This window comes from Leguminivora glycinivorella, chromosome 8 (genome assembly GCF_023078275.1).
Source record: "Leguminivora glycinivorella isolate SPB_JAAS2020 chromosome 8, LegGlyc_1.1, whole genome shotgun sequence".
NCBI lineage: Eukaryota > Metazoa > Arthropoda > Insecta > Lepidoptera > Tortricidae > Leguminivora > Leguminivora glycinivorella.
This window is the reverse complement of record NC_062978.1, coordinates 16,388,533-16,515,577: the sequence shown is the minus strand read 5'-3', so window position 1 is coordinate 16,515,577 and position 127,045 is coordinate 16,388,533. Positions and strand designations below refer to the sequence as shown.

The 127,045-nt window shown below is 38.2% G+C and overlaps 6 protein-coding genes across 10 annotated transcripts; 3 read left to right on the top strand and 3 right to left on the bottom strand.

Moving 5' to 3' along the window:
* The first annotated feature begins 28,985 nt into the window (after window positions 1-28,985).
* Window positions 28,986-30,987, top strand: LOC125229082. The gene is made up of 3 exons (XM_048133858.1): window positions 28,986-29,108; window positions 29,782-29,942; window positions 30,242-30,987. The coding sequence occupies exons 1-3, from the start codon at window positions 29,002-29,004 to the stop codon at window positions 30,985-30,987; spliced, it is 1,014 nt and encodes a 337-aa protein (XP_047989815.1). The 5' UTR covers window positions 28,986-29,001.
* Window positions 30,988-31,972: 985 nt separating this feature from the next.
* Window positions 31,973-33,506, top strand: LOC125228985 (ribose-5-phosphate isomerase). The gene has a single exon (XM_048133741.1). It carries the CDS (start codon window positions 32,127-32,129, stop codon window positions 32,910-32,912), a length of 786 nt encoding a protein of 261 aa, XP_047989698.1. The 5' UTR covers window positions 31,973-32,126; the 3' UTR covers window positions 32,913-33,506.
* On the bottom strand, window positions 33,489-35,830 carry LOC125228986 (caltractin-like). The gene is made up of 4 exons (XM_048133742.1): window positions 35,644-35,830; window positions 35,068-35,437; window positions 34,347-34,581; window positions 33,489-34,219 (listed from the first exon to the last, which is right to left on the bottom strand). The coding sequence occupies exons 1-3, from the start codon at window positions 35,656-35,658 to the stop codon at window positions 34,418-34,420; spliced, it is 549 nt and encodes a 182-aa protein (XP_047989699.1). The 5' UTR covers window positions 35,659-35,830; the 3' UTR covers window positions 33,489-34,219; window positions 34,347-34,417.
* Window positions 35,831-36,854: 1,024 nt separating this feature from the next.
* LOC125228737 (sterol regulatory element-binding protein 1) lies at window positions 36,855-63,775 on the bottom strand. Of its 3 annotated transcripts, XM_048133400.1 has the most exons (18): window positions 63,612-63,775; window positions 62,876-63,541; window positions 62,302-62,582; window positions 61,673-61,903; window positions 60,376-60,580; window positions 59,763-59,953; window positions 59,264-59,386; window positions 59,057-59,121; window positions 58,430-58,666; window positions 58,044-58,230; window positions 57,599-57,734; window positions 57,196-57,346; window positions 56,037-56,136; window positions 55,697-55,774; window positions 39,487-39,639; window positions 38,764-38,899; window positions 37,900-38,021; window positions 36,855-37,119 (listed from the first exon to the last, which is right to left on the bottom strand). In XM_048133400.1, the coding sequence occupies exons 1-18, from the start codon at window positions 63,676-63,678 to the stop codon at window positions 37,024-37,026; spliced, it is 3,225 nt and encodes a 1,074-aa protein (XP_047989357.1). In that variant the 5' UTR covers window positions 63,679-63,775; the 3' UTR covers window positions 36,855-37,023. The 3 variants fall into 3 exon arrangements, with proteins under 3 accessions (XP_047989357.1, XP_047989356.1, XP_047989358.1); XM_048133399.1 differs by lacking the exon at window positions 59,057-59,121 and having other exon boundaries at window positions 59,199-59,386; XM_048133401.1 differs by lacking the exon at window positions 59,057-59,121 and having other exon boundaries at window positions 59,199-59,386; window positions 59,763-59,950; window positions 60,385-60,580.
* LOC125228738 lies at window positions 47,718-54,228 on the top strand. 2 transcript variants are annotated; one of them, XM_048133402.1, is made up of 3 exons: window positions 47,718-47,890; window positions 48,104-49,229; window positions 51,565-54,228. In XM_048133402.1, exon 2 carries the CDS (start codon window positions 48,112-48,114, stop codon window positions 49,174-49,176), a length of 1,065 nt encoding a protein of 354 aa, XP_047989359.1. In that variant the 5' UTR covers window positions 47,718-47,890; window positions 48,104-48,111; the 3' UTR covers window positions 49,177-49,229; window positions 51,565-54,228. The 2 variants fall into 2 exon arrangements, with proteins under 2 accessions (XP_047989359.1, XP_047989360.1); XM_048133403.1 differs by lacking the exon at window positions 47,718-47,890 and adding an exon at window positions 47,942-48,027.
* Window positions 63,776-65,465: 1,690 nt separating the features above from the next.
* LOC125228856 (protein bric-a-brac 2) lies at window positions 65,466-69,996 on the bottom strand. Of its 2 annotated transcripts, none has more exons than XM_048133554.1 (2): window positions 69,854-69,996; window positions 65,466-68,847 (listed from the first exon to the last, which is right to left on the bottom strand). In XM_048133554.1, the coding sequence occupies exon 2, from the start codon at window positions 68,828-68,830 to the stop codon at window positions 67,343-67,345; it is 1,488 nt and encodes a 495-aa protein (XP_047989511.1). In that variant the 5' UTR covers window positions 68,831-68,847; window positions 69,854-69,996; the 3' UTR covers window positions 65,466-67,342. The 2 variants fall into 2 exon arrangements, with proteins under 2 accessions (XP_047989511.1, XP_047989510.1); XM_048133553.1 differs by lacking the exon at window positions 69,854-69,996 and adding an exon at window positions 69,378-69,454.
* Between the last annotated feature and the right edge of the window lie 57,049 nt (window positions 69,997-127,045).

Genomic DNA, 127,045 nt, shown 5'->3' with positions numbered 1-127,045 from the left:
ATAGAGCAGTAGTGCTGGAGCCCGTTTCTTAAACCTACAAGTTACAATTTACAAGTGGTAGTCAATATATTGATTTAAATAAAATCGTAGCCAATGTCTAATATGACAAGTTGGAAAGAGACTTCCGCTTGTAACTAGTAACTTTCAGTTTTGAGAAATGGACCCCGGGGGCCCATTTCTCGAAGCTACAAGTTACAATTTGCAAGTGGTAGTCAATGTCTAAGATGACGATTTGGAAAGAGACTTCTGCTTGCCACTTACTGTGATTTTGAACGGTATCTGTTCATTAATCGAACTTTTTACGAACTTAACTAAACAAATGTCATAAATAAATATATCAAAGCGTTATAAAGGAGGGATGGCAGTTAAGTAATTGCAGTAATTACTGGGCCGTAAAGACTAAGCAAACAGCGTGACGGCATCGGCTGGCGAGTGGCGACAGACAGTGTTTGTTTGCACGGGGAAATAGTTTGTTGAGTTACTAAAACGTTTTTTCACGGAAGGTGGTAAAATTTTGATTGTTCAGAAACCGTCGACAATAGTTTATTTATCCACATGTGAAACAACATAGTAAGATCGGATATGTCCTGTAAGATCAATGCACGAGTTGTTTCCTTCGGTAGAATTTACTTTAACTTACGTTGGGTTGAAGAGGCGATTTTTTTTTGTTTCAGTCGAGGGAAAAAATGTGTAATCCTCGATTCCTTCACACAACTGAAAATTTATATTTACAACACTGATGACTTACACTCGCGCACTCGTATATAAATGTTAGCACAAGCGTTCACTAACTTAGCCTTATTAAAAATTCAATATTGTCTGAAATAAAGATTATACGAGTATTATATTGCCTAAGTATATTTAATTAAAATATACAATTTTCCGTACTATTCATTCCATTTCCCAACCGATCCGACCACCGACCGATCGAGACCGAGTAGCTAGTTATTAAGGCTACTAATAGACTTACGTATGTACGGTAATAAATGTACAGGTTGTAAATATTTTGAACACATATTTTATTTATCTGAACGTAACAAAAATGTTATGTTGCATAACTTTTGCTAAATCCAATATAACGAAAAAAGTATGTTGTTGCTGTTACACACACTCCGACATCTTACATTTTCTTAAGAGTATGATAAAACAAAAAACAAAAACACTGTACAGAAATCATCGAACAAATTAATTATATTGCCCCTAAACCCACAAATTTTGCAACTACATCGCAAGTTATTTACTGATGAAACTGATTACTGATACGGGTAAAAGTTGTTCCATTCAAACCAATCCCTCGATATCCGTCGATCTCCGCATTTGAAGCAAACACCTTTCCCAATGTTCGCGAGGACTCTAAACTCGGCATATCAAAGTTATCGAAAGGGATGAGTGGTCATTAATTAATTAAGGCCCTTCGCGACTTCCCAGGGGATCCATTACTTAATTAGCATTACTCATGCTGACCCGCCGGAGCATAGCCTGCTTTTATGATAAGACAACTGTGTAGTCTCAATCAGAAGTCTTTTTAATTTTCTATTTAAACATAAAGAAAAAAAAACGTAATGGTAAAGATAGATTATTTTATTTATTTATTTAAACTTTATTGCACAAATAAAACAAAAATGTACAAATGGCGAACTTAATGCCTAATGGCATTCTCTACCAGTCAACCATCGGGCCAAACAGAGACATGTAAAAATGGTGCAAGGAGAAAGAAAAATGACAATGACAATTATCGAAAACAACTGATTAACTTCATAAAAATACTTATATAATACATAAATATAAATATATGCAAACAAAAATAAATATACTTACTTATAATTGATATATATTCGCAAATATATACATATATATATATATTGATGGATTCTACTCGAACTCTTGTTTCAGCAGATACTGATGTAGTACCCGCTTGAAAGCTAACTTGCTTGGGGCTTGTCTAATACTGAGAGGGAGCGAATTCCAGAGACGGCTCGCCTGGACAGCAAAAGAGTTAGTCATAAACCCAGTGCGGTGAGCAGGGATAGAGAGCTTAAGAATACGAGATGTACGCAGCTCACCGCCTGGCCGAGGGGTGTCAAAAAGAAATCTATTTTTGAGATATATAGGGGCAGAAGGCTCAAACAGGATGGAGAATAGTGTGCTGAATAGATTATCTACCACCACAACATATTTCGGCACTACAACATTATTTATTGGGCAAATAAATACGAGTACACCACACTATGCTTATATAGTCTCGTGATTTTATATGTCGACATGGCGTCAGATGAAATAATACCTGACGATCGGCCTAGCTTATCAAAATCCTGCCTGCGAATCCGATGATTATGATTTTTAGTTTACAATTTAAGGTGAAGGCATTTATCGAATTAAATATGTATGAATTTCGTCTTCCAGTCCCCGTATAGTAGAAGCTTGGTATGCTATAGTTCGTTACTAGGTGGATCTGTATAAGATGTTCCTGAAATATTTATGTTCGTATATATAATATATATAAATTATTCAGTTAAGTAAGTACTTTATTATTTAGTGTAGAAGCCTAAATTATACTTACCCAGTAAGAGAAAAGCACACGATCTCACCGTTATTCAAAACAGACTTTCTTTACTAATGCATTTTATGGTCGTGAGGAATATTTACGAGGCCCAGGTGAACGCAAAAAAATGAAAAGGTAAGCACCTCATCGGGGCTGATTTTAATATATAAGTTTTAGGAGCAACGAACGAATTACAAGACGAGCCTATGGAATGTTCTCGAGAACTTAGAGAAAACCACTCAAGAGCTATAAACATGTAATTTTTCGCGCCCGCTAATGAGAGCGCGTCGACTTGACGTCTTTCCCGGTCTTATCGTGTATTGTAATTGCTTGTCATCTTCTTGGCGCCTAAGATTTTTGTAAGCCTATGTTTAATCCCCGTATTAAGAGTTATGCGTGGCGCGGGATTTGAGACGTGTTTTCCCCTGTTTCCGAGCATTGCCGTCGCGCCGCTATCCTGGGGGATCCCGTTCGGAAAAACCTCCATAAATATTTCTTACTTTGTTTGTATCTTCCGCGGAGTATCGTTAGCACAATTCCCTTTTTCTCGCGGGCTCAGCATCTGCTCCCGGTTACTATTCGTAATATAAATAGATACTGTAAGCCGAAACCGTTAGTCTGCCTTTCATTTATATAGGTTAAGTTTACCTACAAAAATTGTAGTCCGCACCCGATTTTCTCTGACAGATCTGTAATTTTCAAGTGTCAATGTCAATTTCTATTCAGTCCTATGAATATGAAAGTGTATGGATACCTTTATTGGTGAGAGAAGTTCAAAAGTCAACAAGAGAGTATCGATTAAGCACTGTCTGGTTATACAAAGCCCCGTTTAATGAGTGTTGTGTGCGAGCCCTCTCGAAATTAATAACTAACCGTATCTTATTGTTGAATATACTGAAAAGGTACTCTTTTTTAGTCACCTACTCGTACTCGGAAAATCGTTCAGGACGATTCATAGTATGTTACCTGTAAATAGCCTCGTAGCGCCCACCATACCAAATTTTTGCTAGGAAATTTTGATTCTTATTATAATTCAATTTCATTCGAAAAATTTTAGAAACAAAAGATATTATATTTTATTTGTTTACATGAAAGTTAAAATTCCATTGAAACCATTATGTACTTTAGAAAGTACATTGGGCGCCACGAGGATATATATAAAAAAGTTTTGTAGCCTTAAAGTTTCACTTCATAATCTGTTGAAAGTTGTTTCAGTAGTTATCGAGTTTATCACAAACATACAGAGAGACAGACTAGAGTCTCAAGCCCGGCCAAAATTTGAAGAGCCTCAGGCGACCACAGAAAAGTGCTTACGTTCATTTTCAGTATCATTAGGTACATTTTATCGGCACTTTAGAGGGTCCGAAATAAATAGACGCTATCAAAAGGCGATTAAGTATTTACGCAAACTGTTCGCAAGGTTACCATAAAAAAAAACAGAAATTTTATACACCTCTACACTTTGTACTTAAGTACATTTCAATGTTGACTTATGATGGAAACAAATTTAATAATTAGAGAACCTTTCAGTAAGTAAATGAAGCGGTAATGTAATATTCGTGAAGATGAATGATGGAGCTATTGAACACTTCCTTATATTACATTTAGAACCTTGAGCAAAATTCTAATTATGTATATTCGAATAATGCGTAGGTGTAAAACAACACATTCCATCAACCTAAAAGTCCTAAAACGTCACTTTTAACAATGAAAGAACTTCATCGTTCTGCATGCGAGTAATTTTCGCTGAGATTGAGATCATGTATGAAGTTTAATTTAAGAGTAAAGAAATAAGGACGATTTATCCTCTATACAAACGTAGTCCTGATATTTCCCTATAGTTAGTCTTACAGAATATTTTTACACAATTGTATTACAGTTTTTCTACCTCTGCTACCCATAGCTACCCTTGTTCTTAGAACGACAGAACCAAAATCAGAAAACTGATACTTCGAGCTCAAGCACACTTAAACGTATTGTCAGTATTTGTGAGGGTATCGAAAACTCGAACTTAATTTGACAGTTTACGCTTCGCCCGTTTATGACCTCGAAACATCTGGTTCGTTGATTGTTACGTTTTTATGCGTACTCACAACTCTAACGGCGCTCCGGGGAAAGGCTATAATAATGCAATCACAAAGCGCATTCATTGCCTCCTCTATATTTAAACTTGGGAGGTGTTACTGGGCAATTACTATGTGTGTGTGTTTATGACTAGGATAAATTGGCCACATATCTTAGGTGGTTAAAAAAATTGTGCTTTGCAGCAGACACTTTGGTACTTACCTGTTTAGTAATTTAATTACAATAAATATTATTGCATAAAATAAGTTCATACTTAACAAATATTAATAAAATATTATGTGCAGTCAGGATAGGATCAAGTGGCGCATCAAATAATGCTTCAATGGTAACTACCGTTATGTAACAGCTAAACAAAAAGAAATGTTAGTAGTCTATACACGTAAAAAAATATATGACTGTAATTATTTAATTTTGATATTTCGTACCACTATATTTTAGGTTTACGAGTATTTACCTATATTTAGAACAGTTATTCAAGATGTTAAATACTTTTGGTGCATTTTTATATCTGCTACTATTATGTAACTTATGTAAGACGCTGTTCGAAAAGATTTTAGTTTGTCCAGCTCTACTCGTACGATGACTAGGTATATGAATACACATTACTTATGAGATTTGTCAGCATATTTTAATGCTAATTATACCTACCTAGTTATTATTTTTAAACTAATAAATAAATAAATAAATAAATAAATATTGGGGACACCTTACACAGATCAACTTAGTCCCAAACTAAGCAAAGCATGTAATATGGGTGCTAAGCGACGATATACATACTTAAGTAGATAAATACATACGTATATACATAGAAAACATCCATGACTCAGGAACAAATATCTGTGCTCATCACACAAATAAATGCCCTTACCGGGATTCGAACCCAGGACCGCGGCTTAGCAGGCAGGGTCACTACCAACTGAGCCAGACTGGTCGTCGAAAAACTATGCATCTACGACTAACATAATATCGAGATAACCCGTTATACCCGTAGCTTGCGTGCAGCCAGATTGTGAGATCCATAGACAGCCGGCACCTCACCTCTCCATTAGCTGATTAGATTTCCTTACATGCCTACATCTGGGGTAGGTACGTATTAGGTACGTACCCACACAAGTAGCACAGCTCGTACCAAGCATCGACTTTAATCGATTATGCGAGTATGTGTTTGTCGCACAGAAAGAATAAGGCAGCATGTTGAAAATTGGAAAAATATTGTATGGGAGAGGATTGTATTGTATTGGATTGTATTGTACATTTAACGATATAAGTAGTTATTCATTTACTTCATAAGGTCTGTATTAGGTAAGTGAAGTGTAAAATAAAGATTATTAAATTATCTTTAGGTCTGTAAATTTTTAGGAATAAGTTGAGAAAACTTGACCCTAACAAATACTCCTCATAGAGCTTCAACGGATTAAAAAAATGTTTTAGAGATCATTATTATTAATTATATTAAGCGCTGGTGGCCTAGCGGTAAGAGCGTGCGACTTTCGATCCGGAGGTCGCGGGTTCGAACCCCGGCTCGTACCAATGAGTTTTCGGAACTTATGTGCGAAATGTCATTTGATATTTGCCAGTCGCTTTTCGGTGAAGGAAAACATCGTGAGGAAACCGGACTAATTCCAATAAGGCAATCGCTTTCGTAAAACTAGTGCCTAAGGCAAATGTTGGGATTAGTTGTCAAAGCGATCCCTAGGCTCCCTTGAGCCGTGACAAATGCCGGGATAACGCAAGGAAGGTGATGATTATTCATTATTATTGTTTCTTCATGAAAAAACACATCAATCGCATTTTTGCTACTTCTTTCGGCTTGTTCGCATATAAGAAACTTGTTTCTCAGGGTCATTTATGATCCTGAAAACTTGAGGATATAAATACGTCCTCGCCTTGTTTAGTGAGACAACTTTACGTAAGTCCCAAACTGAAGTTTTCTAATAATGTACCCGTGAAAGCGAAACCGTGTTGCGTGATCCTTCAGGGATTTACTGTAACCGCATCCTAAGGGTCAACTGAAAGGTTTGACCATATGAGTAGATGGGAATTCCAAACTTAAGGAGACTCGTGTTGAGGAAATGTACATTTGGGATGAATAAAGCGAGTTGTTGGAGTCAAAACCGGAAGGGTAAGGTAGCAGAAGAGTATTCTTTGTTTAATACAAAGAAACGATGTTTGGTTACCATTTCTCAACTATAAAATATGAACCTGAGAAAATGTACTAAAATAAGAGGCTAGTTTCCTACTAGTCAAATCAGCTTCTTTTTAAAAACTGTCAAAACGATTTGCTGAGGAGTGACGTCACTAGTCATAGGGCTTACGGAAAAAAACTGCATTTTATGCAGAAAGCAAGCCACTTTGCACAGTGATACTAGGGACCAATACAAATGATTTCATCCGAGGAAACACGATTTTCATCCACTAGAATTCAAGATGGCGGACATTTTCCAAAATGGCGGCCGCATATATTTAAAAAATTATAGAATCATAACGGCTGCACCGATTTTGATGGTTGGGGTGTCTGTCAGTTCGTATTGAAGCGTTTATTAATATAAAAAATTAAAATCATAAAAAAATTAAGATGGCGGCCGAATAATAAGAAAAATATGAAATTCTCAAACTTTTTTTTTCATTCTCGTGAAATTTACCTATAAATTTTCTATGATGTTGCCACATTTGTCTATATTTAAATTAAACCTGATAATATTATCTACATAATAAAATAAAAATTACGAAAATCCGTTGAGTAGTTTTTGAACTATACCCATTTGAAATTGAGCGCGCGGATTTGAAAGACGTGTTTGCACGTGATGTAAAAAAATTTGGAATCATAACGGCTGCACCGATTTGAATGGTTGGGGTGGCTATCAGTTTGTATTAAAACATTTATTCATATAAAAATTAAAATCATTTAAAAAATTAAAGATGGCGGCCAAATAATAAGAAAAATATGAAACTTTCATTTTTTTTTTATTCTCAAATTTACAAATAGTTTTTCTACGATATGGTCACATTTTTATTTATTGAAATAAAATCTCTTAATATCATCTGCAAAATAAAACAAAAAACATTAAAATCCGTTCAGTAGTTTTTGAACTATACTCATTGCAAATGAAGCGCGCGGGTTTGAAAGACGTCTTTGCACTTGATGTAATGCATCAAGACTAATTATTTATTTTGGTCACAACTTACTATATTACTATTCAAAATCAATGTTTTTAGCATTTATATACATTATTAGTTTTTTTATTCCGAGTTTGGGTATATTTAGATAACCCCCGTAAACATTGATGGTCATAATTTTTATTTTAATACGTAAAAAAACTTAAATGCATATAACATAACATTTGTATTAATAGCAATTGTCCATTCCAAGGACTCCAGAGATAATTTTCGATAACTTCTGTAGGGGACAGAAATATCTATGTATAAAATAACTTATTTTCTGCTTCTCGTCTACTTAGTCTACGTTTCGAGATGGTCTGCTTGTTATACGACAAGGAGCGTATGTTTTTGTAGTGCTGACGATGTTGGTGGGATGCTGGTTATTAATTTTGGTTGGAAACAGTTCCTTGTGCACCAAGTTCACCGATGTATGTGGAGTCTGCCGATCATATATAGGCCGCAGGTGAACTTTTCAAGCTTGGCCATTATTCCTCCAGGAAGACACTGTTCAGTATGACAACCAACAAGCCCTGTTCCAGAAACTGTAGCCTGTTGATGTTATTAAGTAGTGTGGTGAATTTTTTTTTCTAAACAATTTACTTCCTCAGAGAACATTTGCTCTGCTATTTCAGGGTAAACCATAGGAACGTAACCGGAAGAAGCTGATAGCCTCATTGTACCTCGCGCAAAAGATATGGCGGAATAGGGACTCACGCGTATCATCAGATCTTCCGATACAGATGTCTTGGTATTTAAATAAAAACTACTGGAGTCTGAAGTACGGGTGAAGGATAGACGTAAAGTCAGTGGCCAGATTCGGATTTTGACCTAGTTTAGAGCCTCGAAAGGACTTTGTCTGAAGAGGCCTCGAGTGAGTTCAGGGTGGTAACGGATACTAGAGTGTCCCATGCCCTTTGTTGTTTGAGTTTATCTCGCAGTTTGTAGCCGTGGAGGCTTTCAGGATGTTACCTGTGAGATCGGACGTGATGTAAATGGAGGCAGGAATGTCGGCAAAACGACACTTTACGAGTGCCTAAGCCGCCAAACCATACCGGTAAACAGGCCTGAGTCCATGCTTGCTCACTAATAAAATATGTGTAAGAACGGTCCCAATTTGGTATTTAAGCATGGGATCTATGGAGCTAATTATATTGGGAAATTTCCAAGTCTTATCTAGTATATTTTCTTAATATTTCAAATGAGAATAACCTGCCAGAGTATAAGTAATAAAATAGCCAACACTTCGGATCCTGGAAGACCGACTGCTCTTCGTGGTTTTCACGCCTTTACGTCTGACACCACTTTTTTTTTCAATACAAAAGGAAAAAAATCATGTTCTAAAACATTGTTTGCACACCCCGAAGTTATACCAGCTTTTATAGGAACATCGCAGTAACTACAAAGCCTTCCTGGAGGAATAATCGCCATGCTTGAAAAGTTCACCTGAACTTGGTGAGCAAGAAACTGTTTACCACCAAAAATAAATTAGTAACCAACATCGGCAGCACTTGCGCTCCGTGTCGTATAACAACGCCCCATATTCTGGATATTACTTCTGTGCCTATGCCATCATCCTGGGGTTGGAAGACGTACAATGATAGTTGGGTACTGCAGTGGTCTGAAAACAGGGAGATATGTACTTGGACAATTGAGGTTGTGAAAAAGGTTGCGAAACAATGCACTGTACGTGTTGTGGGTCTACCCTGTGCAATGCAAATAATACAATGTAACATTTGCAAAGGCAGCTGCCAAAATAAGAAGTATTTTGCAAAAATGATATATAAATTATTATTTATTAATTATTTCCTTGTATTTTGATATTATTTTGTATGACTCTTTTATCTTTCAGTATAACCTAGACGAGAAGCAAAAAATAAGTTTTGTATTAATATATGTTTCCGTAGCCCGGTCCCTACAGAAGTTGTGGGAGATTATCTCTAGCCTTGAAAAGGAGCAGTGAAACAAATGTTATGTGTACCTATTTAAGTTCTTTTACCTATTAAAATAAAAATTATGACCATCAAAGTTTACGGGGGTTATCTAACTATACCTAAACTCGGAATAAAAAACTAATATTGTATATACATACTAAAAACATTGATTCCGAATAGTAATATAGTAAGCTGTGACCAAAATAAATAATCAGTCTTGCGTGTATAGCGGTACCAAACGATACGATGCATCACATCAAGTGCAAAGACGTCTTTCAAACCCGCGCGCTTCATTTGCAATGCGTATAGTTCAAAAACTACTGAACGTATTTTAATGTTTTTTGTTTTATTTTGCAGATGATATTAACAGATTTTATTTCAATAAATAAAAATGTGACTATATCGTCGAAAAACTATTTGTAAATTTCGTGAGAATAAAAAAAAATCATATTTTTCTTATTATTCGGCCGCCATCTTTAATTTTTTAAATGATTTTAATTTTTATATGAATAAATGTTTTAATACAAACTGATAGCCACCCCAACCATTAAAATCGGTGCAGCCGTTATGATTCCAAAATTTTTTACATCACGTGCAAAAACGTCTTTCAAATCCGCGCGCTCCATTTGAAATGGGTATAGTTCAAAAACTACTCAACGGATTTTCGTGATTTTTATTTTATTATGTAGATAATATTATCAGGTTTAATTTAAATACAGTGAAATGTGACCACATCATAGAAAACTTATTGGTAAATTTCATGAGAATGAAAAAAAAAGTTTGAGAATTTCATATTTTTCTTCCTATTCGGCCGCCATCTTAACTTTTTTATGACTTTATTTTTTTATATTAATAAACGCTTCAATACGAACTGATAGACACCCCAACCATCAAAATCGGTGCAGCCGTTATGATTCTATAATTTTTTTAAAATATGCGGCCGCCATTTTGGAAAATGTCCGCCATCTTGAATTCTAGTGGATGAAAATCGTGTTTCCTCGGATGAAATCATTTGTATTGGTCCCTAGTATCACTGTGCAAAGTGGCTTGCTTTCTGCATAAAGTGCAGCTTTTGACCATAATTTCGCCGTAAGCCCTATGACTATCCCGCTCGACCGCACATCGTACCGCATGCAACGCGCTCGTAGACCAGATCTTTAACCAGAAAAGTGGGTTAGAATAGGTTAGAACTGCAACCCATACAGAAACGAACTGCTATTAAAGCTTGATTTAGGTTAGAACTGCGACTCGCACAGAAACGAACTGCTATCAGAGTGTGATTAAGATTAGGTAAGACCTGCGACCCACACTGAAAGAATTTGCTTTCGGAAAGACAAGTGTCTCCGTACTATGTAGTCTAATTCGGCCGCTTGTGTTAAAAATTAAAATACCTACGTTAAACATTGAAGGTCACATTCAGGATTAACCTTTAAAAATTAAACGTAACAGGTCAAGTAAAAGTGAATTATGTTGTAAGTAAATAACTAAATTAGTAAACGGATTAGTCTGGTGGCTGGATTGCATTCGTATCGCTTACCTGAGAATTTCAACGAAGGCAACTATTTTACCACGGGACTTTATAAAACGCATGGTTTTTACGTATTTAGAGGTCGAATTATGCGAAGGTTACGCTCCGAAACGTGTAAGTTTTTGTGGTTAGGTAGCCACGCACCCACGTGTGGAACGAGGGTAGGAGTAAATTTTCTGCCCCGCTGCGCCGCGAGATGAAGAGTCCTGCGGGAAACTAACGCGCTCACTGAATAAAATAATGTCCACATTTCAGTGGAATGTACCGTGGAGATCAATTTAACACTAGTTTGTGGTTTGCATTTCTCGTAATGTGGTGAACCGCGAGTCCGCCCACTATGTAGGTGGTCTCGCGGTACTGTGGTTTATTTGATTAATATTTATTTAGGAGCTGAAATAGTTGCCTTATACTTACCAAATCTAAAATAGACGTTATATACCTATCAAAAAATAAGCGAGGTAGTCGTAAAAATCCTACTGAGGCTATAATTATAATTGAAGTTGTATGAATTAGCGCCTATCTTTGACGCTAAATCGTAGAGTTAAAGAGTTACGGCAATTCATCATCATCATATCAGCCAAAAGACGTCCACTGCTGGACATAGGCCTCCCCCAAAGATTGCTACAATTACCTGTCCTGCACCACCTGCTTGCAGCGGACTCCTGCAACCTTCACCAGTTCATCAGTCCACCTTTTGGAGACCCGCCACTCGAGAACTTTTCCGCCCCAACGGCCATCGGTCACGTCAATTATTATAATATTATATTATAATAATGTGAACTCTGATGGACTGATAGGGTAATTATCTTTAGATTTATTCACTGAGTAATTTATGTAGATTGGTCTAAAAGCAATTTAACATTTTAGAAGCTGCTTAATTATAATTCCTCAACCCGTAACGCTATCAACAAGTACAAACATGGACTAACAACTAGGTATTTACGTTCGTTCGAAATTCCCCGTTTGGACGCAAAACATTTCACCTGCCGTAGTTTATTACCTATTCAGCGGACTCGCACAAATAAAATTGTATAATGCATAAGCGACCGGCGAGTTTGATTTACGAGGCCCGGCAGCGCAGCCGCGCCGAGTCACGCTTTGAATAACTAACGTAGGGCCATTCAAATGCTCCACTGACGATGCTACACTCAAATATACACGAGTGACCACTTTGATTAACGTATGTCCAAAATTAGGTTATAGTTTACAACTTAAATCTAAACTAGTGTCTGACGCACACTATTCAATTGATTCCTATTACGAGACCTAACACTGTATCAAATGAGTAAAACTGTAAGTATACAAATATACACATACATATAAAATTCGCTCGCTAAGCCTTGCCTGTTAATAGTTAATGTAATTTTTAATCTAGCAGTAAGCATGCCAATGTACCTGACGCGTAATTTTTTATTTTATCAATAAAGGATTGTATTGTATTGTAATAATTACTAAATATTAGGTATAATTAAATATCCAGGCTCAGAGCTTCAACCGCTTAGCGGACTTCTTTTATACAACTTAATCGTTTGTAATATTTTAACTTTTGTTCATTCTTTTCATTTTTTTTTTCATGGTTTATATTCAAAATAAAATATAAGACAATAGTATAGTAGTACTAATACATACTTTGTCTCATTTATTAATTTAATGAATTTAATATTCCTGGCCTAAACGTTTTGAATTATTTTAAAACTCTTATAGGAAATAAAATTAATTTATGCTACGCTTTGCTGCACGTAATTTTTGCTACAAGTGCTACGGCCTACGCCGTAGAACTGCCTTGCTTTTAGTTGCGGATAGCAAATTAACTATAGGAGGCAGATTCGAACTTACAAATTGAGATGTCTTTCGTGTAGATCTTCTTGGCACTTAGAATTGCTTAACAACTGATAGGAATTGCGCACTGAGTTCGTGCGCAATTTCCACAGTCTGTAGAGGCCCTAAGATGCGCTGCTGGTAATAACGTAAATAAAATCGCATATATTATAATGGTGTTACTGTTACACACATTATGTAACTGCCGAAAGCACGACCATCGTGTCTGGCTTAACTAGGTTTGGTTAAGACTACATTTTCATATAAAGGTATTTCGTGTCTGGGTCGCAGTTCTAACATAACCTGCGGGCGTAGCACACTAGTTGGATAAACTTTATCGCATCGATGCGTATATCGCACTCAGAAATAGTGCGAAAAGGACGGCCTGTCGTTATTTATTTATTTAAACTTTATTGAACAATTTAAAAAAAGTACAAATGGCGGACTTAATGCTAGCAGGCATTCTCTACCAGTCAACCATGGGCTAAACCGAGAGATCGTGTCGTTATATCGTTTATCACGCGACCGTTGTTGCCTGCCTGGATTAGGTTAGGTTAGAACTTTTTAATAGCAGTTCGTTTCTGTGCGAGTCGCAGTTCAAACCTAATCCACTTTCTGACAACGGTTCGTTTCTGTGTGGATCGTAGTTCTAACCTAATCTAACCCACTCTTCAGGTTAAGACGATACGGTAGGGGTCAATTCTCCATACAAACGCTCTCGACTATTTCCTCCCTGGTTTTTGAACATAGAGCAATGATTTCTTCAACACAGATTGTTATTATTTTTATCCGTGTCTGACCGTTTTGATTTTTTTGATATTCTGCTTTTTAAAGACTCTAGAGCCAAACAAAAATTTCCAAAAACGGCCTTTTTCATTGTGGCGCAAAAAAAGGTGTGATACTCAAGATTGGTAACAATACACCAAAAAAGCTAAACGGTCCGACATAGATTATTTCATTTTTATTCTGATTTTCAAACTTCGTTCCGATTGATTAAGTTTTGAAGGAGGAAAGAGTCGAGAGCGAACCTCGATTTTAAAGATTTTTTGAAATATCTTTTGACTGAGTTGTTCTTAATGGACAATTTTTTTTCGATAAATCTAGTTAATAACACTTGTATATTTAACTAAAACTCCCAAGTTGAAAGGGGGGCTCCTTTCCATTTTAGCACTTTCCATTTTAGCTACCGTATCCTCTTAAAGATCAGGTCAAGGAGCGCGGAGCATGGGGTGCGGAATGCAGGGGGTTGAGCGGGAGGTGCTACATTTGTTAACATTATACTTTATTTGGTAATATGTGACGTTAGGGTAAAGGGACCTTATCGCCGATGGCACTTACGTCCCGCGGCGTCATCGTATTTGTACACGAACATCACTATCTTCCCGTCCCTTTACCTAGAATGTCACATATAGGTAGGTAAATTATTTATACATCCAAATCAAAAAATCACAAGCATTTGGTGTTTAATATTTTTCTCAAACATGGTATGAAATATTGATGTTATGTGCCTTATAATTGGCAGCGAAGTATGACGTTGCAGGTGCGGCTAGGACGATTGATAGATAATGGAATTTCATACAAACCTTGCAGGCCAAGCCCGGCAAAGTCTTCTTTTTTAATTTCCAAACACAGATAATTGTGACATAACATCCAGGTATTTAGCCAATTAAAAAAAAACTATAAGGGGCTTTATAGACGTGCCGACTGCAACTGGTACGGGCCCTAGACAATATTTGATTTTGGGTGCGTTTTCATACAAAAAAAAATTTTTTCATTTTTTTTATAAGCGTATACGGGGTATCAAAGGGGAACGAAAAAAAAAAAAAATATTTTTGCGCCACGACGCACCGTTTAGGAGATACAGCCATCCAAAGTTACTATTTTCAGTAGACTTTATTTATTTCATACCATGTTTGAGAAAAGCACTATACATACCTCGGCGGGAAATGGGGTTGCCCGCCTCAGACCTATCCGGCCTCGCTTCGCTCGGCCGTCTATATGTCTTCGGCCGGCAACCCCATTTGTCCCGGCCTCTGTAGTAATGTACTATAGTATTTATGGTGGCAAATGGTAATATACAATTTAAAGTAAACGTTTGATGTTCAACTACTTTTTTTGGTTAGGTACAAATATTTTGGTGATCATTAAAATATGAATTAATAATTAACTTAATTTTAATTAAATGGGAAATTTGTTTTTGCTAACATTTTCTTATAGCAAAGACATTTCAAAGATCCCAACCATATCAGAAAGCGATTCATCCATTACAATAAAGAACGCTGATCTGCGTCCAATGTTAATGAAATGGGAAGTGAAATGATCGTAATTACGCCGGCCGTTTTTACTGCATTGTTGGCAGCCCTCGTCGGCGGAATCACCTGACATTACCGTTGCGAAAATATTTCCTACAAATCACCCATTTGTACAATCTACGTACTTACTGTAATTACTCTCGTAATTAAAATTGCCTGCCGATTATACACGTATTGTTGCAGTTCAATGGAGCAAACGGAATTAAATATGGCACACTAATCTGTCCGGTGTCCTAAGGGTCCCCCCACATCTAGCGTCTCGCGAGCGTCGGCCAACTGTATGGAAAAAGACGTCGCGTCGACGCGGCGTCAGGCTTTGCCCATACAGTTGGCCCGACGCGACGCTCGCGAGACGCTAGATGTGGGGGGACCCTAATTAGTTACATAGTTGTTTTTGTTTGACCTAGGGCACTTCGGAGGTGCATAGGGTTTCCACAAGATCCTTCCGTACCTTTATATCTTAGAGGACCGAACCGCCTTGGCCTATTTCCAGCTCGATGGCTTGCAGCAGTTGCAGCTCTCTACGCTCCGGCTCCAAGTGTGGTATGGCTGCCAATCAAACGCGATACTCATTCCGCATGATGTTCGGCAGAAAATGAGGATAACTAACGGGAAGGGCGGGAGGGGAGGGACAACATTACAACATCAGAAGTAGGTATTTGATGTTACTACAGTTGAGTTGAGACAAAATAGGTTTTTTTTTCAGAGGTGGAGGTAATCCTCATTGGATAGGTACTGCACACCCGGCTATGCTGGAGGTTTCCTCCTAGCCGCCAACGGACTTTAAAGCCCTCCACCCTGTGTAGTAGTCTGTTACCAGAAACTCGGCGCTATTGGTATACGCTTTGTTTCTGAGTGTGTGTTTGTGTGATCCGGGAGTGATATTCATATTCATATTCATATTCATATTCTTTATTATATTTATAATATAACATGTCACATAATAACATTTATTAACATTATACAATTTAGTTATTAACTGTAAATGGGTTAATATATACTTTATTAGGTTACTAACTATTTAAAAATTCTTCATAACTATAGAACGTGTGCTCAAGAAGCCAACGTTTCAGTTTTGACTTAAAGCCAGAGAGAGAAGTAGCTGAGGTGACTGTGTCGGGCAGCTTATTATAAATAGTTGGGCCCATTACATGCGTGACCTTGTTCGACCGCGCGAGTCTTCTTTGTACCGGAAGAAGGCTGCTTGGGTTCCGTAAAGGGCGGCCGGCGTCTGCGCGTGTTTTGTACTCCGAGAGGTTACTGTCTACTGCTCGTACGGCTCTCTTTTGTAGCCTGAAAATGCGCTGCCAGTCCGCCGCACGTCCCCATATTTCCGTGCCGTATTGCAACAGCGAATGAATCGTAGCAAAATAGCTCGCTCTCACAACATTTCGGGGTACGACACGCGCGAGACGGCCTAGTGCGAAGCATGCTCCACCCAGTTTGCTACACAACAGATCGATATGGTTGGCCCATGTTAGTTTTTGATCAATCACGAAACCCAAAAAAGTGGTGAACGTTACCTGCTCCAAGTTTACACCGCCAGCTTTAACGCTCAATGGTCTTGGTGTTCGGCCTCCTACGTGGAAGTGGAGGACGTGGGTTTTAGTGAGGTTGAGGGCTAACCCATTCAATCCAAACCAATTGAACAATTGATTTGCTGCGTCGTTGAGGCTTGATTGCAGAGCATCAAAGTTGGGTGCAATGACGATGCCGGCCACGTCATCTGCATACATTAGTACGTCGGCTGCTTGGACGGCTTCAGGTAAATCATTAAGCAGCAGAGAGAAGAGGATGTTGGACACTGATGATCCTTGGGCTACACCTATTGCTGTGGTCAATGGGTCGGATCTTGCATGACCTCCGTCTCCCACCACAATTTGGGATCGATCGTGCAAGATGTCCATAAATAGCCTGTGCGCATTACCACAGACACCGTAATGGAGTAGTTTAGCGGCAATCACGTTGTGGTCTGCAACGTCGAATGCTTTGGAGAGGTCGCAGCAAATCATTGCGACTTGCTGTTTTTCCTCCAAAGCACCGATTATCTTACGCACAACCTTTCGCGCCAAGTCCACCGTACTCCGTCCGGGTCTGTATGCATATTGGCGATCCGATAGTACCTTTGTTTCACCCAGGAATGCTGTCAGTCGGCTGCATAGACCATTCTCAAGCACCTTAGCAATGGTGGGTATGACAGCTACCGGCCTGTACCCATCAATGTTTTCTTTCTTACCCTTACCTTTGTAAATTGGGGATATTTTACTGATTTTCAGAGTCTTGGGAAAACAGCCTTCTTTCAGGCAGGTGTTAAAAAGGTGAGAGAGTGCAGGGGATATAGTGTCAGCTATTGAGTTGAGTAGGTCCATGGACATGCCGTAGTAATCTTTGGTGGTCTTATGTTGAATGCGCTTTAAAATGATATTATGGACTTCTTCGGGAGTAAATGCTGTAAGTCTCAACGAGGATTCCGCGGGAGCTCGCGCTGCGCTCAACAGGGCGCGCACGCGCTCGAGGTCAGCGCGGGGGGCTCCGCAGGCCAGCGCAGCACCTACGAATCTACCGTTCATTGCATCGACAACATCTTTCTTTGTACTGTATTTCGTGCCGTCTGCCCGCCTAATAAGTTCAGTGAAATCCACAGCAGGACGTTTAGTCTTTCCTCTCTCTTTATTGACGACTTCCCACATAGATTTGCTCGTATTTTGTGACCTAGCCATCTGGTCGCAATAGAATCGACTCTTAGATTGTTGAAGTTCGTGGTTATATTTTGTATTTAAAATGTCGATACGAATTTTCAACTCGTCGTTACACGGAAATAAATGGCCTAATTTAATACAATCGAATAATAGCGATTTCATATTTAAAATATTTTGAGTAACCCATGACTCGCTGTTTTTCCTACAGGTTTTTCTTTTTAAGGGAAAACATATTTTAATTCTCTCTGTCAAGATGGTGCATAGCTGATATGATAGCGTTTCGGCTGAAATATTATTATTAGATAAAAAGTTGGTCCAGTCTATACTTTCCATCGTGGCAGAGAAATTAACGCGATTAATATGCGAGTAGTCCCTAGCCAGGTAGGTCTGTAGTGTAGGTATTATGCGGCGACCTGTTAGTTCTAGCCGCACCGCGTAATGGTCCCCTATGTTTGTAACAACGGGAGTCGCTGACACTGAGCCTACCTCAACATTTGTGTAGGCATGATCGAGTGCTGTTGATGAGTTACCGTTAACTCGAGTTGGGAACATAATTTCGTTCCTACAGTATTGTGATGTCAAAACCTCCTCTAGGTATTTCAAGTCAAGGGTCTTTTCCCCAATACAATTAATGTTCATGTCTCCGACTAAAATAAAATTTTGACTAAATTCGTTGGCTTTTTCGAGCACACGTTCAAGGTAAATTAAAAAGTCCTTAGTATTAACTAAGTTTGTTCGATATAAACAAATGACAAGAAGGTTAAAGTCTAACAAGTTAATTGCTGATACTTCGCATATTAATTCTTTAGAGATGTCTTCAAGTTCAGGAACGTTAACTGCTTTAATATTTTTATTCACAAATAGACACGACCCGCCGTGGATCGATTGTTTTCGACAGAAAGATGATACCAGTAGGTATTTGTCTAAGTTAATACACTTAAGATTTACTTCTGATAGCCAGTGTTCGGTAATAGCTAACACGTCACATTTTAAATCATTGTTAAGCAACACTTCTAACTTATCTACCTTATTGTTCAGTGATTGCACGTTCTGATGGCATACAATAATCGATGCGCTGTTTGTGTCATTCTGCATGTGTGTTATCGCGTGCGCTGCCGCGCAGTCACTATATGTGTATGTGATGATTTGTGGAGTGTAATGTGTGTGTTGAGTGTACCTACGTGTCCTTACAGTGTAAGGAGTGAACAAGACATAACCACAAAATTAAAATTTTGAAAAAACCCCCGACCGCGTCATAGTTGGCCGATTTTCATGAAACATGGCTAAGAACACTCCCGAGTCCCGACTAACTCAGCTTTCAGAGAAAAAAAACTAAATTTAAATCGGTTCCTCCGTTTGGGAGCTACGATGCCACAGACAGACAAACAGACAGACAGACAGACAGACAGACAGACAGATAGACATACAGACAGACAGACAGACAGACGGACAGACAGACACGTCAAACTTATAACACCCCGTCGTTTTTGCGTCGGGGGTAAAAAATAGGTAAGCAAAGTATTTAATGTAGGTAAATAGACTTGGTAACAAAGCAGCAATACTATAGAGATGGTCAGATAGAAACTATACAGCATAGTTTCACTACAGCCATATCTAACGTTCAGCATTACTTGTTGTTAATACCGGTCCTGAAACAAGGTTTGGTAAATTTAAGAGGAGAAATAAAAATAAATTATAAAGGCGAGGACAAGTTGCGCTGCGGCTTAGCGAGGCCACACCATCCGTCTTTATTAGAGGATCTTAGCCGTAGCACGCAATGGCTTGGCCCACTACTTTGTCTGCTTAATGCCTACGCTTTTACTTTATATTTTATTCATACAATTTGCCCGCGTAAACAAGTACGTAGTTGCTTTAAATATTTATACAAGTTTACAAACTGTGTATAAAGAAAATAAATATTGTAACGAGAACTACACCAAACGACTACGGGTGCGCCATCTGTTGTCGACCGAGTATCGTTGTACTCTCACAGTAGGAACTAGCTTACTGCACGCTCTATGCCTTAACCTTTGCTTAAGCATACGAGTGTCTTCTAGCTAAGTAAACCTACCTAGCCATGCTTGCATCCACCTCTGCTGGGTCATGTAGGTTCAGTGAGGTATCACTAACTTGTAACCTTGTCAATAAAGTCTAGATTCGTACACTCGGCTTTCTCTTCACTTCGCCAAACGCCATCCCGCCTTACATTGGCGCCCAACGTGGGGCTAGTCTGCGTGACGTCATTATCGAGCTACGGAGCCCGTGACGTCATTGGCGTGCTACGACCTTCGTGTTAGAAGCTACGCTACGCTACGCAAGACAACCTACTTTAATGAGCGGAAAAGGCGAGCCTGCGAAGCTAAAGGATCCGACTTTTGTTACTACGCGATCTGGACGCGTTACAAGTTCGACACTCTTTCTAAGGAACGGCGGCGAATTACTCTCCCATCCTGGAAGCTCTCTATGAAGACGCAAGAGTCTCGCTACAGGATTACGATGCAGAATGTGATTTAGAGGGTCTCGATGATACACTCTTCCCATCGACTACATTCTCATCGCTTGACGTCACAGCATAGGACGGCTGTTGAGTAGGAAGCTAGGACGACTTCATGCCCACCGGAAAACCGGTAAAAGCTTCGAACATGTGATCGGGATATGTAAGCACAAACCTACTTTTGTGCCATCTTACCGCCTATCTTCAATGAAGACTGATTAGTTAAGTATATTAGATGTTGTAGAACAACGCTTCCCAAGAAAGCTACGCCTGCAGTAACCAGACTGTGTGGCAGATCATGTTCCAGACAACACACTGACTCTACTGATTTATGTCCTACTTGTCGGGACGCCTGCGTGGACATAGGGGGAGAGTTGTAACGAGAACTACACCAAACGACTACGGGTGCGCCATCTGTTGTAACTGCGGTGCTTTACTCAGGCCACACGCTCACGCACAGCGCGCACCCCGCACAACCGCATCGAGCGCATCGATCAGCCGTTTAGTTCCCACGTGCACCAATAGATGTCGCCCACACACAGCGCAACCAAAAGATAGAACACGCGAACGTTTGGTCGACGTAGAAACATGACCCCCCGGCGTCGACCGAGTATCGTTGTACTCTCACAGTAGGAACTAGCTTACTGCACGCTCTATGCCTTAACCTTTGCTTAAGCATACGAGTGTCTTCTAGCTAAGTAAACCTACCTAGCCATGCAGTGCTTGCATCCACCTCTGCTGGGTCATGTAGGTTCAGTGAGGTATCACTAACTTGTAACCTTGTCAATAAAGTCTAGATTCGTACACTCGGCTTTCTCTTCACTTCGCCAAACGCCATCCCGCCTTACAATATCAATATTACTTGCTTTGCCCCTGAGCATAGACAACATCCACACATGCCAAGTACCGCCATAAATTTCGGACCTTTAAGTTGGAGACAACCAAACCATAAGCGAAGGTATGTTTCACATAAGCCGGCCGCGTAGTCGAATATTGAGTGAACTTTTATATTGAAAGTTTCAGCGTCGCGAAGCCCTGAGGACACACTGGCGCTGGCGCTGTACTTTGTTCTTTAACAAAAGTTTTGAAGTTGGTTAACAGATGTTCTTCGTGACTTTTGCTACTAGTGAGTCATGTAATCTCCTGTGTGTATGTGTGCGAGTGTATCTTAACGATTTTTTTCTACTCGTCGACTTTAATCTGTCAATTAGGACACCACAGACTAATTAGGCATATAGCTATATGTGCTGACTTTTCAGTGTTGGATAGTCTTTGACACTTAGTCAACTATAATATTTCATTACATTACACTTCACTTTAGTTAACTGAAAAAAATTCAAAAATAGAACTTTATACAAGTTCTATACTAATTTGCGATACCTGGCAAATTTTTCTGCATCTGAAACATTTTTTTTTAGCTATCGGGTTATCGACCAATCAGAGACGGTTATTACAAACCACCAACCACCAACAATTGGTTGCCAGGTAATTCGATGTTGATACAACGGTGAACGATGCTATTAACATTAATTTTATCTTGAATGATGATATTTTCGTCCATTGATGATGATGATGACTCATAGAAAAAGTATTGTATACAATAGTGATATAATTAAGCTTTTCACTCTCGTACCGTACTATTAGGCCACTCAGCAAGCTTCGTCGCCTAAACATGGTACTCGACTGAAAAGCTGTGTATTATATCACGATTGTATAATAGTTATTTGTTATACAAGGGGGCAAAGTTGTATTTTAACGCCGAGTGTGGAATTGAAAAACGAGCAAGTGAAAGGATTCTATAGTTGAACCACGAGCGAAGCGAGTGGTTCGAGAATAGAATCCTGAACTTGCGAGTTTTTTAACACACGAGAAGTAAAATACATTTGCACCCGAGTGTAACACAAAACTTTTCCCCTCACTATAGCGAGGAAACTACAACGCAAAAAATGCGTTTATCACTGCTTCCAGTAGTTCCACAGGTGGTAAATCATCTTTATTACTAGATTCACCTACTTTTATCAATTTTAAAGCAGTTAATTTGACTTTATTCAAGGTCAAATTACTTTACCCACTAGTGGATAAAATGCGTTTTTACCCGCTGGTATTAAAGGACAAAACACGTGTTTCCGAGCTAGTGAGGGGAAAAATACTATAACCATTGCTGTACCTACATATAATGGGACAGACAGACTGATATCGCTTCTAAAACATGTATGGTACTTTATTCTGAGTGCAGGCTTCATACAAGTTGTTGCTTGCAGTATGTCTTTGTTACCTGTTACATATTTCAGCTACTTTTATTACGTGCGCGTACCAGACTTCCCCAACTTTAGCCAATTTTTTTTAAACCGGCAAACTTGCAGCAATTTTTGACGGGTTTCATTGCACTCATACAAAAGTTGAAACTTTAAATAATCACCGGATGGCAAACAGAACAAATATAATGCGTAATTTTAATTTCGAGATTTTCGAGTCTCAGTTCATGGAATGCATCATGTTTTACTCATTATCTTTTTTTTTTTTTTAAACTAAATATGTGGGATTTATTTCATAATATAAAATTACATTACAAATACATAATAATAAAAAAATAAAATAGGTCCTTAAATAAAACTACAAACTAAAACTAAAATCTAAACTTATAAATAAACTATAAATAAAAGACTTGCCCCAAATCGCCGTCCACTGGCAACGTGCCCAGAAGGCTGGCAGCATTGCCACGTTGTATGGCAATGCTGATCCGCTGTGCCAGATATGACCCAGCCCTCTGGTCACGTGTCAATTCCACAAGCTTGCGGCTGCATTCTTTGAAGACCCTGTGGGCGCCTTCCCCCCAGGGCCCCAGGGTCTCAACCCCAAACGGCTCAAATGTGCAACCACTATTAATGGTTGCATACTTGCGCCGCTTGAGGAGTTCGGCCGAATTGGCCGCCGAGCCAGCCTTTAAAGCGGTGCGATGGAGATGGGACAGCGCCAGAGTATCAGCACAAGTGGCATCCCAAACTAAGGGCTGTCCCATCTTCCATGGCACGAGCGTCATGCCGTCGGGCCTCTTTATCTTATTTACGTTCTATATAATTTATGACTCAAAAATGATTATTTGTAGCTAAATTCTACCAGCCAGCTCAAGGCATCAAGTTAAGATTTAGATACAATGCAATTTTGCTGTCCGTTTTCGAATAGCAAAATTGATCTTTACCAGTTGGTGTGGTGAAAATTATTATAAAGTTATGTAATTTGCATTTCTCCGGGTCCGTATATTCTATAAATGGATATTTTCGTAATAAAGATGTACCTACTTAAATACACTTATGTATTAAATTAACTAATAGCTTTTGCCCGCGGCTTCGCTCGCGTTAGAAAGAGACAAAAAGTAGCCTATCCCCTCAAGTCACTCCATACTAAAAATCACGTCAATTCGTCGCTCCGTTTTGTCATGAAAGATGGACAAACAAGCAGACACACACTTTCCTATTTGTAATATTAGTATGGATAAGTTAGTGTAAGATGATGTCATTGAATATGGTGTAAAATTTAGAGAAAACAAAGACTCTTCATAAAATCCTCCCGTGTAATGGAAATCGTGCCCCACGGCCCCAGGGCATCGCGGATTCTCCTCACAAAAGGCCCAACAAAAAGGTCCTGCCGTCACATGAACATTGTAAAACTCTCCCTAGTACTTACGATTCTCGGACCAAGCAAACCCCAACTCTATCCTACCCACGTAAGTTAAATTTTTGTTTTCGCAGTGTGTTTTTGTAACAGTTTTTTCCAATCCGATAATGCGACCTTAGCGTCGGGATCATGGTTTACTACAAATTGTATTAGAGTAGCAGATTTAACTATTTATGCGGTCTATCATTCCAACAACTTGTAATCTTACCTTTAGGTGCTCGGGCCTTTGACATAAATAATGTACTGTTGACAATCGAACCTTTCTTTATTCACTCACTATATGAAACCCGCGACAAAGTAAAAGATAAGTTTTTGTAAGTACAGGTAAAAGCTCAACGATTTCGCATTAAGTTTGTAAGATGTAAGTTTACGAAGATCTAAGTTTTCCTTACCTACATACGAAGGAACATTGTCATTTTAGCACATGGATTTGTCCCTTTCAAACTTTCAAGTGTAGGTAAGATATCTAAGGAATAATAACGCACAAGCTTCCGAAATTGTGAGCATTCACTAGATCGATTACCATGCGAGAATTCCTCGGCTCTTCATTCGATCTTCATCTCACAAGTACTCGGGCGACTCGGCTTGATCTGATCGTCTTGCTAGACGGTTCCGTGCTACTCAAGAGGGGACGGACATTATCTGAGAGACGTGCTACTAGCTACGGCAGCTTGCATTTCGCTTTGCGTAAATGTCTGTGACCCAGTGGGGACGAGGTTGAGATAAGAGACTAAATTATGCAATTGTGGACATTATGGTTTGTTTTTTTGGACAAAATAACGAAACACGCGCGTTACATGACTTTGAAAAAAGAGTTTGTAAGAATTCTTAGGTTTTTCATTACTACTTTTGGTGCATTGATTTGTTCAATGTAGCATACTTGTTGGTTACAAAGTTAAGTTTAAAGTGTTTACTTTAAACATCAGATTATTTACGAAAATCGTCTCCTCTACACGGGCAAAGACAAAAGGTAGTTAATTATACTAATAATAATTTAATATTTAACAAGGTAAGTAGTACCTATATATTCAATATTTTGCCAAAAAAATCCTTGTATCAAATCTCGGAATCGCTTCGTATTGTTGTCTTTTGTGTTCGGTTCGCATTCGTTTTCCATCGCACACCATTATTCACATTAAGTGGACAGATCTCGGGTCAGATCCAGGCATAAGAAAAGCACAAAAAGTGCCCGCTTTATCCGAGCATGATAAATCTACTTCAAATCCGAGAATAGCGTCTTTATGAAGGAAATTGAAATAAACCGACCGTGCGGATAACGGCTAAGTAAGATCGGGATCCTCTTAGAATAAGTATATTGGTGAATCATTTTCATTCATCACTCCATTGTACCGCTGATGTGGCGAAAACTTCTTAATAACTCTAGGTTAGAGCTGAGTTGAGAACTCTTGTAAAGATTAGTAAACAACATTAAAAGCCTGGTCAAGGAATGTTTCTCGTTAAAATAGTGATATGAATAATGAAGTCAAGATCACATTATTTAAATCTTATTGTCAATCGTTCTATACTTGCAGCCTGTGGGCCAGTTTTACGCAGCGAGCATACAACGCCCTGCGTATTCAATATAATAATGCGTTTAGGATACTGATGGGCCTCCCTCGGTACTGCAGCGCATCTGGGATGTTCGCGGATGCCCATACGGACGACTTTTATGCTATCATGCGTAAAAGAGCGGGTTCCCAGTGGTATCGATTGCAGGGTGGTACCAACGGTCTCCTGAACGCATTAGTCTCCAGGATGGACAGCCCTCTCATGAGACGCTGGAGCAAACTCCATGAGCCCTATAGAAGTTGCTCCAAAATATAATAAAAAATAATTTTTAGGAATGTTATTTGTTTATTGTTGTAGTGTTTTAATTTAATTTATATTGTAATTTAATTTAATTTATTTTTGTTATTATTGTAACTAATATAGAGTAGGGATAGTTTTTTAAGTTTACTAACAAATTTATGGGATCACGCCTGAAATAATTTTTTTTTCATTTTTCATTTTTTCATTTCAAAATATCTAATCTACTAGGCCTTAAATCGACGTCGTAACGACTAGGATACCATCACAGGAGTAACAACAGTGTTTTGTCGGTTCAATACAACAATGACACCTCTCCTCCTAGTTATAGCCTTTCCTCGCTTTCAGCCCGATGGCGACCGGTTTGCTTACGGACTAGTTTTACAGTAGACGACCAACAGCTACCCATATTATGACTAGGCTTCTTGGAATGAGGGACGTCTGGTTTTCTGACAGTGTTTTCTTTCGCCGAAAACCGCATGAAATATTAATTTAATTACACCTTCCTGGGTTTAAATCAATATCAATGACCATCAAGGTCATCAGAAGCTCAAGCCGCAAATTAGATTTAAAAATAATTTTATCATACCTATTTTCCATATTACATCCGGCGGCCCATGGTCCGACAAATTTCAGGCCTGTATTATGCAGCAGTATTCTTTACATACCCTTTTTCCATTACAGCAGATTGTCCAGAAGATACGTCCTATTTTAGTGGTGCGGCACAAATCGACCGTGAAATGGTTACCACACGAGCTTCAAGTACGTTCCCAAGTGCATGCGAGTCGGCTGCTCCAACGAATCATCAATCCGATATTACAGACTGTGCAAAACTAACTTTTAACCTCAAACTTCTATGAAACTATGACAATCACATCTCTATTTGGGTGAATCCACGTAAAAGTAACGCGACTCACGACTTCATTGCGTGCATGTATGTATGTATTGGGAAAGTAACACTTATTTAGAGATAGATTGTCACTTGAAATTGCGTCGTGAATAAATGTAACATGCCATAAATTCGTGACTCATGTTACATTTATACCTACTTCTAGCACCATGTTTGATCACTAAATAACATTTACTTATATTAAGAACTAGCTTCGCCTACGATGGAGTGAGCTCGACCAGAGAGATGACCTGTTCACTCTTAATTTGATTTAAACTATTTTTAAACCCCAAGCCTCTACTGACATGCACATGCTGGTCTAGGTACCAAAATGTGTGCGTGTGGATTGAGTGAGCACCTTCCAAAAATAAAAAAATATGCTGATCATTTAGTAAAAGTTCTAAAACAATTGTAAAACGAATCTCTGAATTTGTAAAAAGATAAATCAAAAGATACAGTCATTAACATGTGCTCACTCAGTTCTCACATGGAGCCAACATAGTGTGGTCACCCTACATGATACATTTGTATGAGAAAAGTTATGTCTGAATATCTTTAAAACCAGACAACGAATATAAAATATTAGATGGTGGATATTTAGTAAAAATTTTTACTAAATGTTGAAGTACTTTCGAGTGTCTGTGGTGCTACAAATCTTTAGATATTTACATTTTTAACTTTCTCAAAACGTGTGGACTGAGTGAGCACCTGCAAAAATTTATTATAAAAAAACCTGACACGTTAGTGGTTCGTTTTGTATTTTACAAATTCCCATTTCACTTTTACTAAACTATACACATATAATAGCGGCCTAAATCTTATGTTTTTCATCAAAATTCGGCTTTTCAAAAGTGTGAGGATTGAGTGAGCATAAGAAACTATTTGTAAAAATTTAAATACGTAACTAGGTGATCTAAAATTTATAGAGGTAGGTTGGCATATTTTTTACTAAATGTTAGTATATAAATATTATATGTTAAATGAATACATTCACTGTTTTCGTTGGTAGTTTGTGAGAACTGAGTGAGCACATGTATCTTTTGATTTATCTTTTTACAAATTCAGAGATTCGTTTTACAATTGTTTTAGAACTTTTACTAAATGATCAGCATATTTTTTTTATTTTCGGAAGGTGCTCACTCAACCCACACGCACACACCAAAATTTCGGCCATCGTTGACGCTTGGCTACAAACTTTGCTACAGACCTAGCAAATTAATCGCTCAAGTTCGATAAGCATTGGGAACCCAAGGTCTTGTCCTGCGAACAAACGAAATGGCGGCTACGAGGCGGCGGGCGTTTGCTGGAAAATTGGCTGACACGCCGCATGTCTTCCACGCAAACTGTACGAGTTTTCTTTGTTTATACCAAGTCTCAGGGTAATAGATTTTATAGAGAATGGCCATGCACCGCACTATCGAATGAAAATTGCAACGGTCCGCGCCATCATATTGACTTCATTCTGGTTACCACCTAAGATTATCTGCAGTTAGTTATAAAGTTGACGATAATATAAAGTAAGCCATTACTATAACTACAAACTTGTTTGAGAAATCTGTTCCAGTTATATTTCTTTTACCTTAGTGCGTTTTCACATTATACGATCCGATATCGGATGTCGGAAGGATTTCAAAGGAAAAGAATCAAAGATGGTGGCGTAAATATATGGGATATCGGTCCGACGTCCGATATCGGATCGGATCACATTATCCGATTCGATACGAAAACGCGCAAAACGCACTTGGGCCTTATAATCGTACTATATAAGCATAATTAAATCATAGGTACTGAGAAACATATGACAGCTAAGACTAAAGTACTAGACATCATATTAAAGTTTAGTATTAAACGTATCATCATCCTCCTTGCGTTATCCCGGCATTCGCCACAGCTGACCCGATGTTGGATGGTTTATTTTAACGTATAACAGTACCTTAATGAGTTTGACAGTCTATGGTCAGCTCTCAAAATTAAAAGTCATAGTATTTGGAATTTATACAAATTACATTTTATACTAAAATTGTATTTACATAGTGAGTGGAAAAAATCTGATTACAGTAAAAATGAATAACGACCTGAAAATTTTCTCTTCAACTAATTATCGGAACGAGCACGATACTGGGGAGGTTATGCGAAATTCCCTTTTTCTGATATCCAAGGAAATACAAAAGTAAGTTATAAAGCAGCTTGCACAATTGAACACTATTTGCGCACGAACAAGGTAGGTTGTACCTAGACCTACTCGGCAAAAAATTTAACGTTAGTAGGTATTAAAATTCTGAAAAAACCCCCGACCGCGACATAGTCGACCGATTTTCATAAAACATGGCTAAGAACACTCCCGACTCATTCAGCTTTCAAACAAAAAAAAACTAAATCGAAATCGGTTCATCCGTTCGGGAGCTACGATGCCACAGACAGACACACACACAGAGAGACAGACAGACAGACACACACACACACACACACACACACACACACACACACACACACACACACACACACACACACACACACACACACACACACACACACACACACAGACAGACAGACACACACACAGGCAGACACGTCAAACTTATAACACCCCGTCGTTTTTGCGTCGGGGGTTAAAAACGGTTTAAATCTAAATTATTATTATAAGGTAGGTAGTATAGTTAATACTTGTCACCGGCGTATCCTTACGGGGCGTGCAGTGGGGCGGGTGAGCTTGTGAAAATCCTATACAGCGTCGACTCAGTACACTAAACTTGTATGAGCTTCAATTGTTTCAAGCTGCACTCGGGCCTTAAGTATAAAGGTACACTAAAGTGTAAAAATGTTGTACTTACCTATTGTTTTAGGTATTCAAGATTTACATTGGAGCCTGAAATAGGGAAGGATACAATGTTTAAAAATGATGCAGATATCGACTTCAATTTAGAAAACAACACTAATGCAACTAAAGCTGATATAAAAAACAGACAGTTCAAAAAACTAAAAGAGCATCTGAAGACCGTATGCAGTGAGTAATAGTTACGTGCCCCTATTGATTAAGTAGGTCACAAAATTCCTATTTGAGCGCTTCTTTTTGATTTTTTATTTTATTTTCATAGGTATTTTAGTTAGTGAATTTAAAAGGTCAGTTCTACTCAAAAATCACGAGCACTTTCTATCTGAATAGGAGAAATAAAATGTTCCAGAATGCGACTAGGTAAGGCAAAAAAGTCGGATCTGGAGGCTCAAAGCGTTTCGAAGTCTATCGATCATCTCGTATAGATTTATATTATATCTGGACTAACCGAATTCACCGTATTTTTTTAGATATTGCTAAAATAGTATTGTCGGCCAAAAACAAGGAAACGGAAAATCTTTTGAATCAACTGAAAACCGTTCGAAATGAATCATACGAAATATCGAAGAGTAACGCTGAAAATCTGAGTTTGATACAACAATTGCGAATGGAAAATTACAATATCAGCAGCGACGTGCAGTTTCTTAGTAATTTTATCCATAAGGCTTATCAAAAACTGCAGAAAATGCGTAATGAAATACCTAAAGATATGCCGTTCATAGAGGAACTGAAGACGATCCTGCTCGCTTGTGGAGAATACTATGTCGACTACTGCAACGCGCGCGATCAGTGCGCTCAGCTCAAGCAACGCAATAGATTTCTGAGAAATAAACTAAACATTGTAGAGAATAACTTAGCAGCTACTACTGAAGAATTGCGTAATCTTAGAAATATAAACAAGAAACTTAAAATGAAATGTGAAATTCATCATAAGAATGGGGATGCATTCTCGAAAAATGACATAAATCCGAGCGTTGATGAAAGGCGTTTTAATATTACAGCTTTAGGCGATGGCAATAAAAGTGATCACTATAGATACAATGCACGTATACCGAAAGATGTCGAATGTAAACAAAATTTTCAAATATCAAACAAAAGTCCATGTTTAACATCTCATTTAGAAACTGTTAATAATCTCATTTTAGATCAGGACAATATGTTAAAAGAATTAAAGGAATTATATTTAGAGGTTCGCCAAAGTTGTATCTTTGAATAAACATTTTTACTAGTAGGTGAGTTGTATACATTTTCTCCATTATTTTAATATTACACCTCGATCTTTTTTTTATGTTAATACAATGTTTTATACCTAATTACTACATATGGCGCTATATTACCACACTAGTTAGGTAATGAGCGCATTACGCGAATATGTCAAACATTGAAATGGCCATTTATACGTTTTACCTAGCGTCGTACGATACTCGTGCGAAAAGAGGAATTCGTAACTCGACTTCTAACATTTCGACTCTGAGGGAACCACGTTTGACGTCGCGAAATTCGCTCAGATTTTTTGCTTGTGATTTTTTGATTCACGCGTTACAAAAGGCTTGACGTCACGCACAATGACTCGTTCGAGCTCCGCTGAAGCTAAAATAGTTTTCCGTTTCACGAAATACCAGATAATCAATTTTAAGAATATTTTTATATGTACAAATTACTTTTTTACATAAAGGCGGCCAAGCAAATCATCAATCACTTAATCATAACCCTCCTTTGCGTTGCCGTAGTCGCGTAAAAAAATATTGATTTTTTTTTTTTTATACTACGTCGGTGGCAAACAAGTATACGGCCCGCCTGATGTAAAGCGGTCACCGTAACCTATGGACGCCTGCAACTCAAACAGTGTCACATGCGCGTTGCCATCCCATTAGAAACTTGTACATTCCCTTTTGCTGTGTTAAGTACACAGCAAAAAGGAGTGTACAAGTTCCAAGGAGGGTTCGGGTTGCCGACGACTCAAAGGACAATAAACGGAACAAGTTAGTTCCGTAAGTCCTCCCGTCATCAGCACACCGCACCCTCGTTGAATGTTTCATCCATAGAAAATTTTAATTTGGCGCTTCTTTTTAGTGACAAGATTTGCTTGACGTGTATGAGGGCGAAGTCTTTAATGGTATTTCTGAACGCATCTTAACTGACATTGACAGTTGACAGATTAGATTGACATGTACTGCAAGGCAAACCGGCGACGACATCATGGCGTGACGCAACCTGTATGCTCATTGCATATGGTACATTTTCGTTTGTGGTTTGTGGGATACCACGTTTCTAAAGCATCGTATATTATTTTATTTTTTGCCGTCTACCGTACCGTGAGGTATATGTATAAAAAACATTCTAAAAATACATTTTATGTTTCTAAAAGACTTAGTTAGATTGGTAAAGTACCAGTTTAGCGTACCTAGGGTTTGTTTTAGTACTAAAATAAACATGTCCTTAGAAAAAGCAAAACAAGTGGCAGCATATACAGCGGTAGACGAGTATGTGACGGATAATTCTGTCTTCGGCGTCGGAAGCGGATCTACTGTTGTATACGCCGTTCAGCGCCTCGCAGAACGAGTGGAGACTGAAAAGTTGAAGGTGACCTGTATCCCTACATCATTCCAAGCCAAACAGCTCATTGTAAAACATAACCTAGTTCTTGGTGAACTCGACACGAGTCCTCTTATCGATGTTACTATTGATGGAGCTGATGAGGTGGATGGCAACATGACCTTGATAAAAGGAGGAGGAGGTTGTCTGCTACAGGAGAAAATTGTGGCTTCATGTTCTAAAAAAATGATTGTTATTGCTGATTATACCAAAGACTCATCTAAGCTTGGAGATAGATATAAAAAAGGGATCCCAATAGAAGTTATTCCTATGGCTTATGTTCCTATTAGAAACAAAATTGTAGATCTGTTTGGAGGAGAAGTAAAATTACGCAGTGCTGTTGCCAAGGCAGGGCCTGTTGTTACTGACAATGGAAACTTCATTCTAGATTGGATGTTCACCAATCAAGACTTGGACTGGAGCCATGTTGACAAAACCATCAAGTTGATACCTGGAGTTGTTGAAACAGGATTATTTGTGAACATGTGTCAGAAAGCCTACTTTGGACAACCCGAGGGGAATGTTGTTGAGAGATCTGCTTCATGAAGATCACATTATTTTTACACTTAATTTTTTTTTGTTTCTGAGCAAGAACATGGCTATTAATTATATAAGTTTTAATTACAGTTTTAAGAAAAATATAATATATATGTATCATTACAGGTAGTTTTTGTTTGTGTTACAGGCCACATTATAATCATAAATGTTATATTTCTATAATGCATTTTAGGGGTACAAATATATTTTATTATAGTCTACTTGGTATAAAATACTATTTGTAATAATAACAATGTTCATGTCATTTATACAATTAGACAGAATTAAGATATTTATATTTATTTTCTACAATGTTTATACAGAACACCTATGCAGCTTTAGGTATACATCTTGTAGGTAAGCTCTTAATGTTGAATCACATGTCAGTGTAAGTATTTTATTATCAGAATTGGTACCTCTGTAGGTAATTCACCATATATTCTGCTAAGTTGTTATGGTTTTAAAAAAAATGGTATACTTTGGTTATTATTGAAGAGTTATTGTATAAGAGGTGTGTAATTAAAAGTTGCTTGAATCTTTTTACAGATAGTTATTGTTCATAGAAAATAGTAAAAAAAAAAAGCATTAAAATGCTCAACATCATGTGCCATATATTTTATTCTACATTTTCAATGCATTTACAAAATAACAATATAAGTTTGTTCTTCCAGATCTGGTATAATTAGTGCTTAGGTACAATTAATATTAGTAATGATAGCTTAAAATATCTTAAATTTAACAATCAAATGAATGGAACAATGAAATTATGAATATGGAATGTTTTAAGTACAAACTGTCATGTGTTTGATACTTTTACAATGAAGATACTTTTTGAAAACATGCAATTCTAAATTATATAATTAAGTAGGTCAAGTTTGTAAAAGTTACATAAATAAATTCTGTTCCTAAAACACAAAGGTGAATACTTATTTGTCACTATTATAATTCGATAGATTCTGATATTTTAAATCCTTAATTATTCTTATGAAGATTCTTTGGTTATGTAAACAACTAAGGTGTGGTTTTACAAAGACCCAAGATCTTGATAATGATGTACTAAATTACAAATTTTATTCTGATTCAATGTTTCAGAGGTATTTATAAAACCAAACCTATGAATGTCTCAAAAGTTCTCAGATTACCTTAATAGTTACAGTAGTTTAAACTATATACATAGATTAGACCCATAACAAAGATCAATTTTGTCCTGTGCTTACAATATGTATCATTCCTTTCCAACACTTGTATAAAAATATAGGTAACTATTCCAATATCTTGTTGCAAGTGCCTTTTTCATAGCTGCTACAACTTCTTAACACTTTCGAAACCGGGCTCTACGCGGCGCTACGACATTTTCGCTACATACGGGGAAACCCATGTAATCGGCTACGCTTCTACGAGCGGTGTACCCGACAGTCGGGTTCTTGGTAGCGAAAGTGTTAATCTCTTTAAAATGTATAATTTGTGCTTCCAAGAGTACAGTATGAAAAATAGACCACATATGAATTTATTAGCTAATAAAGACTTGTTTTCTTCATGATGCGTAAGAACTCATCTTGGTTGATTTCACCGTCACCATCCCTGTCTGCTTCATCTATCATTTCATGCAGTTCTTCATCCGTCAAGTTTTCACCAAGTTCCCTTGCAACTCTCTTCAAGTTCTTGAAAGAGATTTTACCTGGAATTTTGGGAAGTAAATCATACAGTTGTTTATTAACATTATGATGATCTTTTACTTTAACTCCTGAATGCTTTTGTTCTTCATCATTTTTGATAGACATTGCAAATAAATCATTATACAGAAAATTGTCAGCTAGCTCTGTCTTTAAGGATTTACCTTACTTCAGACTTGTGGCACTGTGTGGAAATGTTTTAAAGCAGGACTCTCCAAATCTTGTCCCACCAAGGATTCAAATCCAATTGCGGCCAAACCATGGCCCTCAGATGGTCTACCCAAAAACAGTTGGTGGCCTTTGTGAAAAATTCTGAGGTGCCGACAGGGCAAGGCAATAAAGTTTGGAGACCCCTCATATCTTTATGCCATTATCTTTTGATAATGTTGTGAAAGCTCTGCTACTTATTACTCTCCAATTACCTAGATAAAGTTGATGCACTCACACTTGGTGTCAAGGATTTAAATTTTCGAATGCTAAATATAACTTACCAGTTTCATCATCATCAAACAGTTTGAAGGCTTTCATGATTTCTTCCTTTGTGTCTTTCTCTGCCATCTTCACTGTCATCAACTCCAGAAAATCTTCAAATGATACTTTGCCATCAGATTTATCGATTTCTGCAATCATTTTTTTTATTTCCTCTTTTCTAGGTTCAAATCCAAGGGCTCTGATTGCCACTTTTAACTCCTTGGTATCAATTTTTCCAGTGTTTTCTGTGTCAAATAAATCAAATGCTTCTTTTATGTCCCTTCTTTGTTCCTCAGTGAGCTCGAACTTGGGCCCCGATTTTTTCCGCATGCCTCCTGGTGGAGCATTACTGGTACCAACCTTTTTCTGGGTAGTGGTTACTGCAGTTGTCTGAAATCAATAAAAACTGCAATAAATTCTGTTAATACTATTAGATAGATTCGGTTATAATTAGTTAAATTATGAAAGTATACCAAATATAGACATGAACTGGTATTGCACAAGTTCTTTAGCTACATAATTATTTTTTATTTAATTTGTATAGACGTAGTCACAATGTGAGGATGATAACAAAACTGTATTTTATATTCACTTACCATTGTTTGTACCATTAAGAACTTGGCGAAATAACTACCTCTACTCACTTTTCCCTTCCTGTATTTTAGGTTGATAGCTAGTATTCTAGTCTACTGATTTCTTTTATTTTATTTTTATCTAGAAATAAATACCAACTTATTACCAACTATTCAAGAGATTGAAGAGATGTCAATAAATAATTGATCCCGCATTTTTAAGCATAAGAAATAACTGCGGTAAAAAGTATGTTTCTTAATATTGACAGTCAAAATTAAGCAGTTATTACCGTAACTCAAATAGCTAAACAGGTGGCAACCTGGCAACATTCAGTAACACACGATCGTTCCGTGCCCAAGTTCTTCCGTACGAACGCGAAGATATAACTAGCCCTTATTCTCGCTGTCACTTGCATTATTTAAAAAAAAAACCGGCCAAGAGCGTGTCGGGCTACGCTCAGTGTAGGGTTCCGTTGTCATTTTTTTAAACTATACTCCAATTGCTTTCGAGTCAAAAACTACGACTACTTATGTCACTGAACCTATCAAGTTCAAAACAATTTTCCTAGAAAGTCTTCATAATGTTCTACTTTTGTCATTTTTTTAAACATATGGTTCAAAAGTTAGAGGGGGGGACACTTTTTTTTCCTTTAGGAGCGATTATTTCCGAAAATATTAATATTATCAAAAAACGATTTTAGTAAACCCGTGTTAATTTTTAAATACCTATCCAACAATATGTCACACGTTGGGGTTGGAATGAAAAAAAAATCAGTCCCCACTTTACATGTAGGGGGGGTACCTGTAACTAACAAAACATTTTTTTCCACTTTTTATTTTACCACTTTGTCGGCGTGATTGATATACATATTGGTACCAAATTTCAGCTTTCTAGTGCTAACGGTTACTGAGATTATCCGCGGACGGACGGACGGACAGACAGACATGGCGAAACTATAAGGGTTCCTAGTTGACTACGGAACCCTAAAAAGTAAAGTCTGTCTGATTCTTTATCATCTCATTGAAAATTTGAGTTTGACAAACGTGACAAACTTGACAAACGTGACAAACTTGTTTAATCTGTTTAAATGTGTGGGTTTTTTAGGGAATCGGACATGGCGATGATGTTATTCACATGTTAAATATCGAGTGATATCCATAACCCCTACACCCCTAAAAAGACCACCGCCGCGAGCGAGCGATAATCTGTCAAAACTATTATGTAAAACAACAAATTTAAACCTTAAAACAAATTTATTGAAAAATACACCTAAATCATAAGTTAGGTTAACATACGCGTACTCGCTACAAGAGTAGCTGAATGAATACAAACTAGCTCGCAACAACTTTATACAAAATGTCAGTATCGAGATACAAGTTTACGAATTCGATTGTTCGAGAGTTTCAAGGCGCCGATGGCAGAGTGCTGACAGACTTCATGAGATGGTAGCAGTGTGGTAGGCGGGAGCGGTGGCCAATCTTCTGAAGCGTAGCGGCGGCCTGCATAAAAATTTTTTTTAGTTTGTAATATATTTGATAAAAAATAGAGGTATGTTATTTCGTGCATTTGCACTGATTCCGGATATTATAGCCTACATTGTTTCAGCGGAAGTTTTGGGTTGGGGCTGTTCAAGTATTACGCATTTACAATTGTTTACCCCCACCCCCTTGTGAGTAAGCAAAGTTCTAACCCTCCCATGCTTACGTAAACATTTTTCTATCAATGTATTGTTTTTTTCTAAATATGGTTTTTTTTCAGATGAACAAATAATACGACAATAACGGCATAGACAATGTGCGAGTTGCTATTTGTGTGCCAAAAAAATGCCAGGTGGCTAAAGAAATTAAAGTTATTTGATTCAATTCGTTTAATAGTTAACCCTAGGGCTAGGAGGAAGCCTGGTCCTGCTAGTGACTCTAGGAGGAAGCCTGGTCCTGCTAGTGACTCTATTATGTATGTATGAGTAGCGATTTTAAAGCAGAAACGACTACTCGACTACCAAAACTGGGCGAAAGTGCGTTGGAGATGGTCGCAAGTTCGTCGATGAGATCTGGTTTGCGGCACTTGCTGACAAAAGGGAAAGAAGACACCATATCGAAACGTCGCAATCGGTTGCAAGCTTCCCTTGTCAGCTGTGTGGAAAAATGTGTCGCTCTCGCATAGGTCTCTTTAGTCATCAAAAGCGATGTCTCTCGGACATTGCACCATAAATCGTCTGAAATGGACGCTAAGGCCAGTAGTAAGGCAGTAGTATGAGTAGGTCGTGTTGGGATAGTGACCTGCGCGAGCATGCCGGCGCGCTCGCCCGGCGCGGCCAGCACGGCGGGCGGCAGGTGGCGGCACGCCATGTACAGCGCCACCGCGCGCTCGCCAGAGCCTCCGCCGCCCTCCAACGCGCGCTCTGTCAACAAAACAATCATTGTTTTACAAGGGGGCAAAGTTGTTGTTTAACCACACGTACCAATATTGATACTCGAGCAAGCGAAAGATTCCAATAATGAACTGCGAGCGTAGCGCGTGGTTCGAAAAGCAGAATCTTGAGCGTTGCGAGGGTTTCAAAGCACGAAGGTTAAACAAACTTTGCCACCGAGTGAAACGCAAAATTTTTCACCACACCAACATGAACAAAATACTGACTATAAAACATCAAACTAAATCAAATCCATCAATTTTTCAATACTAGCTTTTTCCCCGCGGCTTCGCTCGCGTTAGAAAGAGACAAAAAGTAGCCTATGTTACTCTCCATCCCTTCAACTATCTCCACTTAAAAAATATAATATAAGTTGTTCATTATGACCTCAAAAGTCCCAAAATTTGAATGGTCCTTTTTATTTCACCCTATATTAAAGTGTGATGATACCGATGATCTTGTCCGAACATTAGTGGGGTCGCTAGAATGAACACCTTTTCCAGGCTGCCGGCAACTAGCTGCGTACAGTCTCCGTTACGCGGCCCACTGCTGCTGGAACACGCGCCCTCCGCCCCACACCCTAATGGCAGCTAGTTACCTTTCCCACAAATGACGGAGGAGCGGTGAAGGCGCGGCCGAAGGCTACCATCGAGCAGCTCCTGCGTGCGTCATGCGGCACAATTATACTAAAACACGCGCCCGCCTCCTGTCGACACTAGTGACATCTAGTTACCTTTCCCGCAGATCACGGAGGAACGGTGCAGGCGCGGCCGCAGGCTGCCGTCGAGCAGCTGCTGCGTGCGGCGCGGAGCCGCGCCCGCCATCATGCGGCACACTGCTGATTGAAGGAACACCCGACCGGAGACCCACTGTCGACAGACAAGATTTAAAACATCGATTTTCTTTAACACAAGAGATTAAGCACCAGTAGAAGAGTAGGTTAGTTCCTTTTAAAGAACAGAAACTTACTCGCAGTATTATATTTTCAACATTTATACAACACGGATATCTTCAAGGAACACGGATGGGAGTCGGCATACGCACTGTTTTTCACCTCTGTCAAAGCTCATGCCCAATTAGCACACGCGATGTGCGTATTTAATTGTGACTTGTTCGTACACAAAACAGATTGAGGTGAGCAAGATTAATCATAAGATAAGAGTTTCGATTTTGTATGCAGTGAGTGAGACTCACGTGTGCTTCCCCCAGCAAAAACAGCACAATATTTGAACAATAAGATATCGTTTGGGCTCCTCCCGGGTGTATCTAAAGCCGTAACTAGGACCTACAAAATAGCATTTAAAATGTCGTGCAACTCTGATATCAGCGTAACTTACTGGCGTGCCCCGCATACCCACATCACTGCTCAGAACTAGATTTGAGGCAGCAGCATTGGGCATCTACTGTATAAAAAAGAAAGGAACCTCGTTATGAAAAAAGAAGAAGCTTATCTTACAGGCAGGTCGCGCTCAAGCCGACGGAGCGAGTGTAAATCGCGCTGGAAGGAGCGCAGCTGTACGTGCGGGGCCGGCTCGCCGTCCGGCACCGTCGCCTCCCACACGCCCGCACGAACCTCCAGCACCCAATCGCAGCATAACACTTGCATCAGCTGGAACATTCGGAGATGCACATGTAAATTGTAACATCACAGTTATAACATTTCGGCGTCGGGCAATTTTACCCGCCGCGCAGCATATGCCGACCCTTTTAGCACGTCTTATCAGCAATAATGGACAAAACAATCTTGATCCTTCCTATGGATTTTGATGCTACTATCTCGATATAAACTTTTGATTTCTAATAAACATTATCGAAAAGACTAGAATATAGCGCATAATATTAATTACGTTAAAATTTATTTAAAAATTTAAAGTAATAATTATAAACTGTGATCATATTTAAGTAGATCCCATCCCAAATGTTTGCTTTTGTTATATGATAAGTATTAGAGTAAAGTATATATTAATATGATGATAAAATAAGTCAAATATAATTCTAATTACTTCTAGGTGGTACTCAGGGTCTGATGATGGAGAGAGAGTGTGGTCACCAAAAATCAACTCGCATATTTGAATAACATAAAAAAACGAAGTGGTTCAGTTACATGGGTTTATTGGTACCGGTGACCACCATCTGGCTCCAACATCAGACCCTCAGTACCACCTCTTGTCAAAGGTCTGATTAAGAAGAAGTAAGAACCCAATGAGCCTGATTACTAAATGGTTTAGTTACATGGATCACTGGTACTGGTGACCACCATCTGGCTCCATCATCAGACCCTGAGTACCACCTCTTGTCAAAGGTCTTATTGAGACGATTCCAACGAGCCTAATAGACCCAGAGCCCAGGCCCGCCAGACCTTCCTCAAATTCTCAAGGATGAAACTTTGGGACAATGTAGAGTTCACATCGGCGTTTAATGTGTGCATATTTTCTAGTTCGGCCCATCGGCCAATTTTTTGCTATCAAGTGATGAAGGTGAAAAAAAAAAGTGCTTACTTTCCTTAAATTCTCAAGGCTGATTTTTATATATGTGTTAGAGCACGTTGTTAGAAATTGGTTATCATCAATGCCAGACCGTTTCCGCCGGCCATAACTTTTACCAGACGCGACAAAGTTGGCAAAAAACGACTCTAACTTACCTCATTTTCTCAAGCCTGATTTTGATATATGATACGCAGGGACCTATAACTAGACCGTTTGTAAGCAGCCAGACCAATCGGATGGACCCAACCATCCGCCAGACCGACTTAAAGTTTCGATATGAGCATTAGTAGAATTGAAATATTCCGGGTCTATAGAAGCTAAAAACTTGAATTTTCTACATTAAGCTACGTGTATATTGTATACTTGACGTAATAAGCGACTTTCAAAAATTTTACTTCTAAGGAAATAAAAAAATGAAAGTTTATATGTGGTGCAAGATTCATTTTAAGCTATGAATTTTATTTACACTGCGTAAGTACATGTGTATTTTATTATAAATATAACTTTTACCAGACGCGACAAAGTTGGCAAAAAACGACTCTAACTTACCTCATTTTCTCAAGCCTGATTTTGGTATATGATACGCAGGGACCTGTAACCAGACCGTTTGTAAGCAGCCAGACCAATCGGATGGACCCAACCATCCGCCAGACCGACTTAAAATTTCGATATGAGCATTAGTTGAATTGAAATATTCTGGGTCTATAAAAGCTAAAAACTTGAATTTTCTACATTAAGCTACGTGTATATTGCATACTTGACGTAATAAGCGACTTTCAAAAATTTTACTTCTAAGGAAATAAAAAAATGAAAGTTTGTGCAAGACTAATTTTAAGCTATGAATTTTATTTACACTGCGTAACTACATGTGTATTTTATTATAAATAAAAGAAGAAAAGTAAATTAAACTTTTTTTTCGGTCGTCGAACAAGGTAGCTTAATGTAGAAAATTCAAGTTTTTAGCTTTTATAGACCCGGAATATTTCAATTCTACTAATGCTCATATCGAAACTTTAAGTCGGTCTGGCGGATGGTTGGGTCCATCCGATTGGTCTGGCTGCTTACAAACGGTCTGGTTACAGGTCCCTGCGTATCATATACCAAAATCAGGCTTGAGAAAATGAGGTAAGTTAGAGTCGTTTTTTGCCAACTTTGTCGCGTCTGGTAAAAGTTATATTTATAATAAAATACACATGTACTTACGCAGTGTAAATAAAATTCATAGCTTAAAATTAATCTTGCACCACATATAAACTTTCATTTTTTTATTTCCTTAGAAGTAAAATTTTTGAAAGTCGCTTATTACGTCAAGTATACAATATACACGTAGCTTAATGTAGAAAATTCAAGTTTTTAGCTTTTATAGACCCGGAATCATAGATTTAGAATTATTAAACTAGATTGTGGAGTTAGGTCAAAAAGTGTGTCCACATGAGAGGTCATTGTTTGGGCTGGTGTCCCTCTCGCACTTACTGACAATGTCAACATTATTCAGTGACGTCATCACTGTCATACATTGGGGATACCAGTCAATTTTCAAAGTTACTAGCAAATCTACTAAAACGCAATTGAAGGTATTTTTTAATTATACAAATCTTTGATTTATTGGCATCAAAATAATTACATTATAATTATTTTCCAATTCTTTGAAATATATCGAAACCCTAGTTTGAATATAACACTAAAATAATATAAGAAGTTATAAAGTCAGATAATATACAGATAAAAATACTACTACTATGCTAACCTCATTAACACTGGCAACACGTGCGAGAGGGACACCAGCCCAAACAATGCCCTCTCATGTGGATCGTTTTCGCTAGTCTGATACATTCGACTTTCTGTTTCAGTGATAAGGTTCAATTTCGTATGGCAAAAAATGTGATTAAGCTGTCCCCTGTAAAGGTCTTTGCCCGGAATATTTCAATTCTACTAATGCTCATATCGAAACTTTAAGTCGGTCTGGCGGATGGTTGGGTCCATCCGATTGGTCTGGCTGCTTACAAACGGTCTAGTTACAGGTCCCTGCGTATCATATATCAAAATCAGGCTTGAGAAAATGAGGTAAGTTAGAGTCGTTTTTTGCCAACTTTGTCGCGTCTGGTAAAAGTTATATTTATAATAAAATACACATGTACTTACGCAGTGTAAATAAAATTCATAGCTTAAAATTAATCTTGCACCACATATAAACTTTCATTTTTTTATTTTCTTAGAAGTAAAATTTTTGAAAGTCGCTTATTACGTCAAGTATACAATATACACGTAGCTTAATGTAGAAAATTCAAGTTTTTAGCTTTTATAGACCCGGAATATTTCAATTCTACTAATGCTCATATCGAAACTTTAAGTCGGTCTGGCGGATGGTTGGGTCCATCCGATTGGTCTGGCTGCTTACAAACGGTCTAGTTACAGGTCCCTGCGTATCATATATCAAAATCAGGCTTGAGAAAATGAGGTAAGTTAGAGTCGTTTTTTGCCAACTTTGTCGCGTCTGGTAAAAGTTATATTTATAATAAAATACACATGTACTTACGCAGTGTAAATAAAATTCATAGCTTAAAATTAATCTTGCACCACATATAAACTTTCATTTTTTATTTCCTTAGAAGTAAAATTTTTGAAAGTCGCTTATTACGTCAAGTATACAATATACACGTAGCTTAATGTAGAAAATTCAAGTTTTTAGCTTTTATAGACCCGGAATATTTCAATTCTACTAATGCTCATATCTAAACTTTAAGTCGGTCTGGCGGATGGTTGGGTCCATCCGATTGGTCTGGCTGCTTACAAACGGTCTAGTTATAGGTCCCTGCGTATCATATATCAAAATCAGGCTTGAGAAAATGAGGTAAGTTAGAGTCGTTTTTTGCCAACTTTGTCGCGTCTGGTAAAAGTTATGGCCGGCGGAAACGGTCTGGCATTGATGATAACCAATTTCTAACAACGTGCTCTAACACATATATAAAAATCAGCCTTGAGAATTTAAGGAAAGTAAGCACTTTTTTTTTTCACCTTCATCACTTGATAGCAAAAAATTGGCCGATGGGCCGAACTAGAAAATATGCACACATTAAACGCCGATGTGAACTCTACATTGTCCCAAAGTTTCATCCTTGAGAATTTGAGGAAGGTCTGGCGAGCCTGGGCTCTTGATCTATAAAGACGATGTGGTTTAGTCATATGGTTCATTGGTACTGGTAACCACCATCTGGGTCCATCATCAGACCCTGAGTACCACCTCTTGTCGAAGGTCTTGTTGAGACGATTTAAATGAGCCTACATACGAAGTGGTTTAGTTCCATGGTTCATTGGTACTGGTGACCACCATCTGGCCCCATCATCAGACCCTGAGTACCACCTCTTGTTAAAGATCTTATTGAGATGAACCCAATAAGGCTAAACACAAAGTGGTTTAGTCATATGGTTCATTGGTACTGGTGACGACCATCTGTCTCCATCATCAGACCCTGAGTACCACCTCTTGTCAAAGGTCTTGTTGAGACGAACCCAACGAGCCTAAACACGAAGTCGTTTACTTACATGGTTCACTGGTACTGGTGACCACCTTCTGGCTCCATCATCAGATCCCGAGTACCACCTCTTGTCAAAGGTCTTATTGAGACGATCCCATTGAGCCTAAATACAAAGTGGTTTAGTCATATGGTTTATTGGTACTGGTGACCACCATCTGGCTCCATCATCAGACCCTGAGTACCACCTCTTGTCAAAGGTCTTGTTGAGACGAACCCAACGAGCCTAAACACGAAGTCGTTTACTTACATGGTTCACTGGTACTGGTGACCACCTTCTGGCTCCATCATCAGATCCCGAGTACCATCTTGATGTGTCTTATCATCTTGACCGTATTGTAATTTTCACATAGTTATCATCATAACGTTGTAATACTTTAACATTCAAACATAACAAAGTATTACAAAAGCAAATATTTACGGATCTAGGATCAAATTCGTTGGTCGCTGTTTACACACACACAATGATATTCTCGACGTTTGCGATGAAAACTCGGAGAGCGAAGCGACATACGTCTCACCACCTCGAGCTCCGGCGCGGCACTGAAATCGCAGGCGTCCGTCACCGGTAAAATAGCGACAGGAAGGCTAGTTTTCAAAAAATTGGCAAAAAATCATGATAAAATATTATAACGACAAATGGATAACAGCAATTTAAGCACATTGTGCAGATTATTTATATACTAAAATAACTTCGATAACACGTAGATTTTCGGAGAAATTATCACTTGTTTTGATGTATTTTCAAGACAAAATTGAGTTCGTTTTACTTTCAATTTCTCAATTTCAAAGGATTAAATGATAAATATTGTTTAATGGACCTAAAGTACAAGATATTAGGAATTTAAATTTACCGCATTTATGAGAGTGAGCTTATCAAATTGTACATAATAAGAGCTCCGAAATCTGTGCTTCGCGCGGTTTTTCCTAAACGAGCATCAGAAAAAAAATCATTAAGCGCTCTTAACACGCAAATGAACGCCTGCAAAGGCACATGATGTGCGCGACAATAGGCGAGACGACTAAAAAAAACTAATTAGTCCGTCAATTAGATTACCAAAGAATATTAGACACGTATTTTTTCTTTTTTCTCGTAAACGAAAAAAGACGACGGGACAGTGCGTTGAAGTTACGTGCGTTTTTACTTAGAAGTGACGTCACAAGCCCCCACTCCGGAACTTTCAGATTCAGATGATATGCCATTACAAGTATAAGTACATGCAAGTATAAATATATGCAAGTATAAATGCATGCTTTAATGCTCTATATCTTTGTATTCTTTCATTAATTAGAAAAAGCGAACAATATGTGTTCAGTATTTTTGGACGATCTAACTGACGGACTAAACCGAATGGCATTTTTATTATGTAGTCGTCATCCCTATTTATCGCTCGCTAAATCGACTAATATACAGCTTGGCTTGGTCACGTTTTCTTTCATATGTGTAATTTATTTCGGTTTTAATTTATATATATAGTGGTGTGACTAAAAAGAGTAGAAATGGAACTAAGTTTTTTTATCATAGCAACACTTAACTGCGTGCGTAGCCGAATGCACAAACGCTCACGAAACGAAACGCTCGTAGATATCTATCTCTATCGCTCTTGCGTATTGGCGCGGCAGAGCCAGACTACCTTTCGCGGCGTTTCGTTTTCGTTTCGCATCGTAGAAATGCCATTCGGCTACGGGGCCTGTTCTCATTGAAGTTCACGATGAAGTTCATCGGGAATAGCTCGACAGGGAGCTCATTCCACAGCCGGAGCGTTCGTGGGAGGAAATTCCTCTGAAACCACCATGTGTACTGAAAAGCTTGGCAAAAAAGAGTAGAAAATAATAGGGACGCCACCGTCTTTATAAATCATCTTGCATGTGGCAACTATTTAGACACTTTTCAATGAGAACAGGCCCCGTAGCCGAATGGCATTTCTACGACGCGAAACGAAAACGAAACGTACAGTATGGGGTTCTTCAAAAAAGGAGTATACAAGTTTCTAATGGGTCGGCAACGCGCATGTGACACCCCTTGAGTTGCAGGCGTCCCTAGGTTACGGTGACCGCTTTCCATCAGACGGAACGGCCGTATACCTGTTTGCCACCGACGTGGTACAAAAAAAAACATGGTGCTATTTTATCGCACTTTTATGTGCCTATGTCTAATCTCCAAAGGGTCACATGTACTAAAAAACATCACAAAGTTTCTAAAAAATTAGATTAATTAGACACAATTTGTGTTCTATGAAAATGAGACAAAATTTTAGGCAAATTGATGAGACAAAGATATTAAGTGGATGAAGATGTAGTTACTGTGAGCAATTGAGAAATCAATGTTTAGATAGTTAGCACAAAAACCAGAACGAATAAAAGTAAGCCAAAAAGTGTGCGAGGCAGAAGAGGACAAACTTTATTTACATAGCTATATAAAATACGTTTGAACTGGTTGTCCGTTTCTCAAACCAAGTATTAATTTACAAGGACAATACAGCAGCGTAAGTACAATATGATTATAGTTCTAGTCTACGCCTACAAAAAGGGATAACTTATAAATAAAACTTAACTTAAAATATTTGTAACACATACCTTCGAAAATGAAACAATTTGATCAAAAAGATGTATAAATAAAACAGAATCCACAGAAATCTTGAATGATGAGTGTAACTACCGCGAGAGTTGCGTTGTAGTGATATTGCACAAATGATGGGACAAGTGCAATGCAACTACAATGCACTCCCGTGGCAGTCAAGTGGTGCCCTCTATGGTTCGTGATGACATTGATACTCAAATAAAAATGAACATTGCTTAGAAATTTAAAACATACAAGAACTAAAATGTAAGATGATGATGATGATGTTGCCCGTGTGGTGACGGGTTAAGAATTTCACCACCCCCTTTCTTCCCGTGGGTGTCGTAGAAGTCGACTGTGGGATACGGGTTAAATTGTGGCGTAGGCGAGAGGCTGGCAACCTGTCACTGTATATGTTTCCTTTAACCCCTTTTTGCCAAGAGTGGCACTGAAACTTGAGTATACAATGGGATACAGGCGTGATTGTATGTATGAATGTAAAATGTAAGAAGAACGGTCACTATTTGCTGAGAATTCTAATTAAGCAACTATTAGTTTTTCCATAGAAACGTAGTCACGCTTTCGTTTTAAATGACGAGCAAGATACATTAGCTGGCAACCTATTACTTAAGACCTATAAAAAAGTTTGAAAACAGTATTGAAACGCGGTTACCTAGGGCTAGCGATTGCTTTCTGCTGATCAAACCATATGGAAACTTCTATCTGTAACCATCATTGCCGTTAAACTTTCATCAGGCACAATATTCTCTTAAGGCATTATGTTTATTTTTATTACGATGTATCTAGTGGGTAATTTAATTGTTTGATGTTTTAAAGTCAGTATTTTGATCGTCTTGGTGTGGTGAAAATTTTTGTGTTTCACTCGGTGGCAAAGTTTGTTTAACCTTCGTGCCTTGAAACCCTCGCAGCGCTCAAGATTCCACTTTTTGAACCACTCGCTACGCTCGCGGTTCAATATTGGAATCTTTCGCTTGCTCGGGTATCAATATTGGCACGTGTGGTTAAACAACAACTTTGCCCCCTTGTAAAACAAATAACTATTAATTTGTACATTTATTAATAAATAATTACATTGTTTATAAGGCAACCCAGTAACAGATAAAATCGTCAGCCAATAACAGTCGTGCAGACGAGGCTTTATGAGAGGTGACCTTGTGAACCGACGCAAGTCCGCACCACAGATAAGGCATGCAGTGTGATAAAAATAGACTGTCAACGTGACGGTGACGCGACTGACGTGCAATCATCAACAAACACCCGGTGAGTTGCACAACATTATTATTTGTGTTAATGTTACTGTTTTGTGTGCACGTTAAATGTTAGTTAAAAGTGGGGGGGGGGGGGTCGTATATGAACATAAACAAGTGAAAAACGCAAAATATTTAGGCAAACCTAATGTAAAGTGCTGAAACGTAGATTGTTTATCGCTCAAACGTGCAAAAATAAGTGACAAGGTCAGAATATTTATTTCAGGTGATGAAATGGCGTCGCTGAAGTTAGAAGGTCCTACATTAGGACATAAACATCGCAGTTTTAATAAATTAGTCCAAAAATTTACCGCAAATCAGACTAGGGACAACCTAGAAGACAATCATTTAAAGGAAAATGATATACACAACTTAGTCAAGATTGATATTGCCGGAGCAAATAGGGATGTACATTACATTCTGGAAATTCTCAAGGGCAATGACATGTTGTACGTCTCACATGCACTTAGGCGAAGTTCTTGGCTTATGACCGATGACACTTACGCCCATATTATGAATTCTGAATACGTACATGCATGTCTCATCCCGAACATGATGGCTAAAGCGGCTAGTAAGTTGATGCTGCACATAAGGCTCAACTTACGAGACGAGAAACGCGTCGACGATTTCTTCAATTACTATGAACCCCATGACCTGAAAACGGCCCTGAAGTGGCTGCCGCATTGTTCTGTCGCATTTATGAATACTAAAGTAGAAAAATATTATAATGACATTGATCCGTTACTACTGAAACGCCTTTGCGAGAAATCATACCAAATATTAAAAGTTTACCTAAAAAAACCTATAAAGGAATTTTACTATCAAAAACATGCCAATGAAACCTTCATTCGCAAAGGACTTCAGGCGACAATATTTTTATTAAATACGCAATGGGATTTTTACCTCGATGTGATAGAAAGTATAAAAACCCAAGCAAAATACACAAGACGAGAATCATGGAGAATAAATGTAAATCGCGGGAATCTAGCATTGGAAAAAAAATATAATGGAAAGCCCGTATTTAACGTAAAGTTAACAAAACTATTAATGAAGACATGTCCTGAACGAATTAAACGAAACTTCTATCATTATGGTAACAATATTCATATTCCCACATTTGTTAAGTTCTTGGCAAAGTATAAAATTAGAGAATTTTTGTTGTCACAAGCAAATGACCCAAACCAAGACTTTGGTAATACTTGGATTGACTTCGACACGGTGCAGCATTTCCTTAAAAGAATGCCACGAGAAGAACGAATCGATTTCATTAGAGGCATATTTTATAAATGGATGTTTTGATCGGGAAAAAGACAGTGATTACGTGAATATGAATGACCCTAAAGATGTGGAGAATTAGTAGAGGAGATATAGCCTTGGGGGTCATAATAATTACCACAGAACCGAAGTTTGGTTTTTTTAGTTCTTTGTGTGTGTCTTTTTGACATACTAAAAATATAGTAAAATATATTTATGCAAAATGCGTTTTTTCGACCGCCAAAAGTTGTATGAAAAATTACTATGAAAAAAAAACCTAAAATTTAAAAATCGTCTCTGGTATCAACTTATGGGGAATTAGGCGGCAAATTTTTTTATAGGGTTGATGTTTAGCAAAAATACAAATATTTTTCACTATTTTGGTAAAATAAAAAATGATAAAAATCATAAATTTGATGAAAGGAAGTAATTAAAACATAAATTTCAGCAATGTAATTTTTTTCATATGTCCCACACCATGGTAAATACGGGTACGATCCGCCTGGTGATTAGCAGTTACGGTAGCCTATGACGCCTGCCAATCTAGAGCCTCCACATGCGCGTTGCTGGCCCTTTAGGGTACCTTTCCACTAGAGATGCGCAACGTGATAGTGTTTGATATCCACCATCCACCAATCATGTTCACTGTACACAAAGCGTAGCGCTAGTAGGAACGGGTTCGACTAAGCTGATTGTGGATATCAGAAGCATCCATAACACATCTCTGGTGGAAAGGCACCCTTAACAGTCCTCAGCTAGCTCGCAGGATAACGCGCGTCCGCGGGAGAAAAATCCTCCTATTGGGTAACCGTCACAGAGAACCTCCTATAGAGTGGCAGTCTTGTATATTTGGTTCGCGATACGAGTCACCAGTGTTTGGGGTGCGAGGAGCGGGCGGGGAATGTGTTAAGCGCGCTGTGATTGGCCGTTTCAAGGACGGCGGGCAGTCGCGCCAGATGAAAAGGGACAGAAGTATGACTGTCCCTCTACTGACGCGTAAGTGGCCAATGTAAGTTGACCTATGCCGGCTCTGAATAAATTATAAATATGACTTATTTGTGGAATGTAATGCCGTCTGTTTTTAAATTTGAGCTTCTTGTTACCTTTCCACACCATTTCACACTACAGGTGGACATCTTTAAGGCATCAAAATACCCTTTTCCAATTTTTTTGTGCGAAAAACACGCGCTGCTTTCGGGTCTGTTACTTGGTCGATACTGATCGGGCACGGCGAGCGCCCGCGCTTATATCAGTGCAAATACTAGGAAGGCTGGCGACCGCGAGTCGTCTTGTAATAGATGTCTATAGGGGTTGGTCTGTGGTAACCGTATTTACCATGAACTTGTATTTTGGTGGGGTTCAATATAAGTATATAAATTGTCGCATCCCATAAAAAAACTGTCAATAAAGCATTATATCGAACACGAGAGAAAACCAAAACCTAATAATCATCCGTTTTTCTAGTCATAAATCGGACCCGTATATGGTCGCACACTGCGGCTTCTTCTTCTTCAACCTAGCGTTTTCCCGGCCTAGCGCCAGGGTCCGCTTTCCTACTCAGTCTTCTCCACTTTGCCCGGTCTTCAGCATACTTAGACGTGAGATTGTTCTCTTGTATGTCCGCTCCCACGACGTCCAGCCAGCGCTTCTTTGGGCTACCGGGGTCGCGTGACTTAGAGCCTTGGACAGCGAGATTAAGGCATCTGTTTTCGATGTAGGCTTAGGAGGATTTTTCTCCCGCGGACGCGCGTTATCCTGCGAGCTAGCTGAGGACTGTTAAGGGTGCCTTTCCACCAGAGAAGTGTTATGGATGCTTCTGATATCCACAATCAGCTTAGTCGAACCCGTTCCTACTAGCGCTACGCTTTGTGAACAGTGAACATGATTGGTGGATATCAAACACTATCACGATCACGTTGCGCATCTCTAGTGGAAAGGTACCCTAAAGGGCCAGCAACGCGCATGTGGAGGCTCTAGATTGGCAGGCGTCATAGGCTACCGTAACTGTTAATCACCAGGCGGATCGTACCCGTATTTACTATGGTGTGGGACATATGAAAAAAATTACATTGCTGAAATTTATGTTTTAATTACTTCCTTTCATCAAATTTATGATTTTTATCATTTTTTATTTTATCAAAATAGTGAAAAATATTTATATTTTTGCTAAACATCAACGCTATAAAAAAATTTGCCGCCTAATTCCCCATAAGTTGATACCAGAGACGATTTTTAAATTTTAGGTTTTTTTTTCCATAGTAATTTTTCATACAACTTTTGGCGGTCGAAAAAACGCATTTTGCATAAATATATTTTACTATATTTTTAGTATGTCAAAAAGACACACACAAAGAACTAAAAAAACCAAACTTCGATTCTGTGGGAATTATTATGACCCCCCCCATACAAATTCTCATTCCACTCCTCTACTAAATGCTGGACTGATAAGATTGTATAAATACGTCAACTACCTTCGCTGCACTGGTGATTTGTTGGACTGGTATGAGTGTTTACCATTAGACGTAGTTCTAACACAGTTTAAAAGAAGGAGACATCCTGTCTATAATTATCGGGACTTGCGCGGAAGGTTCGGATTGCTTGTTCGCGCCCCTGATCGCGATTTGAAAAATTTGGAAATGTTGTTGCAATATTATAATGATAATCATAATCAAAAAGGACAAACTTGAATTCATTAAGAACTTATTTTACCAACCTATGACTTTATGTTATGACTCGAAGTGTTGGAGTCTATTGATGAACATTTTTGATACCATGAATCTTAACTACCAGGAGTTGGAAGGTAACGAATTTGGCGGTATCATGATAAAAGCTATAATTGTTCATGAAGTGATCAATAAAATGGATGTACCTGAAAACCTAACTCGACAAGTAATACGTCAAAGTACTTTCAAAGAATACCAGAAAAAATTGACTGTACAAGTACAAGAATTGTTATTTGACTACTTATATAATAATCTAGTTAAGGAAATAGAACAACAAAAGTTTGATAACCATGCTTCCTTCGAAAATATTTATATACTTCAACAAATGCTAACATTATTAAATGACTGGCAAAAAAATCTGGCAGACTATCCACATGTGTTGAGGAAAGTTAAAGAACTCATCAAAGTTAAACGAGATAGAGACGTAAATGACGCGCTGTCATGGATTTACAACGTCAACAAAAGTTGGAGAAAACTTTTATTTGAAGAATCAATTGTTTGGTGCGAGTCTGAGCGAGCATGTATCAATGCGTTGAAACACGACCCAAGTTTACTGTCCCGGTACGAACACGTGGTAACAAGCATGCGTTGTAACGATGGAGTTTCTTTGCGGCAACTTCTCACAAAACTAAGGATATATTGGGCTGATTCAATTGCCTTGAATGGTCCCAATCATATCGAGAGAAACTGTCTCAACCTTTCGGCCACAAATCTGTAATGCGAGGTTTGAGTATTTTACTACCGCAACGTGACTCTCTGTTCTTATCAGCGAATATAAACCGGAAGAAGCTAATATACACTGGGACAAGAATAACGAAATTCTAACAAGTTTGAGGAAGCACATTGCGCAAAACATGCATTTCGCTCGCCCTCAGCCGACTCCTGATGATATTTTTCTGTACGCTAAAGGGGACTATTTGCAATTTGCTCTTCCGTCTCTAAACGCCATTCTCTCCAACATGAGCCTCGTCCGTTTTACAGAGCTACTGCCCAAGTTATTACACGCGCCGGTCTCATTGCAGAAACATGGTATCCGTTGTGCTTTTGCAAAAATGCAAAGCGAAGATCTCCAAAGAATTTTCGGCAACCATTGGACAACTATTAAAAATTTAACGATTCGAGCAGTTATATTTAAACTCACCTACGAATTAATGTGCAAAGAAAAAAATCCATCTAACATTGAAAATATTTGGCGTCTGCTGACGGTTTTTATTGACGCTCTAACTTTTGAGGAACAAAATTATATACGAACTCCTAGGAGACATTAGAAATGTACCTTTAAGTGTAAGACCTGCCTATGTGATGAGAAGCTACAAGTTTATGAAAGCTTTATTTCCAAAGTCGGATTTGGACAAAAGTAAATACGAACAAACCCTAAATTATTTCATATTCGAAGCAGAAATTCTAATAGACTCGATGGAACCAGAATTCATAACTGAGATTGCACTAGAGTACTTTAGAACTCTCTCTACAAAAGATAAGACAGATGAATTTGTTCCCAATAATTTGATGCCTTTGTTAGCATCATTTGTATGTTATTCTGGAACTGCAGAAATCCAATTACAAAGATATGAAACAATACTGTTGCCTTTAATGAGGCATTCGGTCGCTGTATGGCGATCAAAAGATAAAAATGATATTTTGAAAACTAATTTTAAACAGCTGCTGAGCATCCTGCGGCAAAAATAAAGGATCTAGTAGAGAAAGATAAGATCGTGCCTGTCGTCATGTTTGATAGTATTGAAAAAGAACTCGAACAATCGCTGGATCCAAACCTCGTGTATCTCACGCTAAGAGAATGGAAACTAACAGTTGCGTTCGCACAACTCGTACAGGAAAACAAGGCGAAAGTCGCTTGCAGTGCGGACAGCAAACCTTGTGGGCTGACCTCGGCAAGGCAGTAGCTCCCCTATTCGGGAAAATATGCCTCGACTTTCTGAAAGAGGACATACGGGAGTTTTTCCCTAGCATTGAAAAATACTTTGCTGAGGCATTGCAGGTCGTTTTGAATGATCTTAGATTGAGATTAACCAACGAGGAAATTATAGTAGAAATTTTGAAAAACATGCTGAGTGAGGAGCTGACGGAATCTATATATCAAAAAGAGGACCCATTTCTGGAGTTGCACAAAACAATTTTATCTCATCCCGCCTTGGAGGTAAAAATGTTCTTTTACTATAAATATGATAAGTATAGACACAGAGATATTTCCATAGAGAGCGATTCTGAAACACCGAACGATGATACCGACAGTGTCTCAGATTGATAATCATCATCCCCCTTGCGTTATCCTGGCATTTGCCGCGGCTTATGGGAGCCTGGGGTGACAACTAATCAAAAGATTTGGCGTAGGCACTAGTTTTACGAAAGTGACTGCCTAGGCCTTATTGGAATTAGTCCGGTTTCCTCACGATGTTTTCCTTCACTGAAAAGCGACTGGCAAATATCAAATGATATTTCGCACACAAGTTCCGAAAAACTCATTAGTACGAGCCGGGGTTCGAACCCGCGACCTCCGGATTGAAAGAGGCACGCTCTTACCGCTAGGCCACCAGAGCTTACGCGTTTAAGTTGATTTGACATAAATTATGTTTAACAAAGGAATGATATTTAAATATGTCTAGATATGTTGTTGTACGAGTATGTTGTTCAGGCACTTGTATATGAGTTCCTCAGATTGATATGATGATGATATTGATGACCTGTAGGGCGTCCGCAAAGTTGGTCAAAAGATATTTTGTTTTGTCTACTATAATAATATACCTGACATATGGTTTCCGTGATGGGAAAGCCTGACATTGTGATAATATGTAGATCGATCGCAACGCCGTGACGTGATCATCGACATCATCATCCAATAGTTTAGGTACGAATGAATTTTGTAAGTATTGGTTTTTGTGATTAATGTTTTACTTTTATAAACATATTGTTAAATTAAATATAAATGAAATATATAAAATTGTGATTAAGAAAAAAATATACCTAAATATTATGTACCTATCTTATTTTAATTATATTTTTACCTACCAGAGGTATGACCTTTAAAATACGAACGAGGCTAGAAACGGACTAATAGCTTGTCTGGGTCAACATTTCCCCCAAACAATAAACACTACTTCCAGCTCTCGTTATTATATCGCTAATGCTCGGAGTTTAGCCGCCGCGTGAAGTGACTCTTATAAGCCTGAAGAGGAGCCTCCAAAATTGGCCCGAAACATGTCGCAGCAGTAGCGATCCGCGCGGAAGAAGTGGAAGAAACTTCCTAACATAACCTCAAAAACATTTTGTCGAGGGACCATCACGTTTTTGTATTTAGTTTACGTCCATCTTTTTACTGTTTTAAATATTTTACATTGCTATTTGCTCAAATTATTGAAAAAAAAAACAAACTCATTTTGCACTCGATCTAAATATAAAACACACACATTCCAACCAACCATTCCACCATTCAAAACCGTTCTGGGCATTCTGAATGGAATGAGTGAGTCGCGATGAGACAGAATGTTACTCGCTGAATGAGCGGCATTTCACGCAAAGTAACAATGAAGAGTGTTCCGCGCTGCCAGTTGGAAGTCTCATTAGAACCGACTTCACTTCAATAACGTGAGCACAACCGTGGTTTCATTAAATATTTGAATATGTCTCACGAAAATTTAACGTCTATACTTCCAGCTCTAGCAGCATCTAGAATCCAGTATCGAAGAGGTTAGAGTCAGTGCAAGATAACACCGCAAAGATTTTGACAGCCTTGCCGGTGCAAATGTTACTTTGAACGCCAAACTTCAATGAAATTATGACGTGTCCTTGAAGAGGCGGGCGTGTTATTTGTTTTGAAAGACTACCATCATAAGTTGGGTAGGTTTGCGGCAGCAGTAGTAGGCTAGCGAATCGGCTAGTCGGGCTCCAGCGATGTCGCACACCTACAAAAATGCAAGCTTCAGTTGCTAATGTTATTATTTGTAAAGTGTTCTCACCCGGCGGGGGCGACCAGCAGTTGATGTAATGCCCATTGCCCAGGTCGTTATAAGTAATTTTCTCTCCCCACGTATTTCCTACGACGTTTTTCAGTACTTATGGTCCTTTGAAGATTCCACCTGACACCTGAATGTAGGTATTACCTAATACTTTGCGGAAAAAAGCACAAAGTATTACCTGTATTATTTTAAATAATATTTAAATTACCTTAAGTATGGTCTCGGCGGTTCTCTCCAACGACGCTGCATCGCGGCAATGCACCAAGCTCAGTAGGCCACGGCGGCTTTTATACGCCATGTGCAGAGCCCTAGGACAATGGCATGTTTACAATCGATAGTTATACAACTATAAACTAAGCCGTGTTTAATAAACATCGGCTGGTATCTAATTGTGAACGAATCTTCTTAGTCATTTATGAAGTTTATTGTACCAGTTAGACGATCAAGTTTCAAGGTGTCACTGGTGAGCGGATTAATATTTTATTTTAAAATAACTTGCTAAATGAATTAGGAAAAAAAAATGATTACTAGCGAAGTGTTAAATGCTGGCCGAAGGGCGAAAGGGAAATTTCTAGAAACCATTTTTCGTATAGGTATACTACTAATTTCTAATAATTTACAGTTTGCAAACGTTTCTAGTAATTTACACTTATCTGCACACTGTAGTAAGTAATTAAGTGGATGTCTAAAGTTAGACGAAGAAACAAAATTACCTTTCATATTCGCAAACACAAAGATATTAGCAGAAAATGATAAAAAAAATACATAAAGAATCAAATATCCGAGAAATGTTCTTATCTAAGCATATTTAGCCAGGAGAAGTATCAACAGCCACGTTCGGCTACGCCCACTATATTCGCCCACCAGGACATAGCAGATAGGAAAGCAGAGCTTACCCCGGTAAAGGATCCTCGCAGCGAGCTAGCGACTCCGGCAGCAGATTCAGCCGGTCTCCAATCTCGGCCGCCTTGCCCGTATCCGCCAGAAGCCACGTCGACTTATTTGCTCACTACTCGATCACCAGGGCCCAGAAGCCAGGAACAGAGAGCTTACCCCGGCAAAGGATCCTCGCAGCGAGCTTGCGACTCCGGCAGCAGCTTGAGCCGGTCTCCGATCTCGGCCGCTTTGCCCGTATCCGCCAGAAGCCACGTCGACTTCTTTGCTCACTACTCGATCACCAGGACCCAGAAGCCAGGAACAGAGAGCTTACCCAGGTAAAGGATCCTCGCAGCGAGCTAGCGACTCCGGCAGCAGCTTGAGCCGGTCCCCGATCTCGGCCGCCTTGCCCGTATCCGCCAGAAGCCACGTCGACTTCTTTGTTCACTACTCGATCACCAGGGCCCAGAAGCCAGGAACAGAGAGCTTACCCCGGTAAAGGATCCTCGCAGCGAGCTAGCGACTCCGGCAGCAGATTCAGCCGGTCTCCAATCTCGGTCGCCTTGCCCGTGTCCGCCAGAAGCCATGTCGCTGCCACGCCTACTATATTCGCCCACCACTCCATTACTGGGTCCCAGCATCCTGGAACATGGAACAGCTATTGGATCACATTATGATTCTATAAGAAAAAGTGACAAAGCCCTCTAGTCGCAGAAGCTGCGATCCGGCAAATCGGCGAATTTTGCTTACGCGGCTAACAATATGATCATTGAATTTAATCAAAGAATGGTAAGTTATAGATGGTTTTTACTGAATCCTCTACATTTATGTCTAGTTCAAGAACGCCAGTAGACCTCTGTAGCGGCTCCATGTGGTAAGGTTAGATGTAGTTACCTGTGTGCTGCGGCGCGTCGGTCGAGACATCGTCAGTAATGAGCTTGACAAGTTCTAAAACGTCGCGAGTGTTGCTGCGCTCGTCCGCAATTAAGAGCATCTGGAGACTCTTCTGTAGCAGCTCGAGGTGGTAAGCCTAGAACAGGAGGAATTTAAAAGTTCAGTTATGGAAGGATTAAATCTTTAGAGACGGAGTGACTACTGATAGGTAAATGTCACCGCTCGGGCTCCCGATGTCAGCGGCTGGTATTGATGCGGCATTTTCCGTTGTCGCGACTACCGACGACTACCCGACCCAATAAACCACCCCGGTGCCGTCCCGCTTTATTTACGTACTTAGGTAATTGCTTCTGTTGCTCAATTTTCTTGTTATCGAACAATTTAAAAAGTTTTTGAACCTTGTGACACGCTCTAGTGTTAGGGAAGGTATTCTGTAGATACTAACTCTCATAGCGGGTGCGAGCGGGTCGGCGCGGGCGGTCGTACGGCTGAACAAGCAACTCTGCTGCTCGTAGCTCCAGCGCCGAGTGCGCAGGAAGCGTTGCCCGCGCGCCGTGGCCACCCAGCGAAGGCGTACTGGCACCGTCAGGCAGGAATCCTGGCACACGACCTTGCACAGACGCAGGTAGTATCTGAAAAACCACATCTTAGTCAGTCTTGAGTGTCTTGACTTTGCTGCTTATTATTTAAAAATTGATAGTAAAGAAAAAATTGCCTCAAATATAGCACCTAAACGTTTAAAACGTCCATTTATGTCAGCCAGGGCTGCCGCATAAAATAGGGAGGTGTATAAATGATATGACCAAAAGATTCGTCTCAACAGAAACTCACCCACACAGCCAATGGCCGATCCTCGGCATATGGTCTTTGAAGACGAGCGCGGCCGTGACGTATGTATCCGCCAGCAGGCGTCGGTTCCCAGCCACCTCGGCTAAGTTGACCGCCTGCAGGGCTAGCAGTACGCGCTCGCTTCGCCCGTTGTGTTGAGAGACCAGCTCTAGTTGCGCGAGACGGTGGGACACTGTGGATACTTCACCGGCCCATTGCTGCGTGGCTCTTCTGGCTGGGCTGGAAATTTTAAGGAATCAATAGTACCTACATTCTGCAACATGGGACGCAAGTTAAATATTGCCAAAAAAGAGAGGCTTGATAACTTTAGTGAACGTTTATGAATAAGGGGGTTAGACTTTACACACACTTTACGAGTTAGGTACACACAATGTTTTACACCACAATTGCAATAAAAACATGTGTAAAAAGATCCCCCTCGGGAAAAAGCCTACAAGGGTTCAAAAAGCTGAAGGACGACATTTTCGCCAGGGCGGGGTAGCAGTGTGTTAGTACAGTAAAAAGCAGCCGCTCGCCAGCGCGGCGTGCCAGGACGCTGACGCACGGCGGCGGCCAGCGCGGGGTAGCTGGCGCGTTATACCCAGCTAGTACAGTAAACATGTAGCTTACCTGTCCCGCCAAAGGTCGCCAGCGCGGCGTGCCAGGAACCCGCCGAAGGGCAGCCGCTGCAGCACCTGACGCAGAACGGCGGCGGCCAGCGCGGGGTAGCTGGCGCGTTATACCCAGCTAGTACAGTAAACATGTAGCTTACCTGTCCCGCCAAAGGTCGCCAGCGCGGCGTGCCAGGAAGCCGCCGAAGGGCAGCCGCTGCAGCACCTGACGCAGCACGGCGGCGGCCAGCGCGGGGTAGCTGGCGCGGCCCTGCCCCCCGGCCTGCACGCTCTTACCGCACACGGCCAGCGCGCGGTGCAACTCCAGTCTAGCGTTTGCGACGTCGTTCTGGAAGATTATACTATTCCAATAATAGGGTAAAATCACAATTACTCAACGGCAAACAGACATCACTAAAACGATATTTGTATGGCCCCTATCGCCACTGCTGTCGTCAAAAATAAATTCAATCGAGTTTAAACATGTACATTTAATTCGTGCCACTCGAAAATGTGACGGGCGGCGCAACGAGCGGTGGTTCGCGAGGCGCATGATAAAAATGCAATAGACTTAATTAGACCTGTTTTGGACGCCTCCGACGTTATCGGCGTTTTTTTTTGTATGACGCGGTGGGTTGTTTCTCGCAATTATAAATATAATGAAAAATATACCTACACGAATATTAACAAACAAGTATTTAGAGGTTCTTAAAATATATTCGTACCTTCATAATAAAGTTATCCGCTTGACGTTTGTGTTGGTAGAAGAGTCCAGCCTCCTTTGATTGTGATTTCGGTACAGAGTCGCCGTAAACGAGAAGTTTTATGAGACACCCTCCAAGAATCACTATGTTTATGAAGTAAATAAGAAACATATTGAAGAACCATGCAGTCCAAGATACACCACTATAACCTGAAACAATTTTACCAGTTAAATGTTAAAAGTTATATCCCAGTTGAATGGTGTTTAGGTTCTTTTATGCGCTGAACGCATGCAATCACAGAATGTAAGTACTTATTAAAAATGACGCTGTTTTGTAATATACGGTGATTATATTGTCTGATTTAAACTGTATGTTTTGTTTCATTATTTTGATCGCATGCGTTGAACGCTGCGTTGATAGCTGAGCGGGGCAATGTGCTCACGCCTCAACCGTCCAATGTAGGCGTGCCTTGGCCTAGGTTGGTAGCTCGGCCGAGCAAAACGCAGGTACTGGCTCGGCCGAGGCACGTCTACATGGCATGTTTGCCACGTAGGGAAATTGCCTTAAAAATTGAGAAGAAATAACCGCTTTTTAAAAACTAGCAGTTTGTATTTTTTACACATTATATTATCTGTGTACTTACTGCTATCATCTTCAGACAATATTCTCCTTTGATCAATCCTTGCCGAGAAGTCCGCAGTGGAGGAGGATTCAGACATTAGACCTCCAAAGAAGGAACTGAAGGGGTTGAATGCTATGATTCCCACCATGAAAGCACAAAGGGCCAGGCGAGAATGATCTCCCATGCCCATAACAATCTTCGAATACTTCTCTTCCACCTGTAAATAACAAATTTTTAATCATAAATATGAAATTTATCATCAATCATTCATAAAAAAATATTTTTTTCGTATACTTAATATCATAATTAATTAATAAACTACGAAAATTTAGCCACCATTTTATATCAAAATCACAGACCAATCACCGATCAGTAGCGCCCAAGTATACGACCCGCTAACAGTGTTCGTGTCCGCTCGGGAAAAAATCTTAAATAATCAAATCTGGTTACAAACAATGGTCTCTTGCAGCATAAAGTGGTGTGGCAAGTCTTCTAACACTTCTACATATAAAAAATATGGAATAACATTCCACAGTTAAGTCAAATTAATTATTTTGTTGAATATTGTTTATTATCCGCGGAGTTCATTTATACTGGTCAATATGGTTGTACTGAGCTGTAGAGGAGAATGGAAGAGGAAGACGTGTTGTACCGACCCCACATAACGTGGGATAAGGGTAGGAGGAAGAGGAGGATGGTTGTACTGAGCGGCGCCGAGGCGCGTCCATCCCTTTTTGCCTAGTTAACAATGCGATATGCTATCCCTTTCACGTAAACGACTAGGGATGGGGCCATGTTAGTTTATGTCTGTTGCGGGAACTTCGTACTACCGTTCGTACCATGTGCTACCATTTTATGAAATAGTTACTCACTACTTCAAAACCAATGCATTTTTCGCATCAGTTTTAAAATTGTCTTTAAAAAGTTTGTATTTTTTGTTAACTAGTTGCAGTTGCAAAAAAAGTTATCACAAAGTGTCCGGGAACGTTAGATTTGAGAGTACTGGCCCCGTAGCCGAATGGCATTTCTGCGACGCGAAACGCCACCGAAACGCCGTAGAAATGTAGTCTGGCTCTGTCGCGCCAAAACGCAAGAGCGATAGAGATAGATAGCTACGAAAGAGATATTATTGTGAGCGTTTCGTGAGCGTTTGTGCATTCAGCTACGCACACTGGTGTGCTCACATAGGATTCCATTCCTAGGAGACAATGGCTACAGCTGGATACCTACCTGGAAGACAATGAGAACAAACAAAGTAATTGACCTCACTATAAAACAGACTTCAAGCAGCAGCATGGCTTAGACTTACCTTATATTCTGGTGATGATGGTGAGTCACTGTCAATCCCATGTGGAGAATGATATGGTGAGGATATATCGCTGTGCGGTGGAGTGTAGTTGCCCTCCGGAATAGGGTCCTTGACCCCAGACCTGTGGCAAGCTAGCTTCAGAGCCATGTTCTCCTGTTTCAACCTGTTGTTCTGATTCTGAAGGTACTTTATGTAGTCTATTGTTTTTCTTAATATAGCTGATTTGTTCAACTGTAAATAGATTTATGTATAAGTTAGTGATCATTCAGTATTATGGTGACAATGAAGTAATAAATACATAGTTTTATCACTCAATATTCAGGCATAATAAACTGTATAATACATTATCCATACTAATCCATACTAATATTATAAATGGGAAAGTGGGTGTGTCTGTTTGTTTGTCCATCTTTCACGGCAAAACGGAGCGACGAATTGTGGTGATTATTTAAGTGGAGATAGTTGAAAGGATGGAGAGTGACATAGGCTACTTTTTGTCTCTTTCTAACGCGAGCGAAGCCGCGGGCAAAAGCTAGTAATATATAAAAAATACAGACAAGTTATTAAATACTAGCTTTTGCCCAGGGCTTTGCAAATATTCTTAGTATCCACAAGAAAATGTGATTTACCTTAGCCTCTTCCCCAACAAGCATATTTTTCAGCTCCACAATTTTATCATTGATACTGGTTCGGTACCGCCTCTCAATAGCGTTGTGAGCACTTCTCTTCACCTCCTTTACTTTAGGCGGGCCGGTGTGCGGGGCTTGGCTGAGTGCTATCTTATCCCCTTCCAGGACTACAGGGATACCGGTCGCTAAGAGAGTGGGAGTGCTGCTTGTGGTGAAAAATGTCTGGATGGGTCTGTTTTCTTGTCCAGCTTTTGGATTGGTTATGACATTTTGTGTTGTTCCTGTAAAAAATCATTACTGATAATGCTATAAATAATACAACATTACAAGGAGTAAAAGATTAAATTTGAATATAGGACAACTTGACATTATTCCATTTTTAAACATGAGAAAGAGTAACACCAAGAATACCAAGACATATTCGAGGTGAGTGGTCAAACCCGAAAATTATTTTTTATTCTAATAAGAATGTTGCACTTCAAATTTCAAAAACAATTTTGCTTAACTTATTAAGTTTGACCACTCACCCCTCATATTGTTTTATTTAAGTAAAATACATTTAATAAACACAAACCTTGTACTGGTGCACTGGTGTACATCAATGTCTGTGTCTCAGGATTAATTATATTTGACTGGAAAATAACTGGAGAGAAATTAGCATCTGTACTCTTAATTATTACAGGTGTCATGCCTTTAGTATTATTGTTTATTAGTAAAGGCTGATTAGGCGGAGTATTTTTCGGTGGTTTAACTTGTGTGACTCCATCTATTTGTAACAGAGAGCTTCTACCGTCAGGCAAAGGTTGCAAGGTTCCAGGAGCTAAATTTAGGTACACTGGACTTTGGACAACTTGCTGGACAATCATGGGAGCCTGCGCAGCGGGCCGGGGCTGCGTCTGCTGTGTAACGTCGGGTAGCGGCAAACCTTCTGTCCGCAACTTATACCCTTCATCTCTACCATACACTCCCCGAACTGGACTACTTTTCAACTGTGGAGACCCTTGAGGCGTCACCGGTAGAGGAGTCACTTGTGGTATCTGCTGTGACTTAACTTTATGCGCATTCTGAGACACTAAAGGATTGCCACTGTAATTGTTAAAGTAAGGAGACACTTGAGGTTGTGGCGCATTTTCAGACTTAACTTTCGTATCTATACTTAACAGACCGGTATCATTATCCCCTAGTGCTAATTCTTCTTCTAATTTCTTCATGAAAACTTCATCGCAATTGCTCAGAAAATCTGAAATAAACAAATTTGTCGGTAACTTCGATGATTCAGATGAATTTCACCAAGACCATAAACTATTTACCTTCTATTTCTGCAATATCGTTCACATTGAAGACATCCGAATTCATAAAAGGTTCGTCTTGTTCCATTATTGTAAACGATTATCACACCATCTAGAATATTAGAGTTATTTTGATTTTAAAATCCCCAAAATATGTATTTCGTATGTTTACGTTCTTCACGTTCTTGACATCTGCTGATTCTGTTCGACCAATCAAATCGCACGAAATTAGTCGCGCGATCTTACGTCATCGAGTAGTTTGAGCTACGTCTAAACTCACTTCACGTAGTCACTTATGTAAAATGTGAATATTATATTCTGTAATGAAATTTATTCAAATCAACAGGTATTCATTTAATGTCAGCAAAAGTATAAATGATAAATAGTCACACAGTCATGATATTCATACTTTCATATTATTTTGTTTCGTGCGTTTGTAGTGACATCTATTATTCTTGAACCGTATTTTTTAATGGTCTAGTAACTATTAGTAACGTGTGTAGGGGGCGCTAGTAGTAGTTGCGGCCATCTTACTCGAATGATTGTCACCGTTTGAATTTAAATTGTTTTGTATTTATGTAGTCATATTTACTTTTCGTAATTCATAGTGAATTAAACACATTTCAATCTGTAAGTACATGTAAACACAAACTACCTAAAAACTCACAAAATCCGACTACTTAAGTCAATTTATGAAATTTACATTGAGTGAAGTCTGACTGAATGAAATCTAAAATTTTAAACGATACAATTATTTAAATCATAGGTACCCATGTGGCTGAAATGCTTCCCTGGTGACTTCCGACCGTGGCAGCTCCCTCTAACCGGTCCAAACCTTCTTGATACTGAGAACGTTTTGCCGCTGTTTATTCGAGGAGTTCTGCTGAAATAGGTAAGTATGATCCTTTGCAATTTCTATGATCCGATGTGGATACATCTCAAGATTCAGCACTGTAGCCTCTATCGCAACTGGTTGCAACCTCCATCGCGACTCGCAATGCTGCTATGCAGACATAGACCAAGGAATGACATTGGTGCCGTGTTAATCAGCAGCAACCGCACTGGCACTCAATTCGATCGGGGCAATGGTGCCAATTCGGGTCTGGACCAGATAAACTAAACTCTAATACCATGCTTTAGATATACTTACCTATAAAGTTTGAATAGCATCCCAATAGCAAGAACCCGCCTGCTAGGCATTCGTAAACTTTGCTCAGAAGCCGGAGAGCCCGCAGGGCGGGTTCTCGACATAGAAGCGGTTATAAATTACGACCGGTTTCTGGCGTAGTGCGGCATTTTTTGTCTGGTAGTGAATATAATTTGTGAATTCTAAAAAAAAATCAAAAATAAAACCCGAAGTCCCGACGGATCCGATTTTGACATGCTGTCAATAGAGTCAAAAATACATGATGCATATATTTTATACATCACTATGCATTTAAGGGTTAAAATAGGAGATGCAAATTTATGAGATTTCAGAAAATTTTAATGCTAGAAGACTGTAATTTGGTGCAGGCCTTATTGTTAATAATAAAATACCTACCTACCCACGCATTTCAGGATTTAGTATATCAATGGCTGTTAGTGTTATGTTAGATAGAAAATGTAAATCGCTGTTCATTACCTCACATCAACAGTATTTGTGGTAACGAAACTGCCAAGTCACATAGTTTGACTAAGGCTAGAGTTTGTGTAGGTAAGGCTTGTAGAGTTAGAAGCTTATTGGCTCTACATGAGATCTGATTAGGTACCTACCTTTTTGGCTGAAAATGCTTTTGATGGGATCCTAACATTAAACAATAATTAACTGTTATTCAGATTAGTTAATTATTATTTAGGTAAGTATAGATATAGATTCTCAAATAAAATAATTAGTGACATATTAAACGTTTATTTTATATTTATAACATTATATTATTTGTAAATATAGAGTTCTTACTTAAATATGAAGGTACGAGAGAACAAACTCGATCTAATATACATAATGTAGATGCATATTTAACTACATGATAGGTACACCTACATACATGATAATTTTTGCATTCACAACTAATAATGTAGGTACCTATGTCTACATAACATCGTAACTAAACATTAATAATAAGGATAGTATAGGCACAAAAGTTGGTTTTTATACTATAATACCTAAGTTGGTAAGACGATAACATCTGGTTCGAATTAACAAAATTATGAGGTATATTTAACGTTTACAATATTGCATTCGCCTGAACTTAAAACGATTGAAAGTTTAGACAACATATTCCTGAGATATATGTGCATGTCATTGCATTATCAAACGTGCAAGCATGACTCCACACTAGTAATGGTGTTGAGTTTTAAACTCTTGAGTTTTCGTGATAGACGAAATCTAGTGCTGGGCCATGAAACTTATTGGAGCACAACGTGCGCCTACTGGAATGTCCTAACATACCTACAGAATACAACAAACAAAGGCACAACACCGTGAGACCTGAAGGCTCGACACTCTGCATGATTAAACTTAATAATAGGTCGTATGCAACTTATGCAATACTAAGGTAGATAAGGTAGTACAAATCTATGGCATTTTCAAACTAGACTAAATTAACAAATCAGTCTTCCAATTAAAATAAGTAAAGTGTAATAATTAACTTAATTATATGACAAATTAACATATAATATTTAGATTTTTATAGAAATAACGTATAAGTGATAGTGTTTCTATAACTTTGATAAGATTTTAAATGACACGGAACGTTACGCTGCCTTACGCTGAATTACAGAAAACGTTTTTATCGGCATTAAGTATAGATACGAGTAGGTACTGTTCTATGTTTTAATTATAGCAACAGTTAGAGAAACTTTATTAAAATACGACATTGAGCATTCTTATAAGTAAATCGACTTCTTATAACTAGAAGAACGACCGTGCTAGTGCAGAAAATTATTACTAATGATTTATATAGTGAGCACACACATCTATGTATCAACAATGAACATTTATGGCAAATCGACAAACAGTATAATAATTAATCTACCCGTAACATAGGACTTTATGTATTTTAATAGTAAATATATTATGTAGGTACGTCGCTTTTCGCAGTGACAAGCGTCACACACCGAGCCGCGTAAAGCTCTTGGCGCCAACGCCTCGTTCTCATGGTCTCCTGGTAGATGGCGAGGCGAGCGAGCTCGTGGAGACGCGGCGCGGTGGACTAGAGCTGAGGGTAGCGAGCGTGAGGTAGTGGTGGCGTTTCAGTCTATAAACATCACAGTCGCGGACAACTAAATTGCACAATAACCTGTCTTGGCGGGGTACACCCGCCCGAAGCGCAGCGGCAGGGCCGACGCGCTGCCTCCCTGCCCTTCGGCCCTACACGGTTACCAATCCAACTAAGAACAATCAATTACTAATTTAAGTAATTTATATTTAAAGCTAGCCTAGTTCGTTATTGATTAACAAAGACGTAAATGTTATAAAACATAAAAAACGAAAGAAGAAATAAACAAAAAAATCACAAAAGAATACGCCTACCGACCAACGGAAATTTGATTTCGCTATCGGAATATGGCAAAGAAAATAAATAGAGAAGAAGAGAGGTAGAATGAAATTGGCCGCGGGGCCCATTGCAATCGCCCGGCCGGAGCTCCCGGTCAGCGTGGCATGCGCGCGCGGCGCGTCCTACCAGTAGCCTACCAAATAAGTGCCTTAATTGATAATCTTGTACGCCTAAGTCAGTCTTTTTTCCATATTATCGCATCCCGTGAGACTCTCAATCTCGCTCACTGCTGCAATCTAGTGCAAAGTTTCGAGGCGGCACGATGACACCAGACGGTGGATCAGGATCGCGGCGTCGGGAAACTGAAAGATCTTCCACGTGGTCGTCATCAGGGAGCGGTGATCGCGGTGAAAGCGGTTCAGCTTTGGGAGGTGTACGCGGAGCTAACGCGGCGTGCGCAGCGGCAGCTAGAGCCATTGCGTGAAGTGCCTCGCGTCCGCCGTCTCTGCTCGCTCCTTCTAATGCTTGTTGCAAGAAAGACGGGTCTATTAATGGTGTAGCGGGGGACCCCTCCTCAACACCACCAGTTCCGCTTAAACCGTATGGAAACGCGGCGCCATTTGATTCCCGCTTAACGCCGCGGCTCATAGGCCTGCTTGTAGTTATGCCGAGTTTTTTCACTTTATCATACAACGTACGTGAAGGCACGCCATATTTTCGTGACGCTTGTAGAGCACTCATTCCATTTCTGACACATTCTATTGCGGACATAATGTCAGATCTAGTATATTGTTTGTATCGTTTCCATTCTGGTTTCTGCTGCGGGGGGACGTATGGCGCTAAGCCGGCCCGAACATCTTGTTGGAAATTTGGAGGCGGAGGCGAAGGATGGAATGAGCGTTGGTGTTCCTCTTCAAACGAACGCTCGGTGTAAGGGGAGTGAGCGTCTTCTGAACGATCTGATCTATTGAAATGTGGAGATGAAGCACGCGAAGATAATCTGCGGGGACGGTAGTCGAAGGGGCGTTGAGGACTAGCAGCACGTTCAGAATCATGAGCGGAGCCGTTAGAATGCAGACGAGGAGGAGCATGTTGATTTACCGGATGACAAACAAGAGACACGGGTTGCGAGGAGTCAGGCGGTGTAGCCTGAGCGAGAACGTTCCTCAGGATGGGGGTGTCACGGGTGGCCATTATGCTGGAGAGTTTCTTGCGCTTGAGGGGGTTCATGTCTGCCGAGTCGTACGCGGCAGAAAGGACGGGCGGTGTAGGTGGTGGCGGCCAGCGCGTGGGCGGCGCGGGCGCCGGCGGGGACACGCTGGAGGGCGCGGCGGGCACCACGCGCGGCGGCGACGCGGCGGGGGTGCGCTCGCCGGGCCGCCGGCGGAGCTCCGTCATATCGAACAGACCTTTAACCTCGAGCTGCTCCGCCACTTTCATGATGCGTGGGATGTGCGCCTGCGTCACATTCACTTCTCCCGTGTACATGTACTCCAGGAGCGCGCGCATTTCAAAGTCTTTCACCCCCGGGAAGAGGATGCTGCAGTGATCCATCGGCACATCAGCTAGGATGGACTGAAAGTAAGGCGAATTGGCCGCCAGGACCACCCGATGCGCCTTAAAGGTCACCTGATCGTCGACAACCAGCGTGCAATCCACATAAGTCTCTACTTTGATCAAGGCTTCGAGGATTTCCACGAGGTTTGTTTTGTGATGGTTCCATTTCAGACAAAAAGTCTGCTGTCCTTCGCTGCTACCCATTTTTCGGAATTGCGATTCTGTTGACAAAACGAAAAAAGCAATTACAATTGGCATACGTACCTATGTATCTCTAATATATATTATAATAATTTTATGCTTGGTGCCTTAAATTTTTCGCAGGGTAATTAGCAAGTCTACCGTAACATATATTTTATTTGAAATTATATTTCTACTTTACCTAATTTCTCATGTTATTATATTGTGCGTTAACACTTAATTTAGCACAAAAAACTCATTGGGTTCAAGCCTCATCGCCACTAGTTATATAAGTTTTGATACAAATAAATTAAATAATAAAGAAAATCAAAGATGTATCTATGGCTGATGGCATATCAAGTTAAGAGTTAAGTTGCACCTACAAGCATATTTTAACTTACTAGGTACCTACTGAATGGTAATTATTCGTGTACATAGAATATTTTATAGATTCAAGAATAATAAACACAAACAAGAAAGTTATTATTTCATTACACTGGTAAAATAAATTACGTAAGCATAAAAAAATTCTAAAACTTAATTCCAAAAATTTCGTACTATTCCAACTAACCTGGCATAAATCCGTCGAATGTAGAACCGGGATACATGTTGGCTGCGTTATTGCGGCGTCCACACAACACAACTCACACGGCGTGCGAGAGCTCGCGAGTATGCAGACTATGCAGTCCGGTCGCGGGCCCCTCGCTGAGTGACGTGCGGCCGGTGCGCCGCTGGTGCCCAACTGCACCGCCCTTCCCTATTTACATACGTCCAGAGCCCTTCCTATGCCAAATTGACTTTTTACCTTTTATTCGGCAACTGACGTGGGGGACCGCTGAAAACCGGTGTAGCTCCTTCCTGTCATACTCAGCAATTCGCACTGCCTCGTATCCGTAGAAAATGAGCGTTTAAATTCGTTTAAACCTTTTCTAAAATGCACTAATTTACTTACTTTAAAACTTGAAGAAATTCAGCAAACTCCAAGAATCTACAATGTCTACGAAATTGTAGCACCTCTACGACAAAAAATACTGAAAATCAACTCACCCTCGTTAATAATCCGATATTACAGGCCAATTGCGATTGTTATTGTCGGAAAACTCATGGGAAATAGCACCGGCACTTCAAAAGTTTATAACACTTCGGGGGTTGTTTTCGCGCGAGGAACGCCCTGTGTGGGGGCGGTATGCTCTTGCGAGCGTCTGGTAGAGACTGTTGGGTTGAGTGCAGGCGCGCGGGCCGCGGGCCTCCGCCCCTGCCCCCGCGGCTCCTGCGTGCGCTTTTTACGCACGGAGCCCGGAGTGCAGTGCAATTGCGTGCGACGGCGCGGGGCGGCGGCGCGGCGCGACCGACGAATTGCAGCGCGCTGAGGAGGGCGCGCGCGCGAGTGTGCGTGAGTGCGCGAGCGCATAACACGAGCCTCCGCGGCTGTGTGCGCGCCGCGATGCGCGCCGTCTTCGAGACGATAGAATATGCCGATAAAAAATCGTTGCCTCGCCTAGCCTTTGTATGCTAACGCTAAGCTTTGCATCGAGCCGTTGGAGGGAATTGAGTTCGTTTCATTCATTATCATAAAAGTCGAATTAGAATGCCATGTGCACTTTTACATTTGATTAAAAAACTTGACCAATGCAATTTAATAATTTTATAGAAGTAAATGGATACATAGTATACCCATATACAAGTAGGCAAAAAAGGGACCACTAATGTAGGTTTAACCATATTTGAACAATTGCCTACCGTAGCTAGAAACGTAGATAAGTATCTTATAAGACCAACTCCCTAAATGGAATCAAACTCCCATTTCGGCGATGCAGTCGGTAAACATAACATTAAGCCCGCACGTTATTACGTCTATGCGTAGATCGCCCCAAAATCCCCAAAAGTGCGTGAACAACGCAGCTAAACGGGGTCATTGACACATGCCTACGGAGGGAACGCCAAAATAGCGCGAAATGCACTCAAAAATAGAACACGGTGTGTGCAATATTTTTTTGTCAGTTGAAGCTTCCGTTGAATGCCACGAATTTGGTTTCTATTATCCACCCAGGTTTACTATCGATTGTAAGGAATTCGGTACAATTTTACTTTCGTTTAGTATGTTCTCCTTAAATCACTTTAGATAGATCTAGGATACCTAGCTACCAATACTTTTTTAGAATTATGTTTATTTAATAGCGATAAATTATAGCTAATCCACGCTTAAATATTATATTAAAATATGTTAAAAGTCAGATGTCCACTTATGTAGGTATACCTATACCTAGTCTCTTTTAATATGCCGAAAACTTAAATCATAGTGTCATCAACTATTTCTAATCGATCTCTGAATGGATTTTGATAGTAGCTTAATTGTACACATTTGCTCAATATCGAATTGTAAGACGTCAATCTTCATTAGGACAATGACTATTATAGTCGGTATACGGGACATGCGGTTTGTCATTGAATTGATGGAAATAAAGGGGTAATCTTTATAATCGATTGATCACATCCTATCTGATAGAAAAACTAAAAAATAGGTTGGGTACTTTTAACATGAAATAGAATGTAACATAGATACATACCTACCTCCTAACATAATATGTACTTGGTAAGGTATAGGTAATCAGTTATAGTTAGGAAGTGTAGGTATAGCATGCTGATGGAATGACTAGGCAAATACAATAAAATCTAGCCTAGTGCCCACAAAACATAATACCTATGACTTTACCTTAATTTACGAGCCGAATCATCCATGAACTTTTCTGACATCACTTCAATAATAGTAGGGTACTGGCGTCCTATGTATGGAATATAAGAGAAAATGTACCTCATATGAGTTTCATTACCTAATAAAAATCAGTAATTAAAAGGTCGCTTTGTGAAAATGTTTTATGTAACGTCTCAATCTCGTCACATCGCTGTAATAAATAGATTAATTAAAATAAACATCTAAATAAGCAATTTTCGCATTAAGTAACTCATTCATTAAAAATGTCTGGTATGCATTTCAGAAAATGTTCTCACGAAAGTCTGCCTCAATTGTTTGGAATGAAAAACAATGGCGGCAAATGTCAGGCCAGCTCTCGTCACCTCAACGAGTTAGAGGGCTCTTCAGTCTAGTGGTTTGGGGTTTTGCATATCGATGACGACTAATATATTTGTTTATTACAAAAGCTTTACTATTGGTGGCTTTCCAAGCCCATAGGGTTCTTAAACTTCAAGCGTAGTAAGGCCCTTTCCATACGATATTTCTACAGAAGTTCTGAAAAAAAGGTCCTTAGCACATGAAGCATTTAGGCAAAAGTATACGCTTCATATTTATTTTTAAACTACCTAAGTACATTCTATTGCGGGAAGGTTCATGACTTCATGACATGGCACGTCTGAATTTTAAATTTCATAGGTAAAAATGTTATTAAATTAAGTATGAAAAGTCATTTGCACAAGAAGCTGCAATAATTGCATAATCGTGCTTATTAATATAATGTAGGTTAATACGTATTTCATTTATAATATTTGCAATTAATTTTCAATAGATATATTCGAAACATAATTGAGTAACTGTTTAGAATACTTTGACGACGTAGCGTCTAACCACATAACCGTTAATTAATGAGAATTGGAAACGACATGCAAATTTTGTTAGTTTGACGTTAACCTTTGTTTAATCGAACTAAATGCAAATGATTTTTGGTTTTTAAAAAGTGCTTTTCGCACACCAATATCAGTTGCTAGGATCATACTTTATCAGCTGTAATTAACGAACAATAGCGCTAAGTGACGAATAAAAGAGCATTATGCTAATACCAGCATAGTACATCGCGACCTATCCCACGGCGCAAAAACTGCAACCGAGGGGTTAAAGAAAACTAATAAAAAAGCAATAATGCGATCCCGCATGGTGGCTCGTTGAAATTGACGCGACTGATGAACCAAAAATAAGGGATATAACGATTGTCGATAAACGTTATTGCACGCGGGATAATAGGCTCTTGAGAGCGCGCACAATGCTTGCGTTCGAGAGGATCGTTGAAATATTCAAAATTGCTAGGACACTCAGCGACGATGTAGTGCTAGAAGAACTTAGGTACATAAGTGTTTCTAGCAATATTGTTTATCTCATTTCGGAACTGCCTGCGCTATAATCTAACTACCTAGATACGAGTTTAATTAAAATAGACACCTACATACACCGTCAAGTCTCAAGTTTTAATTAGATTTGTAAATTTCACTTAAAAATTTAACAAAAAGGCGTATGTAAACACATACTGTACATAATGTTAAGGTCGTTTGAGGTGGAATGGTAATTAAACATACATATTAATGGCAAATACAATGCATTTTGCATAATGAGCTAAGGGTTGGTATAAAGAGATAATCGTAATTTCACGGGGCTGGCGGCCATTATTTGTCACCAGCATCCGACACGCGCTGCCCGAATTTATTATTTTATTTAGTACCCTTACCCTCTTATCTCTAATATTAACTGCGAGACAATTAAATAATAGACGTACTTTGCACTTGGGTGCGTCACCTAGTGTTTTTACCGGTGGCTTGTTTATTTTACGAATTGACATTCATTGCTCTTTTGCGGATGAGATTCGTTGTTTTATATTTTGTGTAGGTATGTGTACTTATCATTTTATCATGGAATTCATGGAGTACTTTCAGAAGTTGCCAAATTCCTAGATAGAAAAAAACTGACGATAATTTAAATCCTAGCCAACAACGAACTCGTGCGTCGTGTCAAAACCTTAAAAGAGGCCAATTCAATTATTTTATTTTTTATTTTATTGGCCTAATAGATTAGATAAGATATCAACGTATTTTGAAGAAGTTCCTTCTTCCTGTTCCTGTCCATTTAATATACGATAAGTAAAATATTAACAATATTGCATTAATTTGAAATATTTTCAGATTTTTCGACATAGAAGCAGGTTTTAAATAAGTAGGTATGTGTATAATGTGTATATGTTTTAGAAACTTCCGAAAATGTTCATATAAATTGACGACCGGTGTGGCTCAGTCGGTAGTGAACCTGCCTGCTAAGCCGCGGTCCTGGGTTCGAGTCCCGGTAAGGGCATTTATTTGTGTGATGAGCACAGATATTTGTTCCTGGGCCGTGGATGTTTTATATGTTTATAAGTATGTATTTATCTATTTAATTATGTTATGTATATCGTCGCTTAGCACCCACAGTACAAGCTTTGCTTAGTTTGGGGCTAAGTTGATCTGTGTAAGGTGTCCCCAATATATGTATTTATTTATTTATATAAATAACAAAAATTCTAGCTGACTATTTCAGATTGCTAAATGTACCTCTTTAATGAATAGATTTTCATTCGAATGTTTAACAGTAACGGAATTACGGAACTTAGGGGAGGACGAAACTAAATGTGAAAATCGCCAAAGTTTTTTACGGTAACATTTTATCAGAATCTTAATTTGCATTGAAGTCATATAAGAAACGAGCACCCTAAAAAGCTAGTATTTAATAATAATTATCCACATCGGGCAGTCCACGCCCTGCGAGCGGCCCGGAAGGCGCTCATTGTAGCGAAACTCCCCGGGCCAGGAAACAATGCCTATACACTTTCCTCCCATTGTCTAGCCGAGCCGCCCCGGAGGACTTTATAGCGACATCATAGATTGTACCTAAATTGCGAGATTTGACGCTCATGTAGAAAAACTTGGTTGCTGATTGTAGACAGGCATACAGGTTATGTATAATCACAATACACCTCATTAGTAACTAAACCGTGTAAGCCAAAACCAAATAATTTAAATTTTTTTAATGATATCCCGGGAAAATAGAAGGAATAGTATAAGGAATTTCCTTACAAATTAAAAATTTATTCAAAGCTAGCTTTTACCCACGGCTTCACTCGCGTTAGAAAGAGACAAAAAGTAGCCTTTGTCACTCTCCATCCCTTCAACTATCTCCACTTAAAAAATCACGTCAATTCGACGCTCCGTTTTGCCGTGAAAGACGGACAAACAAACAGACACACACACTTTCCCATTTATAATATTAGTATGGATTAAAAAAATTACTTCTATATTAATTACATATGTATCAGGTAAATCAGGTTCTTTACAAGACCAAGTAAAATTAACATCTTTATTACATTCAACTATCAAAAAACCGGCCAAGAGCGTGTCGGGCCACGCTCAGTGTACCTAGGGTTCCGTAGTTTTCCGTATTTTTCTCAAAAACTACTGAACCTATCAAGTTCAAAATAATTTTCCTAGAAAGTCTTTATAAAGTTCTACATTTGTGATTTTTTTCATATTTTTTAAACTTATGGTTCAAAAGTTAGAGGGGGGACGCACTTTTTTTTCCTTTAGGAGCGATTATTTCCAAAAATATTAATATTATCAAAAAATGATCTTAGTAAACCCTTATTTATTTTTAAATACCTATCCAACAATATATCACACGTTGGGGTTGGACTGAAAAAAAATGTTAGCCCCCACTTTACATGTAGGGGGGGGGTACCCTAATAAAACATTTTTTTCCATTTTTTATTTTTGCACTTTGTTGGCGTGATTGATATACATATTGGTACCAAATTTCAACTTTCTAGTGCTAACGGTTACTGAGATTATCCGCGGACGAACGGACGGACGGACGGACAGACAGACAGACATGGCGAAACTATAAGGGTTCCTAGTTGACTACGGAACCCTAAAAAATTGTCAACGTAATAACTTAGGTACAGAACACACGTAACTTTTTTAATTTTTTCGATTAAATGCAATTAAGTGTTGCTCACAAGAATTTAATTATGTTAGTTAACAAAGTTGCCGATCCAAAACCGATAATAATTCATTACAAAATTATACAACAGTCAAAATTTAGAGATACTATCGACTACTATGAAATGGGTCAGAGGGTGATGAAAAAATGCAATAAATTTTAGAAATGGGCGGTTCTGCTAAGTATCGTTGTCAAAATATCGGCCAGCGGCACCTGCCTGCCAGACAGGCCGGCGCGCATAATGAACTTCTGCTAATGTCAACATTTACGCACTGCCTCGTTTCACATCACACGTAATAGCAGCTTGGTCAACAAAAAATATGTCAAGAGCTGATCGTGACATTATTAAGTATGCTTGTCTTTTTAAAACCCACAAAACCCTTTACTTCTTTAACTTTATCTGCATATTATAAATGCAAATATAAAGTGAAGTGTATCCAGTGCGTTGGCTTGACGGAATCTTAATTTTATAATAAAGTATATCTTAAGATAATTTGCTTCCCCACTCGCGGCCATGTTGCCTTCGCCCGAATCCCGAGAAAATAAAACAACCGCGAGCTCTTTACTTTTTTACTTTTTTTATACAGGATCATTTTTCTTACCGGCCAGGGGCTCTGCGAGTGTTTGTTTTTTAATTTTAAGCCTTGAGGAGTTGAAGACAAGGCTGTTTCGTGGTGTCGGAGGCTGTGGCGAAGTGGACGTCCTTGGGCGGACTCGATCTGCTACCCGCGAGAGATCGTCCCATCGCGCATCGCCGCATGCTGGTCGTTGCACCGACGCGATACTTTTAAAATGCATTGGAAAGTTAGAAAATTTATTCGTTGATGGGTAATTTAGCTCCATACATTTTTGAGGCTCAATAATATTCAACTAAGCGTAAGTTAACTATGCAAGGTTTTTTAGGAAGGATAGCGTGGTGTCGAAACCAACTAAGTGAGCAGTTTCGATAAAAAAATTACGAAAATATCGTTTTCCAAGTCACACCCATTACTAATGCTTTGAGTTTAATTTACGAGACAAAACTCTTTCGTTAGTGCGTAATTTTAAGTGTCTTGTGTTTGTCTACCTTCAAGTGTCCAAAGCTATTGTTGCGCAATTCAATTTATATAGTTGAATCTGTTGAATTTTATATTAATTAATAGTAGTGTGCAGCGCATCTACTCATAAATAGAAAAAAGTTTTTTTTTACAATTGCTAAGTAGAGTCGTACTTTATAGCTCGTACATTTCACATTACAAGTTAGTTAAATGGCAACTTTATTTTTATTTTTTTCATGTAGTTAATATTAACTTCAATAGGTGCCTCCCCTCCATTTTTGTTCGACATGTATGTGTGATAAAATCTTAATTATATTTTGTGTAGGAGCAATATTTTAGAAAAACTCTGATGATGTCCATAAAATATTTGAGAAGCCGATTTTTTAGCAGTTATCATTCCAATTCAAAACGCATTCTCTCGCTAATAGAATGTAAAACCACGTAAAATTTCATTTATTTATGTGGACAAGCCACAAAGCCAGTATTTTAGCAAAATCAATAACAAAGAGTGGGTACGTTATATCCGGCGTGTGTATAATGGCGTTAGATTGACACGATACCGGTCATTCCGCCGTAATTATAGGTATCACTCGCAGGACAACATAGCTAAGACACCTGGATTATGAATGGAGAAATTTTAATTTGATATTGATCTTAGTCTATTTTTGTCGCACAAGTTTAATACTGAGTGGTGGATATTGATATGAGTGAGTGAAACTTTGGATTGTCCAGTTGGAGTACTTGGGGTGCACTTCAAGACAGTTATGATGACTGATGTGAAGACGCAAATGATCTCTAAACTTTTGAGACATTTCAATGAGTATAACCGGATTAAAATACCAAAAATGCGATATCCTCATACATACCTGGTAGATAAATTGGTCAATAAGTATAGATGAAACCAGATTTTGGTCACTTTTAGTTGACCATTCTTAATGTTGTCGTGTTTATATTGACATCTATGAATCATAGTAGCGAAGGCCGCAGCATATGTCGATACCAACCCTGCATGATTAGTTTTTTACGGTTGTTTTATTTGCAACCACCCTTCAGCAACGCCGAGGGTTGTGGCCAAAATTGTATTTTTATTATAATTGCGCCTTTTTTATAGAGACCAGTCCGCAAGGGTAAACATTGTAGGGTTGTTTTGCCACAACTAGCCGGGGTAGGTATCATGTAATTAGCTTTGGTATTGAATGATGAATTTTATTACACCAACGATTATGTTTTGTAAGTTCTGAATGTAGTAGTAGTAGTTGAAAACCCGTACAAGTTTCGTTTTGATCACGGTGTCGTTATTTTGAAAATACTTGTTTTCAATCATCATCATCAGTAATTAGCATAGGTCTCTCTTCTACTACCTAATACGCCTCTTGTCCGGGTCCGGTCGGTCCCCTGAGCTAGTCTCATCCACTTGTGACGTTTTCAATATGTAATATGAATTTGCACTATTTTTAGAGAAAACTAGCAGTACTTACAAGTTACTCAAAATGTAAATTTTAACTCAACTGTCTCCTGCTACCGTTTGCTACTAACTGATGCGGAATTTTAAGTACCTAAGTTTAACAGTGCAGTGTAATATATTTATCTATTTAAAAACACGATACCGATATCATAAACACCATTGTAGCAGGCCCAAAAAGAAACAAATAGACAATAAATATCACTCATGCATAAGACAAAATATACTGACAATTTTATTAGAAATACGATAGGCGAAAATCGAGAGTATTTGCTTATTCTATAAGCAGGGTTCCGTTACGCGAAAATTATAAACCCTGTGCTTGGTATATGGAAGCTGATTCTAAGCTGACACATAGTTTTCTAGCCGCATTTTTAGCCTTGGACTCGAAAATTGGCCCAATGTTCAGGTTGAACTTCTAGCTAGAAGCTAGAGCAAGAAGTTCAAAGTTGATCACGGGAAGGGATATATACTCTGGAAAGTAGGAGCCAAGGCGAACTTTTTTTTATACCACATCGGTGGCAAACAGGTATACGGCCCGCCTGATGGAAAGCGGTCACCGTAACCTATGGACGCCCGCAACTCAAGGGGTGTCACATGCGCGTTGCCGACCCGTTAGAAACTTGTACACTCCTTTTTTGAAGAACCCCATACTGTATCATGGTTCATGGGGAATACCTCGGCAGGGAGCTCATTCCACGGCCGGAGCGTTCGTGAGAGGAAATTCCTCTGAAATCGCACGGTGCGCGACCATTTAAGTTGCAAGGTGTGTGGATGAGCGCCCTGTCGATGGCGAGCGGTGCGATGATGAAAAGGGGCCGTTGGCATCATGTCAAACAGTTCTTCAGAACACAACCCATTGTACAGACGATATAACACCCATGAGGAAGCGAAGTGTCTCCTTAGACTTAAGGGTTCAATACCGCATGTGAGTTTGGGATCGCCGACAATTCGTACAGCGCGTCTCTGGATCGAGTCAAAGGGTCCAAGCTGTCCAGGACTGGCTCCGTTTTGCGATGAATAATCAAGGCTGAGTTTTGTTGGCGTTGAATTTAACCAAATTGACTTCACCCGTAAGTAGACGACGTGCAAGGACAAGATCAACCGCTCATCACCATCAATTACTTGTGGCTCACCTAAGGGTTAATGGTGTCTTATACTCGTACACTATCTCCCGCGTCAGAAAGATATTCCTCCGTGATTATGCTGTCATCTCCATACTCAAAGATACCAGGCTTGAGCAGATCATTAGTTTGCAACAGAAAGAGGGTCGCGAACAGAAGTGCCCTGAGGCATCCTGGCATTTAATAAAATGTGGTTACATTTATATTATTCATGTTTACATTTATGTTTATTCGTTTTTCGAGATTCCTCGGGATCTCTACAAAAGAGGGAATGTCCCGCTGTCGATTTCGATTCGACCCGCTTCAAAAGGCTTACACTAAACCCTTTCCCATTTTTATATTTGGAACCGATAGCCCATGACTATTTTGTTGCCAATTGCGTGTTGATCCCAAACGTCCTGTTAATGCCTTTTTTTATTTTCGTTTATATTTCATAGTGGCTCTGCTTTTCATTTTTATTTGTACATTGTGGAAATAAAAAAAAACAAAATCACTAATTTCATCTACAACGCACTAATTGAACTAGAAATACCTACGTTCAAATGTATATTTCGGCAGGAGTTTTATTTAGAAAACAGCAATGGGCATTTAATTAAGATGTTTTACACGTAAATTATATATATAGGACATTTAAGCATTTAATCCATGCGTGCCATCAATTTAATTTAAGCTTTAGTTTGATGACTGTGTTTAAAGAAAATTTGGAACGTATTGCTTTCTTGTCAAACCCAAAATTGCCAGTATTTGCCTAGAAATTACATGTATGAAAAATGAAATATGAATCCAACAGCATATTGCACACAAAAAGTTATCGTGCCGTGGTATTTGGTATCGGCTGTGGCCTGTGGCGGAGGTATTGGATATTGCAAATTACTATTAGGTCGACCATTATCGCGTTGGCTTAGTTCCATGGAAGCGATAACTTATCTATAACCAGAATTCGCTGCAGTGCACGATTGCTCTACGAACACGTACAACATTTTTAGGAATATTTTTGCCTATTATCTTTGTCTTGACCTCTGTATCGACCTGGCTTTGGGTCACTGTGTTTCCATCCTTCATAAAGCACCATGCGTTGTACCTACACATTTTTTGCTGCGTTGTGTTATGTAGGGAAACAGGTATGTTGCATTGTTTAAAATGAAATGTAGATTAGCAATACTAAAAGAATTTGTTTCCGACAATGTCTAGACTACCAAGAACCTTTTATCTTGTTTTAGACATGTGCGTAACGCATATGTACGTTTGTTTCTCAATAAAAATCACGTATTGTGAAATCAAACACAAAATTGGATATTGTAATTCGTTTTGCGAAATTATTTTGTTTTGGAGATCCGTACAAGACTTTGTTAAATGTAATATGTAATACTTAATAACTATGTAATATGTATCATAGTTTGGTGTTGCAACTGAATAGGTATTTGATTAATCAGTTAAATTATTATCTGGAAAATGAATACTCTCACAAACATCGAGTTTTTGTTTCTGTACTTCGTAACGAATTGCGTGTACCTATACCTACTTATTATTTTTCAAAATCGGATTTAAGTCACTTATAATTTATTTATTATTAAATTTACTTCCGTCATTTCTCGTTTCGATATACCTATAATAGCTTGCAAGTATTTACAACGTCGTTGAATACTTAATCACTATCACTATCACTACATAGTATAAAACAAAGTCGCTTTCTCTGTCCCTATGTCCCTATGTATGCTTAAATCTTTAAAACTACGCAACGGATTTTGAAGAGTGATTATAGAGGAAGGTTTACATGTAGGTATAAGGTAAAATACCCCATAATGGACGGTGATGCCATTATGGACAAAAAAACACAAATCCTTAAAAATGAGTATCTAAAATTAGTTTCTAATAACTGACGGCTATGTACCATAAACTAGAGTTGTAGAGCTGTTTCATTTTGAAGTTTCAATTAATTCGGTTATTTCTGAAGGTTTTGGCGACAAGATGAAATTCACCAGTTTACTGAAAAAAATATCAAGACGAATTCTTAGTAATGTTGCTAAGAAAGTTGAGTTCATGTATAAAATAATAAAAAATGAATACTCGGTGTAAACTTGAATGCGTTTTACTTCCTGCATTAAGCATGAGATAAGGTATAAAACATACTAGTTTGTTGCTCCAAAAATATAAAGAAATGGCGTTATTTTGCGAGTGTCCATTACTGGAACCGAAAAACTGCGTACCTCCTAGAGATGGGCGGCGGGAAAATACCCGGGGTAGATATCGGGTATTTACCGGGTATTTACCCAATCTACCCGATATTTACCTTTTCTACCCTAATGGGTGGGTATAAATAAATATTGTAATAAAATGGGTCATAAATTGAATTTAATCGTGAAAAAATGTTTTCTTGGTATTGTATAATATATTTATATTTTATTAATATAGTTCTATAAACATATATCGAAGTATTTGTATTGAATAAGGAATTTGTTAAATATCATTGACATGCTTGTGTGTTTGTTACCTCATCCTCCTAAACGGCTGAACCGATGGGGATGAAATTTTGTGTGCTTATTATAGTTCCTCTCAAGTAACAATTTCTGGTCCTATAGTGGTCGAGGACACCAAATTAAATCACACTAAATGGTCCTATAAATAGTCTATATTGGTACTGTAGAGCCGATTTGGCGCAATTATGCAGCCATTTAGTGATATAATAGGCCTATAGCAGTATCATCCGTGACGTCTAAGGTCTATAATGGTGATGTAATGATGACTATTGTGCTAATTTGTTGACATAGAGGACACAGTAACGCTATTATAGTATCAATGTATGCTATAGTAGCATTTGAGATTCCGTTATACAGGTTATTTTGTTCTATAATAGCAGTTGCCGTCCCTTTTAATGCGAAATTTCTAAAATAATTAATGTGTGTAATATTTAACAAAAACTGTTCTAAACGAGGAACTTAACGAAAAGTGGCGTGTGAACTTGTGAAGTTTAGTGTCAATTAACGTAATTTGGATTTCGTATACTTTCATCATTACTGCAAAAAGGTATGCGATGGAAATTTTACCGTTAAAAGAATATTAGTTTAATGGAGTATTTAAATGCGCCCTCGATTTATACCATGTTTTGAATAAAATAAATAAATATAATCTATACACCGTGTTTCACTTAACACTAAAAACCTGAAAACAGTTTGTTCAGAATCGAGAGTAGAATCGATTGAGCTATATCTTGATGGGGGTAATATTTTTATTTAAATTAGTATTATTAGTTATTTTTTACGTGCCCATTCTATTGTACTCGTAATACAACATTGTGTATATCGCATTGCTAGAGGTTGGTTACCTTTTTTCAGTATTTAGGGGTATTAATACTGGCCGGTTACTTGGATGATTATTTTTTCCGCTACTAGTTTGACGTTGTTTGTCAGTTTAATCTTAATGTTTATCATAAGTCATAACAAATTGAACTCGTACCTAATTACAACCTTGTCATTTTGAATATTGAGTTTATTTGCTTACTGCTATTACCTGTCCAATTTGAAGTTTACTGTGACAAAGCTTTAAAGTGTTTTACAGTGACATCTTAGCTGTCTATTGGTAAACCTTATGTCGTTGCAGTAACGTACACAAATAAATAGTCTTATGGTTTATGATGGTAGTTAGCAATTATTTTATTGAGTGTAGAGCTAAAAGTCAAGTAGAGCTGTACAGAAAATTAAAAATTCAATCAAAAAAAAAGTAACGATCAGATTAAAATATGAATACTCTAGATGAGTTTAAAAAAATAAAAATCAGTTGGGGTGTCTGAGGTTTTGAGTGGTACCGGAAACACCGTGTATAATATAAAGCTACAACCCGACTGACATTTTTCAAAAAATGGGCAGAAGGGGGATTTGAAGGTGGCAGTGTTTGGTGTGGTCGTATAGAGTTTGGTCCTGCGACCCCGGATAGATCAGACCGTCGGTCTACCGGTTCCGGGTAAAAAAATGTTGGACGGCCTGGCCAAACGGCTGGAGTTAACCGGGGAGTGTTCGACCAAATGTCATAGAGGACCCTGGGCAGTTTTTGACGCCGCCATTTTTTTTTCAAAATGGCCGACTTTTTTTTTGACGATTTTTCAAATTTATCGTGGAGTGCTCAAATTTTGGTCGTAGAATCTCCAAGCGGCCTTGATTCGAATGAAATAAAAAAAAATTGAAAAGTGCTACAAATGTGGGAAAACTGGCCACTTTTATTTTGTATGGCAACTTTTAAACCGTAAGAGATAGCCGGGGGGTGCTCGACCAAATGTCATACAGGTATCCGAGTAGAAAAAAGTTGCATTAAAAAAAAATCAAAATGGCCGACTTTTTTTTTTGAAAATTTTCAAAATGGTCCTAGCGCGCTGAGATTAGGCACACGGGTGGACGGTCGCGCTAAGATTAGTATTCAAAAAGAAAATTTTGAAAAATTCAAAATGGCGGCCTTTGAGGGCCAATTGAAATTTGAATGGAGGTTTTTCTTTTAATTACCATAGCTCCGTAACGGTACAAAGAAGTGAAAAGTGCTCAAACAAATGTTATACAGTCACCCGAGGTCCATCGAATGGCATTAAAAAAAAATCAAAATGGCCGACTTTTTTTTTTTGAAAAATTTCAAAATGGTCCGAGCGCGCTGAAATTTTGCACACGGGTAGACAGCCACCCCAAGATTAGTATACAAAAAGAAAATTTTGAAAAATTCAAAATGGCGCCCTTTGAAGGCCAATTGAAATTTGTATGGAGGTCCTTTTTTTAAATCCCCATAGCTCCGTAACGGTAGGGAAAAGGTTAATAGTGCTTGAACTAATGTTGTACAGTTATCTGAGGTCCATCGAATGGCATTTACAAAATTTCAAAATGGCCGACTTTGAATTTTTTTTTTATTTTCGGTCCGAGCGCGTTAAAATTTGGCACGTGGTAAGAACGGGGGCCAAAAATAGAAATGAGAAAAAAAAAATTTGGAAAAGTCAAAAACGGTGGCGAGAGGGGACAAAGTCAAATTTCTCTACCAGTTTGTATGGAGGTTTTTTTTTAAATCCCCATAGCTCCGTAACGGTAGGAAAAAGGTTAATAGTGCTTAAACTAATGTTGTACAGTTATCTGAGGTCCATCGAATGGCATTTACAAAATTTCAAAATGGCCGACTTTGAATTTTTTTTTTTATTTTCGGTCCGAGCGCGTTCAAATTTGGCACGTGGTAAGAGCGGGGGACAAAAATAGAAATGAGAAAAAAAAATTTTTGGAAAAGTCAAAAACGGCGGCGAGAGGGGACAAAGTCAAATTTCCCTACCAGCCTGAGGGAGCGTTCTACAGCCCGACGGTCATTGCTCCGGTCCAAGTTCCGAGCTGCGTACAGACAGTGCTCCCAAGCAAGAAAATATAAGTAAAAGTGTCTAAAAAGCGACGCGGCGGGCCGGAGGCCGCAGGCCGGAGGTCCAACTTCCCTACCAATCCTACAATCCCCACAGTAACTGCGCGGAGGGCCGAAGGCCCGGAGCGTGTCTGACAGGCTCCCAAGTATGCGAAGGCCGCAGGCCGAGCTGCGGGCAGAGTGCTCCCAAGCACGCGAAGGCCGCAGGCCGAGCTGCGTGCAGACTGTGCTCCCAAGAAAACAATAACAAAAAGTATCTAAATAAGCGAAGCGGCGGGCCAAAGGCCCGACGCGGAGCTTCGAAACCCAGCGAAGGCCGAAGGCCGAGCTCCGCGTAGGGCCGAAGGCCCGGAGCGTCCCTGATCGGCTCGCCGGCGGACCAGGAAGTTGGAGTTTAAACACGACCCAATAGTAAAAGTGTCTTAGAGAAGCGAAACGACGGGCCGGAGGCCGCAGGCCGCAGGCCCGTCGTGAGCTTCTCAAGACACTTTTACTATTGGGTCGTGTTTAAGCTCCAACTTCCCTACAACCCCCACAGAAACTACGCGGAGGGCCGAAGGCCCGGAGCGTGTCTGACAGGCTCCCAAGCACGCGAAGGCCGCAGGCCGAGCTGCGGGCAGAGTGCTCCCAAGCACGCGAAGGCCGCAGGCCGAGCTGCGTACAGACTGTGCTCCCAAGCAAAACAATAACAAAAAGTATCTTAACAAGCGAAGCGGCGGGCCGAAGGCCCGACGCGGAGCTTCGAAACCCAGCGAAGGCCGAAGGCCGAGCTCCGCGTAGGGCCGAAGGCCCGGAGCGTCCCTGATCGGCTCGCCGGCGGACCGGGAAGTTGGAGCTTAAACACGACCCAATAGTAAAAGTGTCTTAGAGAAGCGAAACGACGGGTCGTACTATTGGGTCGTGTTTAAGCTCCAACTTCCCTACAACCCCCACAGTAACTACGCGGAGGGCCGAAGGCCCGGAGCGTGTCTGACAGGCTCCCAAGCACGCGAAGGCCGCAGGCCGAGCTGCGGGCAGAGAGTGCTTCCAAGCAGACAAAGGCTAAAGCAAAAAAGCAAACAAGTAAAGCAAAAAACAAACAAGCTAAGCAAAGAAACAAAAAAGCAAAAAAGCAAAGCAAAAAAACAAATAAATGTGTTTTTTTTTTAGTATGACAAATCTAAACTACAATTGGTCGCTATGTGTATTTTTAAAGTTAATTTCTAGAAAAACACTGTATGGAACCAGATACCGCATCTTTGGCCTGATTTCATAATTACGATGTATAAACACCATAAAGCAGCCTTTTAAGGTCAAAATTGTCATTTAAAAGTAATTGTTTTCTACTCTTATATATCTGATTTGGTTTATAAAACATATAGTAAACTCAGCTATAACGCTATTGTGTTTTAAAAGAGACCAAAATCATTATTCAACAGGTCTGTGATATTTAAAGAGTCATTGTGGCGTATACGGCGATGAGATATAAAAGGCATTAGAAAACGACTATAACCTTTTCAAAGCTATATAAACGTATCCTGAAAACTTCATTATAAAAATAGCTCTATAATGGTATTCATATCACTACTATACAGTGTTAAATACTATAGCAGTGTTTTCCAAAGCCACTATATCCCAAAATAGTGGTATAGTTAGGTTTTAAATCTGTTAAAACACAACTACTAAAAATACTATAAGCGGCTTGTTGGTAACCTTAATAGCGCAAATTGATTGCATAACAGTGATTTCTAACACCATTATACAGTAATATTGTTCTATAATAGTCATATTTGATCCTATTATAGACCAGGCCTATAGCGGCTCTATAAAATGGTGATATAAACGTTTACATCACTTCCTAATAACACCTTTTAGCTGTATAACGCAACAACTATAGCGGCTTGTCGGGAACCTTAGTAGCGCAAATTGAAAAAAAAAATGAAAATGAAAATGAAAAATATTTATTACCACTAGGTTATACATTTATACATGATTAGCTTTAGTACCCGCACTAGGCAAGCCTGTATCGCGGGGACCAAAAAACATAAGTTGTAACAAGTTGAGTTGTAACCGGTTGACAATTTTACTTAATGTTAGGCTAGTTACGACAAGTAAGTATTCTAAACTATACAGTGTATATCTAAAACTAAAGTGAAATAGGTAATTAAATTCTAATATGTTTGCAACTCAAGAATTAGTAATTTCTAATTTGTACAATTTTCTCAGCCTCGTCATAAGTTAAACTAGCAATTAATTGATTGCATAGCAGTGATTCCTAACACTATTATACAATAATATAGACCTATAGTAGTCATATTTGATCCTGTTATAGACCAGGCCTATAGCGGCTCTATAAAATGGTGATATAAATGTTTACATCACTTCCTAATAACACCTTTTAGCGGTACAAGCTTATAGAGCTAAAAGGTGTGACTGGAGGCTTTTATACGACAGGCGGTCACGCCGAAAACCTTTATACGACATCTATAGTAGCTTTTAGCGTCGAAAACCAAAATTATAGCACTAAAATGTTACTTGCTGTTTGTTTGGTAAAGCCTACTATCTAGCCGAAGTCCAGTATCTAGCCGAAGTCACATAGAAGGCATTATTACAGTCCGAATTCAAAGCAAGTGTTAATTAAAATCACACATGGACGTGGCGCTTGTTTAACTAAGTACAAACTAAATTATAAGTATCCCATAAATAAAAATAAAAAAAGTAACTGACCGGTCAACTGACTTATTGCACCCTTTCAATACGGATGCAACTACCTGGCGTTTTGCAAAGCTGTGACCTCATTGGCTAATGAATTTGAATTTGTCTGTCCACCGTGTTTAAGTTAAGTAAGTTATTTGAATACTTAGTGGGCCTAAAACATCTGGGGAATACAACTTTTTAATTGAATGTGGTAAATTACACATGATATATGGAATATTTGGAATCTCTGTTAACATTTTAATATTAGTTAGTCAAATATATATATTTATTTTAGTAGAAAAATATATTTCAGTCATGTAAATTAAGAATAATCTTTAATTTCATAGATTATTTTTTATACCCGCTCATTTGGGTAGATACGGGTAAATACCGGGTAGATTGGGTAGATATGGGTATTTTCCCGGTATTTACCCGTCAGCGCCCATCTCTAGTACCTCCTATTATGGACAAGGAACAATTTACAAAACCAAAACTTACAAGAAACAATCCTATGTTAAAATAACCCAAACTAATTGTATTTCTGGTATATAAAATTGACTCATTGAGTATCAGTTGGCTTTAAAAGTAAAATTTTAAACTTATTTCACTGTCCATAATGGGGGATCCATTACTGGAGAACTGCCGTCCATAATTGGAGAAAAAACACCTAGTTTTAATTTGTTAACTATGAAGAAACCAATAGGAGTATCTATTCTGCAATACGCTTGAAATGTAAAAGAAGGATAGGACATTCAAGATTTAACACGCTTAGCGGTAGAATTTTTACATTTATCAGTGAAATATCAAAAACAGGCGAAATTTTTTCTTAAACTGTCCATGATTGGGTCCGTTACCTTAGTACCCGTGCGAAGCCAGGGCGGGTCGCTAGTATAAAATAATTGGTAAAAATTCTGAATGTTAATTTATCCGAAATAAAGTACACAATTTTTTGGTATCTGAATAATTACACACGTGCTTAAAACAATTAGTTAATTGAACATATTGAAATTGCCTATTACTGTGTTTTTACTGGTTTTGTATATTGTAACAGCTACCTATAATCAATAACAGTTACACATTCATTATCTTTTCCGTAACACAGACCCAATTATGATTGCCAATGCAAATATTGCAACTTACGAGTAGTACCATGGTTTACTATATATATTCCTACATATTTTCATTTTAGGTGCTTAAATAGATAAAATAAATTTAAAAATACTTCCCGTTCTTAAACTGCCAAAAATATTTAGATTAGAACTTTTTAACCCCCGACGAAAAAACGACGGGGTGTTATAAGTTTGACGTGTCTGTCTGTCTGTCTGTCTGTCTGTCTGTCCGTCTGTCTGTCTGTCTGTCTGTCTGTTTGTCTGTCTGTGTGTGTGTTTGTCTGTGGCATCGTAGCTCCTGAATGGATGAACCGATTTCGATTTAGTTTTTTTTATTTGAAAGCTGTGTTAGTCGGGAGTGTTCTTAGCCATGTTTCATGAAAATCGGTCCACAAGGTCGCGGTCGGGGGTTTTTTCAAAATTTTAATTTTGTGGTTAGGTTATTTTGAAGCTGTACCTTAACCCGGAAACCGTCTTCACTACGACCTACAATAGGCTAATTGACCCTTTTTTAAAGTCTGTCTTATATGATTAAGTACTATCCAATTAACCGAAATAAAATATTACCATATTTTATTATGACTTAATAACCTTAACCACAAAATTAAAATTTTGAAAAAACCCCGACTGCGACATAGTGGACTGATTTTCATGAAACATGGCTAAAAACACTCCCGACTAACTCAGCTTTCAGACAAAAAAAACTAAATCTAAATCGGTTCATCCGTTCGGGAGCTACGATGCCACAGACAGACACACACATAGACAGATAGACAAACAGACAGACAGGCAGACATACAGACAGACAGACGGACAGACAGACAGACAGACAGACACGTCAAACTTATAACACCCCTTCGTTTTTGCGTCGGGGGTTAAAACAGCAAAAAATATTTTTAAAGTATACTTGTACGTAATCAGGCGAAAACAACACAGCCATGCTAATCTATAGATTATCTGTGCATGAGGTAATTTTACTCGAAAACAACATATTCTGACTTTTTAACCCCCGACAAAATAACTAGGTACGGGGTGTTATGAGTTTGACGTGTCTGTCTATCTGTTTATCTGTCTGTCTGTGTGTCTGTCTGTGGCATCGTAGCTCCCGAACGGATGAACCGATTTAGATTTAGTTTTTTTTTGTCTGAAAGCTGAATTAGTCGGGAATGTTCTTAGACATGTTTCATGAAAATCGGTCTACTATGTCGCTGTCGGGGGTTTTTCAAAATTTTAATTTTGTGGTTAGGTTATTCAGTATGAAGGCATAAAGTTCAATATGTCAGTGATTGTTTTGACATGCAGTAAGGTTCAAATTCGATGACGTCACTACACCGCTGACAGCGTTTTCAGTGGCCAAAATAAATAAAAAATTACACAGTTTTAATCGTAAAAGTACGTATTCAGCATACACTTTTAATACCCAAAATTTATAAATATTGTTTTTTTATGTCAAATACTACAGAATCATTTATTGTGCCAAATTCGATATGAGTCTAGTAGCCTAATATTTATGTTATATTGAGTCTAAAAACGTCTAAATCGTTGTATCTACAACCTTTTATTAGGGTTCGTTGCTATCTAAGCAAATTTAAATTGCTAGATTAAAAAATATGAAGAGAGACATTGTTTTCTAAGTTTTTTTGCTTGTTATTTTGTTTTGTTCCGTCAGATAAGAAAACGAATGAACACAGTTTATCTCAAGAAATAAATATAATAAACATTGTTCTAGAATAGTCCGATATTAAACATAATATACAGGGTTTTCATAGCAAAACCCCCTTTTTAGGGTTCCGTAGTCAACTAGGAACCCTTATAGTTTCGCCATGTCTGTCTGTCGTGATATTAAACATAAAAAATGTTTTGTTAGGGAGTTTCGCCATGTCTGTCTGTCTGTCCCTCCGTCCGTCCGTCCGCGGATAATCTCAGTGACCATTAGCCCCCTATGTATATTAATCACGTAAAGTGGTAAAATAAAAAGTGAAAAAAATGTTTTGTTAGGGAACTCCCCCCCCTACATGTAAAGTGGGGAATGATTTTTTTTTCATTCCAACCCCAACGTGTGATATATCGTTGGATAGGTATTTAAAAATGAATAAGGGTTTACTAAAATCGTTTTTTGATAATATTAGTATTTTCGGAAATAATCGCTGCTAAAGGAAAAAAAAGTGTCCCCCCCCTCTAACTTTTGAACCATATGTTTAAAAAATATGAAAAAAATCACAAAAGTAGAACTTAATAAACACTTTCTAGGAAAATTGTTTTAAACTTGATAGGTTCAGTAGTTTTCGAGAAAAATACGGAAAACTACGGAACCCTACACCTACACTGAGCGTGGCCCGACACGCTCTTGGCCGGTTTTTTAATGTGATAATTTGATAATCTACCTACAAACGAGTGGACGAGCCGCCGGATGGCAAGCGTTCATGGACATAAAGCAACATAGTATTTAGGAGCGACTTACGCGCTGCCGACCATAAAAATGTAGACTAAACTTATCTAAATTAGTGTTAATGATGCACTCTGAACTGACTATCAGTCCGAGCACAGAATTACAGGCGCCAGTGTTTTGTGAAATACAACGAAACGTGCGAAGCGTCGGCGTGTATATCGCGCCGCAAAACGCAACGAACGCACACATTGCGTAGATAAAATGCATTCAATAGATAACCGCACAGTCTATGCGTGATATCAGCGTGCACTATTCAGTTCTTGGCAATACGTGTTAAACACACGTGAGGCTGTGCAATACCTATACACAGATAGTAGATATACGGTTCACTTCTACTGCGAAGCGTAAAAAAGGTTTCCTCTCAACATAAAAAAGGGGTTTGGATTCATATTACTTCATATATTTACATTTGCAAAATATATTATGACTTAAGACATAATATATTTAGCAAATGTAAATTATGCAGTTTCGTTCCATATTTTATTAGGATAAATAAATATAGATCCGAGGCTAACGACCTACGGATTACGCATTGTTCATTATTTATGTACAAATAGTAAAAGCACAGCCGACCGATAGTTCGTTGTCTGTATCGCCTATTCGCGCGATAGAGTCGCCATTAGTAGTAGGTACAGTCGAGTTCATAAAATATGTGTACATTTCCTCATCTTAACTCGTCGCCATACGGTGAAAAATGTACACATATACTCGACTGTAATACGTAATTTACACCGGCTTTTAAATAAACTGCAATAACGCGTATTTAACCTACAGAACTACCATAAAACATAAATAATACAGTATAGAACATTCATCTTTCTTAAAATAAGTAACATACTCATACTTAAAACTAAAAACAACAATGTTCTCATGCGGTAATACGATACTCTAACAAAAGCCGAGATCAGCAATGTGATTGACCTCAAATTTGCACACGTTGGCACTCCGATGTCAATGATCCAACGTCTAGGCGGGGTATCCCCGACCTACAAACAAGTGCAACGCTGCATAAATGCACCGCTTTGCAGTGCAACCACCGTAATGATGACATTACAATGACTTATGGATGAGCGCGCGAAAAAAAAGTTTTTGTTGTGGGCGGGCGAGAAAGATACGTCAATTTCGCACAATTGTACCAGGACCAAATGAGATTATAAGAGGTGTTTGTGTTATGGCAAAAAATGGTCAGCGTAGCCAACTCGTTTAGACTCATTCATAAGATTTGAAGGTTGTTTCCTGATTCTGTTGTTGACTCTACAATGTGTTTTTATAAGTAGAGTTTTGGCAATATTGTTGGTTGCGGTGATATTAACTACCTATCAAAGAATAATAAAAAAATATTGAAATGTGCCAGGTTAGCCAGGTACAAGTAGTGCTTGAAAAGTAAACTGTTTGTAGCTTCATCATGAGTTTAGATATCGTCGTTATGATTATGATTATGACTGCCGATAGTCGCTATAAATAAGATTAAAAGTGAACAACGGAAGGTCACGTCGTTTTTTAGGGTTCCGTAGTCAACTAGGAACCCTTATAGTTTCGCCATGTCTGTCTGTCCGTCCGTCCGTCCGTCCGTCCGTCCGTCCGTCCGTCCGTCCGTCCGTCCGTCCGTCCGTCCGTCCGCGGATAATCTCAGTAACCGTAAGCACTAGAAAGCTGAAATTTGGTTCCAATATGTATATCAATCACGCTAACAAAGTGCAAAAAATAAAAAATGGAAAAAAATGTTTTATTAGGGTACCCCCCCTACATGTAAAGTGGGGGCTGATATTTTTTTTCCTTCCAACCCCAACGTGTGATATATTGTTGGATAGGTATTTAAAAATGAATAAGGGTTTAATAAGATCATTTTTTGATAATATTAATATTTTCGGAAATAATCGCTCCTAAAGGAAAAAAAGTGCGCCCCCCCCCCCTCTAACTTTTGAACCATAGTTTAAAAAATATGAAAAAAATAAAAAAGTAGAACTTTATAAAGACTTTCTAGGAAAATTATTTTGAACTTGATAGGTTTAGTAGTTTTTGAGAAAAATACGAAAAACTACGGAACCCTACACTGAGCGTGGCCCGACACGCTCTTGGCCGGTTTTTACTGTATTAAAGAACATTTACGACAAGATAGGTAGTTAAGACAGGGTATATCAACATAAATTTACACATTTGCACAGAAATACCTTTTCGTAATTAAAATATTCACGCGAGACATGAAAACAGTATTTATTTAGTATGGTCTATGTCTTACGAGTGTAAGTGTACGCTACTAAGAAGAAAGTAAGTTTTAAATAACTAATAATTATATTAGAGACGATATTTATAGAACTCAGTTTATGGAACTAAACTCATTTAATGAGTATTATTATGGACTAATTCGCGAACTTTTGCGAACTTCTATTAGGATCGCATAAATTCACAGGAGATATAGTTTTAAACCACATATACAACTGTACACATAAATATACTTAAAAGGTGAATGAACCAAGCGAATTGTAGGTATACCCTATGTAAATGTATAGCTATATATTCCTATGTATTGCCAACTGGCCAATGAGCGCCAAGGACATGTATGATAAAGTTCGCGCGCGAACTGAATACATAGAGATGTGAGTCATTTTGGCAACCGGTTCGCGAGTAGGCGTCGCCCAATTCGCAAGATACGCCGCACACATGGATACAGGCAGATAGCGCTCCTGGCGCCCTAGTACTCACTATACCTAAACAGCTCCGCCTGGTATTACAGACGAGTTCAGTCACCCACATCCACACAGGGCCAGTTGGACCGACCACAGTTAACTGACACATCAACGTCACGCAGCAGATGTTTATGAAAATTTGCGAACGCTAAATTCAGTAACAAACGGTTTGGCCCTATCGAGGCCAAAGGTTTACTTAATATGTATTAATAAACTTAATGCGACTGTATCTGGGGGCACGGCAGTGCCCCCGCCAAGTCGAGCAAAAAGAGGCACGGCCGTACCATCCTTTTCTCGAAGCATTTCAGACCATTTTCAACCCCCTGTTACTCCGTTCTGGATAAAACTAGAAGCCTCAATTTTCAGCACCTAAGTAGTCATTGTATAAACACGGTATATTCCAAATTTCATTAAATTTGAACCAATAGTTTAGGAATAATTACTAGTCAAAGTTTCTTAGTTTTGTCACTCACTGACTGACTGACACACGATCATCAATGATAATAAGACACTTCTAGTACACTTGGAAGCTTCAAATTTAGAATACAGTTAGTGTTTAGTGTATAAATCACACAAAAATTAAAAAATGTAGCAATTTCATTCCTGGTTTTCAGATACATCAACTGCATAAATAACTTTGTAATCTCATATCAATATATAGGATTACCAAGTTATATTTGCAGTTGATTTACAGTAAATAAATCCGTGTACCTCTGTCTATGTAAATTTATACAGATACCCGATGTCGTGATGGGTTGAAAATCTCACTACCCCATTTCCTTAAATGGTGGGAGTCGTATAATTCAACTATGGGATATGGGTTCCATTGTGGTCTGGACGAATAGGCTGACAACCCCTTCATAATTTTGCCAACAGTTGCGCTGAAACGAGTTCGTGTGCTCTGCGTACCCTGTTGGGAAATACATGCGCGACTTTATGTATGTATATAGATATGAGGGCGAGCCCTCGCCAAGTACAGCAAAAATTTAAAACAAGTAGATTGCAATAATTCTCCCTACATCACCAACTTCATATTATGTAGATACCCATATAAATATATGAGTACCTATAATCAATGTGTTGTAAAATGTAATTAAATATAAATACGTACTTAAATATTATGTTCAAATGTAATAAAAAAACTTGTGCTACAGTCGTTAATAGTAGGTACAGTCGAGATCATAAATATGTGTACGTTTTTTCAACTAATTTGCAATGGGTTAAGGTGAAAGAATGTATAGCTGATTAAGGGTAGAGCAAGTGGAGCGACCGCTCTAGGCACCAAATGGTAAGGGGGCCGACAAAATCGTACCTACATTTGAAAAAATCCAATAAAAAGTATTATATTGTGTGGGCGCGCACATATTCCAAAATAGCGAGAGGTCATCATCATCCTCCTTGCGTTATCTCGGCATTTGCCACGGCTCATGGGAGCCTGGGACCGCTTTGAAAACTAATCTCAAGATTTGGCGTTGGCACTAGTTTTTACGAAAGCGACTGCCATCCGACCTCCCAACTCGAAGGGTAAACTAGACCTTATTGGAATTAGCCCGGTTTCCTCACGATGTTTTCCTTCACCGAAAAGCGACTGGCAAATATCAAATGACATTTCGCACATAAATTCCGAAAAACTCATTGGTGCAAGCCGGGGTTCGAACCCGCGACCTTCGTATCGAAAGTCGCATGCTCTTACCGATAGGCCACCAGCTAGCGAGAGGTGTCAGGAATTAATCCAGATATTGAAATGATTGTGGAACGATGTATCAAAATGTCGCAGTGTACATGTATTCATAAGGTGCAATTAAATGAAATGAGGATTTTAGTCATTGACAAACCTTTGAAAAACAATAATCCATTGAAATTGTACCTATCAATTATGTGATGTTGCCTTGAATCAATTAATGTTACGTAATTACAAAGTTACGTCGTAGTCTAAATATCATGTGTCTAAAATACAGTCCGAAGTAGAGCTCTTCATAAAACTTATGCCAGCAGTATTGTCGCCTGCGGTATTTCCGGACCAATACGACCTTCAAACTTTCAAGAAAAGAGCGTACACCCATCTTAAAGGCCGGCAACGCACCTCCAACACTTCTGGTGTTTCGGGTGTCCATGGGCGGCAGTTATTGCTTACCATCAGGCGACCTGTCTGCTCGTGTGCCTCCTATCCCATAAAAAAAAAACGTCTCAGAGAGTCAAAGGAGCAAGCGTGATGATGAGCACTAGGAAACCGAAGGGCCCTACTGAAAAAAAACACCGAAATGGGCATCCCGATACAGTTATGGACCTGCAAGTACATTTGGCCTATGAAAGACAAGGGTTTTGATAGAATCCCACCTTCCTCTCCACTAGCGGGTTGTCTTTATAAATTGAGTCAATAATATGAAAAAAATTCGCGCTCGCTTCGCTCGCGTTTATTATTTCCATCAAATTAATTTCTTTGGAATGGTAGACAGAATTAATTTTTCACTTACATACTCTTAGTCAAAATTTCGCGTTTGCTACGCTCACGTGTAGGTACATGAACACGATATCCCCTATCAGCCCCAGGGCCATATACCTATTAACTATTAATGCGTGTATGAGGAGGTTAAATAGGAAAGAAGGAAAACAGTTGGACTATCTACCTACAGAGAGTCTACAAAAAGAAATGAGATCCCATCAAAAACAAAACTTGTAAAAACACGAAGTCTCGCAACTCAGTTCTTCTGGCGTAAAAAGAGTTGAGATCCCTTAATACCAAGTCGGTTAATTTATTCAGTCCCTACTTAAAGGACCTTCTGCCGTAAGTTATTAATTACGTAGTTTACCTATAGCTAACTTAATAATATCTTAATATTGTCTTCGGTTACCGCGATAGTTACTCGTATATTGTATAACTGGCTTTATTAATAGTGTGTGAACCTGCCTTAGAAATCTATATTATTTGTGGTCATGGTTCGTTAATATTTCTTGTAAGTGGGTAGCTTTTGCACATTTCAATTTTTCCTCAGTCACCCGTTGACCACGAACGCTGTAAAGAGTTCGAAACGTCGGGATGTATTTTAAATTCATTATACGCGATTTAATCCGTTTTCCATAGTTTTATTTCATTAATAATATCTTATAAAGACCATATCAGTATTAAATATATTTCATGTTTTAAAGAAAATGGACTGACTTGGCAATCGCAATTTACACCGTGGACAAAATTGTTTCATGTTATTAAGTTAGCTATAGGTAAACTACGTAATTAATAACTTACGGCAGAAGGTCCTTAAGTAGGGACTGAATAAATTAACCGACTTGGTATTAAGGGATCTCAACTCTTTTTACGCCAGAAGAACTGAGTTGCGAGACTTCGTGTTTTTACATGTTTTGTTTTTGATGGGATAAAGTATATCATATCCTACTGTAACCAAACTGGTCTGCCATTTATTTGCCTCCTTGAAGATTAAAATGGAAAAACCAATGTCAACTACGATAAAACCGTGATTCGGTATGAATGTCGCTGATAAGTTGTTTCACAACACAACTTTACTACTCAAAAGGATTCATGAATGTTTATTTTATATGTATAGAATTGTAGGTACAGTCGACTACAAAGAGATATATCCACTTTTTCACCTTATTGCATTGTAATAAGTGGATACATCTCTTTGTAGTCGACTGTACATGGATGAAAATGAAATTTCATACGTACTTAATTACGCTTAATTGGATAAATACTTCCAACTTACCTACACCCAGTTAGAAATATTACTTATTCAATATTAAGAAGATATCGTGTCTGTTCAGAAGAATGGTTGTATAATATACAGTCGACAAGGCAAATATACGTGTAATCTATTCAGTTGCGATATTTGTAGCATAAACAGCTTGTTAAACGCGTGAGTCGCCGAGGTTACCGAAGATTTTGAGGCCAAGGTTTCCCTGCTAATAGTTATTTTTATGTGAGATAGATACAAATACTTACGTTGAAAAGTAGACAAACTGTTAATGAGCTCCACATTACAAGGTATCAATATTTTTTAAATATAATTTTTAAGTAAATAAAACACAGAGGACTCAACGCAAATCAAGTAATTTGGTCATGTACCTCGATAGGTAGAATAGGTACTCGGTATTATCATAGCCCGGAAAAAGTCCAGCAATGTATTAAAAACAATCAATTAAATGAATTACAAAAATTCATATCAGAAATTTTAAATGAGCCTAGTTCACCCACGTTTGAAGGTTATTCTGCCGACCCGTGACCCATCAAGTCGTTACGTCGAATTATTGGCCACGTCTTGCACGTGGAGGCAAAGGTAACGTTTTAGGTAAAATTGACAGTTCATTAATTTGTAAAGCAACCCCTTGGATATAGGTTGTCGGTAGACTCTGTGGGCAGCGTCCTCGTGACCAAAATACGCGCGGTGAATAATTGAAGCTCGTGCCACCACCACCCCCGCTGGACATTTTTATCGGTTCATTATAACGCAAAGTACGCAAACGGTTTTTAGGTTTGAAAACAATCGCTAAGTAGATGATGAATCGAATTGTATTATTTTCTACTTGTCGACTGTAATCTGTCAATTAGGACACCACAGACTAAACTATAAGTGCTAACTTTTCAGTGTTGGATACTCTATGGCAGTTCCGACTCAATTATAATAAGCTCATTATAGTTGACTTTAGTTAACTGTAATAATTTCAAAAATAGAACTTCATACAATTTTTATAATAATTTGCGATACCTGGCAAATTTTCCTGCATCTGAAATACATTTTTTTTTATCTGTCGCGTTATCGGCCAATCAGAGACGCTTATTACAAACAATTGGTTGCTAGGTAATTCGATGTTGATACAACGGTGAACAACTCTATTAACATTAATTTTAACTTGCATGAATGATGATATTTCCGTCCATTGATGATGAAGATGATGACTCGTAGAAAAAGTATTGTATACAATAGTGATATAATTAAGCTTTTCACTCTCGTACCGTACTATTAGGCCACTCAGCAAGCTTCGTGGCCTAAACATGGTACTCGACTGAAAAGCTTCCCATACAACCATTTCAGTCGCAAAATCTTCAAATCAGTAACTAACTGTCAAATGTGACATAACGCGTGGTAACGTCGTGCAAACAATGCGACCGTATTGATACAATAACAAAATGTAGTCGTCGTGTGCACTCGTTACGGTAACAAAATGTGTACGAATTTGTGGCTGTCAATGTCACTGTCAGAATGACTTTTAACGACACTTTATTAGTCGACGTTTGCACACATAACGGTAACAACATGTGGACGAATTTGTGGCTGTCATTGTCACTGTCAGAACGGTTTCTGACAGTGACATTGACAGAATTTGTACACACATGTGTAGGTCTGATTACCGAACTGCTCCTAAACCACTGTATCCGCAAATGACAATCTGAAATACGAAGGTTTCTCAAACTGTCTTGTGAAGTTGTGGACTGGTTGCTTTGAATCATTTAAATATGAGCGAATTAAATAATAATAAACGACGACGACCATTTAAGCACTCTTCGACATTTTATAGAAATGTGGGAAAGTTAAGAAAAGTGCAGAATGATAATACAAATAGATAAGCACTTTATAGTTACTTAATGTATTAAATATATAATTTTTAATTCTTATTGATAAAAATGAAGTGTAGTGTTGCTTTACACAATAAAAGTAGGAATCAAATGAAATAGAGTATTTACTGTGATATTAATAGAATTTCTGTTGCGCAATGATAGTTTTTTTCAGTACAGATGCTGCTTTATTTAACGCAGTAGTGCGAGCAAATCAAGCAATGATTCATTTCTTGTCTGGTCGAAACTCTTAGCTTAGATTTAGGTACTGAAAATCGTCGTACGATACACGTGCGAAAAGGACATTCACAACTCGTGTCGATTTAAAACACTCCCTTCGTTCGTGTATTAATTTATCGCTACTCGTATCGATTTTCCTCTTTTCCGCACTCGTATCTACAAGTATTTTGTTTGGGTTACAAAAAAAACACATTATTTACTCTACTGCGTTTTATTCATGTCTCTTTAACATTACAAATTTGTAGACACTTATCTATAGATAAGTGCACTTATCTATAGATATTTGTATACAAAAATCTTGACAAAAGAAGTACAGATCGCTGAAATTAATGCTGATAGTAATATTAATGACGACTACTTCAACAAGTGTCAATTGTGAAATGCCGCAAAATACTAGTTGCTCTATAGAAGACCATAATAATATGATCCCCGATCCTTTACAACCCAGCAGCTCGGTACGCACGTTACATTTTTTTTTAATCTTCTTTAGTGAGGGCAACTGAGTACGACGGCATATTTAATTGTTTATAAAGTTTGAGGATACCTGAAGCCATTTTGTAAAAATTAATACATTTTGCGAAGACCCACTGTTTTTTTGAATATTAAATCCAATAAATATTCAGGCATTATTTTTATTATTTGTACTGTATATGCACCGGAGCACTAAAACTTCACCAATCAATATACATAACACGCAAACACCGAGTAGTCAATAATATTATTACTGGTTAAACTGAGGTAAATTGATGGCGCGTTGATAAATTTAGACTTATTTTATGAAATCACTCGAGCAATTTAATTGGCCATGGTAATTAGCCCACATTATATTACAAATGCAAACAATATTTATCTTTAACAAATTCTTACGCCATTACATTTTAATGTCAAATAATTTTATTTCTTTTTTACTTTGACGTCTCTGACAGTCGCCATTTGAAAAGAATGAAATGAACGAATGATTTTGGGAAAGTAGTCGCCAAACGGTAACAATGTGTGCACGCGTAGTGCACACTTCTGTCACTTCTGTGACCATTTGTGCCTGTTACCAATCGTCCCCATTTGGGTCGCCGCGACTAAACGTCGACCGTACTGCGACTAAGCATTGAGACCCGAAGACCTGTGTGTACACAAAATAGGAGGATTTGCGTAGGAACGGCGACCGATTATGGTTATATGGGTTTGTATTATATAACGATTGTATAAAATACTATTACAGGCTTAGACTGCAAAACTGGGTTATTGATATGAGCATGATTCATTTATACCTAAAATTAGCTAGATTAAAACTTATTCTACTAAGCATTCGTTGCAATTGGCTATCTGTTCGAGTTATTAATTAGTGAGATTATTTCAATAATGATAGTTTCAGCACCGATGTTGTGTTTTAAATTGATTGGAACAGAAGTAGTGCCGCTATTCGTAATTATAGAGGTGATTCGGCCTCGGCTTGTCTAAAAGGTATCTATTTGTCTTCTACACGCAAATGTAGCAGGGAAATTTGTGTGAATAATTGATACATGTCATTTGGCAACCCCCCTCCACCCATTGCTATGACCCGCTTGGTGGCACCGAAGGTTCACATAGTAATCATACGCGTGTGTTGTGTAGGCGTACAGCTACATAAGTATCAGAAACATATGATGTCTGTCAGAAATAGCCAGGAACACTGTTTGACAGGTCAATATCTGGGTTGATGGCAGAGTAGCGTAACTCCGTCGACTCTGGAAACAAAATGATGATCTTCGTGTTTCATGACATATTTCAGAAATATCATGATCTGGCGGACTTTCATCTGTATTAAGCACATTCGTTTTTTTATTTAAGTAAAATACATCTATGTACGTAGTACCTAACATTATATGTTTATTAATTGTGATCCGTTTTTTCTCGTAATTCTTGTTTAAAATCAATTGTGTATTCTGATGGCTGTTTTAGCAGTCGTGTCGTAGCAATATACATCTATAGAAAGTACATAATACTTGTCCTGACACCATAATTGGCTTTACGTCATTCCTTGTCAGGCGCATGAAAGTGGTGGTACATAGCAGCCGCGGCAAGTAAGCAGCAGATGATTACAATATCTACCTATTTCTCCAAGGTGCCTAAGCTACTTGAAGGTGGACATGAATAATGTGGTGGTAAGTGTTGGGCAGCCGAGCCGCGGCCCGCGAGGATGAGCGAAGTACGTAGAGGCCACGCACGCCGGCGATGCCCCACATCGATATTCCGTGCATTATTGAACAGTCGCGTGTTGCCTCCCGAATTTCCAATGTTTGGCGATTGATGTGTAGATTGACTTTTGTCATTTACCTCGGCCATGTCAAACACTGAAATGTTTTTCTATGCCCTCTCCTCAAATTATGGTGGATCGAATCGTAATGGACGAAGGCGATTTATTTATTCGTCATAGCTATGTTTTTATATTCAGTGGCCGATTGGCCTGGTGATGGATGAAAGCTGTCCGAGGCATGCTCTAGAACCCATTTACTATACGAATCGATTATCATTTGGGCGATGGCACGTTTTATGAAACATTACGAATTCGGTGGTGATGTACCAGCCGATAAAGTTAATGAGCGGTCAGCAAATATTGGGCTTATTTGATTTTCATGTGTTTGAGGCAGAAAGCTTTTATCTTTAGTCTATTGTTTGATATTTGTTCCTTTGTTGCGTAGAAATATTTTTTTTTTCTATAACGCACCGTTAAGTACCTACCTAATTGCAGTGATAAGGAATGCGCAAGGTTTTGCATATTGGGTGGTCGGAGAAAGGTTTAGAAAAGGTTGCGGTCATAAAGCGGTTCCTTTGCTTGCAGTGATATTAAATGTCGGCTGCTTTGAGTGAAAGCGCCGCTATTGCAGATAAAAATGTTTCCGATGCTAAAAAACTTTTATTTCGCAGAAACAGTTAGGTTTTTTTGTATTTCGAGATTGAGCAATGTGTAAAGAACGCCGCTAAGCTGCGGTCCTTAAAAAACAATTGAAAACAGACACAAACCCTTCCTGTCGCAGAGAAACAAAAGGTTTTCGTATTAAGGTAAATACCACGCAGAAAAGACTTACATTTCTTACCTATGTCTTATGTTAGAACCTTCGACCCACCTACATCGAAGTAGTTGTTAACCTTTGCCATTCACGTGGTTTTTTCAGCATGCGAGTAAATATCAGACCTGTTGATAAATTAATTATCGGTTGTTTACTAGTAATGTTACATAAACAAGTAGGTAGACATTTCACAAACTATGACTAATATCTATTGATTTGATGATTACTAAATAATGTGGTGAGTTTTTCTCTTAATTGTATGCCTAGGTACAGTAGGTATTTACTCTAGCTATACTTACCTAGGCCTACACTATTATCGACATACGATCAGATAGATCTTTGAAACAGAAATTAGGTGTAGGTACTTACTACATATTATCACAATAATCTTAGGTACCTACTTTAATATTACTGATAAGAGATCATATTATAGTCTAAAATAGTACATTACGATACAAGTCGTAAAATACCAGATAACATACATACAAAAAAAAACATTCAGTCGAATTGAGAACCTCCTCCTTTTTTTGAAGTCGGTTAAAAAGGAAGTTCGAAACGAGTGGCGATAAAATAAAACACGACCGATTAAATCGACACTAGTTATGAATTTCCTTTTCGCACGTGTATCGTACGACGTTTTTCAGTACAGATGGCCCTCCGAAGTCCAGACCTAACATATAATGAACCACTTCTTGCACTAGTGCTTAAAAAAATACCATCTGTACTGAAAATGCACTTATAGGTTAGTTTTAAAAACAAATGCTTACAGCCTATCCCATTCCCATTTTCTAAGATACTCGATGTAGTGTGACATTGCCCTGGTTTTCCCATCACTCATTTCTCCTGCCGGACTGAGAAAAGCACGTGTGGCAGTAGGGTAACCTTCTGGCTGGCCTGTCGGTCCAAAAGATAAAAGAGGCGAGTACCTAATATAGATTTTACCAGGACAATACTACATTAGTTCTGTAATTTCTTCCTTCCTAACAACTTGTCATGCCCCTATTCCACATAATGACACAAATACGTAGGTACCTACAAGTATGTACACTTCGTTGGTATGAGTGGGTCCTGATTAACAGTTACTTTAAAATGACGAGTCCTTTTAGTGAGTAGCCGCGTGGAGAATGATGAGTTATCTAGATACTACTTATCTACCTAATACGTTGCCTATACCGGGCCGTCCATTAGGCTCATACAACAGAGAAATTACTTTCCAATAAAAACTGTTAAGTACCGTTACGGTCCTTTTAGAAGCATTATGGCGGAGCAAATAAAAGAGAAACCTATGTTTAAACCCTTTACTGCACAACGCACGTTTTCTGCAGATGAATAGCGCAATTTTTATTATTTTACGACTCACCTCAAATATTGCACAACTCCGCAAAGACGCCGACGAATATAAACGGCGCTAGATAAAGGAGTATAATAAAAACAAACGGAAAGGGTTTACACAAATGCGGAAAAATTACGCAACGTCCAATTTTACGAGCGCGTCAATAGACCGGCCAAAAAAATCGACTTCGCAGGTACGGGAAGGGTCCACTATTGTAGGGTGAGCCCGACACTTCCACAAAGAGCCCGTAACGCGAATACAAGTGCCATTCACCACTATAATGACACTGTATGCAAATAAATGCAAATCTTTTTACGACCGTTCTTTCACTGTTCGACAATGAACGTTTTGTGTACGGGCTACTGCTACTGAATTCGATTATGTGTGTTGTAAACAAATTATCGATTCCAGCAAGTGACCCTTTTGCGAGTAAATATGAGAGAATGGTAAATTTTATTTTATTAGCAAATAAAATATTTTAACGCGGTCATTTTCATATGACGTAATTTACGCGTAGGTCGGTGATAGGCAGTTGATATCATTAAAGTTGCATGAATCATTAATAACTTTTGTAGTGCTCTTGTAACAAAACAACTAACTCTCCTAAATGATATCATAGCGAGATAGTTGCCCCTTTGAACTTGATCTTTTTATCAAATGTGCCTTCGACTCAAAATTATATCGGCGGCGTCGCATTCCGCGCTCCCACCTACCCACACTAGTGCAGCAAACGTGTTACGAACTTAACCTACACACACGCACACCAAAACAGGATAAATATCAGGGAAGAGTAGGTACACAAGAAAATGCCAAGTTATTTAAAGAGATGCTTCCATAGTGGCGTAGGTCTTTGCTCCACAAATGTATGTAGAATAATCTACTTTTGCATTCAACTGTACAGCCAGTATCGATTAGATCCATTAGGTAGTTTTGTTATTGATAGTGATATGATTGGTAAAGGGCCAAATTAATTTAGGTACCAAAGTATAAACTACTCTACATTATTTTAAAAGTAATTTTGGCTGATTGTGCTAATTGAAGACAAACTTAGTGTTGTTTGTTAATTATTTGTAAGTAGTCCATAGATAACTAAGTGTAATTAATACGTGCTTACAAAATGTCTCATATTACAAGTGTCCTAAAATACAAATATTAATCGCATCCATTACTCATGTTATCATATCGATACGTTGAACAGAAATTACAAGGCTGCACTTACATAACTAAGCTGGAAAGATACAACGCACACGGTAAAAAAATAATCTATCTGCATATGGATACGTTGGGTTAGTGTGTATGACCTTTACACTGGCGCGTCATGTGTGAAACGAAACTGCTTCGCGGCGCAGGCGCAGGGCGCACACGGATGCACCACACGCACACACGCGCGCGGCTAGACACGAATATTGCTCGCTATGCTAATGCAGCGGAGATTGGGCAGGTCGTTGGCCGCGCTCCCGGACGTTAAGCCATTCGGCAGAACCCGTCGGCCACCCCCGCCCCGCCAACCCTCGGTCGTTTTACCGCGACCGAGCCAAGATTTGTTACAAGTTTCCAGGAATGATACCCGTTTAAAAGAAAATTGATTCTAACTCTACTGAAATTGAAACTGATGGTGGAGATGGGACGAAAATTGGGAGGAAAACCATGCTTAGTCTAAACATTCAGATTGTTAATGATATTTACGTACTTACCTATTTATTAAACCCTGAAACAAAAATCTGTTACTATTACATATTTATTGACAGCCTTGTTCCTCAAAAATAAACTTTTTAACAAAAAATAAAACCGCCTTCAAAAATAAGCGCGTTACAAAACACGGAGAAACTAAAAAGCAAAAAATAATAAACCTTTGAATTCAGATTTCTTATCGTATTGCAATAATCTAAACATCCAAATTATAAACAAATCAATTATTTTTGCAGTCGGTACCAGACCTGTTCGTCGCCTTGCTATTGCCTGTTTGCCCCACCCAACCATACGCAGGCTGGCACCGACTCCAAAAATAATTGATTTGTTTATAATTTGGATGTTTAGATTATTGCAATACGATAAGAAATCTGAATTCAAAGGTTTATTATTTTTTGCTTTTTAGTTTCTCCGTGTTTTGTAACGCGCTTATTTTTGAAGGCGGTTTTATTTTTTGTTAAAAAGTTTATTTATTTGTTGATTTTTAGTGGTTCCTATTGATATTATATGTATCAGTCCGAATACATGTACACTAGTGAAAGAATTATCCTTTAACTCCTAACCATTGAGGAGTTGACCTTCCATCATCAGCTCAGCCACATAAAATTATTACCATCAGGCGTAAATACTGGTTTACCTTTGAAAAATACACTAAAAACATTACATGTGCCTATAACATTTGAAGAGTTCCCTCGATTTCTCCAGGATCCCATCATCAGACCCTGACTTGGTGCCAATGGGACCATCTCGGGGTTATACCCGTTCGATCAAAAAAAAATTTTGAAAATCGGTCCACAATTCTCGGAGATATCGAGGAACATACATACAAAAAAATAAAAAATAAATAAAAAAAAACATTCAGTCGAATTGAGAACCTCCTCCTTTTTTGAAGTCGGTTAAAAATTCTAGGAAACATGTTACACAAATATGTATATGGGCAAGAGCTAAGAAGGGAAACATTAGAACTGGTCAGGTGGGAAAGTTTATAAAGGACATACATAATAATTATACTTGGTATCTAGTACTACCACTGCCCATCTAATCATTCTTCTATGTAATTATTTCTATTCATTATTACAGTATCAATATAAACAATACAATCAGAAGACAATGAATACTTGCATTTCCAACTCCACATTGAGGTCACCTAGTATCTCTAATATTCTTCCAGATTGTTCAGTCTAATTTGGGTAGGGCTGGATCGCTGGCTAATAACCTTGAGCGAAGCAAGCGCAGCAGATTACTCACTTACACATACGTGTTTTCCCCGTGCTTGTTTTGTGTGTGTAATGTCCGTATACTCGTTGAAGGGCTGATTCTGTTCCATTCAACAAATCATATGCGAGCAGGATAGATTATCCTGTTTGTTCGATTATGTTTCATGAATCGCTGATTGTTTTGAGTTAGAACTTGAATATTATTATGTACTAACGAAAAAATTACCAGATCCCGAACTTTACTATTAGGCTTAGATAGAGATTTAGAGTTACCTGCAAGAGTAGACAGTATTGAACAACCGAATCTCGCATCATCAACAGATTACTTAACTGCAGTATGTAAAATCAATCATAACATAACAGTTATTTTAACTGCAAGTAGAACGAAAATAAGGTCATCAAAATAGCATTAACACAATAAAACTGCAATAGCAGTTCCTAACCACATACGCGACTAGTCAAAACTAGTTTCCCAGACAGTTCAATCGATGAAAATCACATTTTCACATCAAATACACAGTAACCACGTGCCATTAGTATTGAATAAACGTTTGCGTAATTACTGCGGCGGGACTATGCATACCAAAAGTCTTTATAACGATTATTATATTAATTCCATCTCGTGCCCGGAATCTGGAGAAATTGTCTGTTACGTGGGCGTTTTGACAGGAGAGGCGGCGGCGGCCAACGTCGACGCATAATGGATGCATCTATTAGTGGTGTGCCACTTCTCGAGAAAGTGCATCGACTGCAGCCTTGAACAGACCCTTTCCCTCGTCCATCACCCGGCTCCCGCCTCGCCCTCGCCTCGTTACATCCAACCGTGCATTAAACTATTGAGCGGACATTTATCGCTGCCACTTATTAAACTCTTTAGGGATAGAGTCGGCTACGGATGTTTTCTATCAAGCGTGCCGGCCACAAGGGGATGTTTGTGTTTGACCGCCAGGACTGCTTCCCCTTTCATAGTGTTGCGATGCCTGGTGCATGGTAAGTACATCCTGCGGGGGCGGGCGCGGGAGGGCGAGCGGTTATTTCGGTATGCACATTGCAGCGCAGCGGTACCGCGGCATCGGCAGCGAGCCACTTGCCACTCGAAATAGTCAGGTCAGGGACCGCGAGCCCCGCTGCGATCCTTCCCCAAGGTCAAGCCCCGAATGCTCCGCGATGTCCCATAGCCCTACATGTTTCTAACTCACCTACTACGTGGCACAGGTTGTTTGGTCCGTTAATTATTGTTGTCAAACCTTTCACTAGGAAAAATCTTCCATTCGATAGAGTGATCAGAAGATTTTATTCGATACCGATAAATAATACCTACAGACTTCTACAATTTCTTGTTATCTATTGGGTCTGATGTTGGCAAACGTGACTTCCGGCAGTTTAATCGATTCTTAATTGCGAATACTCCATTAAACGCGAGATAAAACCGCGACTTAGGCGCGCAGCTATCATCAGACACGAATTTAGCGATAAGGGCTCCGAATCATCAAACCACTACATTGATTGGTACCTGCGTAAGAGTGCAACTGCGTGGCAAAATAGTAAAATGATGATTATGAAATTTTCTTAGAGAGGAATAGATATAAAAGTGTAGAAATAAATATCTACCTATGCGACTTTGTTGAGAAATCGGTCGATAAGGTTTCTGTTCTGAATCGTTTACGTGCTTGAAGATTTTGACATTTAAAAGGACCAAAGTGAGTTGAAATTTTGCGTAGTTTTCTAGGGGCCATATTCGGCATGTCGGTCAAATTTCGCATAATTTCGAAATAAACCTGTTGATCACATTTTTTTTTATTCGTCCACCTGTAGGTACAACCAAAATTTAAATTTATCTTCCTACCTATTAATTGAAGAAAATCAAGTAACAAACATCAATTTTGATTAGTTACAACAAACTTTTATGATTTATAATAGTCTGGTTTTGATGTTACACTTGCCACCTAACTTCTAATCTAATTTTGGCAGATGATTGTAGCAATTCAGCACGATGCCTAGGTACACTTTTTTTTCATAAGTTGGCATACATTTACTTCCAGTAGGCATTCATTTACTTTAATGTCAGTAAAATTCCGCATTTACAAAAAACTATGTAACCATGCACCAGTGTGTTTAAAACCAGCAACGTAATTGTGCACCCCTCGCGTTGGCGACTCTTGTATGGTTTCCGCTACCCTCAGGTTTGGTCATCGACACCGAAATGTTTTAAGGAGTCCCTAAATATACTTATCTATCTTTCGTTCTAACGATTTTGCTCGTTCCGAAAATGTAAGTGGAATGGTTTTGAATGATTCATGGTTATTTTCATTTGACTCATTATATTGATTACCTTTTTGATTTTTATCAAGCTCCCAATATTTTGACGCAGTTACATGACTTACATGTTTCCCGATCAAATTTCGGTTTTATTTAGTCTGATTCTCTACAAAAATAACACATTAATTTTGATAAAAAATTCAAATGCATCGATAAGAAACTATTTCGTATTAAATGATTGGTCCCACCAGTTCCAATCAACACCAACACGTCCGCATTTGAATGCATTAAGTTGAATGCGGATACTCGGAGACGTTTCTAGACGTCGAACGGTCGTATTTCCTATGCTTATCCAACTAGGCGAGTCAAAGGCTCAAGCCAAGACCCTGAGATTCTCAAAAACTGTCTGAGACAGTCCATTGCAGAAACACAGTATAATAAAGAGTACTATCGTACGGTATGGCCACTCCCGCTCCCCGCTGAAAGTGCCGCCCACCCGCTCTCGGTTACCTGACAGTTACCGCATGTCAAAAACTCGACCTGTCATATCTCACTCATACAAGCATGGTGAGCGTTCACCTACATGAGCTTAGTTAGACCGTGTGCGTAGAAACGCGCCGCTTTCATATATTCGTCGCCATTGTCCGAGGAGTGGCAGAAGCCAGAACGCATTTGTTCACCTCCTTACCGGTTCATCCGATCGTTCGACTCACAGCAACATTATAGTAACGCCCGAGAGGCATCTCCGATGTTAGCGAGGACATTGCACTTCCCCCTCCCCGGCCCTTGGGTCCTTACTCCCCCAACTGGCCTTGCCGAAACTAGCATCACAATGTTGCTTCTAGGACCGGATTTAACTATTTAGCTACCCGTTGCATTCGGTTATGGTGTCTATGATGGACGATGTTTTATCACACGTATTTGAATTTTCTGAACGTAATAAAGATATTGCGTATGTAGTTTGACACATTGCTGATGTTTGATGCGATATGATATGAATAACTAAAATTACCTATATAGATATTTCCGGTTCAAATTAGTAACATATTTAATTACTTATAAAAACATTTTTCTATGATGAATCTACTACAATCCTATATAAACTATGTAATCTAACCTACAAAACTATCCGTTTTTACTAGGTTTTTCGACAACCACCGCCGCCGAGAAAGAGAATGTGCAATAAACAGGTTAGCGCTTATGTGTCTACTGGGTACTTCTACACGTTTTGCTTAGCCTTAATAATAGTCTATAATCTAGATTGCTTGACTGACGGTGACTTGCGGTGCCCATATGAAAGACCTTAATTAATGAAGAGACGTCATAAAGCTACTTAACATTGAATGGAAGGATAGCAGCACTGTCGATGCAATCAGCGTCACGGCGGTGCAGCGCATCGGTTCCCGTTACTGCTATGTGCAGGGTACATAGAGCTATGTACTTGCCCAGACGGTAGCGTCGGCAGAGAAAGTAAGACGCCTGCGCACTCTCGGAAAAAGTTTTTACTTTTTGAAAAAGAAAAATAAATTGTACACATTTAGGTACCTACACATAAAGCAAGTCTTGATGAGCGACTTATTATATTGTGTGCCTGTTACTGTGGCACTAATGGTTTAATGGAAGTATTTTTGCACACTTGCGTTCTGAAGAACTTTATTAAAATAAAATATTAAATAATATTATATTTTAAAATATTAAATACCTTGGAAAATCGCTATCTTGGAATTCTACATATTTTTTCTTAATAATTACCGAGATTATTGACATTAACAGTGCATAGCAGTGGTAGCAATTTTGGACATAAATATAGAAGCCACATTTATAGATTAGGTATTAACTCGTAAGGAAAAAAAGGTTAAATTTACGCCTCCAGCGGGACTCGAACCCGCACCAGCTTAGACTGCGCCTAATATAAAAACTTAAAGTATGTTATCGGCGGTTCCGCTTGTTCAAAATTGATTTTGTAGATTACTAGTAAAGATTAGTAAGTTCACTAAAAACAGGTAAATGATTACCCCATCCCACTTTGCCAGGTTTTTGTATAAAGTATCCCGTTGAATATTATAATGTTTTCATAGTAATGTTTATTGCTGGAATCTACTGCTGCATCTAAACCACAATGTGTAGCAGACCCTTTGTGCGTGCTCTGATATTATTCATCAAATTCATGATTTCCTTATGGGTCGACGTAAACACATTCGAGTTGAATGGCCTCACTGTCTGTGTCAATACCCTAGGCTTATCTTGAGGATGGTATGTTGTCAGATAAAGTCAAGTCTCAAATTGGGCAAAAATCTGCAAAAGACGGTGAAAAATTTCACTTTGGAGTTAGACTTTCCTTATAATATTAGCTTCGAGTAAGTTTCCACGTCATCAAATGTTTTTTTGTAGGCCAAAATTAGTTTATCAAGTTGTATAATTAAATTCACTTCTTTTTCCAGACTCGGTTTCTAGGAGGATAAATAGGAATTAACTTTTGAGAAATTACCCTGTCGTATTTTCTTTGTTCAGAAATTATTAACTTTTAATTAGGTATTCCTTTATAGTACCTATATCCTCACTACTGCGCAATGGTCTCACCTCTTGATTTCCAGATTTCCCGTTGCTGTGTCTCTTTTTTGGCCAATGATAAAATAATAAACTTCGTTATAAAAAATACGATTCGATTTCCATCTAAATACTTACATAGATTTGGAATCATACATATCTATTATTATTATCGACCCCACTTGCGAATGAATTATTTTCTGTAGATGATTGTAAATAGTAAATTATTTAAAAACCAACTTTTTCAGTACATGTCGTGCTTTTTTTCCCGCACTATTGCCCAAAGTTTTTCGTCATGTCGAAACTTCAACGGGCCATTTATGTACTGAAAAACACGCACAGAGACATGTGAGTGACAGAGAGATGTAACATGCGAAGAGGAAAAATGTTCCTCTTTTCCGCACTTGTATCGTAATGTACTATAAATCTCTATGCTTCACATTAATCCATTAAAATTAATTAATTTATTGAAATTAATTTCCATAGAGTACCTAGTCTGTTCATATTCTTTGATGAATACTTTTGCATGTTAAATTGTATCTTGTTATTGAATGCATGTTAATTATAAGATGTAATGTTTTGAAAAGAAGTTGCCCGCCGAGCTTCTTGCCGGTCCCCTAGTGGATACCCCCCTCCCAACTGAGGGGGGACTGAAATCTTCTCGAGGCTGAGGCGTAGGTTTAGAGCCGGCGTAGCTTTATTTGACGTTCATATGCGCATTGTAATATGCCTACTTGAAAAATAAATATTTCATTTTCTTTTTTTTTCATTTATTTACTAAGATAAAATGCAGCAAAAGTATTGTTTTATCAAGCTATATTAACTAAATTCACTTGTTTTTTTCTTCAAACTCTTTTTCTAAGAAGACAAAATTTATTTCATATCGTCTTTGTTTAGAAATTATGAACTTTTAATCACTTTATTCCATTTATTTACCGAGATAAACTGCAGTCGCTGCGTTTTGTCTGCTGTCGGTGCGTCGGTGTGGTCTGGCGGCGCGCCTGCCTCAACACGCGGCGGGTTCGCCGCGCCGGCCCGCTACGTCACGCTGCCGCTTCCTGTAGCGTAGCTATACAACTAGCGCTTCAAATATAAACATTTAAGTACTTTACTAGAAATTCGGGGGAAAAAATAGAGCGTGGAGTCCCTCCGCGCGGAAGAAGTGAAACTTCGTAGTGTGGAAATGAAAATAGGAAGGGGTATTTCAAAATTCGAGTTGGCAACACTGAGCCGTCAGTTTCAAGTCCCACAAGAAGTTTTACTTTCAGTTAATAACTTCAAAAAATAATCGGGTATAATCAGATTTGTAATTTAGAGAAGGTAAGCATTAAGCAATTAAGTAAATAATAGTACATAACCACTTGTTTCGATTTTAAAAGGCTCCGTTCGAATTTCCAATTTTTCCTATTTGTATCATAATTCATAGTATACAACGTTTGACAGTAGAACATAGTGACGTAATGTGTTATTATCGCATTAATGCTGTAGGTATAATATAGCAGCATGCTGTAGTAAGTAAGTAAATATTTTTTATTGCACCATTTTAGCCTTTTACATGTAAAAAATATACAGAATGTTGAGTGAGAGTATAACTAGGTAACAACAGGCGGTCTTATCGCTGAAAAGCGATCTCTTCCAGACAACCTTAGGGTAGCTGGAAAAACGGAACAGAAACAAAAGCTTAGAGGCAGTGCAAGAACAAAAAATATAGAGAAAACCAACACAAACACACATACATATATACCGAATACATAATAGTTATTTGTTATACAAGGGGGCAAAGTTGTATTTTAACGCAGAGTGTGGAATTGAAAAACGAGCAAGTGAAAGGATTCTATAGTTGAACCACGAGCGAAGCGAGTGGTTCGAGAGTAGAATCCTGAACTTGCGAGTTTTTTAACACACGAGAAGTAAAATACATTTGCACCCGAGTGTAACACAAAACTTTTCCCCTCACTATAGCGAGGAAACTACAACGCAAAAAATGCGTTTATCACTGCTTCCAGTAGTTCCACAGGTGGTAAATCATCTTTATTACCCGATTCACCTACTTTTATCAATTTTAAAGCAGTTAATTTGATTTTATTCAAGGTCAAATTACTTTTCACCACACCAACTGGTAAAGATCAATTTTGCTATTCGAAAACGGATAGCAAAATTGCATTTTATCCACAAGAGTGCAAAGTAATTTCATACAAATTTTAACTTGATGCCTTGAGCTGGCTGGTAGAATTTACCTACAAATAATTATTTTGAATCATAAATATTGAATAGATTGCTAGATTTGATTTAAATTGATGTTTTATAGTCAGTATTTTGTTCGTGTTGGTGTGGTCAAAAATGTTGTGTTTCACTCGGCGGCAAAGTTTGTTTAACCTACGTGCCTTGATACCCTCGCAACGCTCAAGATTCCACTTTTTGAACCTCTCGCTACGCTCGCGGTTCAATATTGGTATCTTTCGCTTGCTCGGGTATCAATATGGGCACGTGTGGTTAAACAACAACTTTGCCCCCTTGTAAAACAAATAACTATTACCCACTAGTGGATAAAATGCGTTTTTACCCGCTGGTATCAAAGGACAAAACGCGTGTTTCCGAGCTAGTGAGGGGAAAATAAATATACATAAAAAAATACATACATACATACATAAATACAGTAAATAAAAATGGCAACTTAAGATAGAGATATAATATAGTATAATTTAAGCTGATTTTTGAAAATTGGAAGAGACTTTGCTAGTCTTTATTCTACTGGTTAGGAACCTAATGTACCTAATGCAAAGAAATTAAAGGTATTAATTACGTAATTATCACAGACATACTTTCTTTGGATTCCACTTGAACACACCTTTGTTTTGATGATGTTGCCGAAATCAACATCCCCGTAGTTTATAATACGAGTATCTTTGAATATGTCAGGACCTAATATTGTTTGTTTGTTTTTTTTTTATACTTACCGTCATACATATATCTCAGCTGTTCTGTATTCACGGACTTGAACTACTATTTCATCATATTTACTGTCTAGCTACGCTCGCTACAAAGTGTTGAAGTAAGCAAAATTAATAATATTTACAATAATGATTGAGACCTAGGACAACATGACATAAATTATGTTTGTAGAGCAACGATAGTGCTATCTGCCTATGCAAATTGCCTTTAAATGGCCAAATCGCTAATTGAACATAATGTCCAATACTCAGTGGAAAAACAACGTTAACTTTCAAATAATTAACCAGTATTTTAGACTTTATATTTTTGAGTAAGTTAAATTTATATTGACTCTAGGATAGGCGAGCAAATAAGGATAAGCATTCACAATGTCATTGTAACCGTAATTATTGTAATGAATATACGGAATACTGTATTTGGCTAACCCAATATACCTAGTCATATATTTTTATAGTAGATATTTATACATGACAAGTAGTTACAAAAGTAGTTCACTCTCCATCCCTTAAGACTATCTTCAGTAAAAAAACAATTCGTCGCTCCGTTTTTTAAAAGGAAATAACCTAACTACAAAACTTTAAAATTTATAAAAGTACCCCTGATAGTATGGATTAGTATGGATTTCATGAAACATAGTTAAAACACTTCCGACTAAGACAGCTTTCAAAGGAAAAAAACTAAATACAAAATCAATAATCATCCGTTGACTAAAACTAAAATTTTGTTACAACCCCCTAATACATAAGTGAATGATTTTGTTACTATCATTATATATGAACATGACTAATTATGGTTTAAACAAAAATAAATATCTAAATCGATCCATCCGGGAGCTACGATGCCACAGACAGACACACACACAAACACACAAACAGACAAACAGACAGACAGACAAACGGACAGACAGACACGTCAAACTTATAACACCCCGTCGTTTTTGCGTCGGGGGTTAAAAATAAGTAGTACTAAGTTGACAGCTATTCTAGCGATTTTTATTGTCCCGTCTCAACAAAGGTTAAGTAAATGTCGTAAAATACACGTTTGACGTTTAGAATAACATAAGAGAGCCTCTCTTATAAAAGCTTACACTGTATTGCAAACGCCACCAAAATCAAATAAAGTTGGCTAAATTAAATACGTAGATATTACCATTCAATATAATCCCTTTGCCTTTGTCTAGTCCAAATATAAGGGATAAAAAATATGTTCTCAAAGTTAGGTTCTTATTTTTTAACGGTAGTCTGCATCAGACATATTGGAGAGGCCATGGTTCACAGATATCTGAAGCCCTCTGTTGCTGTGGTGTTTTAGTTTGCGTGTTCAGATATTAATGATATTACGAGTACCTACATCGTGCGCTCCCATATATGCGATGGTGTGTACCAGCAATCGTAAAGGAGTTTGCGAGAACAGCGGGAGACAGTAAACAGGATCTGCAGGGATTTATTCCTCGAGAAAACTCAATCGGGCAACTTTTGTACGCAGAGTAAAATTTTTAATTACCTTTGACGTAAATCGCAGTGACAAGGCTGAAATATACGAATATACTAAGCCCCGATGCATATGTTTTCGTCTAGTCAGACCATTTTTGAGGCTCTCCTTTTTGTACAAAAATAATGTCTTAGTTCAAAAATCATTAATGTTTAATATACTAATCTAGTTTATTTTTTATGGCAGTATTAAACAATAACTAAATCTAAATACAGAAATATCATTGATACTGAAAGGAAGAAAATGACGATTTTTATTTTATCTTTTATGGATGGGTATTATAATATGTACATGACAGATGTAAGGCCGCCCAAGGGAAGTAACTAAGTTCTGCTAATAAACTAAAAACAAATCTTCAAGCCTATGCATGCAGGATGCTATAGGAGAGGAGAACGTGATGAGGTCGTGATATACCTACATGTGTAAACGTTATTAGAATAAACAAAATATTTCTGTATTACTAGACAAACTCTTCTGCATCGGGGCTAGTATTCTAACCTATGCTGGTACCTTTAATTTCAAGAAGAATTAATTTCGAGGCACCCACACTGTGCCTCTGCCTATATATAAACTCCCCATAGGAAAACGGATGAAAGGCGACACGATTAAAAAGAATAAAAATTCAATTATATTTAGCAATCGCCCCTGTAATTATACAGGAGGTTCCTTAATTGAGCTCCCAATAAAAAGGTCGCAGCTTCCGACTTCCCACGAGCGGTGCGCTTGCGCGGCATGTGCGATGCGGCTTATTATGAAGTCACATTATCAAAATATTATGCTCAACTCACATCGAGTATAGAGCTATGCTACTCGCAGAAGAGATAAACTATTACTTTTTAGTGTTTTTTCTTCTACTATACTATTATTACGCCGCTCATGTAATGTACAGTCAACCAATTGAAACCCTAGGCCACTGCAGAACTATGTCATACTACGTTAGAAATCAGATTGTAAGATATCTCTTCCTGCTTATCATTTTGACATGGTTGTAGAGTGGCCTAAGGGTTCCAATAATTGGTTGACTGTACGAGTAGGTATGATTTCTCGAAAACCTGGAAACTCACTATCAATATTACTCTTTATTTGGGAAGATAATAACACCTCTAGAGAAAAAACGGCCATTGGGCTACGGTGACCGACTGCCATCAGGCGAAACTGTAGATTTTTTGCCTACTTCAGCTCATATTCTTTTCAATTAAAAAAGTAAATTGAACTTACTTCACACTTTGTAGACCGTATCAAGAATATCGATTATGTAACTGTGTGTGTAGGTACTACTTTACTGTCTAAGTTTTAATTGAAAAATATAATCTGAAATAAACCTTGAATCTTTATGAACTGATACATCTCATCTCTATTTTACCAAAGCTGCATTCCATGTCTATTTTACCATAGGTGCATTATCAAATGATAAAAAGAGAAATAAACATACGCATGCGCCGTCAGGACCTGGGACAACTCAGGTTATTTCCGTCTCCCTCTCCAGATTGATTGGTCGCGTATTTTATTACATTAATGAATCATTTTTTTATATATAGAGTGAACATTTATACGACCCAGGCAGGAAATTTTACTTTAGGGTTCCTTACTAAAAAGTACAAAAAGAAATCGTATGGTTTATACCTTATGAACGCTCCTTAAATACGCTCCTTAAGTTAAGGTTAAGTTATAAGCATAAAAATGAGCGCTAACTCGCCATCAAACGTCATAGTTTGGCGAGATTATATAAAATTTGTAAAAGTGTACATGTTGTTGTGAATAATAAATAATAAAAAAAAAATTATAATTATTTTAGTTCTCATAATAAGTGAATTGTAAAATTCTTAATGAGAATAAATGATCTTTAAACCTATTATGGTGTTTCCACACTGAACTGTTATAAATGGTATATAACACTATGTGACGGGGACAGCGCGCCATCGCGCAATATAACATTTATAACAGCCCAGTGTGGGAGCACCATAAAACTAATAGTGCCGCGAAAATATATGCTACTTATGTTTTTGATACGTACGAGCAAAGATGCAGACATTAAAAGTCGATAAGTACTAACTCTACATTATCCCATATGTCTAATTCTTGAGAAAATTGGAATATCCTACCTCTCGCCTTTGGGTTCTTACCCCCTTATTCATAAACGTACTCTAAAGTTATCAAGCCGATAAAGTTCGTTTGTCCTATTCTATCACACCAATACGTCGGAAAGGGACAAACGAACTTTATCGGCTTGATAACTTTAGAGCACGTTTATGAATAAGGGGGTTAGTCCATTAAGTAGGTATAAACTTAAATCAGTTCAATTATTTAAGTAGCCCGTCTATAGATAATGTAGGTATACGCGACGTGCTGCATATTTAAACAAACATTGAACTCTATTGTTTTGTTTTGCGAAACACGTAGAAATCGCAAGGTTTGTATGCTAATTGAGACTTTTGAACTGCATTACAATATTTTGTACTTTGGCGTACATACCTGTTTTGTATAATTTGCTTACACAGTCAGTGACCAGCGCTTTATTTTGCGATTTAACGTTTTTAAAGTAGGTAGGTATGTATTTTATGACATTCAAGTGTTATTAAGATAGAAAAGTACCTACCTACGTCATTTTTGCCAACATAGTATTTGTATCATCCTGTATCATCATATCAATAGGAACGGGACAATCACAAATTTTCTGAATATTGAATGCCTATTATTAAAACTTTACAGTTTATCATTCATTGCAATGATATAAACATAATATATATCGCTTCATTATATAAAACGCTTCATTATAGTTTTTGAGCAGGAACAAAACGTAACGTAAAATAAGGTATTAACCTACTAACAACTAGAGACTTCAAACTATTTCATAATTACATACTCCAGTAAAAGTTATATATCGAATACTTAGGTACACCGTACACCCATCTTAAAGGGCGGCAACGCACCTCCAACACCTCGGGCGGCGGTGATCGCTTACCATCAGGCGACCTGTCTGCTCGTTTGCCTCCTATTCCATAATTAATTCATTAAATAAAATAAATATTGTTGGCATTTTTATTGATATGAAACTTCTAATGCGACTTGACTGCGTTAAACATTTAACACTCAGTGTTGCCAACGCTAATTTTGAAATACCCCTCCCTAATTGCATTCCCACATTACGAAGTTTCACTTCGTCCGCGCGGGGTGAGTGTTATGCACTATTTTTTTCACGTAGACACTTCTATTAAAATGTAGAACATAGAACAGACAGATGCTATAAAAAGTCACGAATTCTATAAACATCTTGGTCAGACCCTCGAATATCACCGCCAAATTGAAGATCGTTGGCGGGTCAGAGGTGAACAACGGTTAGACTGCCCACTGACCAGTGGCAGTGCACCCTTTCGCGACCTATTCAATGCATCTGTCTATATTTGGGGGATTAATGCAAGTCTTATAAAAAAATATGAATGTCCCTTACTTTTTGTAAGTTTTCATGAAAATATTATGGTTTAGATTATTAACTACCTTATCTACCTACATCAGATTTTTCAGGTTGGGCAAATCGGGCCTTATAAATACTTTAAAATGAACATACCTAATATGTACGTACCTACACGAAAACATACCTATAGGTTCTAATAGGAAAAAAAAAACCCGGAAGCGTAGATTATTTATATACTTACAATGTTTTTTAAGACATAGTAGGTATTTAAATTCCAACCTGAGGGACCCCACAATTTATTACTTCAATAATATATAATATATCTTATCAATAAAATATACTCATATAAAAAAAATATTTAATTTAAGTTAAAAATATGTAGTATTTAAAACATAGTAAATTAAAAATACTTCACTAATGTCCAGTGAATAAGTTAAATCCCACGGCAGATGTCTTGAATGCAACTTGCGAAAGGGTGCAGTGGACAGTGGGCAGCCCGGCCGTTGGTAACCTCTGACCTGACCACGAAAGGTAACTTACTCTATAATAGGAGGAAAATACATTCAAAAAAATATCTTAGATTATTTTTGCATTCAGACCAAGTTTAATTTATTATGGGATTATAGAAAATGAATATTAAATTAGATAAATTTTCTAATGCGTTTAAATTTTACTGTAAATTATGAACTTTATTATCATAATTATGTAATATATGTTTAACTTATATTATACATAATTATACCTATTCGTGTGTATGTATATAAACTTAAAGGAAGGAAGGAAGTAAGTCTCCAAAGTAGTAAAAACCAAGTAGGCCTAGGTCAAAGTGTTGTTTGACTAGTGTTAACTTATCCCCACATATTTTTAGTACTTTTACAGTTTACAGAGAGTAAAAATACGTACTTAAAAATTTATTGATTTCCCAACCAAAATTAAAACTGTCTCTATTGAACTCCAAATTGAGCGCCGCGAAACTAGAAAATGAATGCAGTTCAAATGTCATCGAACGCCATTTGCATGTGTAACTATTTTAACCGATATACTACACGTATTACAATACGTGATTACATTAGGTTTACGAAATAATACAACTTGTGACATCGCTATTATTTCGCACCACAGAACAAAATGAGTATTTCTTCAATCTTCAAAAGGCGTGTTTTCAAGAGTTATTGTTTATACCCATGGTCGTCGATGACCGCCTCTTATTAAGACGCTACAGAAGCGAAAATCCTAAAATAGAAAGGAGCCGCCCCCTCTTTCAATTTAGGAATTCTAATTTAATATACTATTGTTATTAACTAGATTTATCGAAAAAATGTCTCTTAAGAACTCAGTTAAAAGATATTGCGAAAAAAATCTTTAAAATAGAGGTTCCGCTCTCGACTGTTTCCTCCTTCAAAACAATCAATCGTAACGAAATTTGAGAATCTGAATAACAATGAAATAATATCGTTTAGTTTTTTTGGCTAATTGTCACCAATTTTGAATATCACACCTTTTTTGCGCCATAATCAATAACGCCGTTTATGGAAATTTTTGACGGGCTCTAGCCGCCTTTAAAAATAATAATATCAAAAAAATCAAAACGGTCCGACACAGATAATAATAATAATAATCTGTGTTGAAAAAAATCATTGCTCTATCATCAAAAACCAGGGAGGAAATAGTCGAGAGCGTATGTATTTGACCCCTACTGTATTGTCTTAAGCAGCTAGTCTGCTCGTTCGTTGACTATCAAATAAAAAAGAGTAATCGTGCTTAATAGTTATGACGAAAATAGTTTTTCATACAAAAAAGTCCTCCAAGTTTTCCACCCTAAATATTGTAGGAAATATTTTTAGTAAAACCTTTCTGCATTTTATTGTTATATAGATGTATTTTAAATCGATGCTGAACCTAAAAATTTGATGTAAGATAAACTGATTATCTACATACCTACTTATTTAAGTACCTGGTCTTAATTCTCATAACATAAAATTAATTAATTTAAACAAATACCTACCCAGGTACTTACCTATATATTTGGGCCATTTTTTTCAAAGTTGTCCACCCCAATTTTTTTGTAACATGGGTATTTTTTACGCGATTAATACTCAGAATCGCGAGGTCTTTCGATCCTGATAGGAGAAAAAAAATGTCCCAAGATTTCCATACATTTTTTCGAACCTTTCATTCCGTTACCGCCATACAAAATGTATGAAAAAATGGTAACGGAATGGAAAAAAAAACCTTTGGACACTTTTTTTCTCCTTTTAGAATTGAAAGAGCTCGCGATTCTGAGTGGAAACCACATAAAATTTTACAAATCCAAAAAAAAAGTTGGGTGGACAACTTTGAAAAAAAGCCCATTTATAATACAAATTTTCCTTTAATATTTTTTTTAATGTCAATATCCGAGGAAAATGAAGACTAACATTTTTATAGAGAAATCAATCATCCCCCATCCTCCTTGGCTCCTAATCATTACTTACTGTATATTTAATATCTGCCCCATATTTTTTTGCAAGTAAAAAATTGCGAAGTTCAATGTCACAGGGATTAAGTTCAAGTTCTCAGTCCCAGGAGGTCAGCGGTCAGAAGGTCAGGGGTGACCAACGGCCGGCTATCCACCGGTCAGCGCGAAACAAGTGACTAACCCTCTGGCCATCCTGGAAGAACCCTTTTGTTACACAACAATACGTACCTTGTGCAAAAATGCGATATCTCTTAGTTGATTCATAGTCGCTATTGTTTAGAGCAAGGTGCTTTTAAGAATTTTGCATAGATAAGAGATTGTTGGAGTCAATGCGATATCTTTATGAATGAACATTGTGAACAATGTAGGTTAAATACCTTTCATGTTATTCTAAGTCAAATTTGGTTGTAATCAAAGTACTCACATTTTTTTTACAAAAGTCAGATAAAGATTAAATATCAAATTGCATTGCGTTGCATTGCGTTGCGTTGATATTTTTGCGTTATGCATAATCACCAACATTTAATGACATTAAACCTAAGCTAATAAATATGCCTACCAAGCCTAGGTTGCAATTTTAAAAATAGGTAATTTGTCAATTAAATTGCTATCCGAAGCAGAAAACTGTACATACCTGTCGGCAGTTAGCTCATGAGATGAAGCCATGAGTAGTGGGGTTCGTCGATAAAAATGATGTTTCATTAAATCGTGTATCGAGTACGGCTATGTTCTTCGAAATATAATGAATAATAACATATAATTTACTTGCCTTAATAAGACTAATAGTTTGTCTTAAAAAACTGCGCAAGTAACATCAATTTTACGCAATTGGGTGTTGTCAGCCCCTTAACAAAACATTTAATAACTTAATGCCTAAAAATACTGCATAAATAATTCAATATTTTTATAAAGGAGAGTACGAAGCGCTAAAAAACTTGCTACGATAGAATAGAACCGGGCCTAGTCCGTTTGTCACCTCTGACCCACGTTCGTCCAGTCGGCGATGGACATTGGCAAGTTCACATAGCCTTGATATTGAATTAGCTAACATTGTAAGAATAATTCTTCGGTGGTCTTTAGAAATAATCTTTATTATGCTCATCTTGAATTAAGAAAGGAGAACGTTAGATAATCGAAGTCCTATTGAGTCAAATACAGGATAGCGAACGGTCAACATTTAAGTTAATCATGAGATTTGCAATAGATTAGTTTAAGCAAAATTTATATTACAAAAAATAAATTAAAAAAAGGTAATTTAACTAGGTAATATAGATACATAAGTAAATTGAAAGAAACTTATATTTAGTCCTGATTATTTCTACCTACGTGTATTAGTTATGTTTAGGTCAAGGCTAATTTAAAAATGCATTCAGTAATCTTTCTAAGCCCTCGTCTGCGTACACAGTGCATAAACATAATGTATACCTTAATACCTCCTAGTTTTTTGCCGAAATTAACGGGGAAAATAGTTCTCATGGAACTATGTAGGTTTTCACGATCACAGAAAAATGATAACCAGTGTAGTTTATTTTCGCTTTCGTATTTAACATGTCCTTACTTCGTAGCATTCCCGATATTTTTAGCGAGTCCAAAGTTCCAGCTGTTCAAAAAACAATGCGTAACTTCGCCCGTTGCTAATCGGTTCTATTAGCATCACTCGGGTTTTCTTTCACAATAAGGGACCGGACAGCGGTCAGTCCCTTTACGACGCTTTTATTTACTCTAAGCTTATTAAACCCTTTCTTTGTTGAGTCATTCTCGGGGGTAATTAATATGGTCGCCATTGTGCAAAAACGTTGTTTTTGTTCTTTGTTCGCTGGCCGGTTCCCCTTGTCGAGGTGATCATTAGCCCAGTGGGCATTTTTGCGCTGACCGCTCAGAGTTTTTTCTCACAGATATAGAAATTCACCAACCCTTTGACCGTTATACTAGTACAATCCTATAGTGTTTTTTATGATTAATTAATCATCGTTGTTTAGTAAGCGAAATAATAAGAACAAACAGGTACCAAAGACGTCCTAGACCTGATGATATTTGTTTAAGCAGGTAGGTACTAGAGCAACATTAGGTAAGGTGAAATACCCCATAATGGACGGTGATGCCATTATGGACAAAAAAAGACAAATCCTTAAAAATAAGTATCTAAAATTAGTTTCTAAAAACTGACGGCTATATACCATAAACTAGAATTGTAGAGCTGTTTCATTTTGAAGTTTCAATTGATTCGGCTATTTCTGAAGGATTTGGCGACAAGATAAAATTCATCAGTTTACTGAAAAAAATATCAAGACGAATTCTTAGTAATGTTGCTAAGAGAGTTGAGTTCATGCATAAAATAATAAAAAAATAATACTCGGTGTAAACTTAAATGCGTTTTCCTAACTGCATTAAGCATGAGATAAGGTATAAAACATACTAGTTTTTTGCTCCAAAGATATAAAGAAATGGCGTTATTTTGCGAGTGTCCATTACTGGAACCGAAAAACTGCCTACCTCCTATGATGGACAAGGAACAATTTACAAAACCAAAATTTACAAGAAACAATCATATGTTAAAATAACTCAAACTAATTGTATTTATGGTATATAAAATTGACTCATTGAGTATCAGTTGGCTTTAAAAGTAAAATTTTAAACTTATTTTACTGTCCATAATAGGGGATCCATTACTGGAGAACTGCCGTCCATAATTGGAGAAAAAATACCTAGTTTTAATTTGTTAAGTATGAAGAAACTAATAGGAGTATCCATTCTGCAATACGCTTGAAATGTAAAAGAAGGATAGGACATTCAAGATTTAACACGCTTAGCGGTACAATTTTTACATTTATGAGTGAAATATGAAAAACACTCGAAAATTTTTCTTAAACTGTCCATGATTGGGTCCGTTACCTTAGATAATGACATTTTGAATAGGTAGTTGAGTATTAAATCATGTAGGTTTGTTTTTTTTTTGCTCGAGTTACAGGGCCATAGTCATAGTCATAGTCATAGTCATTTATTCATTTAACAATATACATTGTGTTTGAATTTTTTCATTTAACAATATACATAATTATTATGATAGGTACCTACAATTAAATCTCACAATTAATAATATTACAATTACAATATAACTAAATGTCTACAAATGTAAAAATAAATGTAATTTAACTGATAATACATAAATCTACCCGCCATAGGTAGTATACAAAAAAATCATATTTTTTCCTTTTAAAAACTTTACGATACAACTTCAGCTGAAATCGAATTATTTGCTTCAGCTGAAATCGAATTAGGTACATTTCAGTTAATAGTTGCAGAGCTTGTTTATCGATTTTCAAACATATTCTGGTAAAACTGCTATTTCTGCTGCTTTATTTAGTACCTGTAAGGGCTGTTTGCAACATTCCTAAAAGTTACGTAAGTAAGGTAACGGACCCAATCATGGACAGTTTAAGAAAATATTTCGTCTGTTTTTGATATTTCACTGATAAATGTAAAAATTCTACCGCTAAGCGTGTTAAATCTTGAATGTCCTATCCTTCTTTTACATTTCAAGCGTATTGCAGAATGGATACTCCTATTAGTTTCTTCATACTTAACAAATTAAAACTAGGTGTTTTTTCTCCAATTATGGACGGCAGTTCTCCAGTAATGGATCCCCTATTATGGACAGTAAAATAAGTTTAAAATTTTATTTTTAAAGCCAACTGATACTCAATGAGTCAATTTTATATACCATAAATACAATTAGTTTGAGTTATTTTAACATAGGATTGTTTCTTGTAAATTTTGGTTTTGTAAATTGTTCCTTGTCCATCATAGGAGATAGGCAGTTTTTCGGTTCCAGTAATGGACACTCGCAAAATAACGCCATTTCTTTATATCTTTGGAGCAACAAACTAGTATGTTTTATACCTTATCTCATGCTTAATGCAATAAGTAAAACGCATTCAAATTTACACCGAGTATTATTTTTTTATTATTTTATACATGAACTCAACTCTCTTAGCAACATTACTAAGAATTCGTCTTGATATTTTTTTTTCAGTTAACTGATGAATTTTATCTTGTCGCCAAATCCTTCAGAAATAACCGAATTAATTGAAACTTCAAAATGAAACAGCTCTACAACTCTAGTTTATGGTACATAGCCGTCAGTTTTTAGAAACTAATTTTAGATACTTATTTTTAAGGATTTGTGTTTTTTTGTCCATAATGGCATTACCGTCCATTATGGGGTATTTCACCTTATATTTATCTACAAAACCGGCCAAGAGCGTGTCGGGCCACGCTCAGTGTAGGGTTCCGTAGTTTTCAGTATTTTTCTCAAAAACTACTGAACCTATCAAGTTCAAAACAATTTTCCTAGAAAGACTTTATAAAGTTCTACTTTTGTGATTTTTTTCATATTTTTTAAACATATGGTTCAAAAGTTAGAGGGGGGGGACGCACTTTTTTTTCCTTTAGGAGCGATTATTTCCGAAAATATTAATATTATCAAAAAACGATCTTAGTAAACCCTTATTAATTTTTAAATACCTATCCAACAATATATCACATGTTGGGGTTGGAATGAAAAAAAATATCAGCCCCCACTTTACATGTAGGGGGGGTACCCTAATAAAACATTTTTTTCCATTTTTTATTTTTGCACTTTGTTGGCGTGATTGATATACATATTGGTACCAAATTTCAGCTTTCTAGTGCTAACGGTTACTGAGATTATCCGCGGACGGACGGACGGACGGACGGACGGACGGACGGACGGACGGACGGACGGACGGACGGACGGACGGACAGACAGACATGGCGAAACTATAAGGGTTCCTAGTTGACTACGGAACCCTAAAAATTACAAATGAAACGCTATAATACATGGTAAATCTCATGGTGCTTATGAATAATACATACACAGCGTGTGGTAGCGCATACACGTAGGATATATACCTACTGTTCCGCTATAGGAATGCGAGCGTGGTTCGCGAATCGCATCATGCGAGAGGAAGGAGGATCGCCCTCCCGCGCCGCTAGCCAATCAAAAGACGTCTAGACTGTAAGCTCAGGCAAGCGGCGTAGTGTGAGTCACTCGCGAATTATATACACCGCCAATCCATTATCTTTGTGTTAGCAATGCGAATTACCCAGACCAATATGAGCATATAAAACCGCAAGTTTTTTTATCTTATTTCTTTACATAGATTTAAGGCTTCCCATTGGACAACATAAATACCTAACATGTTTTTGCCACTACACGGAAAAGTATATAAGAAACAAAGTACCCAGATGAGATGACGCAATACGCGCGTTTATATTTATCTCCTTGAGTTTCTGCGGCCTTAGTACTTCGACGCGCATGCAAAGTTCTTCCTGTGTTTCTGAACGCACTT

Excerpts from the sequence above, each read along its gene's own strand:
- LOC125229082 (XM_048133858.1), top strand. The coding sequence starts at position 29,002 with ATGAATAACGACCTGAAAATTTTCTCTTCAACTAATTATCGGAACGAG. Across the intron at positions 29,109-29,781 it reads ATATCCAAGGAAATACAAAA|GTATTCAAGATTTACATTGG; the intron begins GTAAGTTATAAA and ends CTATTGTTTTAG. Across the intron at positions 29,943-30,241 it reads GCATCTGAAGACCGTATGCA|ATATTGCTAAAATAGTATTG; the intron begins GTGAGTAATAGT and ends GTATTTTTTTAG.
- LOC125228986 (XM_048133742.1), bottom strand. Across the intron at positions 34,582-35,067 it reads GTTTGATGATGATGAAACTG|GTAAAATCTCTTTCAAGAAC; the intron begins GTAAGTTATATT and ends CCAAAATTCCAG.
- LOC125228737 (XM_048133399.1), bottom strand. The coding sequence starts at position 63,678 with ATGGAACAAGACGAACCTTTTATGAATTCGGATGTCTTCAATGTGAAC. Across the intron at positions 61,904-62,301 it reads TTGTTGGGGAAGAGGCTAAG|TTGAACAAATCAGCTATATT; the intron begins GTAAATCACATT and ends ATCTATTTACAG. Across the intron at positions 56,137-57,195 it reads TGCGAGGATCCTTTACCGGG|GGCTCTGCACATGGCGTATA; the intron begins GTAAGCTCTCTG and ends CCATTGTCCTAG.
- LOC125228856 (XM_048133553.1), bottom strand. The coding sequence starts at position 69,414 with ATGTATCCCGGTTCTACATTCGACGGATTTATGCCAG. Across the intron at positions 68,848-69,377 it reads ATTCGACGGATTTATGCCAG|AATCGCAATTCCGAAAAATG; the intron begins GTTAGTTGGAAT and ends TTTTGTCAACAG.
- LOC125228985 (XM_048133741.1), top strand. The coding sequence starts at position 32,127 with ATGTTTCTAAAAGACTTAGTTAGATTGGTAAAGTACCAGTTTAGCGTA.
- LOC125228738 (XM_048133402.1), top strand. The coding sequence starts at position 48,112 with ATGGCGTCGCTGAAGTTAGAAGGTCCTACATTAGGACATAAACATCGC.